General features: G+C 44.2%; 3 protein-coding genes across 5 annotated transcripts; 2 read left to right on the top strand and 1 right to left on the bottom strand.

Annotated features, from left to right (window-relative positions):
• Positions 1–12,959: 12,959 nt before the first annotated feature.
• Positions 12,960–34,043, top strand: CPB2 (carboxypeptidase B2). The gene is made up of 11 exons (XM_048509042.1): positions 12,960–13,051; positions 18,586–18,661; positions 21,922–22,046; positions 22,140–22,248; positions 23,280–23,381; positions 25,518–25,622; positions 27,478–27,588; positions 29,014–29,104; positions 30,598–30,800; positions 33,575–33,659; positions 33,774–34,043. Exons 1-11 carry the CDS (start codon positions 12,972–12,974, stop codon positions 33,956–33,958), a joined length of 1,272 nt encoding a protein of 423 aa, XP_048364999.1. The 5' UTR covers positions 12,960–12,971; the 3' UTR covers positions 33,959–34,043.
• A 4,527-nt stretch (positions 34,044–38,570) lies between these two features.
• Positions 38,571–108,762, bottom strand: ZC3H13 (zinc finger CCCH-type containing 13). Its single transcript, XM_048499816.1, is given in 21 exon segments — positions 38,571–39,085; positions 40,459–40,622; positions 43,871–44,071; positions 46,564–46,713; positions 47,774–48,271; positions 48,969–49,988; positions 50,758–50,861; positions 53,835–54,297; positions 56,900–57,082; positions 58,123–58,581; positions 61,196–61,288; positions 61,291–61,505; positions 64,121–64,291; positions 65,979–66,176; positions 67,726–67,886; positions 70,068–70,207; positions 71,767–71,875; positions 76,543–76,654; positions 96,889–96,998; positions 99,204–99,326; positions 108,629–108,762. Coding segments are annotated over 20 exon segments (4,827 nt in total). The 5' UTR covers positions 99,321–99,326; positions 108,629–108,762; the 3' UTR covers positions 38,571–38,926.
• Positions 108,763–108,768: 6 nt separating this feature from the next.
• On the top strand, positions 108,769–123,008 carry DNAJC18 (DnaJ heat shock protein family (Hsp40) member C18). Of its 3 annotated transcripts, none has more exons than XM_048499847.1 (8): positions 108,769–108,896; positions 113,365–113,548; positions 114,594–114,739; positions 115,828–116,013; positions 117,012–117,124; positions 117,967–118,076; positions 118,686–118,858; positions 121,519–123,008. In XM_048499847.1, the coding sequence occupies exons 2-8, from the start codon at positions 113,454–113,456 to the stop codon at positions 121,641–121,643; spliced, it is 948 nt and encodes a 315-aa protein (XP_048355804.1). In that variant the 5' UTR covers positions 108,769–108,896; positions 113,365–113,453; the 3' UTR covers positions 121,644–123,008. The 3 variants fall into 3 exon arrangements, with proteins under 3 accessions (XP_048355804.1, XP_048355794.1, XP_048355787.1); XM_048499837.1 differs by lacking the exon at positions 108,769–108,896 and adding an exon at positions 111,745–111,922; XM_048499830.1 differs by lacking the exon at positions 108,769–108,896 and adding an exon at positions 111,996–112,077.
• The last annotated feature ends 1,942 nt before the right edge of the window (positions 123,009–124,950 follow it).

Genomic DNA, 124,950 nt, shown 5'->3' with positions numbered 1-124,950 from the left:
TGGTCTGTGACTGATAGCACTGACCCCTGTAGCGTGTATGTGAAGTTTGGATTTTTTGCCCCTATGTGCATCACTTTACATTTTGCTACATTGAACTGCATTTGCCATTTCTTAGCCCACTCACCTAATTTATCAAGGTCCGCTTGGAGCTCTTCGCAATCCTTTGTGGTTCTCACCACACTGCATAATTTGGTATCATCTGCAAACTTGGCCACCACCACACTACCCACCCCTACTTTCACATTATTTATGAATAGGTTAAAGAGCACTGGTCCCAAAACGGATCCTTGGGGGACACCACTCCTTGGGGGACACCACTACCCCATTACTAGTGTTACATGACTTCAGATTTTTCACCCGAGGGCATGCAAAGTGCAGCATTTTCGGCATGTATCATTGGTATAACTATTAAAACCAAGGTCCAGGATGATGTACTGGTCAGAACATCGGATTAGGTTCTGGGAGAACCCGGTTTGAGTCCCTGCTCTGCCATGGAAGCTTGTTGGGTGACCTTGGGCTGGTCATACAGACTCAGCCTAACTTACCTCATAGGGTTATCATGAAGATAAAATGGAGGAGAAGTTGTAAGCTGTTTTGGGTTCCACTGATGGGGAAAGTTGGATATAAATATCTAAGCCTGTATGGGAGGAGTAAGCAAGCAGAGTCGCAGGGAGGGGAAATCCCACTTTCCCCCCTCCTTGCTACTGCCTCTGGTTTTCTACCCTTCTCTCTGCTCACCCTGCATCCTTCCAGCTTGTCCGCCTTTGCTGCTCTGACTTGCTCAGCCACTGCACACTCTCTGCTTAGGTTTGCTTCCCTCCGTCAGGTTCAGCTTACTCCCCCATTCCTGGTTGTTTGGCTCCCCCCCAACACAATCCACAAGCACATGGACAATCTCCACAGAAAGGAAGAAACTATGAAAATGAACAAAACTTGGCTACCAGTACTTAAAAACACTAGAATCAAGACAATGGTTAGTGAACACCACCTGGACACAGGATGTCTCTTGGCAGGAAGCAATTAAATGGATTTGCCATGCAGATGCCCTCACTAATTGATTATTCAACTTCAGTGTTACATACATATCCTAAAATGGGTGGATTCCACTTCACACATGCAAATTACACTTGCAAATTGCACCCTTAAGACTCTTAACCAGTGCAAATGGTTCTTTCTCCCACCCTGGACATTCCACAGGTACATATACTCCACTTGCTTTACTACCATCAGATCCTCTGAAGATGCCAGCCACAGATGCAGGCGAAACGTCAGGAGGAAATGGATGAACATATGTCGGGAGTGCTTTGACTGTGTGTTCCTCTCGACTTGATGGCCCTTGTGGTCTCTTCCAACTCTGATTCTATTATTCTACTCCTTGTCTTGTTGTACACTGTATTTGCTTACTTGGCACAATCTTTTCTCTGCCAAACTGAAAGCCAGCAGGGCTTTTACCTTTTGGTTAATATTATCTTTTGGTTAAAGATATACTCGGAACAAAATGTTACTGATTCATCCCAGTTCTGGCACATGCTGCCCCCCTTATCCCGCGTTTTTTCAGAACCTGCATCTTTTTTCCCAACCAAGCTCCAAAGCCAGATTGGTGGAGAGAAACTGGGGACAGACGTAGCTTATCCTTCCCGCCCTTCAAACCTTCCAGCCAATCAGAGTGCAGTGGGCTGTGCGCAGAGCGCATGCAGCCTTTTTTGTGCCACACTGGGCGTGGCTATGAAGGTACGTAAATATGAAGCTACAGTATTATGATTTTGAGAAATTGTTTATGTGTGGCTCCGTTGGAACGTAAAAACGAGAAGAAGAATAACATGAATTTTCAGTCAGGGGCAGAGTAATGTTTCCGCTCCAGCACAATAGCCAATCAGAAGGCGGGGAAATTCCACCTACGCATCTACGTATCGATGTAGCTGTGCGAAAAAAGTTTTTTTAAAAAAAAGTTCCCACCCCAACACAACAGCCAATCGGGATGAGGAAGAACAGACATGTCGAGCAGATTGCGTGTTTGTGGGGAGTGTTAAATCTGCGATAGACATCGAGGTCTTTACTAGACACACGCTGAAGTGGAGAGGGAGAAGCTGCAATGAAAAGGTGCTGTTTCTTTTGAAACCTGATTGAGTTGTATCCAGCTTTAATTTCTCAGTGGGGAAATGACCTATATCAGTGGTGGCAAACCTATGGCACTCCAGATGTTCATGGACTACAATTCCCATAAGCCCCTGCCAGCATGGCCAATTGGCAGGGGCTGATTGGAATTGTAGTCCATGAACATTTGGAGTGCTATACATTTGCCACCATGGGTCTATATCCTTGGGAAACATAGACAGTTGGAAATATGACGTTCTGTTATCCATATACAAGCTTCAGAGGACAATAACACTTTCCACAGAGCTCACACCCTTTCTCTGCCCATGTCTTTCCGCTTTATTCCCGGACAGCTCCTTTCTTTTTTTCTTAGAGATAATACCTTTGCCCTACATTGACTCATATGATATTTATAGGAAGCTGATTAAAACGATGATTAAGAGTCCTGTCTTTGCAAAATGCAAATCTTTAAATGCCTGCGACCCAAACAGGAGGTGATGTTCAGCGTAGTTAAAAGTAAATTCTAGACCAGGGAGGGGCAGTTTCTACTAGGAGTTTTGGAGGGAAGAACATTCATTTTTTCCTTTCCCAGGGCTGCAGTTCAAATTTAGATTCAGACCTCTCATAGCTGCAGTTTACCCTTGAAAAGGATGGGCAGATCCATTCAAATATCTTCCATATGTGGTCTACAAAGGTGTACTGCTAATGTCATTACATTAACCATGTACCCATGTCGTTACATGGGGGGTACTGGGCACCGGCCGAGGCACCACACCGGGCCTCTACTGCGGTGTGGGGACCCAGCCAGCGCCTGGTGGCTCCCTTTGTGCTGGGGACCAAGGTGTTCCCTGCTTCGAGGAGCTGCTTTGCCCAGTGCTGCCCCCCCCCCCCGCCCCATATGACAAAACTGTGCGATGAAACGGACAGTTGAGATTGGGAAGAGTGTGGTTTGGTGTGGGGAGGGATCCTAGAAGGGTCTATCCCATGTCCCCATTAGCAGTACGCCCCTGGCTTTGCCCTATAGCATGCCTTTTAAAAAGTAGGTTTTAAGATGTTTTCTCTGTGGTGGCTGCCATCTTGTAGAATGGTGTACCTGACTCTGTCAGGAAAGCCCCCATGTTCCTGTCATTTCAGAGAAGGCATAAAAAAGAAATATTCAGGAAGGAGTCTTTACAAAGGGAACAGGAATGCCACAAAATGGAATTGTGTAATGTAACTGAACTAGGGGTGTAGTTTTAATTGTCTGTGAAAATTTATAAGCAGTTTTCTTTTTTCCTTCTGTCCTCCTATGGCATTAAACACAGGATATCATGCGGTTTTTATTTCATCGTTCTCTAATGGTGTGATTCAATTGTTATTGCATAATTTTATTGCCTAATGAGTAATCCAGTTTTATTGTATTGTTTATTTAATTAAAGTTGCCAACTTCGGGATGAAAGATTTCTGGTTGTTTGAGGGCTGAGGTTGGGAAGAGTGGGGTTTAATGTGGGGAGGGATCCAAGAAGAAGAAGAAGAAGAAGAAGAAGAAGAAGAAGAAGAAGAAGAAGAAGAAGAAGAGTTTGTATTTATATCCCCCCTTTCTCTCCTGTAAGGAGACTCCTTACAATCCCCTTTCCCTACCCCCCCCACAACAAACACCCTGTGAGGTAGGTGGAACTGAGAGAGCTCCAAAGAACTGTGACTAACCCAAGGTCACCCAGTTGACAGGTGATGGAGTGCACAAGCTAATCTGGTTCACCAGATTCCCAGTTCAAGTAGCAGAGCTAGGAGAGAAAGGTGGGATATAAATAATCATCCTCCTCCTCCTCCTCCTTCTTCTTCATCCAACCTTACTCTGAATTTTAATACTCTGGAGTTGTAGTTTTATCAACTCTATCAAAAATCTACTAAAAAATGGGACACTCTCTGGCTCTGACTCATCTAAGTCATTGTCTCCTGTATTGTGAGCCGCCTCGAGCCCTTCGGGGGTGAGGTGGCCTATAAATCTAATTAATAATAATAATAATAATAATAATAATAATAATAATAATAATAATAATAGTTCTATCCTGAAAACAGCAATCCAACTTTGTCCAGGAAGACTGGCTGTCTTAGCATCACCTGAAGATCCTATATCTAGCTTGCTCAAGCATAGGTCTCGTTGCCCAGTGCCATCTGAAATCCCTTTGGTTCAGTTACTCTAGGCTCAACATCGTCTCTAACTGCAGACAGCGCACACCTTGGATTCTGTCTTCTCGGATCTTCTATATCTGCTATCACCCTTCCCACAGTGACCTCTACTATTCCCATCTATCCTTCACCTCTATCCATACCCTTGGCTCCTTGAAACTGTGTGTGCATCTTTATGTGTGTTGCCAGACAGTGAGTGTAACTTTTGTTATCTTGCTTTTCAATACAATTGTTAAAATGTCTAAGTTCTGGTTTCCTACAGCCTTCCAAAGGGGAAAAACCCTAGCATAATTGGTGGAGATCCCGTAGTGTGTCCTTTCGTAGCGCAAAGTCTGTCCCCCGCTAATTGCCCAACCTAAAATGGGACAGACTAAGCCAAATTAGGTAACATCTTCAAATGGACTATCCACCTCACAGACAGCTCTTCCTGTAAGGTGCATAATTGTGCTTTACATGCCCACACTGAATGGACTGGCGCGGTCAACAAATTTGTACAGCACTGAAATACAGCATTTTGGCAGCAACGTTTTCTGGGTTCTAGCTATTAAAGGAAAACATTAATATCCATCCCACACAAAATGGCTGATGTGGAAAACCGGGGGCTGAATAGACCAGTGGTTCTCAACCTGGGGGTCGGGACCCCTTTGGGATCCAGCAGGTTCTCACCAGTTCCCGAGAGTGGGTTACTAATTATTTGTGTGTGCCGAGAGGGGGTTACTAATTGGGTCCGCTTTTCCATCTCCACGCCCTCGCCTCCCCGAGAGGCATACTGCCTTTGAACGTGAAGGTTCCATATAGCAATTGCGACTAATAATGTAACTCCCTGAACTGGGTTAATCCTTTTCAGATACTGCAATTCATTGATTCTCAGCCTTTCGTACCTTTTATCTCACCAGTCTCTGTCAAAGAACCTGTGTGTTTCACCATTGCTGTGTTCAGATTTGTGAGTTGGGGCATTTTCTGTAATGTGATGATGATTTAGAAATGACCTGGTGCAAAAAAATTTTTGGGGTCATGGTGGGGTGGCTGCCCATGGGGGGGGGGCATCCAACTCAGGTTTTGCCCAGGGCTCAGGTTTGCCTAGGTACGCCTCTGCCCCCTTTGCTGAGAGGGGCTGGCGAGGGAACCTGTTGCTAAAAATTTTGGATCCCACCACTGGGTAATATAATAGGTCTTTCTTTCTATTATAGTGTTAGGCCAGTCAGATGCCTGTTATAAGGTTGCCATCTCTGAGTTGGGAAATACCTGAAGATGGGGGGGGGGGTTTGGAGCTTGAGGAAGGCAGGTTTGGGGGAGAGGAGGGATTTCTAAGAGGTGTAATGCCAGACAATCCACCTATCAGTCATTTTCTCCAGGCGAACTGATCTCTGTTGCTAGGAGATCAGATGTAATAGTGGGAGATCTCCAGCCACAACCTGGAAGTTGGTCATCCACACTCTGCACATGCCTGGGGATATTGCTGTCTGTTACACATTTTTGTTTCATTTGTCTTGCTTGTTTCTGCCAAGAGGAGGGGCATTTGATTTGAGTGTCATTCATAACATCTCAACAAAGAGCAAAGTTGCATCAGGTTGGACAGGCTGCAATGTGAATGTCTACTTATTTCCTCCCAATGAACTTGTATTCAACACCATGACGCATCAGCCTTTTCCGTCTCTTGACTCCGCCTCTTTTATCTGATTTGGCTGATGTGAGCCTCAAAAATGTAGGCTTGGGTCTACTTGGGTGGGAGGGATGAGGTAAACTTGCCAGGTAAAGTCAAAGGTGGAGCTTTGAGCACCAAGGTACTGGCCATTGCAGGTAGAAGAAGAAGAAGAGTTTGGATTTATACCCCACCTTTTTCTCCCATAAGGAGACTCAAGGTGGCTTACAAGCTCCTTTCCCTTCCTTTCCCCACAACAGACACCTTGTGAGGTAGGTGCAGCTGAGAGAGCTCCAAAGAACTGTGACTAGCCCAAGGTCCAAGATTATTCTGGTTCCTAAAAATATAAATATATTTGTATATTTTACATTTAATGATTATGCCTAAAGTGGCTGAAGAAGACATATTTGTCGAAAGTATTGTTCTTTTCTCTGGTCAATACTCCCACCAGCCAAGGATTTTATCAACATCCTGTTCATCTATGACTACATTAAATCCATCAATGGAAGTTGAGTATTTGAAAGGCATCAGACATTGGTATCATTCTACACCATTAGTAGATCTCTCACTGCATTACAGAGACTTGATATTATTTTATTTGGGATCCTTTGTGTATGTATTGTTCATTGTTTTGTTATTGTTGTTGTTTAAAATATATAATGTTTTTGTTGTTGATTAAGAGTTGTGGTTCCGGTATATAAATGTTTAAATTATTTTCATTAAAATAGATTGTTATAGTTTGCACTAGAGCCAGACAGGTTTTTTCCCCTTCTTTAAACAAGATACTGTCTCTGGCTCATTATATATATATTATATTATATTATATTATATTATATTATATTATATTATATTATATTATATTATATTATATTATATTATATTATATTATATTATATTATATTATATATACATATAAATATATATATTTACCAGCCCAAAGTCACCCAGCAGGAATGTAGGAGTGCAGAAACACATCTGGTTCACCAGATAAGCCTCTGCCACACAGGTGGAGGAGTGGGAAATCAAACCCGGTTCTCCAGATTAGAATCCACCTGCTCTTAATCACTACACCACGCTGACTCTCAATAATTGAAGACTGGCAAAGTTGACAGGGGCAAAAGGAGCCTTAGGCTGCATTCCTAATCTTTTTAAAAAAATAATTTTTATTGTATCATTTGAATATTTCATTTTATATTAATATTCTTCTTCATTCGTTTTCAAACAATACTTTTTCCCCTTTTCCCCTCCCCCCTGTATTTTCTTCATAGTTTTATCAAACAAACAGCAGTAAGTTCATTCTTTGTAATCTCTTCTCCCATATCTCCTCATTGACTCCAGCTTCTTTCATCCAGTCCGCATATATAGTCCATATCTTCAAAATTCCGCTCTGTTTATCTTGCCAGCTGCATTCCTAATCACACTGACTTGAGAGCGAGCTATTTTGGAGCAAAAACAAGTTATTGGAAATGGAAAAGAGGTGCTTGCAGAATGTACTGTTGCAATTTCAGCAGAGAGTTTGCAGCAGCTTTCCTAAACCAGGGACTTGAAATCCCAGACAGTGGAAAACCCACTCAAGAGAACTTGCATATTTACATCTACGTTTTATGGGAAGCCAGAATTAGTATTTAACCAGGCTTTTCTGTGTGAGAAGGGATGGTATGGAGGAGCGCATGTGAACCTAACAACAACCCAAGTCTGCCCATGTTCTCCTTTAATTCTGGTGATGACGTCTGAATGCAACTTGTCTTCCTAAGTCTTGGGAAATGCAATTGTATTTTAATGCATTCTAATTTAGCAGGCAGTCCTGACCTGAATGACCCATTTGGATGGAGGACTGCCAAGGAAGTCCAAGGTTGCTATGCAGAGGCGGGCAATGGCAAACTACCTCTAACTGTCTCTTGCCTTGAAAACCCTATGTTGGCTGTGTTTTGACAGCATTTCCCACCATCCCCACCAGTTTTTGGAGTTTCATATTAGAAGAAGAGGAGTTTGGATGTATACCCTATTTTTCTCAACCATAAGGAGACTCAAAAGGGGCTTCCTAACTCCTCCTCTTTCTCTCAGGCACCTTGTGAGGAAGGTGGGACTGAGAGAGTTCTGAGAGAACTGAGACAAGCCCAAGGTCACCCAGCAGGCTTCATGTGGTGGAGTGAGGAAGCAAACCCAGTTCACCAGATTAGAGTTGGACACTCTTAACCACTACACCAAAACATTATTTGGGTGAAGAATGGTGGTGATTAGGTCAGCAGCAGAGTGTCTTGGAAGACTAAATGTTCTCTCTCCCATTGATTTCTAAATATTGCCACTTTGGGGTGTGTGTGTTGTACCAACTAATCTGTTTATTTTATGTTATTTTAGCATATTTTCAGGTCACTGTTCCATTCAAAGGTACAGAAGTCAGCTTATCACAAGTCCAAATGAATCTGCATTATAACATAAACACAGAATAACATAAAAAGCACAATCCCAATATTAATAAAATTTGAAATCCTTCTGGAAAAAAGAGATCTAATTCAAAAACACTTCAGGAGCAGCAGTGGCGTAGGAGGTTAAGAACTCGTGTATCTAATCTGGAGGAACCGGGTTTGATTCCGTGCTCTGCCGCCTGAGCTGTGGAGGCTTATCTGGGGAATTCAGATTAGCCTGTACAGTCCCACACATGCCAGCTGGGTGACCTTGGGCTAGTCACAGCTTCTCGGAGCTCTCTCAGCCCCACCTACCTCACAGGGTGTTTGTTGTGAGGGGGGAAGGGCAAGGAGATTGTAAGCCCCTTTGAGTCTCCTGCAGGAGAGAAAGGGGGGGGATATAAATACAAACTCTTCTTCTTCTTCTTCTTCTTCAGGGAGAGTACCACCCTCACCAGCAACAGGAAGTAGCCCCACAACCTGGCGGCAGCAGGTGAAAGGACCTGTATCTTCCACGTGAAGGGTGGTCCCAATTCTCCAGGACCATTTACTCTCACAGCAACCCTGAAAAGTAGGTTAAGGTATGTTACAAAACCATTGTAATTAGAGCTATACCTCCTACGTCCACGGGCTTAGAAGGGTGTCGCTCTGCTTAGAATAGAATTGTAACTCTGCCAGGGCTACCCAGTAAGATTTATGAGTGTTGTTTAGTGGTTAGAGTACTGCATAGCGGTTAGTGTGTACAGGGGTTAGAGTACTGGGCCAGAGTCTGAGAGGCACAGGTTCAAGTTCCCACTCACTGAGTGACCTGGGTCAATGGCTTTCTCTCAGCTTAACATGTCTCATAGGGATGTGATGTTGTGAGGGTAAAATGGAGGGCAGTAAACATTGCATGCTGTCCTGAGCTCTTTGGGGGGAAAAGGGTAGGTTATTTCTTTAGTTATGATTTCATTTATAACCTATTTCTCCTTCAATAAGAACCCAAAGCAACTTATATCATTCCTTTTCTCCCAAAACCCTGTAAGGTAAATTCGTTTTCAAGTCTGTGACTATTCAAGGTCACCAAGCAAGCTTCTGTCACGACAGAATGTGGATTCAAACCTGGATCTCGGTCAATTCCCCACTTACAATTAAATGTGTGCTCGTCACTCCAAATATCGAGGTTTCCAGCAGAACTCTCCACTGTAGCAGTCCCGAATACGCTTTCACTCCGTTTCCAGCACTCCCCCGCCCCAGCACGTGTTTTTTTAGAACCTGGAAGAAAGTGGACCTCTTAAAAAAATGTGTGGTCAATCCGGAGCAGCGGGGAAGTTGGGGGGGGGGGGGGTGAATCCAGATTCGAACTACCCGCCCTTGAGAGTGACATGGAGCCTTCCATCCAATCAGGACACAGTGGGCTGTGCATGATGCGTGCGCAGCCCTTAAAAAATTTTTTTTTGCAGAGCAGAGATCCACGTGGATACGAAGCTACATAAGGCCGGTTTTGACTGATTGACTGAATAGAAGGCAATACAAAGCTGTGCTACAGATTGTATCCACGTGGATCTGAGTACACGGAGGCGCGCGGAAACAGGGCTTTGCTTTAATCACCCGTTTCTTTGTCTCTGCGTAGAGTCGTTCTGCACATGTTCACACAGACATGGATCTGTCAGTTTGAAAATTTAAAAAATCCCCAGCACAGCGCAGCAGCCAATCAGGATAGCCCCTGAGCGGATCGCACGTTTGATCCACCGCGACAGTGGAGACTGCTTTCACCTCCTGCATGTGAGCTCCCAAAGGCACCTGGTGGGCCACTGCGAGTAGCAGAGTGCTGGACTAGATGGACTCTGGTCTGATCCAGCAGGCTCTGTCTTATGTTCTTATGGACTCCTGCATGGCTGCGGCATTTGTGGGAACAAGGGGGCAGAAGCTACAGTGTGGACCATGAAACCGTGCTCAAAAGGTCTCGAATCTAACCAAACCGGTTTGAATCTACTTTCATTTTTGAAGTGGGGAATCGACCCTTGTCTAATACTAACCCCTGGCCACACCACACAGACACAAATCAGCAGATATCCCCACTGTAAGTCGAACACTAACTCTGCACCACTCTGGCAATGAGCCAAAGACAGCTAAGTTGCTTTTATTGCCTTTCTTTAACATCGTACAGATTTTTCATTCTCTGTCCTACTTTCTCCCCTCTTGACACTTATTCTGAAATAAATTAGTTCATGCCCCAATTCACGGAATGTAGATGAAAGGCTATTATCTGACACTGAATAAATTTAAACTTCTTTAACTCCATTCTCTTTCTTACCACCTCTCCAGCCATAGATGTGTGGGTGAACTTAAGCTTAAACCTTAATGCTAAAGCAAAGGAGTCTGGGTTTGTCCTTAGTATTCTAAGCCCTCACACACACAAACCCCACTATATTATTATTTTCTCTTGTGTTGGAAGTGAAGGCCTATGCACTGAACCTTCTTTCAGTGACAGAGGGGAACTGATTAGTGCGGTGGTTCTCAACCTGAGGTTCGGGACCCCTTTGGGGGTCAAACGACCCTTTCACAGGGGTCGCCTAAGACTCTCTGCATCAGTGTTTTCCATCTGTAAAATGGATAAATGTTAGGGTTGGGGGTCACCACAACATGAGGAACTGTACTAAAGGGTCGCGGCATTAGGAAGGTTGAGAACCACTGGATTAGTGAGTCAGAGAACTAGAGAGGTCAAGAAACTGGCCATCCTTTCCTCTGTTGCTCTGACACTATCCCTTTGATAAGTAGATGGCTACTTTCAGGGAACTTCTTTCCCTCCTGCTTCTCTTCCACATACAACCATTTTTGCAAACACACGTCTCCATCTTGCATCATGCAGGGAGAGATGCAAACAGCATATCTGTCCATCCAGCTAGCCCGATTGGACTAGAGAACCCGTCTCTCCACTTTCCTAACGAGAATGGGGTTCTCTAATAAATATTTCTTATATTAGTTTGAAACCATGAACTGCTTCCAAGTTTCTTTGTTCTCAGCACACCCGCCTACGCCTGGGTAAGCTCTTCTGTGCGGTGCCTCTGGGCACTCTGCTGTAACAAAAAGGTATCTCTTACCAGAGAGAAATGCCAGTGTCTTTATGTATCTGTCGGCCAAACTAGATGGGACAGTACAGAGGTGTAGCAAGGGGGGAAAGCGCCCAGTGAACTGGTGCGTCCTCTGCCCCTGCCCCGGAACACCCTGCCATGCCCCCAGAACACCCTCACCACACCCCCATGCGCCTGGTGCATCACCCCACATCCCCCTTGGAGCTACGACTCATGAGGATGCTGCCACCATTTAAAAATGCTGCATGGTCCTGATCTTGATCCAGCACCCTCGTTTCCGTTCCCCCCAACTTTTCAACCGTCCAAACAGCGGTGTGTTTGGAGGGGGGGTATTTCAGCACTCAATAAAGCAGTGGTTCTCAACCTTCCTAATGCCGCGACCCTTTAATACAGTTCCTCATGTTGTGGTGACCCCCAACCGTAACATGTATCCATTTTACAGATAGAGAACACTGATGCAGAGAGTCTTAGGCGACCCCTGTGAAAGGGTCGTTCGACCCCCAAAGGGGTCCCGACCCCCAGGTTGAGAACCACTGCGATAAACCATGAGGGAGATAAGAGCGCCTCAGGACACTGTGCTCAGGATTGGGCCCTCATGATATTTTAAAATGGCAGCAGCATCCTTGTGGTGGCCACAAGGGTGTCTTCACATTTACTTTGCCCTGTAGCACCTCTTGCTAGCGAGAGAACCATCATGGTGAAGTGGTTAGACTGGGCCAATGGAAACTGAGACTCAATTCAATCTCCGCATGCACAGAAGTCCACCACATCACATGGGTTGTTGTACAAGGTTTTATTGTACGGTTGCCTGGCTACTGGCAGGAGATCATGGCGGACTGACCTTTTCAGAATAATGGCAGCACTATGATATCACTTCCAGCACAACCATAGAGTTTGGGGTAAACACTAGAGCAGGGGTAGGGAACCTGCGGCTCTCCAGATGTTCAGGAACTACAATTCCCATCAGCCCCTACCAGCATGGCCAATTGGCCATGCTGACAGAGGCTGATGGGAATTGTAGTTCCTGAACATCTGGAGAGCCGCAGGTTCTTTATCCCTGCACTAGAGCATCATCCTGGAGTGATGATGTCACTTCTGGATTGCATCCGAAGAGATATTATGGCATCAGCACACCGCTGATCTCTCTTTCCCCATTTCCCCCTGCATTTTCCCCTTGGTGCCCAGCAGGAGAAGCCGGCAAGGGGCAAGAGATCTCCTGTTCGTTGCTCTCTCTCCCCCACCCCCTTTTACTCTCCTCTGTATCAATTCCTATTACAGTACAGGAAGTGGAAGAACGGATGCATTGACAGAAATGAATAAAAACAGTTTAGTTTCCAGGCAGAAACAACCCTCCCACCCCTTAATTCTCAAACAGTGAACCTTCTTTAGCAAGTGGTCGTGTTTGCTTAAGGACATGGTGTTTTGGAATTCTTAGCCTGGAGGGATTAAAAAATGGGAAGTCTGTGGTGGGGGGGGGTACAAAAAGAGAGAACATTAAATTTTAACCACTCTTTCAACAGAGACTTTAGAAAATCGATAGTGTAGCTCCTAAGCCTTCACTGTTTGTCTCGCTCGATTTCATTGCAAATGGCTGCTGTAATGAAATTTTTCCTTTTAATCGGTATAGTATCTGTCTTCGTTCAAAAGAATGCCTCTGCTTTTCAAAGGTAGGAATTCATTTGCTTGCGTATGTGTGGCAGAAAGCGTGGGGAAAGCTTTCCAGAGCATGAAAGCATCCTCCCAAAGGGTAACTGAATCGAACACAAGACTGATATCTAAGTGAAGTTACTGCTTGTAAAACTAGATGTATGCTCATGTGTCTAAAACAGATGGGAGACCTGTTGGTATGTATATTAAAAACACTGCAGCGGGGAGAGAGGGAAGGCTAAGTCCTAGAGTGTACGTTTCTGGGTTTGGAGGAGAGTTGGGAACTTCCAGTAGGCTTCGTTCAAACACTACATATTTTAAAAGAAAAATCTGCATGAACTTGGCTGGTTACATATACTGTGTTCCTTCCCCATTCCTATTTACACAACAAATTATGGCTAAACACTGATCACTTTCCCATGATGTACAAGTGCAGGAATGTGAGTTAGCCAGAGTGCAGGAATGTGAGTTAGCAACCAAAGTACAAATTAGGGTTTAATCCAGGCAGGTGGGGTGGGGGGATAACCGTGGTTAACCTACACACTTGTACATTACAGGTAACTGGAGCAAGTATTCAGCTGGTATTTTTAAGCCTTGTTTACATGTGAAAGTGAACGCACATACATGCTGTTTGTGCATGTGTGTACATCTGTTTGTAAGAAATAACCAACCTGTGTTTGGTTTGCCAGCTCCAAGTTGGGAAATACCTGAAGGGGGGTGGGCCATAGAGCGGCAGGGTTTGCCGAATAATGCCTCAGTAGGATATAATGCCTCCAAAACAACAATTAGGGGAACTGATCTTGGCTTTCTGGAGATCAGTTGTAACAGCAGGAGATCTCCAGGTGCCACCTGGAGGCTGGCAACCCTACCCATCAGAACAGGGCCCAGTATCTGGATAAATGTATTATGTCAATCACATGTTTATCTGTATCGTTATTGAATGTAACATGAGAATTTCTCAGTGTGTGTGGAAAGTAAAATCAAGTGTGCACCATACACAGCTTGTACCTGGGTTCACAACAATAACTTGTGAACAGGTGAGAAGAGAAGGGGGGGTAGGGAAGTATGATTGCAACCAGAGGCTGAGCACATTTTTCTTACCTGTGTGTGACATTTGAAGGCAGCAACGGGGCACACCTGGGCCTGGTTCAGATGAGCTTGCAAACCTTAGGACAATTTCCCTGCAGAAATCAATCACAGCTCTCACAATCATACCCATAGGTATGATTATCACAAGAACTATGAATGTCAGGATCATGTCTGTGTATAGATAAAAAAATATTAACAGAGTTATAAATAATTTTCTCAGCCATCTGGCCATTTTCATGGTTGCGATTTTTTTTTTAAAAAAACTTAATTGGTTAAGAGTGGGGAAGAAAACCCCTAATTCATAGCCTGACAACGCATCTCCCTGTTTGCTTCTGTGCCAATATCAGGTGTGTTCATATTCTTTAAGAAAGAGGGGGGAACCCTCATAAAGTGGTGGTAGAAAGGGCCATCAAGTCACAGCCGAGAGTAGGACTTTCTTTTTAAATATTTCATTTTAAAAAAATTTTTATTTTCCTAGCGTGCACAAGAACAAAAAACAGAAAAAACCTAAACACTTTCATACCCCACCACAGCAATACAAAACAGGAACATGAAATACAAAAAAAAAAGGAAAATAACCAAATAATAACTTCCCGCTATCTCATTACTGAATTCTAATTCCATTCTAGGTTCATGCATCTATTTTTTAAAAAAAATGGAACAATTGATCAGTTACACACTTTATCATTTCTAATATTCGATTTCAGTCTGCTGTTTTCTCTGCAATTATTTCTCTTCTATGGTATTTTTGAATAAGTAGTCCGTAAAAGGTTTCCAATTTTCTGCAAACTTCTCTGTATTACTGTCCCGAGCGTGGGATTTTCAAGGCAGGAGATGCTCAGAGGGGGTTTGCCGTTGTCTACCCACATAGAAACCCGGATTCCCTGAGTGGCCTCCCATCCAAACACTAGCTAGGGCTGGCCCTGTTTAATTCCTGAGAACTGATCGGGCTACACTGAGCCATCCAAGTCATGGCCCTCTTGAGGTAACTTTTCATATATTTGGAAAGCCCGTGTTCTTCTGAACAACTGAGGAGCAGCAGCAGGGCAGTGGCGTAGATGCAATGGGGACATCCAGGTACATTTATCCCAGGTGCCACCATTGTTGGTCACATGGGGTGCAAAACAGCCCCCCACATAGCCACACACCCCTGTCAGGCCTGGCACTCAGACACCCAGGCTACACACAGGCCCACTGGCTCTGTGTGTTAAAATAGGTTGTCTTTTAGCAGCCATGGTCCTGCCATTGGGCTATCTTTTAAGTTATGGCGAGCATTTTAAAAAAAATTTTTAACTTTAAGGTAGGTTTAACATGTTGTTGCTGCCCTGAGTACTTCTGAGATGGGCAGGATATAAAACTAAAAATAAAAATGAATTAAAAAATGTTTTAAACAGCATACCCATGAGCCTTTGCCAAATATACCTGGCAGGGGGTGTGGCCTCATGGGCACATGGTCTCATGAGGGCGTGGCCTCACAGGGGCACAGCAGCCATGCTTGGGCACCATTTTGCCCCGGACTCTGTTTCCCCTCCCTACGCCTCTGCAGCAGGGGAATGAAGTACTTTTCCTTCCTGGATTATGTGACCTTTCCGGAAGCATCCACTCGCCATTGTGAGTAAACTGTCTCATTATGAACCTTGGAACTGACCCAGCCAGATTTTTCTCAGGTTTTTACATATGTTTATTTTCCATTATTTATCAAGCTTCTGCTAATCACTGTGTGAGCCCTGATTGCCCCAAACTAGCCTAATCTCATCAGATCTCAGAAGCCAAGCAGGGTTGGTTCCAGTTAGTACTTGGATGGGAGACCACCAAGGAATATGAGGGCTGCCGCACAGAGGTAGGCAACGGCAAGCAACCTCTGAACACCTCTGGCCTTGAAAACCCTCCTGGGTTATCTTAAGTCTGTCGCAACGTCACTCACACAACTGTTTGTTATATTTGCCTTGACCTGCATCATGCAAGAGCCCTGATCTGGGTAGCCCAAGTTAGCCTGATCTCGCCAGACCTGTTAAGCTAAGCAGGATTTGGCCCTGGCTAGTATTTCCAAGGAATACCAGTGTTGTGATGTGAATGCAGATCTCTGAATGTGTGCTGCAGGCAGGGTGTCCAAGAAGGCATGGTCAAGCAGTCTGGAGATCAAGGCAGGCAGCAGGCAGCAGGCAAAGGTGTGGTCACACAAGCCAGGGATCAGGGCAGGTAGCAGGTGAGGTGCGGTCAGACATTCCAGGGGTCAAGGCAGGCAGCAGACAAAGCTGGGATCAGACAGTCCAAGAGTCAAAGCAGTCCAAGAGTTCTGGTAGGTATGCAGGCATGCTTAGAACTGGAGTTCAGGGAATCCAAGCAGGGGACCAGGTGCTTGGAGCGTCCCAGTGAAGCACTCTCATTCCACCCAGACAAACCAGAGCTCCTTCCTACACATAAATAGACTGTCAGCTGGGAAGGCAGCGAATCCCTGCAAGGACTCACTCCCACAGGTATCAGATTCAAGCCTGTTGTCATAGCTTGAGGCTAGCCTGACGCTTCTCCTTTTTGACGCCCATTCAAGTCTCTGTTTCATCCTCCTACGTGCAGCTGGATCCTCAATCAACTCATTCAGGGCTGCTGACGACTCTCCCAGCTGTGAGGCGTCTGGCTCTTCCAGGGACACTGCCTCGGCTGGGAGGGAAGGGCTTGGGTCTGGCTCTGCCGCTTGCATTGCCTCTTGAACAGCCAGCTCCTCGTTTATGGGGTCTTCAGGCTCCGCATCTGGTTCCTCATCTTTCAAGGGCTGGCTCATGACAGAATGTCGCTTGTCTTGAAAACCCTGTGGGGTCTCCAGAGGTGGGATTCAGCAGGTCCGCACCACTTCAGCAGAACCGGTGGTTAAAATGGTGCTTGTAAACAAAACAGTTGTTAAGTTATTTGAATCCCGCCACCGGAACCGTCTGTTAAATTATTCAAATAATTTAACAACTGTATTTAAGAAATAAATTAAACTTGTTGGATTAGATCCAACACAAGGTGCTTCTGGGTAGAGCTGTCAACTCCGAGTTAGGAAATTCCCAGAGGTTTTGTGAGTGGAGCCTGAGAAGGGCGAGGTTTAGGGAGGGGAGAGGCCTCATCAGGGTATATATCAGCCATTCTCAACCAGGGTACCGTGGTACCCTGGGGTGCCGTGAGCATGTCCCAGGGGTACCATGCTGCGAACACTACCATCAGCCTCTCATTTTCGTGGTGTCTCCTCCTAATCGCTCAGCAAGGACATGGCCTGCCACAAGGTCAGCAGCCACCCCCACCCCCAGTGCTTCCCTTCACCCTGGGAGGGGAAGGTGGAGGGTGGCGGCAGGGGTACCGTGAGATATGAAGAGTGAGGTCAAGGGTACCCTGACCTCGAAAAGGTTGGGAAACACTGGTATATATAGTTCTATTGAGTCCACCTTCCAAAGCCATCATTTTCTCCTGGAAAACTAATCTCTGTAATATGAAGGTATGATTGACGTCTATAAAATTATGCCTGGGGTGGAAAATGTTGACTGAGAGAAATTTTTCTCTCTTTCTCACAATACTAGAACCAGGGGGCATACATTGAAAATGATGGGGGGAAGAATTAGGACTAATAAAAGGAAACATTTTTTTCACGCAACGTGTGATTAGTGTTTGGCATATGCTGCCACAGGAGGTGGTGATGGCCACTAACCTGGATAGCTTTAAGAAGGGCTTGGACAGATTTATGGAGGAGAAGTCAATCTATGGCTACTAATCTTGATCCTACTTGATCTGAGATTGCAAATGCCTTAGCAGACCAGGTGCTCAGGAGCAGCAGAAGGCCACTGCTTTCACATCCTGCATGTGAGCTCCCAAAGGCACCTGGTGGGTCACTGCGAGAAGCAGAGTGCTGGACTAGATGTGCTCTGGTCTGATCCAGCAGGCTTATGTTCTTATAAGATTGCTTGTAATTCTGGGAGATCCCTAGACCCCACTTAGAAATGGGCAATCCTCCTCTGAAGACTGTGTAAGAATATTGGACTTTCCAGTGGGGTGTAGTGGTTAAGAGTGGTGGATTCTAATCTGGAGAACCAAATTCCCCACTTCTCCACATGAGTGGCAGACTTTTATCTGGTGAATCAGATTTGTTTTCCCACTCCTACATTCCTGCTAGGTGACCTTGGGCTTGTCATAGTTTGTTCAGAACTCTCTCACCCCCATCTGTTGCAGGGAGAGAAAGGGAAAGGAGTTTGCAAGCCACCTTGAGACTCCTCACAGGAGAGACAGGTGAGATATACATTGAAATTGCTCCTACTCCTACTCCTCTTCTTCCTGGCTTTCTCCAGCAGCGTGGAGAAAAAGCTAGTAACTTTATCCCATGGCCATTCAGAGCTGTCACCGTTGAGTAGAGCTACAGGTAAAATGTTTACTGCACTTGCTCCAGGCACTCAATCACATTTTTGTACTATCAAGGGTTCACTTTTCTTCCTTTTTGCAGGGGCCAGGTTTTGTCTGCTCTTCTACATACACATACAGATGTTGAGGTCCTCCAGAATTTGACCAATGCTTCTAAGGTAATGGCATCTCATGAATATTTCATCAATCAGGACACACAAAACTCTAGTAAATGTTCAGGGCATGTGGGTCTCTACGATTCCACAATAATAATGAATGCCCAAGCTATATAGAGATATAGAGGGCAAGATATTACACAATATAGAGCATCCTCTATCTGGCTGAAACCACAAATATGTTGGTCAATTGGCTTATTTGTGTATCTTCCATTTTAATAGAGGGAAAGGATTGAAATCTAAGGATAATAAAAGCCTTTCTTAGTTTTGCATTTGTGAGATTATTAAGATAGGGGGCCAGACATTTGTGTTTCTTTACCCTGAAAAAACAGGAAGCAAAATCTGAAGTTGCAGTACTTTCTTCATCCACAAGGGTGTTTTTAAAAAAAGTTGAGCTCGTATTTTACTAACTTCCCAGTCCTTGATATAATCTAGGGAAGATATAGAGATTTAATAGTGTACGTAATTGTTGTTCCCACATATTAGTTTGATTCCTGTAATCTAAACAGAGACTGGCTAGATGTTCCTGAGATAGACCTGTTAATCATTTATAATGTAAGATGAATTTTTGTTTTTATTGCCAGAACACCAGTTTCTAAGTGGAGCAAACAGGCCGGTGTGGAGCCTGGGAGGCCTAAGATCTTTCCAAGAAACTTATTCCGAATGCTTTCTAATTGGGCAATTACATTTAATTTCCAGCCCCAGATTTCATCTTCGTAAAGAACTTGAGCCATTATTTTTCCTTGAAATTTTTTTAGGGCTGGAGGGACTAATTGACCCCCATTTGTGAAGAAATTTTTAAATAATCAGTTAATAGAACAAGTTGCTATTGAATTTTTTTTCTTTTATTTGCATACTTCAGGATAGGGAAGTGTAAAAAACTATATCTAAGTATCTGCAGACCCTAAATTATTCAATTTGTTTTCCAGCAATTCCCCATTTAGTGTCTTTGTTCTCCTTCCAAAGACCACTATCTTTGTTTTGTTTGTAATTTATATTTAGTTTGTTGTTTTTACAATATGTCACCAATTTGTTTAGCATCCTTTTAATCCCTATTTTGGTCAAAGACATGGTGTATTATTGGCATAAAGTAGGAGGGGGATCTTTCTCCCTTCAAGCGATGGGGAAAAAATTCTGTAGATTTTAGGCCTAATATACAGAAATTGGTTTAGAAGATGAACAGAAATGGAGCCAACAGGCAACCCTATTTAACTCCTTTGTCTAAGGGGATTTTGTTCGTTAACAAGTTTTTATTTCCAATTCTTATTCTGGTAGTTATATCTGAGTGTAGTTCTTTCAAGATTATAATCATTCTCTTATCCATATTTGATTTTTCCAATTTAGACGAAAGTATATCTCTATAGAGACAAAGGCAGAGGAAAGGTCAATGAATGCTACAAATAAGTTTCTCTTTTTAAAGGAAGTGTATTTAGGAATTAGAATTAGATCATGTAAAATTGCACACTGAACTATTGTATTATGGTTTTTCCTAAAACCTGCCTGTTCAGTAATGAATATCTTGTTCAGCTCAGTCATTTAATTTATCAAGGAGGAAGTGTGTATAAAGTTTATAGGAGGTGTTTAATAGACTTATTGGTCTATAGTTTGTCAGGTTGGATTTCTCTCCTTTCTTGAAGATTGGAACGGTTATACTCTGCTTCCAGTTTTCTGGGATCTTACACTGAGCATTTATATCCGAAAAAACTTTTGCAAGAATTGGAGCCCACCAGGATATGTTGGAGTTAAAGACCTCGGGAGGAAACATATCCTTACCGGGTACCTTGTCACTGGGAAGGGACTGTATTATTTTTACACATTCCTCTGAAGTTACATGCTGCCGTAGAAGGGGAAAATCTATTTCCTTGGAGATATTTTTAAATGGTGGTGGGTCATTGGAAATATTTGATTTCGAGTAGTGAGCATACCATATTTCTAGGGGAATCGCATCATTCACCCAGATGTTATTTCACGTTTCTAATGAGAGTAAGTCCCAAAACTTTTTCCTTGCTTTCCTTCCATTGCTTTGTGAAGTTTTCCTATTTTAATTTGTTGAAAGCTAGTTTTTTCTCCTCTAAAAACGCTTTATATTCTGCTCTACTTGGAGATAACTTAATCAGTAGTTCTGGGTTAAAGTCCTTTCTCAGGGCAGATTGAGTGGCACGCAATTTTTAAAAAATCTTTTGCAATCTTGGTCATGCCACGATGGATGGTTTGGCATAATAGCTTTGGAGGTAGAAAGATGGGGAGATCGCAAATTACCAGTACATATGGTCTGAAATATAAGGGAATACGATCATTCATCTATCAAAAGATTCCTTAGAATTACACACTCTGTTGAACAAAGTAAATGTTTAATCTCCAAATCAAGGGTTAATTTCCAGGGTGGGACATCTTTTACTATGGAGAGTATGGTTTTCTATATAAGAGTTTCTATCTAATAATGCCTAAAATGAAACACACAAGGGTAAATGATCACTCTCCCCTGTATTTTGTGTTTCATAAATCCTTCATATATAGTCCTGCCAAGACTAAAATATAATTGATGACACTAGTACCAACAGACCCAATATAGGTAAAGGGTCCTTTTGTTAAATCACAATCAGTTCCATTCAGCAATGAGATGCCAAAATCTAGACTGAGACTTGCTAGAAATAGACCTTCATCATTACATATTTTATCATGGGATTGCCAATGCGGTAATCAGCATTGTGAGCAGCAGTGGTTAAGAGCAGGTGTACTCTAATCTGGGGGAACTGGGTTTGATTCCCCGCTCTGCCACCTGAGCTGGAGGCTTATCTGGGGAATTAGCCTGTGCACTCCCACACATGCCAGCTGGGTGACCTTGGGCTAGTCACAGTTTTTCGGAGCGCTCTCAGCCCCACCTACTTCACAGGGTGTTTGTTGTGAAGGGGAAAGGGAAAGGAGATTGTCAGCCCCTTTGAGTCTCCTTGCAGGAGAGAAAGGGGGATATAAATCCAACTCTTCTTCTCCTTGTTTATTTATTTATTTATTATATTTATATACCGCCCTCTCCAAAGGCTCAGGGCGGTGTCCATCAACGATAAAATAATTTAAAACATCATAATATATAATTTACATAAAATAATACATAAAATAAAATGTTGTTAGTTGAATAGTGTTTCATAATATTTGTTTGAACACAGCCTGGAACAACATTGTCAAAATAAAACTACTTTTGTATTAATTTACTTGTTATATATGACATGCTTATTATTTCCTCTCTTTTGAAAAAAATATGGCAGATTGTTCTTTGGCAACCTCCTTCATCCAAGAACATAATGAGGAATGAAGAAGTCCATTTCTACGTAAATGTGTCTGATATCACAGATGTGAAAACTCAACTAAACCGCTATACCATTCTATACAGGTATCATTCTTTAATCCCTGCTGCCTTTGAGATGGAACTTCAAACCATTTTTTTCAAATCCCTTAAACTTTCTGCTCTTTGTTTTTTGCTCAGAGTTTTGATAGAAGATGTCCATGAGCTTATTCAAACGCAAACTGTCAATGATACAGTTATCCCTCGTACTTCTGTATCATACTATGAACAATACCATTCTCTGAAAGAAGTAAGATATTTCTATTTATTGATTTATCCCCAGCCCTTTCCAAAAAAACTGCTGGTGAATTCCAGTAATTAATCCTCAGTTTAAACTCTAAGGATAACTTCTGACTAGGCCTCAACCACTGAGCAAAAGTCTCACCAAGTTGAGGTGTAAACTGGGTATTTGATTTACTAGGAAATTTCATACAGGGCTGCTGATAGAAGAGCTAAACCCCACTTACCATGTTGATGACTCTGGAGCTGTGTGCAGTGGTGGGATTCAGCAGGTTCGCACCACTTCGGCAGAACCGGTTGTTAAAATGGTGCTTGTAAACAACCTCTTGTTAAATGATTTTAATCCCCCCACCGGAACTGGTTGTTAAATGATTTGAATCCCACCACTGGCTGTGTGGTTCAGTCCCCTCAGAGCCAAACTAAATGTCACAGCATCCACAGATTTGACCTGTGGACACTGATACCATTTTAGGGAAGAATTCAGCCATTTAGAATAGCTGCAAGGGTGCAATCCTGATTACGTCATTGGCCCTTTCCCCACTTACCTTAAGCCCCGCGCTACTCTCCTAAAGTAGCGCGGGGTCCAGCTGCACTCCCCACTTCAGGGGCGACGAGAATGCAGCCGCCCCAATGCTGCCTCTCTCGCGCCCCCTCAGCGTGCGTAATTCCTGGCGCCTTTTCAAATGACGCCTTTTGATGACCCTGCGCAGAGCACAGGGTCGTGGGGAAGCCGGGGCGCGCACCAGGAATTGCGCACGCTGGGAATTGCGCGCAGCAACCCTCCGACAAGGGTAAGTGGGGAAAGGGCCCTTGACACAGCAAGAACTAGTTCTTTCCCCACCCCCAGTCATCTTTCCAAGTGCCAAAACAGCCAGTATGGCATTTTTAACGGCTGAATTCTTCTCTAAAATGGCAGCGTCCATACCCATGGACACCATATTATCTAGTTTGCTCCTTGGTAACAGTCAATGTCAGCCTACTGCCTCCTCCTGTCCTGCCACCACATTTGTAAATATTGAAAGACACGCTTTATTGTTTTAGATATACCGCTGGATGGAACACATTGTTTCAAGATACAGCGATCTCGTCCAAAAAATAAATATTGGGACCTCGTATGAAAAACGGCCACTTTATATCCTGAAGGTACAATTTGTCAAGATCACTTTGTCTATACCCAGTCCTTTATGTAGTTTTCTGCATAACCTCATATAGACTGTGTTGCCCTAGTGTGGGAATCTGTGGAAAGCGAGGCAATTCTGTTGGTGTACCGGCCGCTTAGCATGCCAACGGATAGCCTGCCAAAAATGCTAAAGGTTGTGTTGGAGCGGGCCTTGAAGCACTTTAGGCTTCTGTTTCTGGGGGACTTCAACGTCCATGTGGATGTAGCCTCATCATTTCAGGAGTGGACCTGGTGTCGTCCGTGGCAACACTGGAACTCTCAAATGGGCCACATGCTGGATCTTATCTTCAGGATGGGGATGGATGTGGCCTTAACCTCTATTGATAGAGTGTCGTGGTCTGACCACATTGCTCTGAAGGCCCGGATGGGGGTCGCTGAACCTCCCTGGCTAGGTGATGGGCTTATTTATGCTCACCCACAGAGACTCATGGATTCACTTGGTTTTCAGAATGCCCTGCAGGATCCGGAGTCTACCGGCAATTCGCTCAGTGAGCTGGTGGGGGACTGGAATACCTGGGTCTCTGAAGCCATCAAGTTTATTGCACCCTGACATTCTCTTCGTTCTCCTGCCAGCTTGGCACCTTGATATTCCAAGGAGCTAGGTCTGATGAAACGGGAGTTTAGACGGTTATTTGGCAGCATGTTCACAATGAAGCTGCAAGAGCATCTTACAGGACATTTATAAAAGCCTATGAGATGGCAACCAAGAGGGCAAAGAAGACTTTATTTGCTTCCTCTATTGCCTCTGCCAGCTCATGCCAAGCAAAATTGTTTTTGACATCGGCCCTTTCCGCACGGGCCTTTTACAGCGCCCTAGGGATGGCAAAAACGCCGTCCCTAGGGAGCTGTTCGCATGGGGGCGCAGCTGCATTGCAGCCGCGTCGCCCTCGCTCCCCCCCCCAGCGACGCAAAGCCGCCATTTTCCCACCTCGCTCCCTGAGCGAGGTATTTGGAAAATGGCGGCTTCCAGCCACTGCCGTGCGAATGGCAGCAGCTGGAAGGTGCCATCCCCCCCTTTCCCGATCAACGTACCTTCTCTGCGACCTTCTGGCACATTGCCCGGGCCTGGGGACACGCCCCCCTGCCCTACGACACCAGAGCGGTAGCGCAGGACAGGGGGGCGTGTCCCCTGGCCTGGGCGACACGCCAAAAGGTCTCAGGGAAGATACGTAGATCGGGCGACAGCACAGCCCTGCGCCGTCTTTCCTGCCTTTACCGGGACTGTTCGTGCGAACGGTCCCGGGGTGTGTGTGTCGGCGTATACCATGCAGAAGCGGCCATTGACATCTACCATTGACATTGACATCTACCATGATCTCCGACTCCTTGCTACAGTTGATACAGTAAAGACATGGGAACCCTTTGGCTGTCTTCTGACCCTATATTGGACTATTTAACTCTACTCTTCCAGTCTGATGCAGACAGAGTAGAGGCCATAAGATCTACTACTGGTGCTCTTGATTCAGTAGTAGATCTTATGGCCTCAAGATATAAAAAGATGTAAAAAACAATTCAAGATATAAAAACCAATTCTTCTTCTTCTAAAACACAGGTGTCAAACTCGTGGCCCTCCAGATATTTATGAACTACAATTCCCATCAGCCCTTGCCAATATAGCCAATGCACGTGTTGGGAGGGACTGATGGGAATGGCAGTTCTTGAACATCTGGAGGGCTGTGAGTTTGACACCCCTGTTCTAAAATAAAGGCAGGCAAATTTTCAGGTTCATATTGGGGAAATGACACAGGGCCGAAGGCTAAATGCCCACCTTGGGCTCACTGAGTTTTAAGTAGTAGCAGCTTGGTTCCTTATCCCTTCTCTCTTGCACAGACTTGTATACAAAAAGGATATCCAATGTGGAAGCAGGGTTACCCAAATACGACACACTATTACCTGTGTCAACTGCTTGACAGGACATCCTACTGTCAGTGCCGCTTCGGCCAATAGTTTGCTGACCATTGTGAGTTCAGAATTAAAGTCTAATGTATTATTCTAGATAACATCTTACAGGAATTTATCTAGACTGTGTAAAGAAATGTCCTTTGGCCATCTAGAGTACCCAGAGTGGCAATAATTTTTTCTTTATTTTCTGGCATTAGATCTCCAATAGAGATGCAACACAGAAAAAAGCCATATGGATAGACTGTGGTATCCATGCTAGAGAATGGATTGCTCCCGCTTTTTGCCTCTGGTTCGTTGGACATGTAAGTAGATTAGGCTGACCAGACGTCCCGCTTTTGGTGGGACAGTTCCGCCTTCACACAATTTGTCCCGCATCCCGCGGGTTAGTTCCATTGTCCCGATTTTTGGGAGGCTGCCGCACTGCCTTCTGGGGCGCAAGGCAGTGCGGCAGCCTCCCGCGTGTGCGCCCCGCATGGCGGGAAACGGCAGCACCACAGAAGGCCGTGCGCTCCTGCGGCCGCGTGCGTGCGTGCGTGTGTGCGTGCGCGGCCGCCTACCCCCTCCCGGTTTACAAAGGTTACCATCTGGTCACCTTAAAGTAGATGTATGTTTTTGTATAGATTGACATACACAGTATGGTCAGTGTGCATAGGAGTGTTGGTGGCAGAATATTTATAAGTGGGTGTGTTGGGAAAAGGCAAATTGGTCAAGTGGTGGTGTACTCCACCTGAAGGACTAGGCCCTGGCAACTGTTTTACCTCAGGGGATGCTGAGTCTGGCCCTGAAGAACATCTTTATTAGACTCCCAAGAAAGTCTTTCCTAGAATCCCATGATTATTCTTTTGCCTCTCATGCACCTTCTTTTAAATTTCCTATCCTACCTCAGCTCATATATTGTAACAATCAAATCTACCTGAAAACCCTGAAGTCCTTTTCTTATCCTTTAGATGTATACAAACTCAAAAACAGCTAAAAACATGCAACACCACCCTAACCCCCAATATTTTCTCAAAGAGATATTTTTCATAGACAAGCCTTTATTGGCATACCAAATTACAATAAAACAATTGTCCATAAAAGACAGATAAATGCAACAAACGTTCAGAGTCTTAGCAATGGTGTAGTCCAAATGAACTCATCAAAAGTGCCATTCCCATACAACTCTCCACAGACCAGACTGAAGACCCACCAACAGAACCAGGCCTCACAACAACATACAGTATCAACACTCCACTATAAAACACAGACTTTGTTGGGGTGGCGCCAAACACAGAACAAGGGATAGGGGACAAGGAAATGGGTGAACAATTGATCTGACTCCAATAGGTTGCCACAGCCTTCAATTGTCACACCATCTGGCAATCGACAACAAAACTACGACATCTCTCTATAAATCACCCACAGGTCAAAGAGATATTGCTGAACTGGGGTTTGCAGGGAGCCCAAATTATTGTACTGAGGCAAGTAACCCTTTGAATCACAGGTTTTACAGTATTTTGTCCTCTCCTGAAGCAGGCATCTAACAGTAACTTGTTGTATTCATGTTGCCAAAGTCTGTCATTTAAAACTTTTAAAATATATTTTTGTTGTAAGGTAAATGGGATTCCGGTTGACTTGTGGACGCTCTTTGATAACCAAAGTGCCTGCTACAATGGCTTAAATATCAAATATCTATATTTGTCTATTTATATGAGATCTCTGACCTTGTTGAGCCTGTGGGCATTCTTGGAATTCTGAGAACAGGTAGTGAGTACCATCACAAAATGGCTGACATGACGTCTGGGAACAATCACCAAAAAAGCTGAGAGACTCCAAGCGAAGTGTTCTTCCTAAGATGGAGGTTAACTTTGAGAATGAATTATTCTTGAAGGCAAAAAGGTTCATTTTGTTTATTGAATTTCATGGTAATAATTCATGATTTATTAATAAGTGTGGAAATACAACATACATTAGTTGACTAGCATTTATAGTATACTGAGTTCTTTAAACGCACATCTAATTGCTAGTTTGGGGTCTATTCACCTCAGCATGGTTATTCCCCCTCCCCCCTTCACCCCTTGTATTCAGTAAATGAAGTATCAGCCAAGAGCTGGCTTTGGAGAAGGGGAAATTTCATTAAACACTTTCCTTTAAATCTCATTCCTGCATTCCGTGTAGGTGACTCATTCCAGAGATAGAGACCACCAAATGGCAATACTTCTGCAGCAGTTTGACTTCTATGTCATGCCAGTCCTAAATGTGGATGGCTATGAATTCACATGGACTAATGTAAGTGAAAACTTTCTACAGCCTTTCCCAAATAAGTCCCCTCTATCAGGCGACTGAGTGACATAATTCACACGAGTGAGTGACACACAGTGACACCCTTTTGGGGGGGAGGGACTTTTTATTATTGGAATGCTGGATGCCATTCTATTTTGTTGAGATTTTTATATAATCCTTGGAACAAAAATTTGTAATTTTTTATCGCTGCTTTTATATTTTATATTGTATCCCTATATGTTGTACACCGCCCAGAACCCTCCAGGGATGGGGCGGTATAAAAGCCTAATAAAATAAATAAATAAAATAATTCTTAGTCGTTCTACATTCTTCTGCAAACGTGTTATTATTAAACCAATGTAGAATTGAAATAGATGACTTTAGATTTGTGTGATTCTGTGCTGGTATATAGTCTAGAACTTTGCAGTCCATAAAATTTACAATATGTCTCCAGAAATAATGTGGGCTGGGGGTATTCATACCTCCCTTCATACAGCTTGAAATTCCTGTGCCCGTTCTAAACTGCTCAGAAAACTCCAGTTTACTAAGTGGCATTGGACACCATTCTCATAAACATATGAATTCAGGCAGTAACATTGTTCGGTCAGCTCATTTCTTCCAAACCATTGGCTTCTGTAATTCAAGATGGCTAACTTCTTAAGGGCTAGATTCCTCCTGCCCAAGATACTTAGCGGGGGCAAATCAACCAGCCGACATTATGTCCTTCTCCTCTTCACCAAGTTGGTGGAAGTCTGCCTTCGTAGGAGGCCATCTGTGAGCAAGAAAAGGTTTGCCTCTCAATGCCTATTCTATATCTTGAGGTTTAGCTGACATCGCTTGCAACCCCTGGTCACAGGTGCATAATTTCTTATATAAGGTGCATAATTTCTTATATACCTGATTAGTTCGTAGATAGGCTGCTATGCGGTTCCTTACATTTCCTAATGAAGCTCCACGCCCTAGCTAGCATGAACTTGTTAACTCTAACAATTCTCAGCCCAGCAATTAGCGCTGCAACTTAGAATAACAGTTTTTTGTAAGCTTTGATTATAAGTTTATAATATCTGAAAAAGCAATATTTTCCTTAATGATTACGCTATCCCAGTCAGGTATAGTGGTTACAAGCCGTGGACGTTAATGTGGAGAACCAGGTTCAGTTCTCTACTCCTCCACGTGAAGGCTTCTGTGTGACCTTGGGCTAGTCACAGTTCTCTCAGAACTCTCTCAGCCCACATGAAGGCAGATGGTGGCAAACCACTCTGAATGTCTCTTGCCGAAAACTCAAGGGGCTGCCCTAAGTCAGCTGTGACTTGAAGGCACTTTCCACCCCAGCCATCTTATCTGTCTGCCTTTCTATCTAAACTGAATGCACCACGAATCTTTTGTGTGACACTTTTTTTGTGTTGGGGGTGGGGTGGGATGCTTCTACAGAATCGGATGTGGAGAAAAAGTCTCTCACGGCATGGAAACAGTAGCTGCCTGGGTACAGACCTGAACAGAAACTTTGATGCAGGCTGGTGTGGTAAGATGGATGTGTTATTTTAATGCACAATATTTGCTTTGTTATTTGTAATTAACTTAAGAGGTCCTGTTTTTGATGCTCCTCAAAGATTACAGTTCCAAGGTAAAGGTGCCTATTAAGTATCATCAAAACAAAGCTTATTGACTCATTTTCTGTCTTGCTGCCACAAGTGGCTGAAACTGCCTCCCAGAATTCCTCTGTGATTCCGTCTCTCTCAATTCCTTTAAATGCTCTCTCACCACCCACCTTTTCTCTAAACTCTTTGGCCCAGCTCTTCCTGGAACTAAGCATAAGCACGTATTACTTGAATGAGTGCATTTTTTTTCCAAATCTTCCTTCTATCATCTCCTTTTACAGTAAACTAGCAGTAAAGCCCATTGAATGAGAACTACAATGGGCACTAGAAAATTTGGTGGGTTAAGTGCACCCATTGAAGGGGGCAACCTCTCCTGCCTTTCTCCTCCTGCTCCCCCCCCCTCAATGCTAGCTGCACACTCCCCACACACTGGGGTCCTACACACTCCTACCCAATTGCCATGCAGAACTCACTTCCAGCCGAGTCGTGTGTGACACCTGGGTGGAAGTGAAAACTATGCAGCGATTGGCCACTGTCCTGCAACAACTCCTGTGGGACTGTTTGCCCCTACCCCTGCCCCCTTTGATCCACAGCCAGACTGCCCAGAGAACTGACTCCCCAAACCCACTCTTGCCATGGCTACATGTGGCGGGCCGGTGGTCTTGCAGGGCTTCACCTTCTGGGTCAGCAAGGCAGCCTTGCCACAAGCTGCCTCTGTGCTATCATTCTGGCTACTTGCTTTTGGCCCACTGCGCCCGCCTGAGGCCTCTGTTTCTCATCCTGGCTCCTCCCAACACCACCTGTTTCCGTGGCAAGATGGGTTCAGGCAGTGGTGGAATCCAAAAATTTTAGTAACAGGTTCCCATGGTGGTATGATTCAGACTGTGGCGTAGCGCCAATGGGGCTGGGCGGGGCCCAACGGGGGCAAGGCTGGGCATTCCGGGGGCGGGGCATTCCTGGGTGGGGCTGTGGCAAGGACGCAGCCACTGCGCCGGTCCTTGGGCAGGAAACGAATGCACGCAGGCGCAGGCTGCCACGCATGCTAGACTGCTTCAAGTTCTGCGCGCTACTGCTGAGAGGAGGGGGCGTAACTAAGGCAAAAATCATGTGGCAAAATCACCAATTAGTAACCCCCTCTCGGCACACACAAATAATTAGTAACCTACTCTCGGGAACCTGTGAGAACCTGCTGGATCCCACCTCTGGGTTCAGGGTGCCAGTACTCCAGGCTGGCTGACTGGCTGGCTGTGGGTAGGTAGGGGCTAATGGTCCCATACTGGGACCATCGCAGAGCAGTGGCCAATCACCACTCATGACTCCCTTCCTAGAAGTGAGTCCTACACAGCAATTGGGTAGACTCAGTGTGGGATTGGAGGAGCCCCAGAGTTTGGTGTAAACTATTTTGATTTCTTAAAAGGTGAAGGTGCGTCTGAGGATCCCTGTGATGAGACCTACTGTGGACCTTACCCTGAGTCAGAACCAGAAGTGAAAGCTGTGGTCAAGTTTCTCAGAAAGCACCTGGATCATATCAAGGCATACATAACAATGCATTCATATTCCCAGATGGTGCTGTTTCCATATTCTTATACTTTAAGTAAATGTAAAGATCATGATGAGCTGGTAAGAATCTTGCTATTTTAAGTATCATTTTGAACTAGTTTATTTGTTTTATTTATTGAAAACATTTGTTACTGTGCTCAAGGCAGCTTTACAGAAAACCAAAATTTTAAAATCACTATTACGAACTGCTTCTAAATTTAATCAAATACAGCCCTAAAGCCATATTCAACTTCCTGCTAAAGGTTGAGAAGGAGAGAGCCAAGTGCCCCCTGTTGGGGAAGTTGTTCCATAATTATGGGACTGCCAATGTGATGTAGTGGTTAAGAGCCGGTGGATTCTAATCTGGAGAACCGGGTTTGATTCCCCACTCCTCCACCTGAGTGGCAAGTCCTATCTGGTGAACCAGATGTGTTTCTGCACTCCTACATTCCTGCTTGGACTAGTTCTTCAGAACTTTCAGCCCCACCTACCTCACAAGGTGTCTATTGTGGGGAGAGGAAGGGAAAGGAGCTTGTAAGCCACTTGAGAGGAGAGAAAAGTGGGATATAAATCCAAACGCCTCTTCTTCAAAAAGTCCCTCATTTGTGTGCTCTTCAGATGAACTTATTTGATTGATTGGACCATCAGAAGGGTTTCTCTCTGTGGTCTTAATTCCTAGATGGGAACATATGAGTTTTGCTGCATTATAGATTTTGGATTTTGAGCATATTTTATTATCTGAATGTACAGAACAATCGAGATTAAAAGTATTTGCAGGTATCTCCTTACTTCTGATTTTTGATGCTTGCTAAGGGAATTGAGATACTCTGTTCACTGTACTACCTAATTTATTTAAGATGAGAAGAATGTTGTGGGTTTGAATGAAGTGTGACTTATTTAAGAATGAATTGCATCAGAACCACCTGGTTTCTTGAACAGCTTTCAGGATGAGAGCGAGCACCGTGTAGTGGTTAAGAGTGGTGGACTCTAATCTGGTGAACTAGCTTGGTTTCCCTTCTCTTCCACATGTAGCCTGTTGGGTGACCTTGGGCTCATCACAGTTTTCTCAGACCTCTTTCGAACTCCCACCTACCTCAAAGTGTCTGTCACGGGGAGGGGAAGGGTATGCAATTAAAAGCCACTTTGAGACTCTCTAAAGGTAAAGAAAAGCAGGATATAAAAACCAGTTTCTTTTGATTTGCTGTCAATAGAATCTGCATGCTTAGAAGAAGAAGAGTTTGGATTTATATCCCCCCTTTCTCTCCTGCAGGAGACTCAAAGGGGCTTACAATCTCCTTGCCCTTCCCCCCTCACAACAAACACCCTGTGAGGTGGGTGGGGCTGAGAGAGCTCCAAGAAGCTGTGACTAGCCCAAGGTCACCCAGCTGGCGTGTGTGGGAGTGCACAGGCTAATCTGAATTTCCCCAGATAAGCCTCCACAGCTCAGGCGGCAGAGCGGGGAATCAAACCCGGTTCCTCCAGATTAGATACACGAGCTCTTAACCTCCTACGCCACCACTGCTCCTTAGCATAACACACTTTGTTCACAAAAAAAAAAGCAAATCCAGATTGCCATGCCCAAATATTTTGCATTAAAAACAGCTTTCTATAGTCACAGCAAGATATTTTTGCTGCAGTTTTTACAATAGAGATTTTTTTTTCTAATCTGGTGGCATCGCAGAATACTGCTCGGCTTTGTTTTTGGGAGTTTTTAAACCAAGTCATAATTGATTTTTATGCTGTAGAGTTTTTTCCCACTAGAATATTGGATGAGCCGTCAAATAAATCAGGCAGACACTGAAATTTCTTTAATTTCTGACAATGAAATTGGGCATACAAAATGTGCACAATTGGCTCAGATCAGACTTCAGACAAAACCATGGTTTATTTTAACTGCGGCTGACCGGGATTCAACTCACAAATGATCATTCAAATGCTGGCTTGCCTCAACAAATTCTGGATTTATGCCTTTCTTTCCTCCACCTCTCCTGCAGAGACCCAGTTGGTTATCTGACCTGGCCTGTGCTGAGGATAGAATTTGAGGATAAATGTTGACTTTTGTGCGTCATGCAAAACCAGGGTTAAGCCAACTTGGTTTCTTGGTTTCAGAGCTCTGTTTGATGTACCCAACTAACCATAGTGAAGAGTGGCTATGTTAAGCTAATCTCACTCACCATGATCTCATTAAACCGTGGTTTCATGTAATAACTGGACTTGGGTTACACTTTTCAGAAGGACATGAAGCATAATTTCTTAAAGTTTTATGAATGGATGTTATGGGCGAATTACCGGCACTTTGGGTATTTTGAAAACCTTTGGAGACCAGCTGCCTGATAACTTCCCAGGATTACCTCCATTTAATTAATTCTTAACATGGCCAAATCTGTGGTTACTTACATTCAGGGGCTGGAGCCATGAACAGACAAAACAGATCTTTGTACAAACTTGAAAAAGCCCCAGGCTTGCAAAAGAACCCCAGTAATCTAAAAATAAAAAAAAAAACATTGGGGGTTAACCTCCCCAAGCAAACAAATGCCCTTTGGCCACTGCTAGGCAACCACAAGAAGTATTGCCAGCCTCCAAGCCCTGGTTTTTGTCAGAAGATATTGGGAAGAGCAGGGCGCTTTGCAGCGCTGTTTTGGCCTTTGAGGAATGACTCATTGGGACCAGACCCAGCAGGAACCACAGAGGCAATTTGCTAGCACAAAACTTGCACGACTCACCCATGCCTAGTTTCTTGACTGTTCAACAGCAGTTATTCTATGAAAACTGGTGTGGTATAGTGATTAGTGTTTTAGACTAGGGCCTGGGAGATCCTAGTTTGAATCTCGTCTATGGTGACTTTTTATTTTCAGATTTTGTTGGCAAATAAAGTAGCCCGTGGTATCAGAGACAAGCACTGGTCCCGCTATCAAGCTGGCCCTTCAGCACAAACAATATGTAAGTATCTGGACAGAATGGTAAAAGAATGTAAGATGTATTTATGAACAGGCCATGGGCAAAGGCTTAAAGACATGGTCTTGGCTAATGAATGTTTCTGGTTTTCCACCACAGATTTAGCTCCAGGAGGTTCAGATGACTGGGCTTATGACCTTGGGATTAAGTACTCTTTCACTTTTGAACTTCGGGACAGAGGAACGTATGGATTCTTGCTTCCTCAGAGGCTCATTCAACCAACATGTTCCGAAGCACTCACTGGGGTCAAAATAATAGCTTCACATATCTTAAATAATCTGTGAGCCTGTGTCCCATTTCATCCGCAGCATCCGTCCACTTATAGCAACAGCTGGAGCCTGGTTGGAAACTTGCTTGGTTATTTTGATGTCAATAAAAGCAAAATGTATTTTTGTCCCTTTCTCCATCTTTTATTACGAGGCTAATTAGCAGGGCTGGTACTTTGTATATCAGATAAACTGTCAAGGCAGCCTTATAATCAACTTTGAAATATTATTATTATTATTGTAGTAGTAGTAGTAGTAGTAGTAGTAGATTTCACAGCTGCCAGATCTTTAGCTGGTTGTTGGCCTTCATTACAATTCAAGCCTCACCCAGAGGCCTAGGAAGTTGTAATGTATTGACGTAGTATTCGTGCAGATCCCAGCAGGGCTGCCTTCTGAATTTGACAGATGTTAATTTTGTCAATTCGAAGATGTTTCAAGTGCTGCCCTAGTGTTTTTGGGATGGTGCCCAGCGTGCCGATTACCACTGGGACGACCTCAGCTGGTTTGTGCCATAGACGCTAAAGCTCGATTTTCAAGTCGCGGTATCTAGCGACCTTCTCGTGTTCTTTTTCAATGATCCTGCTGTCACCGGGGACTGCTATGTCCTCGATCACAGTGATGTCTGGTGTATTGTGTTTCAACACTTTGTCTGTGGTGATGATGATGATGATGGCCAACAACCAGCTAAAGATCTGGCAGCTGTGAAATCTACAACAACAACAATAATAATAGAATTTCTAAACTGCCCTCCCCCTAGGGCAGTGGTGGCGAACCTATGGCACTCCAGATGTTCATGGACTGCAATTCCCATCAGCCCCTGCCAGCATGGCCAATTGGCTGATGGGAATTGTAGTTCATGAACAACAGGGGCTGATGGGAATTGTAGTTCATGAACATCTGGAGTGCCATAGATTCACCACCATAGCCCTAGGGGCTCAGGGCGGTGGACAACAGTGATAAAAACAGCTTAAAAACATAACGTAACATAAAACAACCAATTAGCAATAATAAAATGCAGATTGTCAGATCTGTCCAACATTTGTCCAATTTACCCGTTCCATAAAGCACAACAGTGTAGTTTCCTCTAAAAAGACTTATTAAGATGATAACATTACACCACTGTCATAAAAAGTCATATCATGTGCCAGAGTAAAAGTATTGAACATGGCAATGAGTGAAAGACATCCAGCAGAGAGAGCCAATATCAGTTTCTTGAAGCCATAATCCCAAATCAGCAAAAGGCGCTGTAAATAGAGCATAGCGGTTCAGTCCTTGAAGGACACTAACAGAGGTGGCCTGCACTTTTATACCAGCATATCATTCCACAAGGTAAGGCCAGCCACAAAGAAAGTTCATGATCCCAGATACATAGGATGGGCAAACTGGATGTGATAACCTGATGAGAGCGCCACATCTCAGGAGGACTAATTACTGGGGAATTGAGCTGAGGGTCCCCAAGACCCCCAACCCAGGGGTCACCCCACATCCTGTATAGGTGAATTTCCTTTTTGTGCACGTGAGTACAGACCTAGAAATGATAGCTTGAATTAAACATATCAAAAGGCACGGAGTCATGCCAAAGAGAGAAAGAATGCAGGGCATCTCCTCTGTCAATCATGTGTACCCTCCTCCCCAACAAAAAAACAGGAATTAAACGGAGGGACATTTCCTCCAAGGACCTCAGAGCTTCCTCCCAGGTAATTTGATCTAACTAGTGATCCAGGTTTCCAAAACAATAAGCAAGGGGCCAGTTCCAGCAATTTCCTTCCAACGTAAACAGACTGGAAGATCCCAGCCCGTTCCCAATCACAAGAAGTGTCTGGTCACATATCTAACTTTCAATTTTTCCTAACAGAACAGCTTTTGATGTTCTCAATGCAGAAGCCTTTACAGGCTTCCGCTTGTTTTTTTTAATATATTAACACTACAATCTTCAGGCATTGCATCAAATTTCACTGTTATAAATGAGACTCCACACTTTGTACAGAATAAAGCATAGTCCTCAAGTATGGCGTGGTGACATATGAAATCCATATTTATCCCACCTTTTCTCAAAGGAGTTCAAAATGAAGTATATGGGTCTTGGTTCTTTCATTCTCACAATCCCACAACAGGGTAGGTTAGGTTGAGAAACAGCGACTGATCGAAAGTTACAAAAGTTCTGTACCAAGCTGAATTTCCGAACTCCTCAGCCTGAGGGCAGTACTCTAGTCAATTTACTGCATTGATTTTCACCAGTGACTTTGAAGATCTGGCTGTGACTGGTGCTTGGTTGAATACCAAGCACTTGGGAATCTCCTGGTGCAAAGTTTTGTATCTGATGGAAGAAGAATTGTCCTTTTTATGAGATAGATAGGAAGAAGCACATAATCCCTTTCCTGCATGGAAGTGAAGGCATTACAGATAAACAGAAGGTTATATATCTTTTAAACAGCCACAACTACGAGCTGTTGGAAGCGGTGGCTAAATTTTTAAATGGTGTTATTTTAACTCATCAGAAGTTGTAAAGGCTGTTATTATCTTGCAATGTTAATGTTAAACTATTTATATGCCATTATAGGTATTCGAAATCGAATTGAAAAAAAATAAATTTGATGGAAGAAAGGTGGGACCCGAAATTAATACAAGTTAATAGCCACTGGGAGAGCCAACATGATGCAGTGGTATCTTAAGATGTAGGACCTGGGAAACCCATGGAAACTTGCTGGGTGACTTTGGGCCACTCACATACTCTCGGCTTCAACCCCGGCAAGTATTTGGATGGGGGACCTTCAAGGAATATCAGGGACAAGACATGGAGGCAGGCAATGGTAGATCACCCCCAAATGTCTCTTGCCTTGACAATCCCACCAGAGGTTGCCATAAGTCAGATGTGACTTGGTGGCAAAACACACACAATAGCCAGTGAAGAAAGACCCTACAACTCCTTTACCAATGATTAGTAGTTGGTTTCAATACATACAGGGAAGAGAGTGTCTCATTCCTGCTGTAGAAGCAGGGATGCAGTCAGTGTTTGAGTAGGTAGAGCTGCTTTATTTTCAAAGATTTCAAAAGAAACGATGTCAAAGAAACGAATGGAAAAACCAGCTTGTTCGCTGATTGACTGCATCTACCCTGAAAGAACCAGTGGTCTGTCTAGTTCAGAAGCGTCCAACTCTGGCGCTTCAGATGTTCATGGACTACAATTCCCAACAGCCCCTGCTGGCAAGGCCAATTGCACAATCATCCAGCACACTCTCCTTTTGAACTGTTACCATCTGGCAGACGATACAGGTCTATCAAAACTAGGACAAAGAGGCTTAGAGACAGCTTCTACTCTAGAGCTGTGGCTATGCTGAACTCCGTGGCTTCGTGTTGATGTGTTTGGGGCTGTGTAGGGATGGGTACAGGAAGGGGAAAGTGAGGATGGGGTGTGAGTCTGAAATTGTGCGCATCGAGGAATGCTGCTGTAAATTTCGTTGTGCGTGCACAATGACAATAAAATGCTTATGCTTATGAACATCTGAAATGCCAGAGTTGGACACCTCTGGTCTAGTCCAACATCCTGTCTCACACACTGGCCAATCAGTTACTCTGGATGATACAGTACATGGCATAGAAGCTGAGGCCTTCCCCAATGTTACCTGTGGCAACAATATCTAGAGGTTCACTGTTTCTGAATGTGGAGGTTCACTGGCTAGTAGCCACCGATGGAGTCATTGTTCATTATTGGGCATGATAGGAAGAGAAGACTTGGCAAAAAAATGGCCAACCCTGCCTTTTGGCTGTTGCATAGAACCTGGCATTAGCGCATGCCAGCTCTTATAACCAATGTGATATTTTCTGTTCATTTCAACTGCACATGAGTTATACCTTCACGTCAATTTACATGGGGGAGACCGTTATTTAATATGCATTTCTGCTGGACTTGCTAAGGTAAGTGGTTTGTTATCAAGCCACATTCTTCGAAATATGTTGGTCTCTCAAAGGACTAGCTTCTTGATTTTGGAGATGTGCCTGCAAGTCAGGGACATAGAAAACAGACATTTTACAATTCAATACTCGCTCACAAGTTAGGCATGCTATATTTATGAACTGAATTGGTACCCACAACTCAATTAGTTTCCGCTCTGTTTCGCATAATGTTGCAGCTAACACGCTTCCAGGTATATCGTCACATATGATCCCTATCAGGGGGCAGATATTGCTGACTTCAGCAGCAATACTTGGCTGGAGCTTAAGAATTTGTATGGCAGATAAAATACAATGCCTACATCATCAATCAGGCTTTGTGAAATCATCACACACTCACATGTCCCCCTTAAATGAAGTAGAGATTAGTGTTAAGAACATAAGAACAAGCCAGCTGGATCAGACCAGAGTCCATCTAGTCCAGCTCTCTGCTACTCGCAGTGGCCCACCAGGTGCCTTTGGGAGCTCACATGCAGGATGTGAAAGCAACGGCCTGCTGCGGCTGTTGCTCCCGATCACCTGGTCTGCTAAGGCATTTGCAATCTCAGATCAAAGAGGATCAAGATTGGTAGCCATAAATCGACTTCTCCTCCATAAATCTGTCCAAATCTGTTAAGTGTAAACCCTTATAGATGAGCTTTTTTTTTTGCCAAATAAACTAAACACCAAGTTTAAGAAAGCAGATGAGGAGAGAGACACTCTTTTTTCTTAAAAATTTAATAGTCGATGATAAAATCAGATTTCCAAAAATGGATTTTTCTTCACATTCTTACATACAAGTGAGTCATTAAATAAGACCTGTGGTTAGAACTCAACATTACAAAACGTGCTGCAAACGAAACAAAATGGGTGTTGGATATTTTTGTGTGTGTGTGATGAGTATCTCTGTTGTTCTTCTGTTATAAGATGCACACAATGTGAAAAGTGTCATTCCATCTTCCACCAGTGAGATACCTGAAGGGACCAAAAATGGAAACATCGAGATGAACAAAGAACAAAAAAGACTACGGGGTGCAAACCCCGGGACACGCTGACTCAGGACATGCAAATTTCTGGAACGTATGGTTGTACAGGTTTACTGTCCTCGCTCTTTTCTTGCTCTTTTCTTGTCTTGCGTTTAAACAACCGGAGACTTAACCGTAGCAAGTCATTGTCCACCACAGGAGGATTTGTGTAGGTTTGCTTTGTCGTGCCCTAGTTGAATGAAACAAGATTTCGAGTTACTCAGCGCCGCACAAGGGGTATAAATGTTAGAACATTACAAACAGCAGGTTATCACATGGCATGTGTCAGTTTTCGAGGCAAGAGCCATTCTTCTCCAAAGTTATATAATCATTAAAACAAGCAGAAAAACAAACACTCTAGAAACATAACTAGCAATTTTTGGGAAAAGGAAAAACTGGTGTAATGTAACAAAATCCAAATGGTACCAAAAGAATACTGAATAGGAATTGTGAAAACTAGTATTCTATTGCTTGATTCAGTTAATGGCAGGCATTGCCCAAGGGCAAAGGGCATTCTTGTTTATTTCATTTGTTTGCTTTACTTGTAGTCTGTCTTTCTCGCTGAGACTCAAGGCAGATCACAAATTTCAAAAACCAACCCCAACAGACTGCATAAGATAATGTAATAAGACTAGGATCAGGGAGTTAGAAAACCAAAAACTGCATAAGTCATGGCATACCGTCAGAGGCGTATCGGGGGGGAAATGGTGTCCGGAGACAACTCCTTCTCAGAGTGCCCCTGCACCCGAGGGCATGGCTTGGCAGTGGCCCCCCCACAGGCTGGCTCCGGAGCCAGCCTTCAGGGAGGCGGGGTGGGGGATTGGTGGCATGCGGCTGGGGCGCACACCATTTGGTCATTGGGGGGCACCATACACTACAATCCTATTCCATGACAAAAGCGAGCCTATTACATACCAAACAGTTCTAATCTCCTTATAAACCCCCTCTTTTGTGCAAGAGAACCTTTTGTATCTAAGGAAGGTGGCAAGTTTGCGCTCCCCAGGAAAAGAACAATCATGCCAACGGGTGACTGCCACAGCCCCCGGGACGCAACACCCAGCGCTGTGTCAGCACATGCATGCCACTACCAGCCTCGCCAGAGGAGCGGGAGCATCGTGAGTCATTCCTGGGGGTGGAGCCTACCTTAGTCGGCTTCTACCCCAGATGTGCAGCAGTTGCGGTCTGGCCCTTGGACTTACACCACCTGTTGGGGAGATGCTAAATCCATGAAGCACTATAGAGGGATTTCTGGCGACAGGTGTTTTTGTTTGTTTGCGTTTTTTCACCCTTCCCATGCCGCCAGAAAACTCTCTGGACGTGGCAAGGCAGCACCGCAACAGTGCCACCTGTGGCCGCCAAAGGACTCTGGATTGGGCTGCCCATCAGCAAACTGAAAGCTACCAAAACCACCACAAAAGAAGCTTGAATAGGCAGCTTACAAAACACATTCCAGAATTACGACCAGAGGTTTCAACAGAAACTAGCCTACAAATTACAAGGAAAAGTCAGGCTGTTTTCTATTTTCATTGTTAAAACATACTTTCCCATGTCTTATGCACTTGCCTTTTCGTTTTTCACTAGCTGCTTGCGAATTGCGGAATCTCTCCTGAAGCACAGAGCCTTGCAACAAGGACCAAGGTTACACAGCAGGCCGGATCGCTCTTCCTTTCGCAGCAGGGCAGCCATGTTCAGGGCCCCGAATTCATGTTCAAACAGGTTCTCTGCATCTATTAAGGGGCAGCACAAAGATATACATAGAACATCAACATTCATTTAAAATGGAAAACGTTGCACAGTGGTGAAGAAGAAGCAGAAGAAGGAGGAGGAGGAGGAGGGTAGTAGTAGTATTAGTAGTATTAGTAGTAGTACTAGCAGTAGTTTGGATTTATACCCCCTTTCTCTCCTGTAAGGAGACTCAAAGGGACTTACAATCTCTCCCCCCCCCCCCCGCTCTCCCAACACACAACAAACACCCTGTGAGGTGGGTGGGGCTGAGAGAGCTCCGAAGAGCTGGGAATCAAGCCCAGGGTTACCCAGCTGGTGTGTGTTGGAGTGCACAGGCTCATTTAGTTCCCCAGATAAGCCTCCACAGCTCAAGTGGCAGAGCAGGGAATCAAACCAGGTTCTCCAGATTAGAGTGCACCTGCTCTTAGCCACTATGCCACTGCCTCATGTTTACATAGCAACATGCCCTAAGCAAAAAGCAATAGGCCCCTGTCCTCGAGTATCCTGCAATATAAGATTCACTGGGGGGACAACAGAGGGGAATTCAGGAGGAAACTGTAACAAAGGCTGAAACTGAGTGAATACAAATCTACTTTGGGCTGAGGAGATGGGGGGGGGGTTGGTGCTAAAACGTGGCAGCAAAGAAGAACGGAGTGACTCAGGAGTGGAAGACCTTCAGGTGGCTGATGGTGGTAAACCAACAGAATCCACTGAGCATCTGGGGGAAAGATAAGATTTAGTTAAGGAAGATTAAGCAGGAAGTGAGGGGGTGATATAAGGAACAGAACCATGCAGAACAAACTGGGAGAGTTGAGAAGAAGCAGGAGGGGAGAGAAAATAGGTGGGAATTGCCAAATTTTGCAAGGAAAAAAAAAGCTACTTTAGCTGCCAATGCGACGGGGTGTGAGGACAAGATCTCCATGGCAGAAACAATACAGGTTTCAAAGAAGAAAAGTGAGGATTTGTTGAACACAAGAAACAGAAAGGAAGTTGTGAAAAGGTAACAGTGTCTAGTGACAACTAGAAAGGGCAGAGCAGAAAGGAACAGAAAGGAGATTGTGGATGAAAGAACAGAATACCCAGACAGAGATTTCAGAACGTAAGCTCAGAGGAACAAGAATCTTCTACCTTCATACAGTTTTACATGAAACATTTAATCCTGAGTGCCCCCTCTCCCCTAGCATAACATGTGTTATGTTCCAAGAATGATTGGGAAGGCACTAACAGCAAACGTCATACTACATCAGTAGCATCCAAACCCCCATGTCTACAGTGAAAGTGACATTAAGACACACCCGCAGGGAGAAAAGCCAGATTGGCAAGGGGTGGCAAACCACACACAAAAGAAGTTTGTTGATCTCATTAGAGAAACTCTGGATATCCTTCTCTCAGAAACGCCAGCATTCCCTGGACAACAGTTTTTAAAGCTATCTTTCTATGCCATGGATCTACTAAGCCAGGGGTTTGCAACCAGCAGCTCTCCAGATGTTCATGGACTACAAATCCCATCAGCTCCTGCAGGCATGCCCAGTTGGCCATGCTGGCAGGGACTGATGGGAATTGTAGTTCATGAACATCTGGAGAGCCGCAGGTTGCAAACCCCTGTACTAAGCACAGTGAGTGTAAGATAACACTATCTTAAAGAAACAGTACCCATGCATTTTTTTAAGTCAAAGGGGAAATGACAGCTAGTTAAAAAAAAGGGAGGGGGTCCAGACATTCTGCTAAAACCATCCAACTTTACCCAGAAACCAAAGTGAAATATAAAAAGAAGCTTCAGAATCAGAGCAACTCCTTGCTAGTCAGCTGTTTGGCGAAGAAAAACTTTCTCATGGCAGGTCACCATTTCGATGTTGCTGAGCAGCAGTTATAAACCATTAACCGTGAAGCACCTGAACAACAGCTGGGGACTTTAAATAGCAATTATGACAGATTTCTCTTTTTAAACAATTATGACAAGTTCCTCTTTTTAAACAAACTACCCTCCTGGAAGCATAAAATGTTGTTAATTCTCTTCCATCTGTGCAGGTTTAGGGGCACCCAGAGACGTCTCCTGAAACGGCCGCTTTCCAGTTATGATTCCCCCCCCCCCCCGAGAATCATTTAAGCACAGTTTCGTGATGCTATAAAACAACTTGCTTCTTCAAGCTGCTTTTCAACAACGTGGGTTAAGCACGCAAAGGCCAATTTTTGTCGGCAGTGTATCCTAACAGTGCCATCGAAGTGAAATATAGCTACTGTAGGATGGATCAGGATGTAAATACATTTGGCCTCTGTTTCGAGCCTAAATGAAACACAGGATACTGGAGTGAAACACTTGATGCCCAAAAGAAATTCGTTAAAAAAAGAAGCAACGCAAACATCCAAAAATAAAACAAGGGTTATTGGTTTATCAGGCCGCTCATTTTAACAGCTTCTGTGACGCTGGCATAGGGCCAATTCATGCCGCTCATGTTGGAGCTCTGTGGTTGCAGGGGCATGCCAACATTGATGGCAGACATCTTAGTCATTAAGGTCACTAGGAACAGAGAACATATTCAGCCCCTACTACAGCCAGCGTGGTGTAGTGGTTAAGAGCAGGTGCGCTCTAATCCGGAGAACTGGGTTTGATTCCCCGCTCTGCCGCTTGAGCCGTGCGAGGCTTATCTGGTGAACTAGATTAGCTTGTGAAAAACACGTCAGCCTGGTGACTTTGGGCTAGTCACAGTTCTTCGGAGCTCTCTCAGCCCCACCCACTTCACAGGGTGTTTGCTGGGGGTGGGGAAGGAGATTGTAGGCCCCTGAGAGTCTCCTTAGAGGAGAGAAAGGAGGATATAAATCCAAACTCTTCTTCTTCTACTGCTACAATGATGTCTGGGTGTACTCTTCTTCTCCATAGGTGAATGGTAGTCACTGTTTTACAAATGGGAAAATGAAACTGTTGTACTTGGGGATGCTATCATACAGAGAACAAGGCCTGTCTTTAGGCCAGGAACCGGCGATCTCACAGACCCAGAGATGCACAGAAGGGGTAAAATTTGTCCTTGTGTGCAAAGAAGTCCACAAAAATCTATCCATTTACAATACACGAGCCTTCTAGACATGCCGTTCATGATACAGCTGGTCCATTGTGATCTGTACTCAAATACAAAATAAAGGTTAAAATTCCTGGCTTGTTCCCAGGAGATTCCCCCTTTTCTGGGTAACCAGGCCAGCTTTGAGCAGGTCTCTGGAGAAGTAGCATTTCTACATCAACAAATCAAACAGTTACCTTTTGGCTTCTCCAGCGCCCTCTGGCAGGTTTCTTTTATTCTGGAGAAGAGCTGAGGGCCGGCCAGTTGTTTGGAAATGCCAACTCTCAACATAACAGCTCCGGGAGTAAATTTCAGAAGGGCCGCTCCGGGCTCCCGCGGCTCCTTCGGCTGCTTTGGCATCAGGCTAGACCAGTCCACATCTATGACGTCTACCGGATCTGCAAATACGTGATGAGAAGAGAAGGGCCACTCCATTCAATGCATGTTAGGTCTTACATGTTAGGTCTTACAACAGGTAGTAAAAAACCCCACTTAAATGGATGGAATCTGGAACCTACCGAAGAAGGAGGAGGAGGAGGTTGGATTTATACCCCCCTGGGCCTTTCTCTCTTGTAAGGAGACTTAAAGGGGCTTATAATCTCCTTTCCCTTTTCCCCACCCCCCAACAAACACCCTGTGAGGCTTATAAACTCCTTTCCCTTTTCCCCACCCCCCAACAAACACCCTGTGAGGCGGGTGGGGCTGAGAGCTCCGAAGAACTGTGATTGGCCCAAGGTCACTCAGCTGGCATGTGTTGGAGTGCACAGGCTAATCTAGTTCCCCAGATAAGCCTCCACAGCTCAAGTGGCAGAGCTGGGAATCAAACCCAGTTCTCTGGATTAGAGTGCACCTGCTCTTAACCACTAGGCCACTGCTGCTTCTAAGTGAGGATGCGGCTGCCTGCTGTTCTCTAGAACAAGGGGAGGGAAGAGAAACATCATTCTAGTCTTCTCACTGCTGAGAAGTGAAAAGGCAATGGTCTTCATTTTGGCATTGGAGCAGGTTATCGCCTTGACAGAGGCTATGCATGCCGGCAAGTTAATGAAATACAGCCAGCCTTTCTCTGTGATTTATATATCCAAGGATGATTTCCCTTGAATATGGACACCGACTGGACATATTGTTTTTAAGGTCTAGATTGGCCCTGAAGAAGAAATCCACTTAGTACAAATTTTATGTAACAATTAGAGATTTACTTCTTTGTCAGAATGCACACTAAGGAACAAGAGTTCAATTGGAACCTGTGACTCTTAGAGCTCAGAAGACCATTTCCTATGGATCTACAATTCCTATCAGCCCCTGCCAGCATGGCCAAGTGGCAGGGCTGATGGGAATTGTAGTCCATGAACATCTGGAGAGCCACAGGTTGAAGACCCCTGCACTAGAAAGTCTACATAACTTCAGTGTTAGTTCTCTGTAAAATTACTAGTTTGTCCTTCAAATATGAATCAAAAGTTTCACCTCATTTCATCCTTTCTGCTTTTTTGGTGCAACAAACTTCATACTCTGATTTGTTTAAACTGGCTACACTAGTTTCAATTGTTGGTTTATATAATGAAATACTAACCCTTAGAACTGTAGTATCGGACTCAAAATTTATTTATAGCCCACCTTTCTCACTGGGAATTCAGACAGCCTCTTTAAGTTTATGTATCAGTTTTTAATAATGCTGTATCATCTCCGAACAGGACAACACAAACGCTCCTGTTAATGCAATAATCTTCCTTGAAGATACAGATGTCAGATTGAAGCTTGGTATGCCTTTTTATGATGGCCACCATCACTCATTTGAAAATCACCCCAAATCCACTTGCTTTTGTTTGCTGGTTTGTTTGTTGATTTTACATGAAAAGTTTATCAGTGGCTCTTGAGTTCAAAGATGCTCAGAAACAACTATGTTTGCAGCATCTTTCCACTTTTCCAGTTAAAACCTGGGCTACATGAACTGACTTCTCCTTGAAAAGAGTCTGCACTCATTCCTTACACTCACTCAGAGGCTTCCATGCATTTAAAAAAAGCTTTAGGAGAGGGGGGTTTAAAAGGTTCCTCACTTAGAAAAAAAACCCAATTGTCAAATGCTCTGGTGTGATTTTACTAGTATGGCTCCTTCTTCAAACAAACATTCCAAGTACAAACATTAAAAACCAGCCCCTTGCATATCATAGCCACGTTTAAATATTTGAAGGGAGCATGCTTGTATTCTGCTGCTCCAGAGACTAGGTCAAGGAGTAATGGGTTCAATGCACAGGAAAAGAGATTCCACCTGAACATTAGGAAGAACTTCCTGACAGTAAAGGCTGTTTGACAGTGGATTACGCTGCTTCCGGAGGGTGGTGGAGTTTCCTTCTTTGGAGGTTTTTAAACTGGATGGTCATGTGTTTGGAATGCTTTAATTGTGTGTTCCTGCATGGCAGGGAGTTGGACTGGATGGCCCGTGTGGTCTCTTCCAACTCTATGATTCTAGGACTTAAAACAAATGAACAAAAAAAAAAAATCTCCCAGAAGTATAAACCACATAATGATGAGTGGAGTCTAGGGGACTGACAGAAGTAAACCCCTGCAGCATATACTTTGGGAACACTCTCTCCTTCAGTATACAGTCTGAATAACCCCATACATTTGGCTATCCCAGAGTAGCAGTTCCATGCCCTCCTTTTTTCATAAGATTTGGGACATGTCTTAATGGGATCGTGAGGTCTCCTCAACTTCAAATACAGGTTTACATTGACAAATTCCATTTTCATCCTATTCTGGAGCAGGGTGGGGCATAATACTATTTCCCAACATCAAGAACATTTGCTTAACTCATGCAATTTATGCCAGGTGCCATAATTCGGATCCTCTGGCACAGAGGATTGGTTTTGTTTCTGCACACACCTCCCAATCTTACCTGGCATCTTCTCTTCATCCTGCTGATCCTCCCTCTTCTCAGCATCACCTGCCAAGATCTCGTCGAGTTCGTCATCACTGATTGGTTCATATTCGCCAGCACCTGATACCAATGACTGCATCTCGTCTATTTTGGCTTCTTCATCTCCATCTACCGAAGGTGGGGGGGGGGGGGGGGAACAGGAAAACATCAAATGCCTTTGCTGGCACCACTGCAGGCTCTACAATGCAAATAGCAGCTAAATGTGGGATTTTTCAGAGGATAGAAGTATGGGAGTTGGATAACATTTACGTGGGCAGCTCTTCATAAACATGTTGATCAAAAGATTGATATGAAATGTCTCCCTTACCGCACTCAATACAAATTTATGCTACTACCTGTGTTTCCCTGAAAATAAGACAGGGCCTTATATTAATTTTTGCTCCAAAAGATGTGTTAGGGCTTATTTTTAGGGGATGTCTTATTCCCTCCTCCCACCCCATGATCAGATCAGCTGTGCTGGAGATTGTTAACTAGGGCTTATTTTTGGAGTAGGGCTTATATTTCAAGCATCCTCCAAAAATCCCAAAAAATCATGCTATGGCTTATTTTTGGGGTAGGTCTTATTTTCGGGGAAACAGGTATTTATCTGACCCATATGGATTCCTTCTCTGTATAGTTCTACTCAGTCTTACCAAAAGAAAAAAACAACATTGTAATTTCATTCTCCACATGCTGGACAGTCTTTGTTTTAGAATGCTCCATTTGGGTCCTAGTGCCTACCTAACAGAACTAGGCAGACACTAGAAGAAGAAGAGTTTGGATTTATAGCCCCCCTTTCTCTCCTGTACGGAGACTCAAAGGGGCTTACAATCTCCTTTCCCTTCCCCCTCCCCCAACAAACACCCTGTGAGGTGGGTGGGGCTCAAACGGAGCATTCTAAAACAAAGACATTTGCATGTAGCAAATGAAGTTATAATTTTGGTTCTCCCTTTTGGTGAGAAAGAGAGCAGTCACTTATGTGAAGTGTCTCAGACAAATTTTTACCAAGCCTGGGTGACATTAAAAGAAAGATATGTACACTGCTGTGATAAAACATCTGGATAAAACATCTGGTGAGAGTGCTCAAACAAGGAGAGGTTAAAGTACTTCGCTCTCCATCAAGAGGACCCCACTCACACACATTTCTCCAAAAGATAGCAAAACTGAACTGACAACCAGTTTTCCCAACCTTCTACGTTTTCGGCTTTCTCAACCTCAATCCCGTCTTCGAATCCTTGCAGGGGTCCCAAGTCTTTCTCCGGTCTTTCTTTCTCTAGAGAGGCGGAGTCCTGACAGACCTCTTCAAACTCCAGATGCTCTTTGACTGGCTTGGTTTCACTGTGCTTGGATCCCTCGGTTTGGGAGGAAACGTGGAGGCCTCTCTCCCGATCAGCGCTCTCGGGCAGCGGCCTCTCTTTTTCGCGGTCCAGGTCCCTCCGTTTCTCCCGCTGCCGCTCCCGCTCCCTTATCCTGTCCCGGTTCCTCAGCCAGTCTTTATTGGCATCTCTGTCCCAGTCTCTCTGCCTTCCATCCCTCCTCTCCCGGTCCCGTTCTCGATCGTGCTCGTGCTTGTTGTCCCTGTCTTGCCCTCTCTCCCTGCTGTCAAAGGATCCGGATCGGGAGTGTGCCTGGCGATCCGATTCAGGAGAGCTCCGCCTTGAACTGTGGCTTCGGGAATCTTGTCGATCTGAACAGGACATTAAGAAGGGATGTGATCATGTCGTGCATCAAATACATTTTTTTAAACTATCAAAACAGAGAGACTGACGGTCAATTTCAGACTGGCGGCATTATGGAATTAGTCAAAATTGCAAAATTAACAGGTTATGATAAGTTAGAAAGTAATGAAGAATTTAGAAAGCAATGGTTACAATGGACTATATACTTGGAAGAAAAACGGCAACAAAAATACATAATTTTGGACCTTCTTATTCACCCAGGCCTTTGGCCTTCGACCCCCCGATGCCTCCTCTGAAGGATGCCGGTCTGGGGTGGGGGAAGTTATGTGGGTGGGTATTACTATGGTTTTATGACTGTTTTATTTGTTGATGTTTTTACTGCTGTTTTTGTAGTTATTTTTAATCTTGTAAGCCTCCCTGAGACCTCTGAATGGGGCGGGTTATAAATTCCAACCATAAGAAAATAAAATAATGAATGCAGGTGCTGATTTTAGTTTTGGGTTGTTTTGAGCTTTCTGTGGGAATCAGGTAGAAACTGATATAGATAGTCTCTGTTAGAGCCCAGAAGTGCAAGCTTGTACTGTACGGGAGGGGAGAAGAATCACCACACAGCTACTATCAATAACTACTAAATTTCCAGCCTAACAAGCACATCTGGAGATAAGGATTTAAACGAATTAAATATTTCAGCACAACTGGCAATACCTGAGGATGTACTGCGGCTGGGGACCCCTCGTTTTAGCTGATCGATCCTCGACTTCCGTTCTCCGGCGATTTCGAGGCACCTTCTCTCCCTCTCTCTGTCACCGGAACTGCTGTGCAGGATTTTCTTCATCCCAGTTTGGTCATCTCCACTACGGTGAGCAGAATCGTTGGAAGGTGATCGGAGTCGACTCGAGGTATGGCTCCGGTTGCTGCCAAGGCTGCTGCTGCGTTTCTGTTCAGCCGGTTTGAGGCGAGGCGCTTCTTCGACAACATGAGTGGTCTCCACGGTTTCAGCTCTTGCTCGGTGGCTATTTCTGTGGGGCTCCTCGGAAGCCCTTTCCAGAATCGTTTCTCCACGCTCCGGGACGTCTTCATCCGACCAGTCACTAAATGTTGTTTCCTCTCTTTTGGGGGCAGCTTCTACCACGACAGACTTCTCAGGCACTACCTCCACCAGTTCCTCCCTTGTGGTGACAGGAGGCGTCCTTGGGCCTTTCTTCTTCTTCTGGTGTAGGCCGCCGTCCTCATCAGACGCCTCAGAATCGCCTTTTGATCTTTTGCGCTTCTTTTCGGCATTCTTCTTTTTCTGGCCTTTTTTGGGAGAAAAGACTTGACTTTTCTCTATGACCGGCTCGCTGACGTACCGATCTAACGGCACGTCGTCTTCTTTCTTTTTCTTCGTGGCCTTTTTCTGGACTTTAGATTTTTTCTTATCTTCGTGCAGGTGGTCGACGGCCTCACGCTCCTCAGGAGGCTGAACGACCGTCTCAGGGACCCTGCTCCTCGCACTTTCGTTGACCTCCCTCTGTTCGCGCTGCTCTCTCTGTTCCCGCTGTTTGTCACCTGAAGAGGTTCGCTCTTTGAAATCGGTTTCTTCGTAATGTCTGGAGCTGTCCTTCCTCTCCGGCTTCCGCTCACTCTCCTTCCACCGACTCTGCTTGTCTTCTGAAAGATGCGTAGGGCTAAGCGAGCGAGATTCCTGAGGTCGCACAACCTGGCTCAGCAGTCGGCGTTTTTCATCTATGGAAGACGAAAATAAATATGTCAGCATGAGACTTCATTTGTCAACAAACCCTTCTTTTTTTGGCAATATCGCTTCGAAAAGGGGGGTGCATCCACCCCCAGCCTGAGGGAGGTCTTTGAGAACTCTTAGGGAAGGTGCAAACTATACTTTGTATTTGGAACCACCAAGTTAACAAGAAGCTAAAAGGTTTGGCATAGAGACTGCTGCGCACTGCAAAACTGTAAGAAATATGCACATGCTCCATATTCTTTGTCTTGTCAATCTCAAAAAAGGAGAGAGAGAAAAATCAAATGAATTTTAAACGAGGGCTTTAAGCATTTTATACAAGGCTGTTATGCAACAACAATTCCACTATGAGAAGAAGAAAAATGCTGAGGAAAAGAGATTGAGGGCTATTAACCAGTGTTAGCCATTTGAGGTTTCATTCTTCGCTTACGTTTCTGTGATATCTTTCAATAAAAAGGAAATGTCTGCATTCTGTGCTTCCACCTCATTAGCATTTCGGAGCATAGGAAAAATACCCTCTAACATGGCACCCACGTAGCTTTGGGCAAGGGAAGGAAGAGGGCATAACTTCAAAAATGGGACAGACTAAAAGAGAAACAAACATTGCACCTCCCCCTGAAAACAATACACTACAAGAAAGATAGCTTTGCACAAATCCAAGAGAGAAGATTCTGTATTTCAAAAATGTCCGCTTTCCTATCTTACCTGGCACCAATGTTTAACTACTTCTAACCTGTCTGTCAGTACGCTCCTACTTACTTTGATCGTCTCCACTGTTGTAGGCATCGCTGTCAGGGGAGTGCTCGCGGCGACGCTTGGGCGACTTTCGAGGGCTGGGGCTGCTTTCATTCCTGTGACGTTTTCTAAATCGAATAGGAAAGGCGATCAAATCCTCAGCACCTGAGTTCTAAGCACTCTCGCAACAACCCTACATGCAAAGAATTGTGGTGTACTGGGTAGAGTACCGCATGAGGACAAAGCCACGAAATCGACTGAGTGGGACCTGGGTCACTGCCTCTCAGTCTGACCAACTTCGCAGGGTCACTGTAATAATAAAAGAGAGGAGAGAACCAGGCGTGCCATGCTGTGCTCCTTGGAGGAAGCAGGGTTTTTTTTTGGGGGGGGGGGGGAGGAGCATGCAATAGGCCCACAAATACATATGAATAAGATGACTGTGATCCTTCCAAGAAGAATCTTTTAATTTTAATCTTCTATGAACTGCTGTTTCGCTTTTCATACTTGTTGGCATATTTTGACAAACTCAGTTCCTGTAGCTTGAAATAACTCTATTGATACCCCATCTACTCCTGGTGAGTTATTTTCTTTACCTACTTTGAGCGCAGCTTTCACTTTACTCTCTAAAACTGCAGGTCCTTCATTAAAAGATTCTTCTTGGACGGAATCCATCATCCTTTCATCTCTCTTGCAGTTCTTCAGGGTATTGTTTCCATCTTTCCTTTATTTTGTCCCGATCAGATAATGTATTTCCATGTTGGTTTTTCAGCATCCCTAGTCCTAGTTTGAATTTCCCTTTGATTTATTGGTGGAACAGATCTCATTCTTCCTTTTTTCTCTTTTATTTCTTTACATTGGTTATTGCAAACCGTACTGTCTGTCTCTACACGCAAGTCAAGCGAAAGGGGCATTTGGAATTTTGGTTCTATTTCTGTCTCCTTCTTTCTCATCTATCTTTTACCATTTTAGGAATGCCATTGCTCATCCATTGAGGTTTTTCATTTCTTTTAGCTACGATAATAGTCTTTGGTACATTATTCTTTTATAATGTCTCCAGTTTCAACCCATAGTTCTAGTTTATGTTCAATTGAACTCTGTAAGGCAAACCTGTTATTTCAAATGTTCAGGAACATTATTTAGGTTGTATTTTGGCACTGTGATTATTTTACTGTTTTTCATCAGTTTTATTCTTTTTTATATATATTAACCATTTGCGATCTGCATCACAATCTGCTCCTGGTCTCGTCTTAGCCAAGAGAACAGAGTTTCTCCATCTTCTGCTTCCAGTTAAGTAATTTATTTGACTTCTGTAATGGCCTCCCAGTGACATGCATGTATAGAGAATCAGCATGGTGTAGTGGTTGAGAATGGTGGGCTCCAATATAGAGAAGTGAGTTTGATTTGCCACTCTTTCACATGGGCAGTGAAATCTAATCTTGAAAACCAGATTTCATTCCCCACTCCTCCACATGAACCCTGCTGGTTCATGTGGAGGAGCTAGACACAGCTAACTCGGGACTCTCTCAGCCCTACCCACCTCTCAAGGTGCCTACTGTGGAGAGGGGAAGGGAAAGTGTCTATAAGACTCCTAACAGTAGAGAAAAGCAGAGGGTAAAAACCAACTCTCCGTCTTTTATACAATTGTCCGTTCAGTTGCCTGTGGTTGCAATGAACAATATGCTGACTTTACAAAAATCTATGAGGTGTTCTCCCACCACATCTCATAATCCTAGCCCCACATTTTTCAACAATATTTGATTCTGCTGTTTCCTAGTTTTGCATACTAGTCACCTAAAGCTATCAACATATCTTGTTTAGGTATATGATAAATTTCTTTCTGGACACTCAGATAAAAGTTTTCAGTTCCTTCCTTTTTGGCATCTGTGGTAGGGGTGGAAACAACTGTTTCACTGATAGGTTTTCCATGACCTCTGACTGATAAAAGTCAGTCAGACTTGCTTTATAGCTCTGATTGCTTATGCTAGATCTCACCTCATGATTAGAGCAACACTGTTTCTTCCAAGTTTTTACATTTTCTGAATGAAAATGTCCTAGTCCTACAGCAGTGGCGTAGTGGTTTAGAGCAGGTGCATTCTAATCTGGAGGAACCGGGTTTGATTCCCTGCTCTGCCGCCTGAGCTGTGAAGGCTTATCTGGGGAATTCAGATTAGCCTGTGCACTCCCACACCTGCCAGCTGGGTAACCTTGGGCTAGTCACAGCTTCTCGGAGCTCTCTCAGCCCCACCCACCTCACGGGGTGTTTGTTGTGAGGGGGGGAAGGGCAAGGAGATTGTAAGCCCCTTTTGAGTCTCCTACAGGAGAGAAAGGGGGAATATAAATCCAAACTCTTCTTCTTCTTACTTTACTTCAATCTGTCCCAGAATTCCAGTGTTTAAACTTTCCATTTCTTATTTTACAATGTTGAGTTTGCCTTGATTCATACTAGGAACACAGAATGTGAGAGGTATGAATCACTCAAAATTGTAAAATAAGAAATGAAATGTTTAAGCACTGTGATCCTTGGTGTGAGTGAATTGGAGTGGATGGTATTAGGAAATGTTCAGTCAGAAAATTATAAAGTCTTCTACTCTGGAAATGACAAACTCAGAAGAAACAGCGTTGCTTAATAAGTGAGGTGAGACACAGCCCAAACGATCAGAGGCTATAATGCAAAGTCTGACAAAGGAATATAAATCATACTTCATGGAGAGCATGGGAGGATTCTGACAGTGGTGTAACGCTGCTGCCCTGTTGACAGTGAGCTCATGACTAGGGAACTAACATCGCTTGGCTGGGACTCCTACGACTTAATGTAACTCAGAACCTGGCATCCAAGCAGCCAGTGGCAGCTATAGTCAATTCCAATCAGGCTTGTACTAGAATATCACACTAATAGATTAGCAGTTTGGACTTTAGTCCAACGTTCCATGACTCAACCACAGAAACAGCCTTAAAGCAACACCACATTTACCTCTTCTCAACTCACTAATTGCCACAAGAACCCCCCAAAGGCAACAAGAAACAAACATGAGCAACCGGACAGAGCAGCAAATGTTAGATACACTGAATAATTCATTCAATTTTTAAAAGAACAGACTTACTTTGTCTTCCTCTCATCACGGCTGTCTCTTGTGCTCCTTTCTTCACGGACGTCTTCTCTTTTGTCTCGGCGTTCTTCTCTCCCTCTCTCTTTTTCATCCCAGTCTCTTTGACGCTCTCTTTCTTTTTCTCTTTCCCGCCCCCTTTCTCGCTCCCGCTCCCGTTCTCGCTCCCTTTCCCGCTCTCTCTCCCTCTCTCTCTCCCGTTCTCGCTCTCTGTCGTGCTCCCTTTCCCGTTCACGCTCTCGATCCTTCTCCCTTTCTCTCTCCCGTTCGCGTTCACGGGCACGATCGCGTTCGGCTTCTCTCTCTCTCTCCCGCTCCCTCTCCCGCTCTCTCTCCCGGTCCCGGGGTCTTTCATCTCTTCTGTCTTCACCCCGATCTACCCTTCGTTCTTCGAGTCTTTCGTCGCGTTCAAGGTCATCGTTTCTTCCTTGGTGCCGTATGGGTGAGCTTGGTCTCTGATCTGCAACAGCAAATAGGTTTGATTTCCAGTGACTACATTAGGTAGATAGGCTCAGACTGATTTCTTGTCCGCTATATCATACTTCCCAAGAACATTCAGGGTACCAAAGATATGTCTGCTGCAGAGAGAAGGTGACTGTATCTCTGCGAAGAGGACTTCTCACAAGAGCCATCCCATTTCCTGTACAGATTCTAATGTTTTATACGTAAAACTATAATCTTTGACAAAACATTTTCGGTCCCAACTACTTCCTTGTTTCAACCTCCCTCATTTGACACACAGGATCAGCTCCCAGTTCAGGAGCAATGATAGTTCAAAGACTATTCCAGAGTTTTAATTATAACCCAGAACTCTCAGCTTGCCGCTTTGATGGAATTAGTAACGTATTTGAGTTATTTTATACTGGAGAACTATTCAAAGTTCCACCTGCTTCTGATTACATTCATGCTGGTCTCTGAAAGAATCCTGCAGTTAAAAATACAGAATGAAGGATTTAACAATTGGGGTGCCCTTATGGGACACAGATTCTGCTCTTAGGCACAACAACTGGTCATTCTCTTCTTCATGGAATCTAGAACTTCGCCACCTTCAAGGAAACTGTCCTGAGTTCCGGGAAGATGGCACCTTGATTCAGGAGCCTTTGTTCATCGCTCCTGGCTATTCCCACCAAGAGAGTTTATTAAGCTGGCTTAGGTGAGTGCTTGCACCTTTAGCCCCCCTGCAACATTCAGGGACTCCAAATCCAACAGGTAGGGAAGGGGGAAGTTTGATTAATATCCCTTCCTTTTAACATCAAGATCTATGGAAAAAATAGTAGCTCGGTAAGCTAAAGAGGCACCGCTCCCCCCAAACAACTATTTTCTTTGCTCTTCCTTTTTTTCCTATCTTTTTCTACCCTATAATCGATTTGGATCCCAAAACTACAATAGAGAGCCCTAGACAACCTCTCTTATGCTGAAGATTTATTACCAAGTAAAAAAACCCCTATATCATTGAAGGCTTTCAAGGCCGGAATCACTAAGATGTTTTCCAGGTTGTATGGCCATGTTCCAGTAGTATTTTCTCCCAACGTTTCACCTGCATCTTCAGAGGATGCCAGCCACAGATGCAGGCGAAGAGTCAGGAGAAAATACTACTGGACCACAGCCATAAAACCCACAACATAAAAAAGCCCTGTGCTGATAAACAGGATCTACTCCTGTGTAAGCTTACCCGCTCCATAAGCAGAATTCCAAAGTGAAACTAGCCTCTTAAAGCTTGGTGCAATGATTAAATGCAGAGCGCAATCCTTCTTTTATTTGTAAAAAGACATTTTAACCAGGGAAGGAGAAATGAATTAATAGTTTGAAGATTTAAAAGAGAGAATTCAGATCTATTTAAAGCCAACGGATTGTTGATGCGATCCTTCTCCGAGCCGGTCAATCTATCTACAAGTAGCCGGCTGGTTTGAAAATCCACCTCTCTCCCTCCACCAATTTGCAAAGGCTCCATTCAGCTTTGCTTTCTGCCCCCCCCCCCCCCCCCCCCCCAGCTGGTTTGCAAATCCTTAATAGCTTATCACTGCCCTTGGAGGTCTCTTTGAAGCACAAATTACTGAAGAGGAGAAACTCCCCCCTGGATGAAACACAGACAGCAAATGGGAACAGAAACAAAGTGCCTTTGCCTGAAATCAGCAGATTCCTGTCTTCTGAGGGTTGGCCTTAAATCAACTGAACGGTGTACTACTTAAACAGCGTTTTTCTCTTCTCTGGTTTTTCTTTCTTTTGGACTTCCTGGTTTTGGTCTTTTATTATGGGTCTCCTGGACTGTAAAACTGTTCTTGTTACTCATAACGAACACTCTCCCATAACACAAGGAAACGGTCCTGTTCCCATCTTGCCCCCACTGGAAAGACAAGCACATGGTAGTGGCACATTAGAAAATAAGAACTAGCCTGCTGGATCAGACCAGAGTCCATCTAGTCCAGCTCTCTGCTACTCGCAGTGGCCCACCAGGTGCCTTTGGGAGCTCACCTGCAGGATGTGAAAGCAATGGCCTGCTGCTTCTGAGCACCTGGTCTGCTAAGGCATTTGCAATCTCAGATCAAGATTGGTAGCCATAGATCGACTTCTCCTCCATAAATCTGTCCAAGCCCTTTTTAAAGCTATCCAGGTTAGTGGCCATCACCACCTCCTGTGGCAGCATATTCCAAACACCAATCACACATTGCGTGAAGAAGTGTTTCCTTTTATTAGTCCTAATTCTTCCCCCCAGCATTTTCAATGAATGCCCCCTGGTTCTAGTATTGTGAGAAAGAGAGAAAAATTTCTCTCTGTCAACATTTTCTACCCCATGCATAATTTTATAGACTTCAATCATATCCCCGCTCAGACGTCTCCCCTCCAAACTACAGAGCCCCAAAAGCTGCAGCCTCTCCTCATAAGGAAGGTGCTCCAATCCTTCAATCATCCTCATTGCCCTTCTTTGCACTTTTTCTATCTCTTCGATATCCTTTTTGAGATGTGGCGACCAGAACTGAACACAGTACTCCAAGTGTGGTCGCACCACGGCTTTATATAAGGGCATGACATTCATGAATCAGCAGTAATCAAACAATGCATACCTCTCTCTCTGTTGTCACGCTTATCCCTTTCACCATGTCTTCTCTCAAAGGAAGAATCTCTGGCGTGTTCTCGGCTTTCATAGCGATCCCTGTCAGGGTAACTGCTCCGTGATTCCCAGTTGTCATGGTAGCTGCTGCCAGTGGTGTGGCTATCCACCTGAGACCCCCTTGTTCCTCGAGTACCTAATAAAGATATATGTGTAGAAAGCACAGGAGATCTACTATCACAGCTGTGTATCAATTTTTTATGAGAAAACACTATATAAAACCTAAAAACAAGATCTCTTACTATCTAAAGCTTTAACTTAGAAAAAAAGCTGAATAGTACTATTGTTCCAATATTTCTTCTGGCAGCTCCACAACAACATTAATAAATTTGCTTGCAGTGTGAAAAAAATCCATCCTAAAATCAATATATACAGTAAACGCTTCTGGACAGAATCAAAAGTTGATCAGGTTCGATGCTGGTTCAAAAGCACAGACCTTCACAAATCAGGCTCCCTGAAAATCAGACTCAAAATCCAGAACACAGCACATTAAAAAAAAAAAAAAAGATCGGCAGTAACAAAACAGTAAGTGCTGGTAGAAGAAGAAGAGTTGCATTTATATCCCCCCTTTCTCTCCTGTAAGGAAACTCAAAGGGACTTACAATCTCCTCCCCCCCCCCGCCGCTCTCCCCCCCCACAACAAATACCCTGTGAGGTGGGTGGGGCTGAGAGAGCTCCGAAGAGCTGGGAATCAAGCCAAGGGTCACCCAGCCGGCGTGTGTTGGAGTGCACAGGCTAAACTAGTTCCCCAGATAAGCCTCCACAGCTCAAGTGGCAGAGTGGGGAATCAAACCTGGTTCTCCAGATTGGAGCGCACCTGCTCTTAACCACTACGCCACGCTGGCTCTCTAGAGTCGTTGGCTGAATTGGAACTCCTCGATTCAGGACAATAGTTTGGAGAACATACTAAAAAGCATTCAAATTGTGACAGGAAAGGCGACAATCAGGCAGACAACAACAGAGCTGCTATTTTAAATTTTCTATCACCCATAAGAGCATTTCATGGTTCTTGGATTCCATGCTTAAAGATGCATTAAGCAGGTTCCTGAACATGCATAGTAGTTCAGTGGTAGAAAGGAGGAAATGCAACAAAGGAAGCTGTTTTGATACTACACTCACGTTACGTTTTAGCACTGAATCGCAGAAGGACAAATTTAAGTATTGCATCTACTGTACCCTTGTCTGGTAGTTCAGGACCTCTCCCTCTACTTCTGCCGGTACTTCTTGTTTCGTTTCTGGTTTCGCTTCTGGAGTCTGTTCTTGTTTCAGTACGAGAACTCTCTTCTCTGCCGTGGGTTCTTCCATAGTTACGTGTTTCCTCTAGATATTGCTCTTCCTTTTTATGCGTCTCTCGACACTCTCTGTCTCTGTAGTCGTGCGTGTCGCGTGTGGAACGCAGGTCTCTCTGATCACGGCCTTCTTTAGTATCTCTGCTACAGTCCCGTGCGTCTCTTGAGTCCCGAGCATCTCGGGATTCTCTTAGGTCCCTGCGATCTCTAGTCTCTCTGGTTTCCCTTCGATCCCGCCCATCACGAGATTCTCTGTCGTCTCTATGATCTCTGGGGGTGCTCTGTTCTTGGTCATAGTCTCGATCATCCCGGGTGTCTCTCTCTCTCCCCCTTTTTCCTCTTGTGTCTGAAAATTAATTTAATACACCTTCAGTGACATATTTCAACTTCCTCAAGTATAAATCAATCAAAGCAAAGTACTCACCTAAAAGCTAAGTGAACAGCAGTCTACAGGAAAAAAAAGCAAATGGAAACTGAAAGGACACAGGTGTCTGCCTTAGGGAGCAGCAATTAGAGCCTCTGACATCCCTGCCATGATGGTAGGACATGGGAACTGTAGTCCATAACATCTGGAGGGTTGCAAGTTTGACACCTATGGTTTAGAAGTAGAGTTTGGAGTCTATTCCAAGTAAGAATCTAACCTCACCTGCTACATATAATTTTTATATGTATTTTGATATTCGTTAAGACATTTCTACATTGTGATTTTTCTCCACCCATTTTGAACAGAGAACTGTTCTTCTTTAAAAACTACAAAGGCAAAAAACAGTTCTTTCTCTGCCATCTGACACACAGCCAGAAAGTCAACTTGAAGTAGTTGCAGTAAAACGCATCCTGGAGAATTTTGTTTTCAAAATATTAACATAACACTGCTCTGATTCACATGTTAACACTAAATCACTGTTTCATCATTGGTGTGGTGTCTTGGTCTTGAATGTTTCCTTCTCTACGCACTGTCTGCTCACTGATTTACTAAAATTGTTTGAGCTTGCTCTCCAGAACTGAAAAGCCACTTCAAACCATGGTTTGGTGTCATGCGTGAACTACCTCACTGATTTTTCTTACTCTACGGCAGCACCATGAGCTGCTCCCAGCAAGCTTTACAGTATGCCCTTCATTACTTCTGTCCATAAGACCATCTATATTGGCCTATACATTAAAGCAGAGGTCTTCAAACTATGGCCCTCCAGATGTTCAGGAACTACAATTCCCATCAGCCTCTGCCAGCATGGCCAAGGCGCAGGGCTGATGGGAATTGTAGTTCCTGAACATCTGGAGGGCCATAGTTTGAAGACCCCTGCATTAAAGCTTGGAAAGATGGTTCTGGGTACTACAATGCACATCACTTTGCTTCACTGCAACATCTCTTCCACCACTTTGCTGTCCAGCTTGGAGAAATCCATTTGACACTCTTCGCAGGCACCACGGGATTTCATTCTTATTTCGTTTTAAGCAGTTACTAACTGCTGAATTTCATTCATTTGGAAAAAGGTCTTCATAAAGGTTTTTTTTTTTAAAAAAACATCTATGTATGTAAATGTTCATTAATCACATTCTTGAGAACCAGGGTTACAATCAGCCCAGGCCAGACAGGTAAACTCCCTGCCCGCCCACCCATTCTTCTGCTCAGGTCTGGAGGGGTAGGAGGGAGATAGATGAAGTCAATTAACATCACTTCCAGGTGAAAATCTGACGTGAAATCAGCATGTCAGGTGACACTCTAGAATTCCCCCAAAACTACCTCAAAGTTTTAAGGGAATTCCAGAGAATTGTCCAATGTGCTGACCTCCTGTCCAGGTTTTCATTTCCACCCCCTTCCCTTGCCTTCAAAGCTCACAGGGGCACAAGGAAACAGCCTGGTAACTCTATTGAGCGGATTTCTATTGAGTTACCATAGCGTGGTAACTCTACCATAGCCAGGTAACTCTATTGAGGACATAGCCTGGTAACTCTACCATAACCTGGTAACTCTATTGAGGACATAGCCTGGTAACTCTACCATAACCTGGTAACTCTATTGAGGACATAGCCTGGTAACTCTACCATAACCTGGTAACTCTATTGAGGACATAGCCTGGTAACTCTACCATAACCTGGTAACTCTACCATAACCTGGTAACTCTATTGAGGACATAGCCTGGTAACTCTACCATAACCTGGTAACTCTATTGACGACGTAGCCTGGTAACTCTACCATAACCTGGTAACTCTATTGAGGATGTAGCCTGGTAACTCTACCATAACCTGGTAACTCTATTGAGGACATAGCCTGGTAACTCTACCATAACCTGGTAACTCTATTGAGGACATAGCCTGGTAATTCTACCATAACCTGGTAACTCTATTGAGGACATAGCCTGGTAACTCTACCATAACCTGGTAACTCTATTGAGGACATAGCCTGGTAACTCTACCATAACCTGGTAACTCTATTGAGGACACTGGTAAGAACTTTAAGAGTGGTGAAGAATTATTTAATTTGACAAGGGCACGCTGATTCTTCTTTAGCAGCTGTTTTGCAATTTTGCAATTTTAAAAGAATTCAAGATTTAACAGCTGTGTCCAGTCACAGGTCTAGGACAAGAGACAAGAATAAAATGCAGCCAGACTTCTGCTTTTTTTTTAATATAAAAAGAGACTGAGGATTTTATGAATAATTCAACTAGAAATTTCAGATTTGATTTCAAAGTCTTGGGGGGAAAAGAATAGCTGACCCACAGTAACTTTAAAAACGATGCCATCAGCACGTTGTGGGTTTTCTGGGTTGTATAGCCGTGTTCCAGTAGTATTTTCTCCTGACGTTCCGCCTGCATCTGTGGCTGGCATTGAAAATACTACTGGAACACGGCTATACAACCTGAAACACCCACAACATCTTAATGATTCCGGCCGTGAGAGCCTTCGACAATACATGCCATTGTTTGTAGATATATAGATGCCCTGAAATGAGTTTACTATACCATCCCTCCTTTCATGGCGTCGATCATGCGATTGCGAAATCCGCTCACGGTCATGCCGACTCCTCTCTCTGGCGGGTGAACGGCCGCTCTGACGGGTTTATTTTGCTGAGGAGAAGGTGAGGCACGGTGGGGATAAGGAGAGGAAGACCGGCCCACGGGTGGGGAAGCTGTCCTTTTGTAAGAGGGGGAAGGAGTTCTTTTGTGACGTGGGGAAGGGGAGTGCCTTTGAACAGAAGATCCTGACTGAGATGAAGAAGAGTGATGCCGTGAAGATACGGGAGAATGATGCTGAGTTGGCGGTGAAGAGGACCTGCAGAAGCAGAGATTGGAAATTCTGTCGCGGAAACTGTTTTGAGATTTACAGCAGTGAACCGCTTCACTGATAAGAAAAAATCACCCGCAATCGTAGGAAAGCGTTTCCTAAAATAAGACAGTGTCTTATATTAATTTTGCTCCCAAAGATGCTTATGTCTTATTTCTAGGGATGTCTTATTTTTTCTGTGTTCTGTCTGCTGGCATGCTTCCCAAGCAAAAAAACGCATACGCCTACTTTTGGGGATGCCTTATATTTCTCGTGACTTCAGCAAAACCTCCACTAAGCATCTTATATTTTCAGGGATGTCTTATATTCGGGGAAACAGGGTAATTAATACCTTCGCTGATTGCTCTTTCCTCTCGTGCACAACGAAAGTGGTATTCACAGAATTAGATTCTGTGGAGAATTTCCACAAACAGAAGGGGTGCAATTTTTCTCCAGTTCCCCATTCCCAATATGGACCTATGCCTCTTGCCATTCCTGGGGGTTCTGTTTAATTGCATACCATTTGGGAGGACACTCTGCCCTGCAGATGGAAGAAGGAAGTCATGCTCCACAGACAGGAACTCCTTCCATCCACAGGGATTACTGATGGATTTGGAAAGTTAAGAGAACATAGGTGTCCGCCGCCTCATTAGATGCTATTTTCGGGACTACAGTTCCAGCAGTAACATCTGCGCCAGGGGCGCAAGTTGGTAACACCTGTGTGTTATATCGCCACTGTCTTCACCATTGGCCAACTGCCAGCACAAGATAATGCCATCAGAATTTTTGTTCAGGCAGTTCCCTGACAATCATTTAACACATCAAGTAACAACAACGTGATCTACACATGAAACCAATACTCATCTACATACAGTATTAAACTTCCATATTATCTATTGATCCTGATTGATGTGACCCAGGATACAGACGGCTGGATCCAAAGGTACTGTTCTGCAGATCTGATGGCACTTTCTTCAGCAGCGGAACACCTCTGTTGATCTGCCCCTCCCCCCCTCATCAGAGCTGCATTTTCCCCTCCCTCCTACAGTGCTGTGGGGCTCTTTGGAAATCCAGAATCATAAGGAGGGCCACCAAGAAGCAAAGGAAGTCACATTCTGCGACCTCCACTTTACACTCAATAAAACTGATTCAACCAAGCTTTCAAACCGGAAAATTAGAAAAACCTGTAATAGTTGGAGAAAGCTTACATCTCAACAGCGAGGTAGCCAGGGAAGGCACTGCCACGCGCCACCTCCACAGGGCTTTCATGCGGCCCAGGAAGGCAAGGAAAACTCAAAATTCCCCAGCTGCCCGAGAGCCCTCTGTAGGACTAAGCAGCCACTGATGTTGCCAGAGCTTGGTGGGAGCTGACTAATGTCAGCTCCACCTCCAGGAACACCAACCCGCAGTCAGTTTCTGACTGCTAGGCCAGCATTAACTCTGGACAGGCCTAGCTCGCAGCTCTCATGCACTGGTTCCCTCGAGCTAATTGCCCCTCCGTGGCTGGCCCACGCATTCACTTACACTGGCTGGGAGGGCAAACATGTCTGTGTGAGCCAGAACGGACTCCAGTGGCTATTGCCCTCCTCATTTGGATTGGGCTGCTAAGCTGTTTATCTTTTGCCAATGTAACAGTTGCCAGAGGAAAGATTCTCTATGTTTTATTTTTATACTAGCTCAGCTATAGATTGTGGTTCCATACAGTTATTTATATACATTTCTAGCAGCGGCAAAGTAGTGTTACAGGGCAGCCATGTCGCTCTGCAGTAGAATTATTCAATTTGAGTCCAAAAGCACCTTAGAGACCAAGATTTTGGGGTATAAGCTGCCAAGAGTCAAGAGAACTGGTATCTTTTTTTTGGAGTGGAGTGATATTTGGGGAGTTTAATTTGGTTGTCATTGGTAACTTTTTATGATTTGTAAGCTGCCTTTGCCAAGAGGAAGAGCAGGTCATAAATACCTTAATACAATAAATACAAAATAAATATATCAAGAAATGAACGGAATGCTAGAAGGGTAGCTGTGTTAAGTCTGCAGCAGCAGAAGCAAACAGGTGACACCTTAAAAAAAAGAAAAAAATTGTTCTTGCATATGTTTTCATGCACTGCAGCCCACTTTATCAGATGCATGAGCTCAAGCCCTAGTCCACAAAAGTTTATGGCAAAATAAAAAGTTTATTTGTTAACACGCCAACAAGACATCTTTCCTCCCTACCCTCAGCATTCCAAGCTATTGGCAGCTTTGCACTGAGAGCTGAATGTGTCGAGTCAATTTTAAGCATGCTTACACCAGAAAATAAACATTCCCTGGCTACTACTAAGTGAGTTCCTCACACTCTTCCAAGCTTCGCCAAATATGCAAGTAGGAAATGCATCCCCCACATCCCATCATTCAACCCTATGTGTGTCTTGATTTGCAGTGAATTAAGGTAGACGCTGTGTCCCGCCGTTTTCACTATTCAGTGTTTTAAAAAATCCATTATCTGATTTTCATGACCAGTGTGTTTACGGAATCATGCTACATAGTGGAGCAACACCTCTTTTCTGGGTGCTCTTAACACTTCTGAAATCCATCACTATGCCCATAATAGGGTATATATACAATATGGCAAATAATTATTCTACCTGCAAGATGGTGAGAAAGAATGCTTGTGGCTGCTGGACTTAGCTGGAGCCCATGAAGTTTGCCTCCTTCTTGTGGTAGGAGAATATTCTCTGGAAGGAGAAGAATTGCTGCCTGAATGGTCTTCCGGACTAGGCGATCGTCTCTGCCTGTGAGAACTTTCTGAGGTATCTCTGAGGAGTACAGAAAAGATGAATGCAGTATCAGCAAGCTATCCAATGACCAAAAGCAATATCAGCAATAATAATCTCGTCTGCACTGTTTCCACTTATCCATTTATGGTATATTCTAAGCAGGAGTAATCTCCTTTCAACTATTGTATAGTGCGGCTTTACTGTAAAAACAGTATCATTATACCTGTTGTTTCGCTACTGATACCCTCAAAATGTCAATAGCATAGTTTGTAAGAATTCAGTGAACCACGTGAAATGATTTTCACATTCTCTGGACATTCTGGCAAAAGTTATTTGATTTATCCTTGGCTTGCTTTGGAACTTGCTTTAATTCTCAGTAAGTCCAATTCGGGCTGACAAATAAGCGTAGAAGAAATCTTGGGGCTCCAAATTTTCTGACTGAATGGGCTGGTGCCAGTACCATAGTGAAACCCTCGCTTTCGCGCAGTAATCCGGCCCAAAAAAAATCGGCTTTAGAAAACCCAACCGAACCGGCGAAAATCCGGTGGCAACCTTTTCCATGGGAATCAATGTAAATCCACTAACGGCTCTAGGTAATCTAAAAAACATACCAAAACACATTTTTGTAGGTTGTAAATGTCCAGTGTTTAATGCTGCTGCAACAAACAATAACACCTCATTCAGGACCATAGCTTCAGAGCCAGTGGACTAATGTCAGCACTGTGAAAGCTGCTGTCCAAAGAGGTCTGTTTCTGACGCTTCTTTAAGACTTGTCTGAAATGGGCAAGACATTGTCATTAAACAAGTTGCAGACATGGTCTCACAACAGCTTTGTCCCGGTGATTTTTTCTCCACAAAACCCTGCACCTTATTAAAATCGATGAAGGAACCGCAGGCAAATCGATGAAACCGGTGACAAATTTTCACTGAAAAAAATCGGCGAAAAACTGAAGGCAATGAAAACCAAAGGCAATGGAAAGTTCCAAATGGTTCCACCGTAAATGAAAAACTAAACTTGTATTGTTCAAAGGCTTTCACAGTCGAATCATCGATACTGGTGGCTTCCGGATGTATGGCCATAGTTTTGTAGTTGGTTCTGATGCTACTTGCCTGCGGCTGGCATCTTCAGATCCTCTGAAGATGCCAGCCACAGATGCAGGCGAAACGTCAGGAGAAAAGGCTATTAACACAGATATACAACTTGGAAAACCCACAACGCCCCAGAAATTGAACTATTTGCTGTTGGGTAAGGACCAAAGAATTTCCAGTAATGCTGCTCGGTTTTGTGTTTTAACAACTAAATACAGGAAATCAGTTCTCTTAGAGGAAGGTTAAAATAAGTTTTATTTTATTTTATATTTTAACTTTTTACCTCTTTGTAAAAATTTGGAATTTGGCGTTTTATGAATTACTGTATTACTGGTCATTAACTGTAAATAAACATTCATTCATTCAACAACAAATCGGCGTTTGCGTTGTCTGAATAATTGCCAGCACAGCCATATATGACGCTTCCGATGGCTATGTCAAGCACATGAAATAATACGGAAAAAGAAAATAAATGCAGAAAATTCCTCAAATGACAGCATGCATAAATTTATGAAAATCATCACTTCGGTGACTTTAACAGAGAGTGCAGCAAGCGGGACACGAAATGTTGCCTAATAGTGTTTGAATAACAGATTTAGCAGAATCAGACACGCCACCCTCAACATATGGCCATTACCTCTGCTTCTCTTTCTTTTCTTTGTGCCTTTCAAATTCACGGCCTCTCTCTTTTACCTCCCGCGGCTTCTCTTCTAACCGTTCTTTAACTTTATGCTTTTCCTTGTGTTTTTTGCTTTGCGACATCTCTTCCTGCAGTGGTGGCGGTGGGCTCGGAGTACGAGGGCCCTTCTTTTTGTTGTGGTTGCTTTTGGAACTCCTGAAAATGCACAGAACATACAAAATGTCCAAAGAGCTAAATCAATTTGCGTTTGAATCGTACAACGCAATCTGAACAAATATCCTAATTACTCCCAACTTTTACAGTGAGGAGGAGGAGTCTGGATTATTACCCCACTTTTCTCAATTGCAAGGAGACTCAAAGTGGCTTACAAATTCCTTCCCTTCCTCTCCTTACAACAGACACCTTGTGAAGTTGGTGGGACTGAGAGAATTCAGAGCGAACTGTGATTAGCCCAAAATCACCCAGTAGGCTTCATGGGAAAGAGCAGGGAAAACAAACTGGGTTCACCAGATTAGAGTCTGCCACTCACATGGAGGAGTAGGGAATGAAACCCAGTTCTCCAGATTACAGTCCACCGTCTCTAACCACTACACTATACTGTGTGGTTTGCTGCTCCTGCGCGCTTTTGATTTCTGTGCAAAGCAAGGGATTACTGCATCACTACTGAAGAACATTCTCCTGTTGAGTTTTGTCTGGCCTTCAGAAAATTCTGGATTTTAATATGGAAAATCCTAAAGTGAAAGAAAAATAGGGCTAATCCAGCAACATCAGGTTACAGGCAGGAGACAGCTTAATTGTAATGTGTTGTTTGGGGCTTTACCAAATAATGAAGTTGTCACCTGGATCTTTGTTTTCCTTTTTGGAATTTTTAAATGGTTAATTAAGGAGTTGTGATGCAGTGTGCATATGTTATCTCCCTTTAAATTCTGCTAAGGGGGACAGTTTTATTGGTTTTTATTTATTTACTGGAATCCATTAAACCTGCTTTTCTCCACCGAGCATGGGCTGGAAGAGAAATATGAGAAAGCAGAAAGCCATAAAGGTAACAAATGTACCTGGCAAATGTACCTGGCAGCAACAGGAGAGGGCTATAGGGCTAATCCAGCAACATCAGGTTACAGGCAGGAGACAGCTTAATTGTAATGTGTTGTTTGGGGCTTTACCAAATAATGAAGTTGTCACCTGGATCTTTTTTTTCCTTTTTGGAATTTTTAAATGGTTAATTAAGGAGTTGTGATGCAGTGTGCATATGTTATCTCCCTTTAAATTCTGCTAAGGGGGACAGTTTTATTGGTTTTTATTTATTTACTGGAATCCATTAAACCTGCTTTTCTCCACCGAGCATGGGCTGGAAGAGAAATATGAGAAAGCAGAAAGCCATAAATGTAACAAATGTACCTGGCAAATGTACCTGGCAGCAACAGGAGAGGGAAAGGGAGAAGGGGTAAAAAGCTCTGCCTTGAAGGCAGAAGTCTCTTCCCAAGCACTTCTTGTCTTCCAAGAGGAAGCTTCCCTTCCTATAGACCAGTGATGGCAAACCTTTTCGAGACCTTTTCGAGTACCCAAACTGCAACCCAAAATCCACTTATTTACTGCAAAATGCCAACATGGCAATTTAACCTGAATACTGAGGTTTTAGTTTAGAAAAAACGGTTGGCTCCACCAGCGTCCTTAAACCGTTAAAAAAGAAACCTTGCAAAGTAACACACAATACTTTGGCTACAAGACTTTCCTATGTACTAACCTTGGCTGCTCCAAAACAGGTGAAGATACTGTAGGATTCTTCTTCTCCCTCTTATTGGTAGATGTGGAAGATTTGGGACTTGACCTTAATTTTGGAGATTTACTAGATTTTCTTGGGGAAGGTGAGGAGGATACTTTAGATCTAACTGCTTCTGGAGAAATCTTAAAGAAGATAAAAATATTAATTGTATCACAAACGCTCCTTTCCATTGCAACAGGTATCACTGGACACAGAGATCACAAAAGACAACTGTCAACAAACTTCCCCTGCAACTTTTTTTTCAATTTGCCAAGGTAGAGATTTACAGTTTCTCCTTCCTTCAAGACTTTATTGGCTGGGGTGGTCCTAATGACCTGGCCCATGCTGAAATTAAGGGTAAGAAAATCAGGATGATATCTGTACTCTGAGATCATCCTTCTCTAGGCAGGCTGACATACTAAACTGTTCCACAGAAAGATGATAGTAGGGTTGTATATTCCTCCACCACAGAACAAAGCATGCCGAACCTTCAAGTTGTAGAATGCTCCATCTGGGTCCTAGTGCCTGCCTACCCCTGCTCCCCTCCATCCATTTCAAAGCTAAAATACATTTTGGTATAAATGCTCTTGCATCAAAGTACTATGTTCAATAAGGCACAAAATAATGGTTTTAATAAAGCCAGCACATAAAAGTGAATGATAATTCTCGTATTCGTTCAGGGGAAGCATTCAATGAGGAAGCATTCAATTTTCTCAACTGCTGCATCTCAACTGACCGAACTATCATCTTTCTGTGGAACAGAGTACAGTGGAACCTCGGTTTTCATTGCCTTTGGTTTTCATCGGTTTTGGTTTTCTTCAATTTTTTCAGTGAAAAATTTGTCTCGGTTTTCATCGATTTGCAGTAAGGTGCAGGGGTTTGTGGAGAAAAATCACCCGGACAAAGCCTGAAGAAAACCATCAGGTTCGTAACTTGTTTAATGTGGCAATGTTCTACCTACTTCCTTAGACACAATAAATCTTAAAGAGGCATCAGAAATAATCCTCTTTGGAGCAGTTTTCTGGTGCTATTATCATCCACTGGTTCTGAAGCTAGTGTTTGTGTTCCAGTAAGTATGCTACAAGTTTCAGCATTAAATATTATGTTTATTCACAAAAAAAATGTGTTTTTGGTATGTTTTTGGAGTGCCTAGAAGGGATTAATTGGATTTACATTGATTCCCATGGAAAAGTTTGCCTCAGTTTTCATCAGTTTCGGTTTTCACTGATTCTTTTCGGATGGATTACCAACTAAAACCAAGGTTCCACTGTATAGTATGCTTTGTATCACCATGCTTTAACACTGGTAAAGTATGCAAAATGTTACTTCAAATTAGTTACTGCAAATACTAATCAAGGGATAGCTTGTCCTGCCTTGATCAAGTAATTTCTCCAAACTGCCAATAGTATTGCTAGGAGACCTGAATGAAGGCAAAACTGTTAGGTATAAAAGCAAAGATGGATGATCTGGACAACGACTCTTCCTCAAAATGGGGAAGGCATTGCGTCTTCAGAGGAGCCATACATGCATTAAGCAAAGGAGTCTCAACTGAAGATGAATGATCCACTTGGCTACTGTCACAAGACCATCTAAGGATAAATTTCTGTTTCCTCCTAAAATGTTCCTGCCCGATTAATTATTCAGCGAGATCATTTACAAGATCTGTAAATGAATTGGTGAAATTAAGACTGTTGCTGAAATATGTTCAATACAGCTACGAAAATTCAGGGTTTGTCCAAACTAATAAGTGCATTGACAAAACAGCATGAAGGCACAGCTGTGCTGACTCAACAATGGTTCATGTATTAAAAATATCAAATTACTCTTTATGTATCAGGTTTGTTCCACCATGGAAGCTCACTGTGTGACCTTGGGCCGGTTGCTCTTTCTCCCAGCCTAACTTAAAATGGAGGAGGAGGAGGAAGAAGAGTTGGATTATATCCCCCCTTTCTTTCCTGTAAGGACACTCAAAGGGCCTCCCCCACCCCACAACAAACACCCAGTGAGGTGGGTGGGGCTGAGAGAGCTCAGAAGAACTTGGACTAGCTCAAGGTCACCCAGCCAGCATGTGTTGGGAGTGAACAGGCTAATCTAGTTCACCATAGCTCAAGCAGCAAAGCAGGGAATCAAACCCGGTTCTCCAGATTAGAGTGCACCTGCTCTTAACAACTACGCCACGCTGGAAGAGGGCAGAACCATGTTCTAAACTCCATTTAGTTCCCAATGGGAAGAAAAAATGATATAAATATCAAAACTGACAAATAATCATGGCATGCTGTTAGATGCACCTATTTAATATCCACACCGATCTTGAAGACACCAACCTCCTTTTTAATGACGATTTCTTCCCTTTTCTCCATGTTTTCTTCTTCAAGCTTCATTAACTCCCTCTGGATCTTCTGGCGCTTCATTTCCAAAGAAAGCTCATGGTCATAATCATAGTTAACATCTCCATTATCAGAATCTTAATTTACAAAGGAAAGAAACAACATGCGGTCAATGAAGCGTCACCTCTGACGGTCTCCATGTGAACACAATTTAACTTCATCACTGGGATATTAAGAGAGTCAGGGGTGCTTAGTTTTAACACTGGCACAAATGAAGAAAAAGACGTGCTTACTCGGGGATAGCAGAGGCCTGAAGGGCAGGCCACGTGCCAATGTGTGCACACAATAAAAACCCCGTAGAAAGAATATGACGTCTGTGTATGTGTGCATATTGCAGGCACCTTGAAAGTGTTGGACAGTTTGGCCCTCCGCTCCCCAGAGGAAGCAGCGTCTTCTGCTCAATAAAGGACAGTCAGACTACTAATACATTTGTGCGTAGCTGGGAAAGAACAGAGCCAGGAAACTCAGAGGTAAGAAGACAGTGAGGAGAAAAATCTCAGCATGTTCTATCACAGAGCATCACCATCCTCCCCTTTCAGAACCCTACTTTAAGAACAAGAGTCTAAAAGAATTTTTTCCCATCACAACAAAAAGAGGAGGAGTTTGGATTTATATCCCCTCTTTCTTTCCTGTAAGGAGACTCAAAGGGGCTTACAATCGCTTTCCCCTCCCCAACCCCCCACAACAAACAGCCTGTGAGAGAGCTCCGAAGAACTGTGACTAGTCCAAGGTCACCCAGCTGGCATATGTTGGAGTTCGCAAGCTAATCTCGTTCCCCAGATAAGCCTCCACAGCTCAAGTGGCAGAGCAGGGAATCAAACCAGGTTTTTCAGATTACAGTTCACCTGCTCTTAACCATTATGCCACTGCTGCTGAAGCAAGCTGTACTCCCTCAAAGCAGCTTTTTTTTTCAGTCCTGAAGTAAAATTTAAGATTTTGGCATTTGTCCTGGAGTGTCACCCTAAAGTAAAAATTAAGATGTCAACTTGACATCTTGCAGACAAACAACATTTTATTCCAGGATAGGTTTTTATAGACTACAGTCTGTTTCTTATGGTCAAATAAAATTCTGTTAGTCTTGAAGATGCCAATAGATTCCTGCTCACGAAGAAGGCCTCTTAGGAGGGAAAGTGGTATATAAACTCAAACTGCTTTGGATGTGGGCTTTAATCCATAAAAGCTTTTGCCGGAATAAAATTTTGTTTGTCCTTAAGGGGGTCACTGCCTATTTTTGTCATAACAAAGTAGCATGTCTTCCCTTCTGGAATTATCACCATGGGAGGCTGTTCATTATGAGTTACATTGGGGCACCTTCCGCACATGCAGAATAATCCACTTTCAATCCGCTTTCAATGCACTTTCCAGCTGGATTTTACTGTGTGGAATAGCAAAATCCACTTGCAAACAACTGTGAAAATGGATCGAAAGTGCATTATTCTTCACATGCGGAAGGGGCCTAGGTTTACAATGAATACCATAACATTTTAAAAAAAGTGAATTCAGACAGCAGAGTACCACAAACCCCATGGAAATATTTAACAACAGTATACACTTCCATCAACAGCATCTGAAACTTTTGAGAACAGAGTTGCAGAGGCCAATTATGCATATGGAGAATCCAATTAATTCCACATACCATCCCTATTTGTCTCCCAGTCTGGATTTTCTTCTTCGCTTTCTGGAGTCCTCTCCTTTGTAATTTTGATATCTTCTTTTCCCCTGTGCCTCCCCCTGGAGGATTCTTTCTACAGAAGGAAGGGGGGGGGGGGGAGAAAGAAGAGAAAATGATACTAGGATTTTCTAAGCCTGCAATTTCAAGTTCATATGAAATCCCTAAACGATTCCTTAGGAGAAACAAGCCACATGGAAATTCCTTCTAATTCTGATGTTTAGCAAGAACAGAAGCAAAAAGCAAAACAAACAAACCGAACGCTCTTCTTTTGGGCGTGAATTATGGGTTATCTTCCAAAAGTATTGAAGAGTTGAATTTTCTTCGTCAAGCAGCTAAGATTACAAAAATTTAAAAAAACAGAAGCAATCCAGAGGGCAAGTTGTTGTTTGATGCCAAGAATAACTCTTCCATTACTTGGGACGTTCCAGGTCTTCCAGCACTGCTCTGCTTCCGCCAATTGCTCCCCTGATCTAATTCTGCTCAGAGCTTCATAAGGGCTATTGGTCAATCAAGCCTGCAAAGGTCCCCAGACCAGCTCGTGTCAATCCAGCGGTACTACCATTTCAATACTACGTCCTGTGATGGCATTTCAACAGCTAGTGCCTTCCTGCCAATTCAGCTGCAAGTTAGTAAGGTGTAGAGTTTGAGTTTGGGTTTATCCCTCCCCCCTCTCCTGCAGGAGACTCAAAGGAGTTTACGATCTCCTTTCCCTTCCCCCACCCCACAACAAACACCCTGTGAGGTGGGTGGGGCTGAGAGCTCCACAGAGCTGTGACTACCCAAGATCACCCAGCTGGTATGTGTTGGAATGCACAGGCTAATGTAATTCCCCAGATAAACCTCCACTATTGAAATGGCAGAGCGGGGAATCAAACCCGGTTCTCCAGATTAGAGCGCACCTGCTCTTAACCACTATGAAACTGCTGCTCCTTAGAGGTGTAAGTAATTAGATATGCAGATAATTGAACCTACCAAAAATGGAAAAGGGGACCAAAGCGGGATTCCCAGTACAGTTTCTGTGCAGAACCAAAACCACAGGCCTTCGTTCTTGAACCAGAGTACCTTAGAGATGCACCCAAGACTTGATACTGATCATAACATATGTCTACAAACACCACATCACTATGATCATTTTAGAGCAAGAAGGGGAGAGGTAACAGAAGCCAGCTGAAGCATCTGTACAGCCAACAGGGCTGGAAGCAAACGAACACTTATCACTGTTCCACCAAGACCTCGTGCAAATGCAGCAAACGATACAAAAGAGCAGTTGCTCCAAAGCATCCAGGACAAAAATAATTGTAGGTGGGTTGAGATTTCCTTTATCTGGTAAACAAGGGGTTTTTTTCTGGCCCCACAATGTAGAATAATAGTACACAGAGTCTGTGTAAGACAGCTGCAACCATTTGAAAAAAATTAAGTTAATATTCCTGGAACTCTTATGTATGGACCAAATGTTTTTGTTGAAATGACAACTGCTTGCAGCAGAATGAAAACCAGGAGCTTTTAACCGATGTGAACAACTTTGTCCTTAAAAGGTCCAACTTTAAAAGATTAGAGGATCAAATAAACAAACGAGAATCAACAGAGTTTGTAGAAAAACAGGTGAAAATGTAAGAAGTTCTAGGAAACCGTGCAAGGATATATATTCAACAACAATGGTAAGAAAAAGCACCTTCTTATTCTGACCTTCTTATTACAAATATCTTAACAGTTATAAGGTTTCAAAACCATGTTTGCTTACATGCGTGTGTTTTATACCTACACGTCTCAGTTATGAACATAAGTGACACTGCTACCCTAAGCGGAATCACGCACTTCTAAATTAATTTAAATCAATGAGCTTAGAAGGATGCCCATGCTTAGGATTGCACAGTGAAGTCTGTTTCCTGCAGACTCGTAGATGCTGGTGGAAGTGCCTTTTCCCCCAAATTGAATCCTATGATCATCTTTACTCCCACCCCATTTTCAGCCTCACTTACTCTATGCGGGGGGATGCTCTTGTCATGTTTTCCAGCCCCCCCCCTCCCCAAGTCCACGCAGACTGGCTTTAAAAAGCTTCCCTGCACAGAGGGGGGAGTGGCTTGGGGGCATGGCACGCCTCCCCCTCGCACCCGGGGGCGTGGCCCCGTCCCCAAGTCCCCCTTTTCTGGCCTATGTGTAAGAAAGCCAGCTTTCGAAAGTCATGCCCCCCGGGCACTGGGGGGTGCGGACGCCCAGAGAAGGAGTTGTCTCTGGGCGCCATTTCCCCCCACATGCCTGATTCCTGCGCCAAAAAACGTTTACCTTGAGAGTGTGCAACACCATTGTTTGTCCTCAAAGGAAGTCTCTTCCCTTTCTGCTACACATGTTACTCATCTGCATGTGGTTCCTGCTGATTGGAAGAGCCCAGAGCAGAAACATGTGCAGAGAAACAGCATGCAGCCTTGCGTAACGGTATGTAATCCAGACTGCAAGAGGAGTGAGGAAGTAATCCAAGTACATCAAAGCAGAGATGGAGTGCAATAACTCTTCCTGCACCCAACCCACTAAGGTCAAAAGAAGGAGCCCTGCACAGATGGAATGGACAACAACCACTACGGAGGGATGCTTTGCCCTCACAGAAAGCCTGAATGTGTTTAATGTCTTGCAACACTATAGCAATTCTCTCACAGCACACTGAATGCACTGTACTGGCATACGTCTAGAATTATCTCTCTATTATATCTGGGGTGCCTCAATCTGTGCTGGAATACTGGGCTCAAGAAACAGCCCAGCGACCTCAAAACTCCAGACCAATGAGAAGGATGAACATCTCAATGATTAAACCACTGACTCTTATTGGAAATCCCCTTAAGTATGTGAAGGCCAACACAATTCATACATCCCAACAATTCATTTCACAGCTGACTCTGTGCTAGAGTGCTGCCCTCTTCTGGCCAACTAAGAATAACTTAACCTCAAATAAAGTTAAACCTTCTCAAGGAGTCTGGGATTATCTAATTTCAATATCCCAAGAGTCAAACACACACATACATTTTTAAAGGTCAATAATTCTATCAAGCGCATTCAAATTTCAAATGAAAGCAAAAAAGATCTTGCTACATTACTGGGGGTGGGTGGTGGGTAGTTCATCAAAATTGCATGGATCTAAATACCTGCCAAAAGAGCCCTGAGGCACAGAGTGGTAAGCTGCAGTACTGCAGTCAAAGCTCTGCTCGTGACCTGAGTTCAATTCTGCAGGAAGTCGGTTTCAGATGGTTGACTCAAGGTTGACTCAGCCTTCCAAGATTGGTTAAATGAGTTCCCAGCCCGCTAGTGGTACTCGTATTGTAAAGTGTAGACCACTAGGAATGGCAGTGGCAAACCACCCCACAAATATAGTCTGCCTAGCAAATGTTGTGATATGATATTACCCCATGGGTCAGTAACGATCCAGTGGTTGCACAGGGGACTCCCTTCACCTAAATATCTGCCCACAAGAGAATTTAAACATTTGGCTGTGCTCTCTGGGGTTCTATATACCAAAACTGCTGCACAGAGGTACTGCAATGGCAAGTGTATTGTGCAATATATCAAATTAATCCATATACGAAACAATAGCCCCAGTAAATGTGCACGTCCATTTACAATATTTTCCAATTACAGTAAAGTACATCTATGTAAACGTTTCAATTCGTTCAAGAGTTCATTCCAAACCTGTAGGTTGTATGCTTCCTTTATAGTCACTTCAACACTACAGATGAATCCTGTAATAAATCAACGTACGGCTTGTTGTCTGGGTCTCCCCGATCAATGGAATGTTTCCGGCCGTTAAAGCTGCAGCACTAATTAGCTGCACCTGGATGCTGGGACCACAAGTCGTTGTTATGAAGCTTGAACTCCCACACTCATAATGAGGGCATGAAACAGAACACGACACGCGTTCGAGACATGGAAGTACAGGCAAGAGAGTAATCCATAAAAGTTCAGAGAGGAGTTTCTCACTGATGAAGGAAAACCGAAAGCACGTACAAACGCGTGTGTCCTGTTTCATGTCCTTGTTGTGACTGTGGGAGTTCAAGCTTTATAACAATGACTTGTGGATTGCCTAGCACGGTCCCGACATCCAGGTGCAACTAATTAGCGCTGCAGCTTTAACAGCCAGAAACATTCCATTGATCACAAGCCATATGCTGATTTATTACAGGAATGTACTGATACAAGATTCATCTGCAGTGTTGAAGTGACTATAAAGGAAGCATACAACCTACAGGTTTGGAATGAACTCTTGAATGAACTGAAATGTTTACATACGTACTTTACTGTAATTGGAAAATATTGTAAATAGACGTGCACATTTACTGGGGCTATTGTTTCGTAGATGGATTAATTTGATATATTGCACAATACACTTGCCATTGCAGTACTTGTACGCAGCAGTTTCGGTATACTGAATCATATTTTCCTCCCTGGGGTTCTTCCATTTTTCCCTCAGAAAAGGAAGACCTCCTTATTCCACACCACAACACAAATGTGTTCTGATGGTCCCATTCCAGAAGTAGATTGCTGTGCAGCCATGAGTAGCTGTTGGTCGACACAAACAAGTCTGAAGGCCCTTTAACCACCCAAAAGTTGTTGCATGGTTCTGTGGACCCAAGCCAGAAAACTCTAGATAGCTGCTGTAAAGTAATAAAATTGCACCTAGCTTGACTTCACATGACACACCCCTCTTTCCACAACACTACTGAAGAACTCTGAGAATGATACAAGGCCTACCCTTACCCTAACAGGAGAAGACGACTCTTCTGTGTTATGTTTCTGTGTCTCGTTTTCAATGTCCTGACGCTTATTTTTCATTCTTTCCCGAAGATCCCCTGTTGGCCTTTCTGGAGACCTGTATAATACAGACAAGAAAGTGGGATTTTTTACAGAATTTTAAAAAGAACGCAGTTTATGGTTTCAAGTCTTCTAGTTTCAAGTGCAGAAGCTGAATCCCTATTAATAAACTAGCTAACGATTCCCCAGATTCACAATGTCCGGTTCACTTTCCCCAGTTTTTGGTCATTTTGTACAAACAAATCATGCAGAATGATCGTTCCCAGTCCACCCTGAACTGCCTTGAAGCTACTCAGCTTGGAAGGGCTCTGTCACACTAGCCTGCTCATTTTACACACACACATTTTACACACACACACACACACACACCTGTAAAAAAAGGGGGGGGGGGAAGGACCAGAACAGATTACCAAGACAAGTTCTACAAAAAGGACTGGCAAAAAATAACTACCGGTACAAAAACAAGGGTGATTGTAATTAGCTATTCCCCCAGTTAAGTAGCACTCATTCCTTTTAGCAGGTACTTACTAGCGGTTCAGGGGCAATGGACCGAAAATTGGATCAAGCTGACACACAAGGATTTATTAAACCAAAATCTCATATCAGTATTTTTTTCCTTTGGGTTTTTAATTTTAGTAGTTTTATTGGGGGGGAGGGGGTAGTTTTAGTAGTTTTACTGGGGCAGAGAGAAGTTACTAATAAACAGCTGATTGCCAGCCATCATTTCATCTCTCCAATTCACCCCCCCCACACTGACATCCTATAGGGTTAGACCAGGAGCATACCAGACCTAAATGGCACCTGTGGGCATGACCGCCTCCTGGCGCTGCCCTGGTCCAGCTCCTTGCACCTCCCCTAGCGCCGGGAGGGCAGGGTGCCATGACGGGCTGCCCAGGTCTGCAGAAAGGGCAGGGCTTGACCAAGCCCCCCCTCCCCCGCAGGCCGGCTTCTGCCCTCCTCAGGGCCTGCCGAGGGCAGGGGCCAGCCTGCAGGGAGGCGGGGCTCGGGGGAATGCACCCAGCGACATAGGTTACCCCATGTCCTAATTAGCGGTACGCCACTGGGTTAGGCCACTGGATTAGGTCTGGGAAGGGGCTGAGGTTCAAATCACGACTCTACCACGAAGCTCTCTAGGTGACTACAGGCCAGTCACCACGTGACTCTGAACTCCTTTGGAGGAAGGGTGGGATAAAAGTGTAATAAATAAACAAAGCAAACAACAACACCTCTCCCAGCATCTTATACAGGTCAATTCAAATGACATGATGACGGCAGAAATCTATACCTGACTGAATACAAACCATACCACATTTCGCTAAGAAAAATTATCCAGGTTGATAAACTATTCACCCACCCCAAAAATCCAATGGGCTGGCAAGTCTAATCTGTGCTTATTCACATATGATGAGGAAAAATTATTCATGTTCTATGTCCAAAACTACCTGGGTATGGCTTTTTAGCAAACAATGGTATCATCTTCAAATTACATGCGACAACAAGTTTAACAGCCATTAAGAGACAAAGGACAAGTTCCCTGTGGAAGACAGAATATGCCTTAATAGCAACAAAAGCAAATCAGCTGAAACTAGGCACTCAACAGCAGAGGCGTACCGCCCAGGGGGACATATAGGGTCAAATGTCCCCAGGCTGCTCCCCACATCTCCCCCACCCCGCCCAATCCATACACTACTTCAAGACCTGGTGCAAAAAACTGTTGTTTGGCCATGGGGGGAGGGGGGGGGGCTCAGATTTTGCACTGGGTTACATTTTTCCTAGATACACATCTCAGGCACACTTTAGTCAATAATTGTGTTCTATAAATTTTAAATTGTGGGGCATGGCATCTGAGCAATGCAGAGGAAAGCATTTCCCACATCTGGATTCCTGAGGCAGGGACTCAATTTTTAAGACTGCTTTGCACCAGGGATGGCAGGTGGTTTCTGATAAGAAAAATAGCCATCTCCCTTTCCAAATGACAAATCTCTTATGAAACTCACACATTCAAAAACTCACATTCAAAGTAAAAAAAAATTGTTCACATGGAGTCGTTAAAATAAAAAAAAAATTCCCTGTGGTGTCGAGGAGAAGAGCAGTGAACTCTAATCTGGAGAACCGGGCTCTATTCCCAAGTCTTCCACATGAGTCCTACTGGGTGACCTTGGGGCAGACCTTGGGCCTGAACCCTCTCAGCCCACGCGGAGGCAGGCAATGGTAAACCACATCCGAAAGTCTCATGTCTTGAAAACCTATGGAGGGGGTACTCTATGAGGGTGTCAAAAGTCAGCTGTGACTGGACAGCAATTTCTACCACCACCAGGGCAAGTAGTCGGATGGGCCTCAGGCAGGTTACTGAATCACGGTATTGGATTTCTCTCTGGCTCTTTCCGCACATGCAGAATAATGCACTTTCAATCCACTTTTCACAATTGTTTGCAAGTGGGTTTTGCTATTCCGCCCAGTAAAATCCAGCTGCAAAGTGGATTGAAAGTGGATTGAAAGTGCACTGTTCTGCAAGTGTGGAAGGGGCCTCTCTCTCTTTCTCTCTTTTTTCATACATTTTCTAAATTTAATTCTGTAGCTCAAAGATAGAGCAAACGGGTCTCTTTACCCCAAATGAGCTGGCAGAGTTCTCTGTGAACTGTTCTGTTCTTTTCAGAACAGCAAACCTGAAACCGCAACCCAACTACACCTAACTCAACTAACCTGAAAAACAAATCCAATCTGAAACAAATATAGAGGCACAGTGAAGCAGACAGAACGGTCCATTGGACACTTACCGTGAAGGGCCCTTCTCCTGGTGGGCTAGGAGTCCATCTCCGCTGGGTGTTTCTCAACCTTCTGTTAGGGAGGCAGGCCTAAACTTTCAATTTCCTGTCCCTGGCTCCTCCTCCTCTTTGTTTCCAGTACGACTGTCAAAGCAGTATTTAAGAATAGTGAAAGAAAAGAAATTAGGAACAGGAATAACAGTATAAACAGTTCTCCGGTAACTGGAGTGAACTTATGTGATAGAAAATGTGTAACAGTAACTGTAACTTAACTGTGGGTGTAAACTTGTGGACCAATGTGGTCGTGCTAGCATTCTGAGTTTGTGGTATCTAGTATTCAGAAAGTTATAAATGTTTTGGAACGCATCCTGTTGAATAGACGGTCGGGAAGGGTCGAGATGGACTCCTAGCCCACCAGGAGAAGGGCCCTTCACGGTAAGTGTCCAATGGACCGGTTCTCCTGGGCGGAGTCCATCTCCGCTGGGACCTTCCAGAGCAGTGTCCCTAAGTGGGTGGGACCGTCATTCTCCTATGATGTGTTCCAAGATTCTTTGTCCGAACGCCTTTTGTGCTGCGGACCAAGAGTGAAGTCTGTAGTGTCTGGTAAATGTAGATGGTGAAGACCAGATCGCCGCTCTGCAGATGTCCTCTACTGAGACCTGGTGCAGTAGGGCGGCATTGGTTGCTGTACATCTAATGGAATGTGCCGTGATGCCTGTGGGCACTGGCGAGTTCAGGGCCTTATGGGCCTCTGCGATACAGTTTTTGAGGGTCGAACTGATAGCGGCCGAAGACATCTGGTGACCTATGTTTGGAGCTGTCACGTTGATGAAGAGACTTTCAGTTTTGCGGATGTTCTCTGTTCTAATGATGAATGCCTTTAAGGAGCGCCTTACGTCCAGATTGTGCCACAGGTGTTCCCGTGGGTGTTTGGGGTTGGCGCAGAAATTTGGAATCACGATTTCCTGTTTTAGGTGAAATCTAGATGCTGCCTTCGGCAAGAAGGTTGGGTCTGTGCGAAGTATGACTTTGTCAGAGTGGAAAATGCAGAGGTTTTTGTTTACCGATAGGGACCTTAATTCTGAGACCCGCCTGGCCGATGTTAGTGCGATGAGGAACAGAGTTTTCATGCGCAGCCATTTGATGGGGATAGATTGGACTGGTTCGAATGGTGTTTTGGTAAGCGCGTTGAGAACGGAGTGTAGGCGCCAGGATGGAAACCTGTGGGTTGTTGGGGGTTGGAGTTGTTGAACCCCCTTTAGGAATCTGAGTAAGTCAGGGTGACGGGATGCCGGAGTCCCCTCGAATAGTGGCCATACGGTAGTGAGGGCTGGCCACCTGTCTGCGTAATGTGGAGCTTTTAAGTCCCGAATCCACTCCATCTTGGAGAAACTCCAGGATGTTGTTTATAGACGGGTGTTGTGGATTGACTTTCTTACGACTAGACCATCTGTGGAAGGCCTTCCAGGTGCAGTTATATATCCTGTTGGTAGAAGGGCGACGTGATGCCAATAGTGTGTTAGTTATCTTGTCAGAGTAGCCCTTGTTCCTTAGGTTGTTTCGTTCAATGTCCAGGCGGTTAGCTGAAACCAGCCGGGATCTGGGTGCACTATTGGGCCCTGGTGGAGTAGGTCTGGTATCGGTGGAAGTCTCAGTGGAGGACTGTTCGGCTGATCTCGGTTATGGTCGAGAACCAGGGCCTCCTGGGCCAGTGTGGTGCAATAAGTATTACTCTCGCCTTCTCTAGGTAGATTCTCCTGAGGAGTCTGGGAAGTAGTGGGAGTGGTGGGAAGGCGTATAGGAGGTCTTGAGGAGCCATGGTGCTGTCATTAAGGTCTACTGCTAATGCTCTTGGGTGAAAGTATCTCGTCATGAAGGCTGGGAGCTGTGCATTGTCCGCGGTAGCGAACAGGTCGACTTCTGGCGTTCAAGTATTGGGAGACGAGAAGGAAGGTCTTTCTGTTGATTGACCATTCCGCCTCCTGGATTGTGGATCTGCTCAGCCAGTCCGCTGAGACATTTAGTTTTCCTTGTATGTGGTCTGCTTGTATGGATTTTAGGTTTTTCTCTGCCCATGTGAGTATCTTGGCTGATTCTCGATATAGGTTTGAGGACCTGGATCCTCCCTGATTGTTTAAGTATACCTTGGCCGCCACGTTGTCCGTTCGTATGAGGACGTGTTGATTCTTTATCTGTGGATGGAATTGTATTAGAGCAAGGAGGATTGCTCGAGTTTCTAGGATGTTGATTGGAAGTGCAGATTCTGCTGTTCCAGGTCCCTTGTACAAAGTTGTTGTTCAGGGTTGCTCCCCAGCCCCTGAGGCTGGCGTCCGAGAATATCTGTGGGCGCTTGGGGAATAGGAAGGTCTTCCCTTGGGATAGGTTGTTTCGGATGGTCCACCAACGGAGGTTGGACTTCAGTGATGGTTTCAGGGTCAGTGAGTGGTCCCGCTTTCTCATGATGTCTAGTTGGAATGGGCGAAGAAAGATTTGTAGCTGACGTGCATGGAATCTTGCCCATTGCACCATGTCCATGGCTGCTATGAATTGGCCTAAGAGGCTGGTGAGGCAAAGTAGAGATGATTGTCTGGCTAGTATAATTGCTTTTGTTTTCTTTTGAATCGATGCAATCTTGGATGGGGGAAGGAAGAGTCGATTTTTTGTTGTGGAGATGATGGCGCCTAGGTGTTCCATTTCTTGTGATGGTGTCAAACAGCTTTTGGCTATGTTTACCAAGAACCCGTGTTGTCTTAGGGTGAGGAGTACTATCTGGATGTCCTTTAGTGCCCTTTCTCTGGAGGGGGATCGGACCAGAATATCGTCTAGATAGGGGTGTGCGTGAATCCCCTGTCCATGCGTGAAGTAGTGTTATGGGGCCTAGTAGTACCTTTGGAGAATATTCCCATGGTGATTGCCGTGGAGAGTCCGGGAATGGTATGCAAGCATCTAAACTGATAGTGCTGGTCGCTTCTGAAAATCGTAACCTGTAGGTATTGTCGATGTGATGGGTGGATCATTATGTGGAGGTAAGCCTCACGTTAGATCCAGGGATGTGAGGAATTCTACGGCTGAAGTGCCTCCGTGATGGTGCTGGAGGGATTCCATCCGAAGTGACGGAGTTTGGATGTGCCTGTTCCACGATATTTTAGGGTCCAGGATGGCTCTCCAGTCCCCGGTCTTTTTTGGGGACTGTGAAAAAATGTGAGTATATGCCTAATGACTTCTCGTGTGAGGGGACCCTTTCTATTGCTCTTAATGTCTAGTAGGTGCTGGACTGCCGGGTTGGATTGTGAAGACAGTGTGGAGGGGTTCCTGGAGTTTGATGTTTTGGAAAGAAACGTGGTTTTGGGATGTGAGCAAAAACTCTAATGAGGTAGCCCTGATGAAATGATTTCCCTGTGCCCAATTGTCTGTGTGTGTTCCCCTCTCCATTGTTTGGAGAAGTGAGAGAGTCTCCTCCTGTAACCGGTATGGTGTCCGGGCGTCATTGTTTGGCCTCCTGATTTGGTCAAACTTCCCTAATTTGTCTGCTCTGGTTTGTGTGGGTTGAGTAGTGGGTGGGGGCTCGAAAGGAGCCACTGCCACGAAAGGAGTTGTGGGGTCTCCCAGTTGTGTCGTGGGAGATCTCTTGGTGGCTCTCTTGGTAATGTGCGTGTGATCTGAATGTATTTCTTTGGAATTGGAGGCTCTATCAGCTCTCACCGAATTTGGGCATGATTTTTCTTTTTTTGTCTCTTGTTTTCGTGAGCACTTGGTCCAACTCTTTGGCCAAATAGCATCTCCCCTTGGAAGGGAGTAGTTTGCCACCAGTACCCTTGAGTGGGGGTCTGCCTGCCATGCCCTAAGCCAGCTGTTACGCCTGGCTACTACGGATGCTGCCATGGATCACAGCCGAGTAAAAGTGCATCCAGGTTGGAGTCGGCTAGGAAGGAGACTCCAAGCAAAGGAATTCTTTGGATGCTCTTCCCTGAGCTGCTGTGCTTTCGGGTGGTAACATTGCCATGACTCTGTTTGACCAGACTAAGAGGGCGCGTGCGACTACAGCTGAGGGGTGCTAACGCCTTCATTGCTGTGGCTGGTCCATTCGTGGGCCCTCTTCCTTCTTAGTGAAGCATCTAGACCGCTTTATCCATGTATGCATGTCTCTAATGGTTAGCCGTCTCCATCTTTGGAGACCAGTCCTCCCTGGATTGGAGTGCTGCTACTGGGGCTGTCTACTAGGGGGCATACTTTCAGCATGGAGTTAATGTACTCTGGTACCTCAGGTGGTATAGTTTCTTGATGTTGGAGGGTAAGCCTCTAGCTGCCACCCTCTGGTTGTTGCCATTCTTTTCTAATTTTTCTTTCTAAGAATTCCGGGATGGGAAAACATTTGGAGGCCGAGTCAGTGTGAGGGAAAAAATTTTTGCACCCTTTAGCCTTCCCTTTACCCGGTTTTGACGCGGTGGAAGAGGCGGATGGGTCTCGTGCCCCCTCCCCATCCTGTAATTCCAGGGCACTGGAGATAAGGTTTTATTCTATTAGCATGGGTAGGTCTTCCAATTTAGCAAAAAAATCTGGTGAAATGATTCCTGATGTTTACCTAGGGGGGGGTTCCTCCTCCGATCGGAAAAGTGCTCTGGTTCCTTCCAGAGTCTCTCATCTCCTCGCTGAATGTTTCCTCCCCTGGGAAGGCTAGAGGGATTCCCTGCCTGATCTGGGAGAGGTGTGCTTTTTATGGGAGCTGGTGCTACTCTTGAGAAGAGGCGGGCTTGTTGTAGTGGTGGTGTATTTACAGATTGCATCTGTTCTGCATACTGTCGCCTTGGAGGAATTTGGGTAAAGAATTGTCGCGGCAGTCAAGGTGTTTTGGAGGGTTAAAGGGCTACATCTCCAGAATTCCTCCCTACGTTTCGATTTCCATCCCGCCTCCCTCCCTCATCAATAAATTCTTGCCTGAAGCTATTGTCTTCGGAGTCCCTGTTCGGTGAAGGCTCGAGGGAGGGAGGGAGGGAGCAGCCGATGCCTACTCGGGCTTCTGGGAGCTTTGAAGCCTCTCGTGAGGGGCCAAAGTGATCCGGCCTGCTCTCCCATGCGTCGTTTCTTTGCCTCCAGCCAGTTTGAAACGGGAGGGGCTAGCTGACAGCTCCGGAGGCTTCTTCAGTCCGTTTATGCGTTTTCAGGCTTTCCCTTCGCGGTTGGCTTCTTCCTCCTCCGTTAGGTCATCAAAGGGACCTGAAGTGGAGGGATCCCTGGTGGCAGCCTCTGGGCCGTGGGATTTGGCAAATTGGGGTCCTGGGAGTGGTGAGAATGATCCGGGTCCGCCCCATTTTGTTTTTTGTGAGTTTTGGCGTGGAAGGGTGGGGGTTGTATGAGGGAAGAACCCTACCTAGTCGCAGTAAAGGTAAGGAAATTCAGAGTGCTGGTAGTAGAAGAATAAGAAGAATTAAGAGAAAAGAGGAGGTAGTAGAGTAAAATAGTGGAGCCAAACACTATAGGTGCACTCCCTAGCTAGGCAGGAAAGTATCTGGAAACAAAGAGGAGGAGGAGCCAGGGACAGGAAATTGAAAGTTTAGGCCTGCCTCCCTAACAGAAGGTTGAGAAACACCCAGCGGAGATGGACTCCGCCCCCAGGAGAAGTTACTAACTCGTGAAGACCAGACCTGAAACAATACTTCACAACTTGTCGTTTATTCTCATTATACATCCTTTTAAATTCAAATTTGTAACAAAAACTCATCAGTCAAAATAAAGGTTGGAGGGGGACAATATATCCGACTCCAAAAGCAAGTCGTTCTTCCCAAGCACAGATATCTGCAACATATTTAGGGGTTTCTTCCATAAGCAAATTAGGTCCAGTTTGAGATTTCTCTGGCCTTTGCCACACAGGACTTTTTCACATACTGCAAGTCCACCCCTCAGCATTTTTAGATATCCATTTTTAAATGTACACCTAAAAATGTCAGCTGTTAATGTGACAGACAAGTGCATGGAAACATGCCTATTATACAGGCTCAGACAGCTCGGCTTCAGGTCCTCAAGTAGCACAACATGCTCTGCTAGGAAACCTTGGTTTATCGCTATGTATTTTTTCAAAACTGACCCTCCTCTTTTGCCCTCTGAACTATGCTTCAGAACCTATTTCTCAAATACTAATGCAGAGAAGTAATTTCTCAGCTGCTGTAGAATCGTGGTTGGAAGTGTAAATTTTAAGGTCCCTGGTTCAAGCCCAGCCTCTTGTGGAGATCCAATTTCCCCACAGATTTGGCATAACCCTATAAGTCTTTTCTATACAAAGGACAGAAAGCACCCCAAATACATTACATAAAATATTATATTTAAATGTAGCTCAGTTTGAAATCCTGATGAGGTGCATACATCTGAACAGAATGCAGATTAAATTCAGAACTTGTAAATTCTTTGAGGTCCCAACAATAGTTACAGAACCAGGTTCCACTTCTGGCTCACAAAAGAGAACAACCCTTTCAAGTGTAAGTAAAGTGTGCTTTTTGTTGTTAATGGAATGGTCAAGGATTCTTTCTATAGATGAAATAACAAATTAACACAAGAAGCATGAACCAAACATCTCACCAATTTTCATGTCCAGGGGTTGATGTTTTTAAAACACAACTTAAAATGGGGAGCAGGAACTAATGGCTCAAAAGTGACTGACATTTTTTTTCTATGACTGGTAAACTACTATCACCCCCTTTTCAAAGAATGTCAATTTTTCAGATATTTGCAAGTTTAATAATTTTTTAACGTCTTCAATGTCCGAACTACAAGTAAACCACAGAGAACTTGGCTTTGCAAGCCTCCTGTCCCCATAATTTTACTAATTTTTTTTAAAAAAACTTATTAATTCCAGGCAATTAATAGAACGCTTGTGCAAATTCACTATAACAAAAACAAGACGTCAGATTCTGAAAATGGGCAAGTGTGCCACATTAATGCCTATGCTAGACACAACCCACAGTATCTAGGTCAGGGGTCTGCAACCTGTGGCTCTCCAGATGTTCATGGACTACAATTCCCATCAGCCCCTGCCAGCATGGCCATCTCCACTCATCTCAATATTCACTGTCAAGGGCTGTATTGTGCACATTCTGCAACCAAAATGATTAAAGTTTTAGTCACTAACCTAAAAATATCTTATACCTAGAAAATACCCTTGGCATCAGATTTTATCAATTGAAATTGAAAATACCTTTGGCATCAGATTTTGTTAACTGAAATTTGAGTGTTTGGGTTCAAAAAGCAAACCAAACCCATGCAATAAATAATCCGCTTTAGGAAACTGATACACACACTTCTTAACCTACTTCATTGTTTTAAAAAATCCTCTGTTTTAAATATCACAGATATAGACATGCAAGACATACTGAGGCCTGCGAGGATAGGGTGGGATACAAATCAAATTAGATGATAGATCGATAGACAGATCGATAGACAGATCGACCGACAGATCGACCGACAGATCGACCGACCGATAGATAGATCGACCGATAGATAGACCGACAGACCGACAGACCGACAGATAGACAGATAGATAAGCAAGTAAGTGTATAGACAAGTTTGTTACTTTTCGGCTTCCTGCATTCAAAAAACAATCTTAACCCACCAAGCGGGGTCTTAGGCTAACATATATATACTTAGTTTTCCAAACTTTATTGAATTAATGTATTGTTGAAGGCTTCAACAGCCCGGAAAACCCACAACAACCAATTATTGAATTACTTCTTCAATTAATTATTCCAAATGTTCAGGCTACGTTGGGCCATAAGTCTCACCAAAAATGTATTTTCAATCTACTCAGAAGAACATTTCCTTTAATGCACTGAAACTTCCTTCTGGGGAATGGGTTTAAGATCGGGGGGTTAGTTAAGCATAGATAATTTATAATAGGCAGGCCTTGTCTCAACTGCTCAAAGTTTGAGACATGGCAGCAATCCCTGTAGGATCCTAGTTTTAACGAGCAACACCCAGAAGAATAAACCATAGTTCTGAACAACTTTCCCAAGCAACTTTGTGACTCAATTCATAGAATCATAGAGTTGGAAGAGACCCCGAGGGCCATCAAGTCCAACCCCCTGCAATGCAGGAACACATAATCAAAGCACTCCTGACAGATGGCCATCCAGCCTCTCCTTAAAAACCTCAAAAGAAGGAGACTCCACCACACTCCAAGGTAGTGTATGCCACTGTCAAACAGCCCTTACTGTCAGAAAGTTTTTCCTGATGTTTAGGTGGAATCTCTTTTCCTTTACCTTGAACCTATTACTCCTGGTCCTAGTCTCTGGAGCAACAGAAAACAAGCTTGCTCCCTCATCAACATGACACCCCTTCAAATATCTAAACATGGCTATCATGTCACCTCTTAACCTCTTCATCAAACTAAATATACCCAGCTCCCTAAGTTTCTCCCTAAGGGCATGCATTCCAGACCTTTTACCATTGTGGTTGCCCTCCTCTGGACCCGTTCCAGCTTGTCAATATGCTTCTTGAATTGCAGTGTCCAGAACTGTACACAATATTCCAGGTGAAATCAGTACAGTGCAAATATGTTGCCCATGTAGAAAAGCCCTCTTGGACCAATTCAGTTTTGCACCAAATGCGGAAAGCCACGACAATGGGAGCCTTCCTGACCTCTTCAGGCAGGCCACTCCAGAAGGTGGGAGCCACAGAAGGAAGGCACATGTACAGACAGTTCTTGATTTTCACCATTTTCAGGTTGGCACCAGCAGAAGGTCTTGTTCCAATGAGCAAAGTTGTCATGGCAAAGCATAGGGACAGATGGAATCTTGCAGATATGAGATTCCAAGGGCATGAAGGCCTTTGTATGTGATAGGTGACACCTTAAGACTGAGTCCTGAAACTGAAGGGCAGCCAGTGAAGTGCTTTCAGAATGGGAGAAAGATGCATGCTCCATCTAGCTGAGCTGTGGCCTACGTCACCAGCTGAAGTTAACAAACTGATCTTGAGGGGAGACCTATGTACAGTGTGTTGCAGTAGTCTAGTCCCAATGTGACTTTGGCATAGATCCTGGTGGACAGATCAGCCATTACATGATAAGGGGTCATCTTTTGAGCTAAGCTGGCAAGTGCATTAACTTGCTGTTCCAGTAATAAAAGTTGGGTTCAGTAGAACCTCAACCAAGGTCAGCTGAGCCAACCAAGCTGAGCCAACCAAGGTTTAACTGAGCCAACAAGGGTCAGCTGAACTCCATCAAAAATGGGGAGCCCAATGTCCTTCAAGATCTCCACCTTCCCAACTAGCATTACATTTGTGTTTTCAGGGTTCAGTTTCAATTGGTTCTTAACCAAATTATCACAGTGGCCAGGCAGTTATTCAGTACTCCTACCCTATCCCGGGAGCATTTGGATAAGGATATATGTATCCTCTGCATACTGACGACATCCAAACCCAAAGCTGTGAAAGATTTGTTCCAAAGTCTTTACATAGAGGCTTTAAAGCATAGGTGTCAAACTCACGGCCCTTCAGATGTTATGGACTACAGTTCCCATCAGCCCCTGCCATGGATGATGGGAACTGTAGTCCATAACATCTGGAGGCCCGCGAGTTTGACACCTGTGCTTTAAAGCATGGAGGATAGGATTGGGCTCCATGCAACTTCAAAGATATATCACATGCTCATGAATATTTATTTATTTATTTATTTATTTATTCGGCTTTTATACCGCCCGATCCCCGAAGGGCTCCGGGGAATATTGGTCACCCATGGCAACTCTTTGAGTCCGATCTAGGAGGAATGATTTGAACCAGCTTAGAATGTATCCCCTAATACTGCCTCCAAGTGCCTCAACAAGATGTTATGATCTATTGTATCAACAACTGCAAGTTCAACAAGAGAAACATGGAGGCATGACCTTTGTCTATACTCAGATGGAGGTCACCAGCTAAAGCTAGCAGAGCAGTCTGCTGTCACACAGCCTAGCCTGAAAAAGGGCTAGAGCAGGTGAGTTATGAAAGAGGGCTTGACACTGTTCTACTACTCATCTCTCAACCACTTTGCCCAGAAAGGACAGATTAGAGCAGTGGTTTTCAACCTGGGGGTCAAATGACCCTTTCACAGGGGTCCCCTAAGACTCTCTGCATCAGTGTTCTCCATCTGTAAAATGGATAAATGTTAGGGTTGGGGTTCACCACAACATGAGTAGCTGTATTAAAGGGTCGTGGCATTAGGAAGGTTGAGAACCACTGGATTAGAGACTGGGCGATAGAGGGCCACATCACTTTTCTATAGGAATGGGTTTTAAAGTAGTGCACAGATAACCGCATGGAAAGGTCCCCTGAGCTAGTGACTGATTTATAGTATGTACTAAATGTCTGTTGCCATGGTCTTTACATGATTTTAGGAGCCAGGATGGACAGAGATCCAGAGTGCAAATCGTGGCCTTCAGTGATCCCAGGATCTTGTCAATAGCGATCATAGAAACCGGGACCAAATGACCCATGAACAGGCAAGGTGGTGTATTAGTCCTGCCTAATGCCATGCCTAGGTTATGACCGACATCCAGGGCCAGAGTGTATTCTCGATATTTTATCAGCAAAAATCCTGGCCAAATCCTCTTGAGACAATAACGGTTCAGATCTTGTCATCAGCAGTTAGAACAATTGAGATGATTATGAGCTAGCTGATGCTGTAACAGCAGAGCAGTAAGACTTCTTTGCCAACATCATCACTGTTTCATAGAGCTTCCAATGGGCTCTACAACATAAATCAGATTGGGTACAAATGTGGTAGAAAATGTGGACAGAGATAAATTTTTCTGTCTTTCTCACAATACTAGAACCAGGGGGCATACATTGAAAATGCTAGGGGGGGCAGGTGAGGGGGGGGGGGCTTCAGTGGGGGGGGAGGGGGGGAATTAGGACTAATAAAAGGAAACACTTTTTCATGCAGCGTGTGATTGGTGTTTGGAATATGCTGCCACAGGAGATGGTGATGGTCACTAACCTAGACAGATTGGACAGATTTATGGAGGAGAAGTCGATCTATGGCTACCAATCTTGATCCTTCTTGATCTGAGATTGCAAATGCCTTAGCAGATCAGGTGCTCAGGAGCAGCAGCAGAAGCAGGCCATTGCTTTCACATCCTGCACGTGAGCTCCCAAAGGCACCTGGTGGGCCACTGCGAGTAGCAGAGTGCTGGACTAGATGGACTCTGGTCTGATCCAGCAGGCTTGTTCTTATGTTCTTAAGCTCACTACCAGCATTGTTCTCGACATCTCCCAACACTCCTCAGGTCAGTTCCTTAGTAAACCAGGGGGCCAGTTTATGCCTCAGGGGCAGGAGTAGTCAGGGGGGCAACCTTGTCAATAGTGTCACATTGTCACATTCCACATTGCCACTGAAGCCTAAGCCAAGTGTGTGTGTTTTTGATCACTTTCTCAAATATCTTTACCTGTATAACTGGTCTAGCTTTGTCATATTTGCTCGGTACCATTATGCTTTTGAGAGAAAAGGGTTTCTAAAGACACCTACCAAACTACCAGAATGTGTACTGATGCAGGAACTAAGTCCTTCCGTCTTCCCCACAAAAGGAGATGCCTCAGGAATCCTGATTCAGCTGTTTCTTATTCCAATTACACCACTCTTTTACCTGACTGTAAATATTTTAGTTCATTAGGGCTCCTACTCTATATATTAAACAAGCAGTGAGGAGAATCCATGCCCAAGAGGGAAGAAGAAAAAGGAACATCACTTTATTCCCCGTATTCTATTTACAATTAAGAGAATTACATCTGTGCCAGAAATAGGCTTTCTTTCAAGTCTACAGAAGTGCAAAACAGAAATCCAACAATTTCACAGTTGCCCAACATTCCCCCCCCTCAGTCTAACATGTCGGCTTGTATAGGAAAATCTTAAGCTGCAAAATGAAATGCTTAAATTTAAACAATTAAGATATAAATACAACTCTATTCTTGCATATGGGACCCTCATTGTGCCTGATTATGATTGAGCCTTTGGTTTACGTAGTTCAAAAAATTTCCATTTTCTTCTGTACTCTGTGCATGGTCTGTTAAGTACCAAATAAATCAGCTTTGCCATTGTTGAATATTCCATTAATTTGCTGATTCCATCTTGCTGCAAAAACAACCCAGGTCGCTGTCACCATATATTTAAACAGTTCATTATACATTTGTGGTACATTATTTGGCAAAATATTTAACAACGTTTATTTTTCAGATCTAATACGAAACTTAACTATGACCAGCACAGATGCTTTAATGAAGTCACCATCATGCCAGTTCTGGGACTGGAATCTTGGATACTCACAATAAAAGTCCCTTCTTCTCTAAGGTTAGGATGTAATCTTTACAGATGGGTTAGTCCTTCCCATTCCTCTGGGAGGCAAGACTGATTCTAAACTTCCTGTGGTTGGTCCTCTATTGGCCCCAGGAACTCAGTTTAAAACTTTCTGAGCAAGAGAGCTCATTGAACGGACACATAAAAACAATAACTAGTTAGAATGTCATACATCCATGCAATCATAGAGACAGGGTAAAGGTAGATGTGGCCTAGAGAACGACCACAGGGGTCGATGAACTTGAAAGGATGGAAGTACTTCTTCCTTGGAATTTTGGAAAGGATAAACAATTTTTTATGCAGCTATGGATGGACCACTGGGCGCATCTCATCCTCTCCTTGGCAACGAATCATCTTGGGCCTGGGCTGGTCTTTAGAACATTTATCCTTCTGTGGGCAAGCCAAGATGCCCTCCTAACCTCAAAGAAGGAACCTTCACAGTGAGTTTCCAAAGTTCCGTTCTCTCTCTGAGGTGGAGGGCATCTTCACAGAAGGGATGTGTAGGGGTGAGCCCACGAACCCAGCAGAACCGTAGAAGGAGCGCCTGGCATGCCGGTGCCGGCTATGGCCTTCTGGGCGCACTCGCTCCCCCAACCCCCGTTCCCCCATGAGTCACGGGTCATGAGATGCCTGACTCACGGTCACCAGATGTCCCAGACAAAGGGACAAAGGGGCTCCTGCCTCCAGGTGTGGATTAGATCCAGACGCTGATGCTTCCTCCTGCACGTAGCAGCCCTATGAGATCATGCATCACATGATGGTCTCCCGCTCTCCTGCCTCCCGGTCCGCCCCACACATTGCCCCCCCCTCTTGTAAACCCTAATAAAAGGAGGCAGAGCCTAGCACACGGGAGAGTTGCCAGGATCACGGAATCCCGCACTTCCTGCCGCTGGCGCTCTCCACCAGATGGAATCTCCACGTCTCGTCTCTTCCTTGGGGCCTCGTGGGCAAGACTACAGGATGTCCAAAAGTAGCATCTGATAATGTCTTGGGAGAGTGTGCAAATGTTCCAAGATCTGTTCAAAAACACATCATCCAAAGGTGGCTTGAGATGAGGCCCACTGATTTATCTTGTAGTGGTGGACAAAGGAAGAGACTGATGCCCATGTAGCAGCCTTGCAGATATATTCTATGGATGCTTTGGATTCCATTGCTGTGGTCTAGTAGAATATGCTGTTCTCCTCTCAGGAGGTGAAAGCTTGCTTGAAAGGTATGCATGAACAATGCACTGTTTGATGGTATAGCTAATGGTGGCATTAGACATCTTCCCCTTGGAGGAGTGAGGGAGATGAAGAGAGAGTCAGATCTCCAAATAGCCTGCATACATCTCAGATAAATCTGCAGGGCCCTCTGAAGATCTACAGTGTGCCACTCCTTTTTACAGCGGTGAGAAGGATTGGGAGTGAAGGAAGGAAAGTGCAGATCCTGTTGGTGGTGGAAGATGAAGTTGACCTCGAGGGTGAAGGTGGGATCTGGCCTCAGAAGGACCTTGTCCTTGTGGAAGAAGACCCTTCCTGGTAGAAAGAGCTCCCAGATCGGACACCCTGTGAGCTGACATGATGGCTGTGAGGAACAGGACCTTCATCCTCAGCCACTTGAGCGCAACCTCCCTGAGGCTAAGTAGGGAACCTATGGACCAGGGAAGGCTAGTTATTGCTGACTCCCTTTAAATAAGCCATGACATGAGGATGATGGAAAACAGGCATGCTGGCTATGGAGGAAATGATGAAAGAGATGGCTGCTGACGGCATAGGGTAGAAGCCTCAAGGTTCTGTCTAAAGTCATCTCGAAGAAAACCCAGGAGCTGGCCCAAACATGGATTTAAAGGGTCCGCCCACTTAGGGTGCTAGCAGCAGATGAAGGCCTTCCAGGAAGTGTTGTAAATACGCTGTGTGGAGGGTCTCCTGCAGGCTATGAAGTTGTTCACTATTCTGGTTCATAGCTCAAGGCACTTAGCCTGTGCCTTTCAAAAGCCAGGCAGTCAAGTGGAACCAGGACAGATCCAGATGGTGTAATGGTCTCTGGTGAAGGAGATCCAGATGGGGTGGCAGTTTCCACAGCTTCTGGGCAGAAAGTTATACCGGGGTTGCGAACCAAGGCCGCCACAGCCATTCAGGAAAAATTGCAGGAAAAGAACTGGGGAAATTGTCAATTCTGAGCTGATGCAAATAGGTCCACAGAAGGCTGGCCAAATCTCTCTACAACCTGCTGAAAGATCAGAGGGCTGACGGATTACTCGTTTCCAACCAGAGTCCGTCGACCGAGTCAATCCACTATCACGTTCGAGGCTCCCTTAATGCGCTTGGTCGAGATGGCAAACAGGTGGGACTTCATCCAGATAAGGATGTGAAGGGCTTCTCGATGTAGTGAAAGTAACCTTGAGTCACCCTGTTAGTTCAAGTGTGCCTTGGCTGAGACGTCCATGCAGAGAAGGATGTGACGGTAGAGAGTCTATTGGTGGATGTGAAGGAGGCCATGCCAGATAGCCCGCAGTTCCAGGATACTGATGTTAAGTTTCTGGTCCTGGGGGGACCAGGAACCCGGCATGGGTTTGTCTAGTAGAGAAGCCCCCCACCTCGACATGTTGGCATCCTTCTTACTAGGGAAGGTTCTTTGGAGGAGCAGGGAGTTGGCCCAGCAGCCCAGGCTGTGTCGGACTCTCGGTGTTAGGGATAGGAGCTTGTCTCATTTGTTGGTAATGTCAAGCTGGAATGGCTGGAGATCAGCTGGGAGATCTTGTGTGCTTTTTCTTCCAGTAGGAAGAGAGTCTCTGCTTGAGTATCTACGATGACATGCAGATGCAGGAGGTGCTGTTTGGGAAGGAGGTTGCTCTTGTCCCAATTGATCATGTATCCATGGATCAACAGGAGTTAAAATAACATACTGGATGTCCCATCTGGAATCCTCTGGGGAAGAAGAGCATATGGGAGATACCAGGATTCTGAAAAAGACCGTGGGGGCCAAGGCATGCCCAAAGGGGAGGGCATGGGACTGAAAGTGCTGGTTGTGATAGAAGAACCTGAGATACCTCCACTGAGAAGTGAGAATGGAGAAATGGAGATGGGCATCCTGGAGGTCTATGGAAGTCATGAAGGGGCCCATAGTTAAGGCCTTCATAATGGATCTTACAGTCTCCACTGTGAGTGTCTTTTGGACTATGAACTTGTTTACAAAATTGAGGTCCAGAATGGACCTCTAGTCTCCATTCCTTTAGAGGACCATGAAAAATACGGAATATACCCCCATCTGTTCCTCTGAGAAGGGAACAGACTCAATGGCATTGTTGAACAGGAGGTGCTGGAGTGCTTCTCCTGTTTCCTGGGGGGTCGCAAAATTTTATTTAGTAGCCATATTTTAGAATTAGTAGCACCCAGTTGTCTGGCTGTGAGGCTAACTATTGGGAGAAAACCAAAGAAGATGACCCCCAATTGCTCCCTTCATGGCACCACTGTTTAGGTTTGGGAGTGAGCTCAAGCTTTCCCCAAGCAAGATGTCTGGAACTGATTAGGTCTGCTGAAGCATGAGCCCCAACAAAAGGAAGCTCTGGAATGTCCCCAGGACCTATGCCGCTTGGACTGTGGCCTAGGTAGCGTGTGGTAGAAGCGAAAGAAAGAGCAATAAGGAACGATAAGGGCATCAATCTACAGGAGAGAAGGACTGCTGGAATTCATCTCACATAGCATGTTGCATCTCCTCCCTTACGGAACACTGGATCATGGCTGAAAAATCCAAGGGACAAAGTGGCCGCCCATCTGCAGAGTAAGATGGCTGCCCTTCCACATGGTTGAAAGTAAACCAGGTAGGTCTTACATTGTGTCTGGAGTTTTGTGTGTGGGAACCACAGACCTGACCCTGAGGATCAGAAGCGGTGGGAATGGTGACTGGGGGGCAGTTCTGGCCATCATTACCTTGCCGGGTTGAACTGGCCCATCTCCCAGGCACTCTTTTGCTTAGCTGCCTTTTTTGCCCTTTTTTAGAGGATACATAGAGCAGCTTGCATTTGTGCGGCTTGAGCTTGTGTCCCTTGACGGTTGCCACACCCGCTCCACTTGTGAGAGTGTTGGGAGGGCTGGAGGTTGCCACTGGCTGTTGTGGTGGCAGAAGGGCAGAGTCCTCGTCCCCGCTTCGAAGTTCGACTTCCTTTTCAGTGCACAGATTAATGGCGCTCGCTGAATCAGTCATCACTCCTGAGGGGAGCGGAGGAGGCAAAAGCAGAAAGGAAGGAAGGATATAAAGGTTAAAGATTCGGAAGAGAAGACAAGAGTCTCCCTCTCTCAGCTGCTCTCCCATACGAGGCAGGAACTAAAGGTTTCTGGGGTAATAGAGGGCCAACCACAGGAAGTTTAGAATTAGTCCTGTTTTCCAAAGGAATGAGCGGGAATAACCCATCGGTGAAGATGCCCTCCCCCTCAGAGAGAGAACTTAACTGAAAGCACCTTGTTTTTGCAACACTATTTAATACAAAATAAAACAGAGCGATTTTTTTGTTTTTACTAAAGCATTCTGACACCTATTACATAATCACCTCTAGTCATGTGAATTATCAGCAGGCAATTATAAACTATACAAAGCTTCCCAGATATTCAGTTTATTAAGTAATACACTGGTAGAACTGAATATTCTGTACCTCCTTAATGCTCTTGGAGGGAAATCATTGTATAAATTCTGCAAAAGTACAGGCGGCAAATCAGACTATTCTTAAAAGGAGTTTGGACTTTATGTAACTATATCGATAACTAGCAATAGTCACTCTGCCCCTGTGCCAATAACAAAAGCAACACAAAGGTTCCATGCCTTAGACACAAGGTGGGGATTTCAAAATACTCTTAAGGATTCCCGAAAGGAAGAAAAAAATGACTTCACAAATTAACCAAAAGAAAAAGGAAAGCCCAGCACATTACATTTGTTAGTACTGTCTTAAGCAGGTGCAAAACAGTGTCCGAGCAAAACCGAAGCTGCAGAACATATTCGGCAATAATGACTTTATTACATTTATTAAATTTTAATTTCTCATTTGGCATCAGGTAAAATTGTTCAAGCAGAAATAGGCAACCACAAGACTTTATTATTAAATTTACACTTCGGCTAAGGCAGACCCACACTTCCAAATTAATGAACCACAGCACTGCATTTGATATCTTTTTAAACAAGTATAAAACCACACAAGAAAAACAGCTTTTGCAAGCATGTGAATATAAAGCTGGGTCCTTCATTTACCTTCTGTAACTGCTGCTAAAGCCTTTACCTCGTGGTGAAGGGCCATGTACGAATCTACACGTGTTCCCATAAAGGCAGTTCCCAGTCTTCAGCCAGTTACGACACTGTGTCTAAGAGACAGACGTTACTGGGTGAATTTCAAACTGATTTTGAAAATGCAGTTTGTATTTTAAAAAAATCACAGAGGGTTTTTTTTTAATCTACATATATAAAATCCAGCCCAACAATGATATGACAAAAACCGAAGAACATTAAATCTAACCATGATATTACCCACTACTCCTTTCCAGGAGTATGGATAACACGAGAAATTTCAAAGTTTATTTTCATTAACAGATAATTAGTCTTTACTTTCATTAGAATCACCACCAAAGAACCAAATTACTTTATCCTTCTTACATGTGGGCTACTTCAGACACAGAGCACGTATGCATTTGGTATGCATACCTTCTTTTGTGTATCTTAGGCCCCTTCCGCACATGTAGAATAATGCACTTTCAATCCACTTTGCAGAAGTGCAGAATAGCAAAATCCACTTGCAAACAATTGTGAAAGTGGACTGAAAGTGGATTATTCTGCATGTGCAGAAGGGGCCTTCGACAGGCATTTAAAAATTCACCCACACACTTCACATTCAACACAGTACAGATTCGTTTTATGTGAAAAGTGAGAATCAGCTCCAAATATTCATAGCACTCAACAAATCAGATAACTAGAGTTGAAAGAGAATTTTTTATGCTTTAAGGAAAAATACCCCATTCTCCCTTGACAACCCCCTTCCGTTAACTTACATAAGTGGTGCACTACCTTTCTGAGCCTGTAGGCAACTTTGGAATTCTGACACAGTGTGGTGGTCGCAACCACAAGATGGCTGCCATCATTTACTTGGAGTCGCACACTGTCGACCACAAGTGTCAAACTCACGATGCACCAGATGTTATGGACTACACTTCCTATCATCCCCTGCCATCATGATGCTGGCACATCTGAAGGGCCACGAGTTTGACACCTATGCTGTAGACCAGTGATGGCGAACCTTTTTGAGACCGAGTGCCCAAACTGCAACCCAAAACCCACTTATTTATTGCAAAGTGCCAACACGGCAATTTAACCTGAATGCTGAGGTTTTAGTTTAGAAAACACAGTTGGCTCCGAGGCGTGAGTTACTTAGGAGTAAGTTTGGTGGTAGTCGGTGGCTTTGCTTTGAAGCAACTGTGCATCTCTTCCAACAGGTGAATCACGACCCTAGGAGGGTTTACTCAGAAGCAAGCCCCATTGACAGCAACCGAGTTTACTCCCAGGTAAAGGATCGCGCTTTTGTTCTTTGAATGAAAATCAGTGGGGTTTAACAGCACTGAACAGGGTTACCTACACAGCTTCCCCAAGATTTGGTCTTAAGTTTAATGCTAATAATCGAGATCAGTGGCCCAGGCCAGCCTAGATGTGGGGGGGCATGGGGGGGGACTCTGTTTGCACGTGCCCACAGAGAGGGTCTTGAGTGCCAGCTTTGGCATGTGTGCCATAGGTTCGCCACCACTGCTGTAGACCTTTGTGCTATGGGGGCAGTTGTGCCAAAGCAACATTTTTTTAAAAAAAATCTGTTACTTCAATCAAATCTCCAATGGTCAACCAGAATCCTTGCTAGGCTATCAAAGCTCCAATGGCCAACCAGAATCCTTGCTAGGCTAAATCCTCACCTGGCCCCACCCACTTTCTAAACCCACTTGGCAAGTGTCAGGAAAGGTGTTAGCAAGCACAATGGTGCCCATGAGAATCAAAGTGGGGACCTCAAATTTAGCGCAGTATGAACCTCAGGAAGAAAGGACTGAACAAGATACATTACATTAAGGGAAGCTGCATAAAAAGAATATCTAGGTATCTTCAGCACTAAGCCATTACACAAAGTAAGACCATAATCAATAAAACAGCAACACCTTTACAATGGCTAGTCAATCTGACCAGGGGTAGGAATTCCTTTTCAACTCCAATTATCAGTATCATATATTGAATACATAAGACTATCCACACAGACTCTTACCAAGAGGAAGTTGGATAAGATTACGAAGTCAATTTCATCTGAACAGATGTCTATATGTGGCAGGCTCGAATGCCCCCCAAAGTTGGGCAGGGGAGAGACAGAAAAGGGCCCGTCTGTACTACAACAGACCATAATATGAGGAAGATGATGGAACCTTCCATCAACGCACTGAAGTCCTTTGAAACCAGCGAATCTCCATGATCTCTTCAAGGTTGTAAAAGGGAGCCCATCCTAACGAGGAAGTTCTATACTCAGAATAACGTTTTACTTCACTCACCTCTGCAGTACTTCCAGTGCTGGGTCCAAGTCTTTCAAACACGCTGGGTCTTCGGGAGGTGCTATCGGATATGGTCTTGGTATTTTCCACTGTGACCTTCCTTCTAATTTTTGACATTTTGTACTACTTCAACCAAAAAAAAGAGAGCAACACTGTAAAATTCTCAAGTTGAGCTATTGCAACTGTACTCATAGAAAAAAAAATAAGTTATGATATTCATTTTCAGGAGTGTCTGTAAAAACGTATGGGGAAACAAATGCAGCAAGTTCATCTGTGCATGTTTTTTTTAAAGACAGTTTGATTTGTCTCATGCTGGCCAGAAAAATCAAGACTGAGACCCTTATTTATGCCCTGCGATGGCTTCCCCTTTCATCACTTGGACCATATCCAGCAGATGAGGCACTTCTACAAAAGATCTAAAATTAGTTTCTCTCCAAAACAGTATTTGTCCATAGCAGCAAACACATGAACTGCTGTCACATTTTAACATTACCTATAAAAATACACCGGTTTTCCAAATACTGCAATAATTTTTCTGAATCTTTCAATGACAGCATAAATCAACTGCAGCATTGTCAATATAATCCATGGAGTTACAGGGCAGTACACTCCAGATATAGGCAAAGATGATCCTTTGTGCTATACTTGGAATTATCTGACCCACTTCCAATGGCAGTGCAAGGAACGAGCACAGGGATAAATCCAAGATAAAAACACAAATGTGAACTCGATTAAGCAATGTAGTTATGCACAGCACAATTCACTAGTAGCCAGGAGGCTAATGTTCCCAAGGCCATGGATCCACATAGTTTTACAGTTAAAGCTGTGCTTATGGTTTCTGGCGTTTAAACACAAGCAGTATTTTGCTACTTAGGAACCAGCTCCGATTTTGAAATACAAATCCACCTAAGCACATTACATGCCTAAGGAAAACTCACCAGTTTAAAACAGGAGGCAACATTTTCCAATGCATCCTAAATCATCTCATCGTGCCAGATAGTTTAACTTTGATTCTAATCAGCTCAACATGTAGAACCCATTTCTACCAAGAACAGCAACAGTAATCTGAACATTCAAATATTTCCCTACCTTACAGGATTTCCAGCCTTTCATGTACTCCCATTTAAAAACTTACAAGGCCCATTAGATTCCCTGTTAGGGGATTCAAAATAAACAAGCAATTGTACCTACACTCTTACAGGAAAGCAGAATTAGCACCAAATAAGCTACCTGTTAGGTCTCAGACCTTGAATCAATAAACGGACTCCGTCTTGTTGATCAGTAGTGTTTATCGGAAGGCATGAAGCACTCAGCTTGGAAAAGCCAGTTCTGCCAAACCTGGCTTTTGCTATCCCCTTTATTCAGAAACAATCCCCCCCCCCCCCCCCCGTTTTCCCAAAGAATGTGAGAAAGAGTTACGGTGGGGTGAAGGGACCCCAAGGTCAGCGACAGATAGAGATAAAGCCACCTGGGCCCAAGGTCTCCCAGCAGACTTCAATGGGGACGAGTGGGAAAAACAAACCCAGTTCTCCAGATCAGAATCTGATAACAATTTGGGAGGCAGATATTAATATGGAATTTCACACAGAGAAATGATAGCACTTAGATTCTAAGTGCTCTTTTCCCTTGAGGTTAGCATTTCTATTCATAGAAATGAGGGAGAGTGATCTTCACCAATTCCACCTTCTTAGTACAAGCTCTGACTTCTTCCCTATGTTCTGAACAAACTGTAGGGGAACAGGAGACTCGGGGGCAGCGGGGAGAGAGATGGAAAAGCCACTGTTGATACAGTCTGACTACGTAAGATCCCAACCAGACAGTAACAAGCATCTTTCAATACTACATTCATCTTCAATCGCTCTACAGAAAAGCAGCATGCCAACGTTCGAACAGCAATGAATATAAGATGGAAAGAAACAATTCACAGTTGAGAAAAAGTTCCCCCCCTACTCAGCGTAGGCAACCTTTAAAAAAAAATTAAAATACTTAGTACCAAATTTTTAAAAATAGAGAAAATAAAATGTTACCCCTTTGCGCACTTAATTGACATTCTTCAGCGTCAGCCCTGACCAAGAATGTCCAAAATACCTTCTCAAAAGTATTCAGGCTCAGACTGTGACACGGGTAAAGAGTTCCACAATTGCCAGGTAACCATGATGTGCATGCTTGCTATAAGAGGACACAGCGTGCTTATGCTGAAGGACACTTAGGTTTGATTATGAAGTAAAAGGTACAGTTTCCCCTTCAGTCGTATCCGACCCTGGGATACCACTGCGAGCAGTGATTTTATAGGCAAGCCGCTTTTGTGCAGTAGTTTGCCACTGCTTTCCCCGGCTATTTTTTACCCCCTAGCCATGAGCGAGCTAGGTACTCATTTACCAGCCCAAGAATGGATGGATGGCTGTTGACTGTGAGCCAGCTGCCAGGATATCTGACCCACAGGGGGCTCAAACTCCTAACTGTGCAAGAGTCAGTGCAAGCACTTAACCACTACGCCACGCGGCTCCTAGGTTATAAAGTACCAAAGGCTAAAAACAAACAGGAGAAGTCTTGCTTGCAAGCTGCTTGCACATCACCACTGACAACAGAATGCAGGCTTCAGTAGATATGGCAAGATCATTTTTATTATCTGGCAAGGTAATTTTTATATTCCTAAAAGAGAGATGGGAAGGCAGCTTATGAGCCTAACAGGGGTTTGGGTCTTTGAGCACAATATAAGAGTCTATAAAGGCACACACGTTTTTATTCTAACTGGCTCCAGTGATGGGATAAGCCCAGGAGAAGAATGATTTAGATTTCATCAGCGTATGTAAGCAGCAGCAGCATCTACTGACATTTTTGATGCAAGAACCGAACCTGAGAAGCCCCGGGGCCTTTTCACTGCGCAACTTGCTTTTCCAATCCTCACGCAACTGAGGGAATGATTTTTCGAGACATTTCGAATGACTGAGAAACAAGGAAGAAAAACACAAAGGTTTTCTTCTTCCTAAGAGCAAGCAGGCTCTATATTTCTATACTCCGTTCTGCAGAAAGATGACGGTTCAGACAGTTGAGGTGCAGCGGTTGAGAAAATTGTATTCTTCTGCATTAGAATATAGTCCCAAATGAATATGAGAATGATCACTCATTTTTAAGCGCTCTGTTAAAACCACTGCATTGTGCGTCGTGGAACACTGTATTTTGACACAAGAGCATTTATGCCAAAATGCATTTTTACTTTCAAACGGATGAGGAGAGCAGGGCTAGGTAGGAGTATTCTACAACAAAGAAGCTCTGGCTTGTTAAGTCCTGTGGCGGAGGAATATACAACCCTACTATATCTTTCTGGAAAACAGAGTATAGTTCACAAGTTTATCCATTATTTTATATTTATTTTTTATGTCTAAGAAAGGTTGTATGCATGCATGCATGCATGTATAGTTCACAAGTTGCCCTACCATTTCACGCACTACCCATTTGTTAAATAAGTCTACAACTTATATATTCTTTTCCAATACATGTGTACACATTTTCAAAAAAGAAACAAACAGGAAATGTTAACAAGCTGCCCTCCTGGACAGTGGTGCCTATTCAACTCCTTTTCATTCTTATTGTTTTTACCCAAGTCTCAAAATACCATGGAGCTTCTGTGCTTTTAAAAAGGTGTTGCTCCAATATCCTTGATCCCCTGCCCGACCCAGCCTCTGCCAGACTTTCATCTAGTCAAGAAAGGTCTATGGGGTGAACAGGAAAACGGGAATGAGTAATTCAAGGAATGGAGCCAAGAAATGTTAAAGTTTCAAAAGAACAGAATATCCAAGGGAGTATCCTGATGATGGAAGGTGCTCTTCAAGGGCCGTAGCTATACTGGCTCACATACGTTCTAGTGTGGCCCTCCCTCCGATCCCCCCACAACACACTTTTTAAAGGGCACGTACTCCAGTAAAGAGTCAGTGCAGTGTTGTGGTTAGTCAGCCTAGGATCTGGTAAACCCAGGTTTGAATCCCTACCAGCGCCATGGAAGCGTGCTGGGTGACCTTGGGGCAGTCACCACTCTCAGCATCGACTCTCACAAGCACTTGGATGGGAGTCCTCCAAAGAATACCAGAGTGATGTGCAGGCAGGCAGTGGCAAAACACCTTCGAATGTGTGTGGCCTTGAAAACCCTACAGAATCGCCATAAGTCAGCTGTGACTTGATGGTATTGAAACAAAACAAAAAACACACCAGACAGAAGTCGCCCTCTGCTGGCGGGGCGGGAGGAAGTGTGGCTGGGAAGCGGGCGAGGGCTGGACCTGTGTGATGGCAGCTTCCCAGGTGCCCTGGCCTCTTTGCCCTGCATGGGGCTGGCTGGTGGCTTGCAGTGGAGGGGGGGAGGAGGAGAGCAGACGAGGCGCCGAACAGCACCACCAGTGCAGACCAGCCCAGGCCACCCAACGCAGGGCGCATCGCCCCAACACCCCAGTCTCGCAGCTGCAGCAGCAGGAACCTGTCAGCTACATGGCGGCCGGGCCACTTCTGTGAGAAGGTGAAGTAAGGCAGCCACCAATGGAGGGGGAGGGGCGCGCGGAAAACTCAGTTCTTGCCCCGGGCTCCATTTTCTGTCGATATGCCACTGTGCTACTCAAATACAGAAATGCCTGTAAAGATATATGCCGGATGTAATGGGAACTCACATGTAAAAATGATCACATTCATACAAATACAAGAGAACAATCCTGTTCAGTAGCATTTTAAAGGGTAAAGCACTGAACTGTGGACAAGAATACACCCAAGTGCGAAACAGAAGTGCATCCACTCTTTTGTCCACACTCCGATGCATCTGAGTTAACACTTAATGGTTATGCTGGAATACATTTTGTTAGGAAAATCTCAAAGCTACCACTGGACTCGTGTTTTATTTTGCTGCTACTAACACAGCTATCCATCTGGAATAATCAGCAACAGTGTGTGTTAGCAAAGCAGCAGCCTTCAAATTCTTTACAATATACTTAAATTGGCGCAAACATTTCTGTAAACCAGGTCAAGTGGACTTCCATTTTCACCTATGATCAAAATGAGTATCATTGGCATGATTGGCAGGTCGGCCAGCTATCACAAAAGACAAAGAACTACGTGGAATACAAAGTTAACTTGATACATAGGTAGAAACTGAAAATTAATGTCTGCTTGTCAATTTGCTTGTAGCATTTTAAACAAACGTTTCACTTGGTCACAGTAATGTCCTGTTTGGGATACCAATGCAAAACCCTGGGCAGCAACTAATTTTGCCAGAGGGCTCATCTGAAAAGGGATTCTATGACCTTCACCATCTTCTGATCAATGCTGCTGCCTTAGCCATTGAAATGTGTACAGAACTATTTTATGTCTACCAATCTTGATCCTCTTTGATCTGAGATTGCAAATGCCTTAACAGTCCAGGTGCTCGGGAGCAACAGCCGCAGAAGGCCATTGCTTTCACATCCTGCATGTGAGCTCCCAAAGGCACCTGGTGGGCCACTGCGAGTAGCAGAGAGCTGGACTAGATGGACTCTGGTCTGATCCAGCAGGCTTGTTCTTATGTTCTTATTTAAAATATTCTACATTTAAGGATGCTGTTGGAAAAAGGCAGCCAGCCTCACATTTTCTCCTCGAGCATCTTTTCCCCTCAAAGTAGGTCCTCGTTCTGTATAGGTCCACATGATTAACTTTCTAAAAAATAAAGATTATTATTAATGCTGGATGCCCATTGCTCCTACCAATGTTTATGCAAAAATGGCATCCAATTAAGAAAGAACTTAAAAGAGTGTTCTATCAGATGAATGCTTAAAATTTGTAACTGATGACCCAGCATTCGTTTTCACAGCTCTTGTAGAACCTGCTTGTCCAAAGCTTGTGCGGGCATGTGCCAGAATTGGATTTCAGACTCACATTAAAAGACATATCTGTGCTACACATATGAATTGATTTAACAGTCATTCCCTTTCGTTACTAAAGGAAATCTGGGTGGGCATGCAGTTTTCAAAACGTTAGGCTTCCTGATTAGATCTGGGCCTATTTGATGAGCGTCCAACTTCGAGTGCCATCTATTTGTAAAGCACTGCTTTTGAATGGGAAGCACAACCTGTATCCTTCTCACAGAATTCTGACACAACTGGACAGGCGGAAAGATTTTTTTTAAAAGGTCTCTGATCCCAAAGTGCCAGGGATGGGGATGATTATTAAAAATCTAACCATTCTTTATGTTGTCACCAAACGATAACCTTCAAAATTTACTGGGTAGTACCACAACAATTAAACTGGTATCAACAACATCAGCTTGGGCCATGGAGAACTCTTTTCTCAAGAACGGCAGATATTGCCTGGAGCCATGTGCTTGAAAAATCTAATGAAATTCCCAGGGACAATCATCACAATTCTAAAAGTTGAGACCTCAAGGACACACCGGTACAACACTGGGCCACAACTGTACTTTCCTTAGACTTTATTTCTTCCCATATGAAAGATAACACTAACTTGGACTAACACCCCCTCAGAAAACAATTCTCCTATCTTCTATTCAAAAAGAAGCTTTTTCACAGTGACAGGTCTGCAAAATTCCCATTCGCCACAAGGCATTCTACGAAATATCCTGGGATAGTGGTCTTCGGCGTTTCCAGAGCTAGCATAGGACCCACTGAGCTGCATTCATGTGACCAACAGTCACGTGGCATCAGAGTCACGTAATAAGAGGACAAAGAGCCTGAAGATCTCAATGGTAAAGGAAGAGGACTCTGCCCTGAAACAGCCTGCAGAACATTGGAGGACTACGTAGGAGACGGTGTAGCTTGGGGAAGAAAAGTAAGGCAAGAGACAGAATTTGCAGGAGGAAGATTCTGGACCTGTATATGCTAAAATGGTATCTTCATCACCACCGAACGATTTCTGAGGGTTCCTATGTACTTTTCAAATTATCTGCTTGCCTCTTGGAGAGTAATCAGTAGTAAACGAAAATGGACCCACAGGGCCTTAACTACAGCTAAAAGACTCATGTCACAACACTGGAGAGATTAATGTCCACCTCCTGTAAATCAACGGACTGAGAACTTAACAACTTTATCAACATTTGAACACATGGCATATAGTTGACTTATTTTCAGATATCTCTGGAAACCTTTTATGGAAAATTAAATGTAGCTCTGCCATCACTGTTGTTTTGTTCCCATTCCTGCTTCACATATACACCTTTTCCTCCTTTTATTAGTTTGTGGTTTTTTCTGGTTGTTTTTGAAAGATTTTTTTAAGTTGTTGCTAAATTATCTTACTATCCTCCTACTTCTCTTGTAGCATGTACAAAGGAACATACCACCTTTGCTCACCCTCTGAGCTAGCAATAGGTCCTTCCAGTGGTGGGATTCAGCAGGTTCACACCACTTCGGCAGAACCGGTTGTTAAAATAGTGCTTGTAAACAACCAGTTGTTAAATTATTTGAATCCCACCACTGGAACCAGTTGTTAAATTATTTGCAACCCATCAATAAAACCAATGTTCTATTACAGTTTTCTCATTGAGAACCCCAAGATTCCTAGGAGCATATTTTGAAAATCACTTCTGTATCTACCTTTCCCATCAAACAGCCCTTCTTTCTCAGCACAAGTCTCCTCAGCTGAGGACATGTAGATACAAGATCAACCCCAAGTGGTTAAACTACAAATCTGTTAAAACTAACAAAGCTGTGGGGTAAAATTCCTCCCTCCTCACATTTTTTTAGAAGAATGAATGGAGGCGTATTATCTTATATTATCATTGTCATATTAGTAAACAATATCCTCCAAAGACAGACACTTGTCGATTGCAGCTTTTCTTCTCTAGACATACCTGCAGCGAAACAATTGCCCCTCAAAAATCTACAGATTTTATCCTTCTGCATGTTTTTGTCTTAGCCAAGGGATTGTACCTAGACTAAAAAAACAGAGGACACCTGTAACTGGAAGGTGATGCAAGCAATGAATGTCATAAGAAAGCATTTGCATCACCAGAAGAGCTTGATAAGGCGGCCCAGCAAAAGCTGGTGGAATTTATAGAACACTTTTCTCCCGATCTTGCGATTTTCAATTGAAAACTGAACAATCTTATCAGATCTCTTGGAAACCTAGCAACACAAATAAACCAGCTCCTGGTATTGAGCAGTTTTTGAGAGAAGGTATAAGAGAACTCTCTGTTCCACCTTGCAAGACAGAAAAAGGAACTTTGTTCAGAATCTGATAAAAACAAGAGCATGCTTTATCCAGATCAAACCAAAGAAGTGTCAGTGCAACAAAAGCATGAAATTTTGCAAGTGATATCAAATTAAATATCCTGCCCCTTTCTGCATGTGCAACGTTTCACATTCTAGCAGCTGCAGAATCCCTTGGAAATCAGCCCGATCAATCCAACAGGATTGATGAGAGGACAAAATGGGGAAGGAACCCATGCACACTGTTCTGAGTCCTTTGGAGGAAAAGCAAAATAATAATATACTATAGACAGAAAAGCCACACTGTCCTGTCATTGTAAATGACCCTCAAGAGACACTGAGGCCCCTTCCGCACATGCAGAATAATGCACTTTCAATCCACTTCCAATGCACTTTGCAGCTGGATTTCACTATGTGAAATAGCAAAATCAACTTGCAAACAATTGTAAAAATGGAATGAAAGTGCAATATTCTGCATGTGCAGAAGGGGCCTGAATCATACCACACATCAGATCTATCCAGTTACTTCATTTATACCCTCACCCCACTTTTCTTTGCAACGGTGAAACAAAGTAACGTACATCATTCCCGTCCCCTGCATTTCATCCTCACAACAACCCTGTGAGATAGGTTAGGCTGAGAGCAGCGACCAGCCCAACCTCACCCAGTGAGCTTCCACAGCAGAACAGGGATTCGAACCCAGCTTCCTGAAACCCTGATCCGACACGCTAACCACTACACAAACTGGTTCCCCCAGCATCCCAGCACACGACCACATCTTCAGGTAAAAGCTATAGAAAACAACAACTAATGTATTAATCAGATTTTTATCCAGCCTTTTCCCCACCACGGCGAGCCTCAGGACAGTTAATAATTTTAAAAAGTTCTAGCAAACAGCAAAAACTGCAATTGTGAGGGGACAATACTTCAAGAATGTGAGAAGCGAACGAATTCTGAGTTCTACTCCAAGGTCTCCTTGGTCAGATGTTCTGAATAATGGTAATAATCGGGGACGATCTGGCAGACTGCAGAGGACACCACTGCTGGACCCTAAAATGGCGGTAATTTATTTTTAAAAATGCAGAGAATTTGCAGATCCTTGCCCTTTAAAAATGGCATTATTAAATCCCAATGAGTTGACCCCGGGGGGCATAGATAAGGCTAACGGGGGAGGGGGCTTCCCTGCCTCTCCCCCTCCAGGCGACGCCCCCGTTTCCCCTCCCTCCCCGCGGAGGGGGGGCAATGACTCACCTGCTCCCTCCTCCCGCGACCTGCTCCTCCCCGCCGCCGCCGCCCCCGCCGCCGCCCAGGGCGGAGAGGGGGGGAGAGGGCGAGGGGGGAGTCCGTCCTCTCGGGCCTAAGAGCCGCGCCACACGAGGAGGAAAGTGGGGGAGGGGAGGCGAGGCTCAGGGCGGCGGAGGCCGCAACGGCGACAACGACGACGCCTCCCCTTCGCCTCGCAGCGCGACCGTGCGGGAAACCAAGCCGAGACGACGGCGCCCCCACCCCGTCCCCGAAGGTGACCCCCTGCGACTGCGCGGTTCGGCCCCGCTTTCCCTCGCGGTGGAACGGAGTTGCCGCACGGGCAGCGATAACTGCGTAGCCGGAAACCATCCGGGCAGCCAATGGCGAGGCATGTTGCGACGGAGGCGGGGCTACCGCCCTAAGCGGAGACATTTGCCCGTCTCTTTATATAGCTGACAAGGCCAGCTTTCATGGTAGAGTTAAAACTGTGACATTAAATATAATGCTTAGCCCATTGGTGTAGCTCAGTGATGGCGAACCTTTTCGAGACCGAGTGCCCAAATTGCAACCCAAAACCCACTTATTTATCGCAAAGTGCCAACACAGCAATTTAACCTGAGTGCTGAGGTTTTAGTTTAGAAAAACCGGTTGGTTCTGAGGCATGTGTTACTTGGGAGTAAGCTTGGTGGTAGTCGGTGGCTTTGCTTTGAAGCAACCGTGCAACTCTTCCAACGGGTGAATCACAACCCTAGGAGGGTTTACTCAGAAGCAAGCCCCATTGCCAACAACTGAGCTTACTCCCAGGTAAAGGATCACACTTTAGTTCTTTGCATGAAAATCAGTGGGGTTTAACAGGGTTACCTACACTGCTTCCCGAAAACTAAGGCTGATTCCGCATGGACCCAAAACAGCAGTGTGAAAACAGTGTGAAAATGGTATAAAACCTTTTATACTGTTTTAAACCCTTTTATACCATTTTCACACCACTGTTTTTGGCCCATGTGGAATCAGCCTAGGACATCTTAGGTTTACTGCTAATAATCGAGCCCAGCAGCCCAGGTCAGCCTAGATGGCGGGGGGGGGGGGGGGACTCTGTTTTCATGTGCCCACAGAGAGGGCTCTGAGTGCCACCTCTGGCATACATGCCATAGGTTCGCCACCACTGCTATAGCTGAAGGAAGCCAGCCCTCCCAAGTGGTCGTTCCCTTGTTGTAATATTCTGCTCCCAAGTCTATGTAGCTTTACCCCTTTCGTTCTTTTAATCTTTGGACCTGTTTGTTATTGTTAGCCAGATATTGTTTTTCTGTTGTACGTATGTTTTATTTAATGATTGATATTTTACATTTCTATTCTGCCAAATCTTCCAAGAGAATTTGACTGCTGTATGACTGGGCTACTGATATTGCTGCTACTGTTGATTAGATCTGTGTTGTTGGAGGTATTGGATGTTTTAAATTGTTTTAACTGAAATGTCATTTATTCCTTTTATTGGGGTATATGGATGTGTTTGTTTAATTTGTATACCACCCAGAGCCCTTAGGGGATAGGGCGGTATAGTAAATCAAACTAATAAATAAATAATAAGGGACTCGAGGCAGATTACATATATATAACAAATATATAATTATAAAAACATAAAATATAAATATTAAAAACCAGTTAATAACAAGATGGCATTTTTACAGGTCAGTTGACCGCAACAATAACATCTAAAGCTGTAGAAAGCTTCCTGAGCTTATAGATCTAGAGTGGGGTAGCCGCGTTGAAGGTTGGTGGCTGAGATAAAACGCAAATGAATAAGATACCATATAGACATGTTGCTAGTCTTTCAAGTGGTGCTGGACTTTTGTTTTGTTGTGCAGCGCAGTTTGTTGTGCTGCATTTAGCTTGCTGAAACTAGACCCCTGCTATGTAAATATTTATTTGTTTTATCTGCATACTTGTTTCTCGCCATCACTGAAGTCCCTGGGTTGGGTGCAATCAGAAAATTGTAGAACAGCCTTTAAAACTACCATAAAACTACTTAAAAAACCTTCCCCCTATGCATCATTTGGAGGGGAATCCTAAACAGGTCTACTCCAAAGAAAGTTCCATTTTATTCAGTGGGCGTACTTACAAGAAAGGGTTCCTGGGATTTCAACCTCTATGTGTCACGTTAATTGACTGTTGTGGTTTTCCTGGTCTTCGACAATACATTGTCACTTAATAATTATACTTTTCCTCAGTTTTGGTTTTAGATTTCTGATTGATTCTACAACTCTAATGTTATTATATTGTTTATTGCATATCCCATCCTGTCGATGATATTGACTCACTGTGTAATCTGCTGTAAATAACAAAGATAAAAAATTCAGAAGGCAGCCCTGCTGGGATCCGCACAAATATTACGCCGATACATTACAACTTCCTAGGCCTCTGGGTGAGGCTCAAATTGTAATGAAGGCCAAAAACCAGCTAAAGATCTGGCAGCTGTGAAATCTACAATAATAATAATAACAACAAACAACAACAACAACAACAATAATAATAATAATAATAATAATAATAATACTCTGCCTCAGAAAGCTCATTGGTTTCCTTTGTGCCTAAAGAGGGTTCTGGTTCCATGATAAGGCTACAATCCTATGGAACAAGGTAATAAACCCAGACAGGTCTCCATCTTAATTTATTTGTGGCAAAATAAACAGGGGCCTTCCAGCATGGCAGTGAGATGCTAAAAAATCTCAGCTGGCACTTCTGCCAACTGAGACTTCTTAGCATCTCTAGAACCGACTCCCCGTTAAAGTATCTATTGCAAAGCACTGAGGGTTTTTAGCCCTAGCAACGCCTCACCAGCATATATACAGAATTACTGCCAAGGGTGCCTATGAACGAAATCACGGGAGACTTAACGGCGTGTGGCGCAAAGAGAAAGAAAACAGGAAAACAGAATGGCTATGGAGTAAGATTGCTCCTTTCCCCTCTGCCTCAGCAGAAGAAACAAACAGACATGAGGAAACGATTTGCACCCCACAGTCGCGTTTTTCCCAGGCGCTGCAACGGGATGCAGCCTGGACTTCCGGTCTTCCAAGGCACTGCCTTCCTTCTCTATGGCCGCCGGTGGAGCATGTTGTAGGCCGCGTTCTCTATGGCCGCCGGTGGAGCGCCGCTCTAGGCCGCGACGCTCCATCGCACAAGGCATCACTCATGTGCAGTGGAAGTCACCAGCTGGGGCTACGTTGACACTGGGATGCAACTGGAGAAACTAGCGTGAAAGCCAGCCTTGGTGGAGGTCTGTCGCTCCCGCGGCAAAAGTTCTAGGTGAGAGAGCGGGAGGGGGACTACAACACCCAGGTTGCCAGGCTGTCGTGGGAATTGCAGATCACGTGAACCCGTCTCGTCCCTTTTCACCTCTCCTCCCCTTTTCTCCAAATGGAAAATGGCAGCGCTGGGCCATGGGGAGCGCTGGGCTGAAGGTAACTCTTCCCCGTGCGGTGACCTCAGAGCCTTGTGGGATGGAGGGATAACGGGGGAGGCTGGGGAGGGGCTGCGTGCTTGAAGTGATCACAAGGAAAGGGGTCTGTATGGTCGGTGGCATCTTTAAGACTAGCGGATTTCTTATGGCATAAGCTTTCGTGTATGGCATAAGCTTAATCCGGTGTATGAAACAGGCGCATATCATACACGTGTACAGACAAGAAAAATTGGAAAAAAGTGAGCCAAATGTATATGGAATGCAAGAGAGCAATAAGGTCTGGTGTTTCTGTGCCCAGCTCAACTACACACATAGCAATGTATTCTTGTTTGGTATCCATTTGAGGTTTGCTTAGACATATTACAGGTATGCCAGTGCTTTTGCATGGCTCCAGTTTCTGCATTCCCCTCCCTCCCCCCCCCCCCCCACACACACAGACACACACACCTCCCCGTGTGCATTTGCCAGTTCTCATCACGCACAGGATGAAGTGGGTTCTGCAAGAATTTGTGGTATGTGCTATTTGTTTGTCTTTAGGGCTGCTCTGTTAGATTAGCTGCTTGAACTGCTTCCCTGCAATTCTTCATACTAGAAGCACTGGAGGGGAGAGTAGGCTGTGAGATGGAGGGTAGTGGAGGGAGAGAAATGTCAGTGGAGTGGGGAAGGGAGTTTGCTGTTATTAAACATGATAAGGCGTTTTGAAGCAACTGTGCAGGATGGAAAGGAACAGCAACCTAAAAGCCTGAATCCAGGATTTCATCTAAATCTATTTACCAGTTTAAGTGAACACCCAGTGTCAAGTGTTGAGAAACCATGTCAGTGAAAACTAGTCCTGGTTTTTGCCTTTCCTTGTAATCTTTGAAGCTCCAGCTTTATTTCTCTTTCCATTTCCAAATGCGCCTGTTGCATGTGCTGGGGCCAGCTTCCTTTTCAAATCCTTCAGTTAGCACACTAGTTGGAGTTTACATGAGCAAAACAAGGTGTGAAGTTGGGTGAATCACCCCTTTATTTTGCTTTTCATCCTTTGGGCTCTGGTAACAAAAAACTTGTAAAACAGAGAGCTCCTATGATCAATGTGACATCAAAACAAAAGGTACAAATTCCAGTAAGTATCCAAATCCTGCAGTATTTCTTGTTTGTTTGTTTTCCGTATGAACGATCGCCTAAATTACACGTGTGGCAGGAACAAGGAACTCCTTTTTCTCTTTGACCTCAGGGGCGTGTGTGCATGTTTTGTGATGCCTGCATCTTTGTGTTGTCCACCAATCGCACCTGCCTTTCTTTGTAGCATTAATTGATGAGCTCAGAAGAAATCCATATGCAGCAGAGGAAACACGAGAAGACTTCGACTGCTGTTGCTGTAGTGACTATCTGAGGATGAAGGAGGATGTGTCTGACTGTTGGAGGAATCAGCCCCTCCCTGGAGAAGGAAACAGGACTTACACGAAAGAACAACTGCTTGGGGTTCAAAGGTAAGCACGAAGTCTCTGTGCCTACAATATGTATGCTTATCAGTTGTCACCTGTAGTCTGTATTACTAGATTCCTTGTGCAAAGTTTCCCTCGATGAAGAGGGGGCAATTCTCATTTATTTACTTCATGTGTACCCTACTTTGGAGAGCCAGCATGGTATAGTACAGCGGTGGCGAACCTATGGCACGGGTGCCAGAGGTGGCACTCAGAGCCCTTTCTGTGGGCACGCGTGCACAGAGTCTGTCATGTGGAGGGGCGGAAAATCACCCCTCCCACACACACACATCTAGGCTGGCCAGGGCGCGATTGTTTACTTGGGAGTAAGCTCGGTTGCTGGCAATGGGGCTTGCTTCTGAGTAAACCCTCCTAGTGTCGTGATTCACCCATTTGAAGCATTGCACAGTTGCTTCACCAAGCTTACTCTCGAGTAACGCGTTTCTAAACTAAAACCTCAGTATTCGGGTTAAATTGCTGTGTTGGCACTTTGCGATAAATAAGTGGGTTTTGGGTTGCAATTTGGGCACTTGGTCTCAAAAAGGTTGGCCATCCCTGGTATAGTGGTTTAAGTGTCAGACTGGGACCTATAAAAACCAAGTTTGAATCCACATGGAAGCTTTGCTGGGTGATCTTGGGCCAGTCATGCACTCTCAGCCTTGATCCTGGCTAGTATTTGGATGGGAAGACCTCCAAGGAATACCAGGAGCAAGAAGCAGAGGCAAGCAATGGCAAACCACCTCTGAACATCTGTTGCCTTGAAAAACTTACTATGAGTAAAACCGCTATGAGTCAGCCAGCTGTGACTTGATGGCAAAAAAGAAAAGCCCTTTCTCTCCAAATGATGTGCCTGCGTAAGTCTGCAGATCCACAATTCAGAATAATATACTAGAATAGCTCCTCTTTGAATTATGAGCCCTGAAACTTCCATTTGTGGGGGGCAATGGGGTTTCTGTACTCACAAGTACAAATTGGGGCTCAGTAAGAGATTTTTTTTTGTACAGGCTGTTTGTGACAAATGTGCCATTAAAGATTTGTGCTTATTTTGTAGAATAAAGCGGTGTAAGAATTATTATGAGATTCTAGGCATTGAGAGCAATGCCACAGACGAGGAAGTGAAGAAAGCGTACCGAAAGCTGGCCCTTAAATTTCACCCCGACAAAAATTGTGCTCCTGGAGCAACGGAAGCATTTAAAGGTATTTGACAACAATATCTGGATAGGCTGTGGTTCTGGGGTACAAAGTGAGTGTTGTGCTGTAGAGCTTCATGAAAAGAGAAAATGTTCTAGTACTCTGACCCCCCAAAAAATGTAGGACCAGAGAGATTGTAGAGGCTGATCTGAATCCTATCTGTGTTTTCAGCTGGTAATTCCAAATATGTAGGGTGATACCTTGGTTAAGTTTAGTAATTTCTTTGCTCTGTAGTGTTCATTGAAAAGGCACAGTATGTCATTCCATAGAGGTGGCTTTATATTATTCAATGGAAACTTGGGTAGAAATGTTCTACAAATGGAATGGTCACCCTACTAGGTAGACCTTCCCCAGGTTGCCCCTCAAGTTGCTGGTGTTCCCCAGGATGGTCATCTGAGGGACCCCAGGAAGTCCAGTGGGCTGCCAAAGGTTAGGGAAGGTAAAAAAATTCCAATTCCACTGACAAATATTCTTTCCTCAAATAGAAAATTATCCAACATTATGCTGCAGTCCCATTTGTGTTGCCATTGGCGTCTTGAAGGAAGGATGAAATATAAGTGTTACATCGTTGGAATGCTGTCCCGGCCATTCTGGAAACTAAGCTATTCCATAATAGGGGTCTGCAACCTGTGGCTCTCCAAATGTTCATGGACTACAATTCCAATCAGCCCCTGCCAGCATGGCCAATTGGCCATTCTGGTAGGGACTGATTGGAGTTGTAATCCATGAATATCTGGGGAACCACAGGTTGCAGACCCCTGTTCTATAATGTCCTGCTTATTTCAGTTGTGTTTATTTTAATGGCTCCAATTTTCTTTCCCAGTGTGGACACATTCCTTTGCTATAAAATGCTTCTCAGAGGCACAAGGTCATTTTACACTATCAGTAGCCACATCACGCCAGAGAAATACTCTGGCGCCCATAGAGCCAAAAATAAAGAATCCAACCTAAAGCCATGGAGGTTTTTTAAAAAAAAACACTTCAGGGCTACTTTCTGAGCAGCTGTTATTGCAAGCCAATGTTATGCCAGATTGCAGTCACCATGGCTAGTCCCAGGAACATAACTTCTTGTTTCTTGCTCTTCCACACTCTAGCAATAGGCACTGCTTTTGCGATTCTGAGCAACCCTGAGAAAAGACTGCAGTATGATCTGTTTGGGGATGAAGAAGAGCCCGTGTATAGCAACCTGCCCAAACACTACAATTATTATAGGGAGTTTGAAGCAGACATCACACCAGAAGAAATATTTAATATGTTCTTTGGTGGTCACTTTCCAACAGGTGAGTCTTCTTTTTTTCTCTGCCTTCACTTTTAAGTCTGACAAACGCCACCTTTAACTAGTGTTGCCCCTGTGTTTTCCCCTACAATGAAAGCTCCAGATACTAACATTTTTCTCTTCCTCCTTTGCAAATACTCCTCTAGAATTATAGCAGTTGCTGTTGTTTGAGGGAGCTTAGAAAACCACCTTAACGTGTTCTGAGGGGTGTGAACACAGGCCACTAGAAAACAGTGTAAACATTTACTTTTAATTCAGCTGACTTCATGCCGGGTGTATGCACGAGAGTTAGTGTAGCGTAGTGGTTAAGAACAGCGGGTTCAATTCCCCACTCCTCCAGATGAAGTTTGCTGGGTGAACTTGGGCCAGTCACAGTTCTCTCAGAACTCTCTCAGCCCACCCAGAGGCCGGCAGTGGCAAACCATTTCCGAACGTCTCTTGCCTTGAAAAAACTGAACAGCATTTTATACACACACACGAGAGAGAGAGAGAGAGAGAGAGAGAGAGAGAGAGAGAGAGAGAGAGAGAGAGAAATGAAAAGGTAGGATTTTATAAATTGGCTTATCTTGAGACTACTACGTCTCTAGAAAAAGGGTACAGACAGTAGTCTGGCAGTACATTTTTCTGTAGAGTTACATCCTTGGGTGCAACTCTTTTTAAGATTGCCCTGTTTCTAATCTGGTTGATACTATGGTTTTTTCAGGTCTGCCCAGCCAAGTATGCGGGCCCCAAGTAGACAGTAATTACATGGGCTAATGCCTGACGTCTTTGTCAGTTATGAACACCAGGAGCCTTCTGATGCCACCTCAAAATTTAATAATAAAATGGAAGAGCTGGATTCAAATTACATAATTTTAAAATAAGATGGTGTCCTTCTTTTGCCTTTTAGGGATTCATACTGCAGATAAGTCTCTTGACTATTCCTAAAAGTAAAAACCCCTTCTGACTTGCCTTGTTAAATTAAAAATACCCCCTTTATTCCTTTCTTTTTTTTTCCACCAGGAAATGTGCACATGTTTTCAAATGTGTCGGCGGATCCTCCCTGTTACCCGTCCCGGACCAGAAATGAAAGGACCTGGACACAGGAGGAAGAGGAGGAAGAAAGCCAGCCGCAGGTGACTGGGAGAAGGGAGCTGTCATAAGTATCCAGAAGGCTTCTCTAGTCTTCTTATTGTAGTACAGTTTCAGAGGGTAGTTCTGGTGGTCTGCAGTAGAGGAGCAATATTTGAGTCCAGTAGCCCCTTAGAGGTTTTCAGGGTTTAAGCCTTTGAGAGTCCAAGTTCCCGTTGTTATCTGATGAAGGTTGCTTTGACTCTCAAGAACTCACACCCTTGATCTTGCCACTGCAGAAATCCAAGACAACATTATTGGGGACGGGGACATTAAAAAGGATCCTTGTCTCTAACAATCGCAAGGGAGTACCAGTGGTGCCTTGATGCGAATCTGAAAGTAGTCTTTTCCCTATATTTTGTATTAAGAGTAGTCTTGATCAGAAGTGAATTGATGTCAGTACTGGTTTTGTACTAAGCTAAATCATAATCAGGAGCTGCATGGCGTAGTGGTTAAGTGCTTGCACTGCCACCCACACAGTCAGGAGTTTGAGCCCCCTGTGGGTCAGATATCCTGGCAGCTGGCTCATGGCCAACTCAGCCATCCATCCATTTCTTGATCGGTAAATGAGTACCTAGCTCATAGCTAGGGGGTAAAGAATAGCCGGGCAAAGCAATGGCAAACTACCCCACAAAAGAGGCTTGCCTATGAAATCACTGCTCGCAGTGGTACCCCAGGGTCGGACACGACTGAAGGGGAAACTTTACCTTTAAATCATAATCAGTCCTGTCTAACAGTCCCAAGTAACCTTTAAAAAAAATCTTGGGACTCTCTTTTTATCATCATGATTTAGATCTCATTCCATTTCTAGCTTATGCCCTTCACTGACCATTGTTTTCATTTCCAGAATACCTATTCGGCATTCGTTCAGTTACTGCCAGTATTTATTATAATAATTGTGTCAGTAGTAACTCAGCTGATGGCTACTAACCCACCTTACAGCCTGTTCTTCAAATCGTAAGTCTCAAATTTTGTCTTTGCAGTTCTCTGTTGATGTACGTCAGGAATGTGTTAACTTTTTCCAGATGACGAGGATGTTTTACGAAAAGGCTTAACCATTAGAATTATATATCAGTTGCTCTTTAAGTTCAGATGTATGCCCTGTGAGGTTGATAAATGCTTCTTGCATTAGAAGACCCCTTTCAACAGTCCAACATTTTATGCAAGGTGCTCCCCCCTCATAGGGACTGTAATATTTCAGAAAGTACATGTTTTGCATTTTACGAACTTGTCTTGTAGCCTTCTCTCTTTCCCTTAAAGAAGAAGTACACTTTGGCTTGGATCTTTTGTATCACTAGTGGAAAGCACTGATGGTCTGGGATCTTCTCTCACCTCCCTCTGGAGTATTTCCAGTCCTGGGAAAATTTCTTTCTGGGATCAAGAGACCCCTGTGTACTGATGGTGGGTCTAGTGGGGAGAGGGAAGGGAAATTTGCCTCTTGCTTGAGTGGAGCTTCTTGCATCTGCAGATCACAGGATGGAAATCTTCATACATAAAAGCATGAGTTCTACAGAATTGTTCTTACATAGTCTTAAAACTCTTTTCTGCACTTGCTTGTTCACACAGGACGGTAGGACACACTTTTGTTAGAGAAACACAGAACTTTCAGGTGCCTTACTATGTTGACAAACATTTTGAACATAACTATAATGGAGAAGCTCTTGAGCTGCTTGAAAAACAAATTGAAAAAGAATATATCGACTATGTCCAGACAAACTGCAGGAAAGAAAAGCAGCAAAGTAAGTTGGTTTTAACCATTTTCCCTTTACTGTCTTAAAACTGTAGCTATATCAACCTTTGTCTCAAATTTTGATAGACACTGATTTTGTGGCACAATGCTTATATTCTGTTTCGTTTGTTAAGCGCCCTGAAAGCACTGGCCACAAAAAGACCGCCAACAAATGTAAATCTAGTCAGCTCCTATTAACTGATAGTGGTATCATGGAACCTTCACAAACATTACTTTGCTGAAAGTAGTTCTCACTATATTCCTGACTTTCCAGAATTTGACGTCTGAAGTGAACCATCAGTGTGTGTGTTTACAGTGCTGTCAAGTTACAGTCAACTTTTAGCAACCCAGTAGGGCATAGGTGTCAAACTTGCAGCCCTCCATATGTTATGGACTACAGTTACCATCATCCCCTGCCAGCATGATGCTGGCAGGGGATGATGGGAACTGTAGTCCATAACATATGGAGGGCTGTGAGTTTGACACCTGTGCAGTAGAGTTTCAAGGCAAGAGACTAACAAAGATGGTTTGCCATTGCATCTTCCTTTGCTTAGTGACTCTAGACTTCTTTGGTAGTCTCCCATCCAAATACTAACCAAGGACGGCCCTGCTTCGCTTCTGAGATCTGATGAGATCAGGCTAGCCTGAGCCATCCAAGGCAATAGTAGATTTTTTTTTTCAAAACTCTTACACCTTTTAAAGGTGTAAGTACAGAGGTGTAAATACAGAGACTGAGAATTCTGAAGCTTTGTGGGAGTGGCTGCTGGGAATCAGCCAATGGCAAAGAGCCTAAAAGGCAAGAGATTGATGTCCTAGAAGGCAACTGTTAAAGGAAGTTCTTAAGAGAATGATAGAATGTGTGAGGGCCAGAATATCCCACAATCCTTGGCATAATCTTTGCAGGGATCTTGTGCCTATGGAAAAGCTAGTTGGATCCAAACCATTCATCATTTTACACTTAATAATCTCTCAAAGAGGCAGACTATAGTAGTAGTTGTTATTTTTTAAATCCATATAGGGAAAAAAATCATGTTGTCTACTTCTTCCCAGTATCCCACCAAGCTCTGTGTATTGGGAGTAGATGATGCAACAGGATCTGTAGATATTTACAGTATGTGTATATCTGCCAATGTAAATATGCCATTGAGTACGTTTAAATTTTGCAGAGTACTGCATTGCTATGATGAATTCTATCAACAGCAACAATATACATGTTCATAATAAGATGAACTCTCAACCATTCAGTCCTGCTTTCTTCTGTGTTGGAAGTAGCTATGGTGATATTGAACTCAAATCGTAAATGCATATGTTATCTACTTTCCAACATTATCCTCAATAGACAGATTAAAGTTATATTAGTATCTGTCTCTCCATGGAGGCAGCACTGTGTAGTGGTTAATGGCTGCATTCTCCAATCTGGAGAACTGATTTTGATTCCCCACTCCTACACATAAAGCCTGCTGGGTGACCTTGGCCAGTCACAGTTCTCTCAGAATTATCTCAGCCCACAAAGAGGCAGGCAGTGACAAACTACTTTCCAATATGTCTTGCCTTGAAAATTCTACAGGGTTGCCGTAAGTTAGGGGTGGCCAACCTGTGGTGCTCCCGATGTTCATGGACTACAATTCCCACCAGCCCCTGCCAACACGGCCAATTGGCTGTGCTGGCAGGGGCTGATGGGAATTGTAGTCCATGAACATCTGGCGCACCATGGGTTGGCCACCCCTGCCATAAGTCAACTGTGACTTGACAGCACATGCACCTCTCCACAAGTTAAATTAAATGTTACTTGTATTTATTTGTTCCATTAAAAAAATATTGTACTGCGATAGAAGCTAGAGAGAAGATGCTCATGGAGATTGTATAATTCTGAGATCTTGCCAAGGTGGGGGAGGCAGTGGTGGGATTCAGCAGGTTTGCACCACTTCGGCAGAACCAGTTGTTAAAATGGTGCTTGTAAACAACCAGTTGTTAAATTATTTGAATCCCACCACTGTAGGGGGGGGAGGGGGTTAATGAACCCAAGTCATCTCATGTTTTGAATGGCAGCTTTTCCTCAGTATTTTTCAGTACCCTGCAATATTTCCTTACCTAATACAGTGATGGCGAACCTTTTCGAGACCGAGTGCCCAAATTGCAACCCAAAACCCACTTATTTATCGCAAAGTGCCAACATGGCAATTTAACCTGAATACTGAGGTTTTAGTTTAGGAAAAAAACAGTTGACTCCGAGGAGTGCGTTACTCGGGAGTAAACTTGGTGGTAGTCGGTGGCTTTGTTTTGAAGCAACCATGCAACTCTTCCAACGGGTGAATCACGACCCTAGGAGGGTTTACTTAGAAGCAAGCCCCATAGCCAGCAACCGAGCTTACTCCCAGGTAAAGGATTGCGCTTTAGTTCTTTGTATGAAAATCAGTGGGGTTTAACAGTGCTTAACAGGTTTACCTATACTGCTTCCCCAAAACTAGGTCTTAGGTTTAATGCTAATAATTGAGCCTAGCGGCCCAGGCCAGCCTAGATGGGGGGGGGGGGGACTCTGTTTGCGCATGCCCACAGAGAGGGCTCTGAGTGCCACCTCTGGCACCCGTGCCATAGGTTCGCCACCACTGACCTAATAGATCCACAGCCACAAAACAAAAAAGTACAATAGTTGTCTTTTTCCTGTTTCAGAATCGGAGTTGTCTAATATGGCCACATTATACCGAGATGAGCGGCTGAAGCAGAAGGCAGAATCCCTAACCCTTGAGAACTGTGAAAAGCTTTCCAATATCATAGAAATACAAAGGAGTCGCTGACAGGCAAGAGCTTGGCCGTCCTGCCGAGTCATGGATGCTGCCAGTGGGAAGTTCCAACTTAGTTCTGTTTTTTTTCCTTTTTTACAACCAAGAGGAGAAAAAAAAAGCATAGACTTGGCACTTGGTCCCTTCGTCGTGTGTGATCTGTGCCGTATATAGGCAACGATTGCTCAATTAAATACTAGATGTTCGGTTCCGAGGGAGATTTAATTATGCTCGACAGCAGTCGTCATTTGATCATTTCAGCCGTTCAAGCACCGCCCAGATACTTCCCAGGAACAACAACTGCTCTTCTGGCTGTTTTTGCCACTCCGTATTAGATCAGTTAACTTGCTTGACATTTCACATTGTCATTTTTCCCTTCGTTTGGAGCCGCTCTTCTGCCTGGTTGACGACAAACGCTTAGCTGGGGCACCATTTTATTTATTTATTTATAAATGTATCTGTTTAATGGTTTGTCTATTTATTTATCTATTTATTTATTGGGTGCATTTCGACCCTGCCTTTCTTCCGTTATGGAACGCAAGGCATCTCACATACCGTTCCCATCCGAGCAGAGCCGTATCTGTTCCGCTTCAACGAGACTGCATCGTTACGAAGCCCACGAGCCGGCTGTAATACGTTTAGATCCAGTTCGGATATTCATTCCTGCTCTTTGCAACAAAGCTGGAAGGAAGGGCACTCAAGGAGGGGCGCCCCCCCCCCCCCATACATTGGAAGTCAGCGAACCAGGACTTTTGATTGACAGGACCACTTGGAAGAACAAAAACGCGCTAAAGCTGGAAAAAAGGGTGTCAGTGTTCGTTTATCATTCTGCCTGTAGTCATATTCTTATTGTGAAGTGTTAATAAGAATGCCTGTGGTGTGTTCTTAGCTTTGAAAAGAGCCTGTTTCCGAACCGTAGAGCCATATCCCCTATTGTTTAGCTGTTGCATTAGTATATTGGTTTGCCTGTGGAAATCAGAGGCAAGGCCGCAATTCCTTCTAAGCCTCAGTGTTGGGGTGTCAGGCAAAGTCTTTTGAAGCTGGAATGGGTGGAAGCCATCCCCGGACAGGAAAGAATTAGCTTCAGTTGGTTTCCTGTAAACATCAGTATTGACTTTCCTTCGCTGCTTTTTAATAATTACATTGAGAAAATCATCCTTGGGTTCATTAGAGGACATGTCAAATGCAGAAGTTGTATGAATGGTATTAATGAACTGACCTCTGAACTGACTCTGAACTTTCAGAGGTCATGAAGAGATCATCCAAAAATCTCTTTATGTTGCCACAGGAGGTGGTGATGGCCGCAAACCTGGATAGCTTTAAAAGGGGTTTGGCTAGATTTATGGAGGAGAAGTCGATCTTTGGCTACCAATCTTGATCCTCATTGATCTGAGATTGCAAATGCCTTGGCAGACCAGGTGCTCAGGAGCAGCAGCAGAAGGCCATTGCTTTCACATCCTGCATGTGAGCTCCCAAAGGCATCTGGTGGGCCTGCTGGACTAGATGGACTCTGGTCTGATCCAGCAGGCTTGCTCTTATGTTCTTATGTTCTCTTGTAAAAAAGAATACAGTTCTTGTAAATACATCATTATTTTGTGGGGGAAAAGTTTATTCTCAAGTTTCTCCATAGATACATTGGCCAGTTCGGATGCAAATTTACAACACAGCAGATGAATCCTCCAGTTCAAGCCCTTTTTCTAACCTGGACCGCTTAGAAAAAGCTTTGGCGGGTTGTGAGGATTTTTCTCTTGGGTGTTGTGGGTTTCCAGGTTATATGGTTGTGTTCCAGTAACATTTTCTCCTGGCGTTTTGCCTGCGTCTGTGACTGGCAAGATGCCAGTCAGGAGAACGTCAGGAGAAAATGCTACTGGAATATGCCCATACAACCCGGAAAACCCACAACACTCTGGTGATTCCAGCCGTGAAAGCCTTTGACAATGCATTTTTCTCTTGCTTTGTTCAGCCAGGATGGCTTTGCTGCTTCCTCCTGGCTAGATTTGGGGACTAGCTTTCCTGTTTTCATCCCTTTTCTTCCTGGCCTCTTTCTCTCTGTGTCCTCTCACGACCCTTTCTTTAATAAAAGTAGTTCATGATAGTGAAGACCATGACCAAAGCACCAATCCTCTGGTGAGAAGGGGGTGAATCCGTGGCATTGCGTGTGGTCTCTTCCTGCCCCGCCTCAATTTCGCTTTAATGCGATGTCTGATTTGGTTGACGTATGTTAACTCGGTTTTCTAAATTGCAAGGTGTTCTTTTTGATAGATTTCTGTAAAACATCTCGCAGTAAAAAATTCAGAAGGACTTCTGGTTGCGAAGCTGCAAAGAGTAATAGTAATTCTATTGAATAGTAATTAACAGTAATAGTAATTCTATTGAAAATTCATGTTGGGGTTTTTGCGGTGAATGGCCAACTGGAAGTTCTCTCGCCTGTATTTTCTCCCACTTTTCTGTGTGCTTTTGAGTTTGATTCTGCGGTTTTGCGTTGGCCTCTTTTCAAGGGAAACTGGTTCTCATATTTCCTGAGAACTAACATTTTAAGGATCTTTCACATTTTTAGCAGCTGGCTAAAACTGTGGTGAGATTCCTTACCTGAGTGATCTGTCCAAGCCCAATATATCCATAGCTTTGTGAACCGATTTTTAAAAGGTTATGCTAATTATTTTGCTGAGATTTGCTCCTCTGGAACATGGTAGAAGTCAAAAAACCACCTTGCAGTCTCTTCAGTTGTCTTCTGCTACAATCACCACACTGCCTACAAGCAAAAAAAGATGCAGTAATTCAAGATGTACCATTGAAACAATACGAATATTATAGGCCATAGGTGTCAAACTCGTGGCCCTCCAGATGTTATATACTACAGTTCCCATCATCCCCTGTCAGCATCATGCTGGCAGGAGATGATGGGAACTGTAGTATATAACATCTGCAGTCATAGTATATAACATCTGCAGTCATAACATCTGGAGGGCCACGAGTTTGACAACTTTTGTCTTTTGTCATTTTGTCATTTTTAAACAGGCAAATCTCCCTTTTGAACATCTGAGGGAAAAAATACAGTATTAACTGGCCAATGATACTTTTTCCACGAAAGCCAAAGTGTGAGTGCATTGCCCTGTTACGAATTGATTCATCCAGCTACAAAAAAAGTGTTAAATGCTTGCATTGATCCTAATAGGATGTTCGGTATATGAGTGCATTCAGAACCCTGTCTGAAATATTTGGTTTCATGCTTCGCTTACTCTTTTAGTGCTGAAAGGCAGGAATTAAAGTGACTTGAAGGTCACAGTAAACTACTAAATGTGACTATACTGTTGATTGCACT

This window comes from Sphaerodactylus townsendi, linkage group LG01 (assembly GCF_021028975.2).
Source record: "Sphaerodactylus townsendi isolate TG3544 linkage group LG01, MPM_Stown_v2.3, whole genome shotgun sequence".
NCBI classification, from domain to species: domain Eukaryota; kingdom Metazoa; phylum Chordata; class Lepidosauria; order Squamata; family Sphaerodactylidae; genus Sphaerodactylus; species Sphaerodactylus townsendi.
The sequence above is the reverse complement of the archived record's forward strand: the minus strand, read 5'-3'. Positions and strand labels throughout refer to the sequence as shown.

Excerpts from the sequence above, each read along its gene's own strand:
- CPB2 (XM_048509042.1), top strand. The coding sequence starts at position 12,972 with ATGGCTGCTGTAATGAAATTTTTCCTTTTAATCGGTATAGTATCTGTC. Across the intron at positions 13,052-18,585 it reads AATGCCTCTGCTTTTCAAAG|GGGCCAGGTTTTGTCTGCTC; the intron begins GTAGGAATTCAT and ends TCCTTTTTGCAG. Across the intron at positions 23,382-25,517 it reads GGCCACTTTATATCCTGAAG|ATCTCCAATAGAGATGCAAC; the intron begins GTACAATTTGTC and ends TTCTGGCATTAG.
- DNAJC18 (XM_048499830.1), top strand. The coding sequence starts at position 112,041 with ATGGCAGCGCTGGGCCATGGGGAGCGCTGGGCTGAAG. Across the intron at positions 112,078-113,364 it reads TGGGGAGCGCTGGGCTGAAG|CATTAATTGATGAGCTCAGA; the intron begins GTAACTCTTCCC and ends CTTTCTTTGTAG. Across the intron at positions 114,740-115,827 it reads AGCAACGGAAGCATTTAAAG|CAATAGGCACTGCTTTTGCG; the intron begins GTATTTGACAAC and ends TCCACACTCTAG.